This window comes from Artemia franciscana, unplaced genomic scaffold (genome assembly GCF_032884065.1).
Source record: "Artemia franciscana unplaced genomic scaffold, ASM3288406v1 Scaffold_1052, whole genome shotgun sequence".
NCBI lineage: Eukaryota > Metazoa > Arthropoda > Branchiopoda > Anostraca > Artemiidae > Artemia > Artemia franciscana.
The window spans coordinates 25,547-169,725 of NW_027062730.1; the positions used below are offsets into that span (position 1 = coordinate 25,547).

A 144,179-nucleotide genomic window follows, 5' to 3' on the forward strand; every position below is an offset into this window, starting at 1 on the left:
CTTCACTCTAAGCGTTTTCAAAAAATTTTTGGTTTTCCCCTCCAACTCCTCCCAATGTCTCCAATTTCTTATAAATTTCATTAAGATACGATCATCCACATGCAAGTTAAAAATAACATCGTCCTAGCTTATCTGGAAGCAGCCGAACTAGCGAAACCGGGACCGACAGACCGATAGACAGACATACTGACAGAAATTGCAATCTTTATATCACTTGGTAAATAGCAAGTGCCATAAAACTGACAGTAAAATTCCAGATTAATGTATCGTGAAGATTGCAAATTAGTAAAAAAGAAAAAAAATACAAACAAATATATTAATGTCATAACAAATATACCATACACAATCATATTCATTATCAATGTTATAACCAAAGCGTTAAACATCTAATATCCGACTAACACTATCATAATAAACACAACACAGAATAAAAAAGACAACACAGCACAAAAAAAACAACAACATCAGTGCTAACAGCAAAAAATTACTAAACCTGTATCATATTAGAAAAAGTAAATATGTTTTTCCAACCTACTTTTTCCCTTTATTTCTTAAAGTCTTACGAGTCTTAAAGTCTGTTCTTAAGAAAGCATAGGTGGTTTTAAGTTCATTGAGAATATTTTCTGCCTGTTTGTTTTTAATTCAGTTTTTATCGTAATTTCTAATTTGAACTGTATTCAACAAATGATTGTCTACAATTTTGATTGAAAGTTTTTTGGAAACTGAAAAGGCTTAGGAGGGCTGCTTGTCCTCCAATCACTTTTGACTTTTAAAAAAGTAACGAGAGCCTTTAACTTCCCATCGAATTACCTCCTTCAAAAGATTTAATGATCTTGCCAATTCTTATAGTGTGACACTGCTTAAAATATCTTTTATTTGACATCTTGAAAACCACCATGCCAATAGATTTTATTCTTCCTCTAAATTGGAAAAAATGTTTTTCCCCCACATCTCATGGTTTTCCATTGATTAACCAATAATTTGAAAAAAAAAAGTTTCTGAGCACCTTTGTGGCTTCTGAAGATCAGAAAATAATTTGCACTTTGCTGATAACAAAATATATTATAAATATCTTTACTTTTTGACTTTAATAAGCAATTAAGTTGATTATCAACTGTCATTTTTTTAATGAAACGCAAATTAGGTTTTGGTCTTGAAAAGACACGAGGGCTGTCAGCACTAGTCATATTATAATTTTGTACCTTTTACCAGAAGACGGATTACGGTTATGCACTAAAATTATATTCTCTAGGGTGATTCAATCGAACTAACGGCCATGGAAGATAAGGAGAGGTAAAGTTTAAGGAAGGAGAGTTTCTTAGAAGGATTTTCCAGGAAATATCAAACAGGGGGGGTGGCAGGGAAATTTATTTCTAGGAAGGATTTCAAAACTCGTCAAAAATAAATTTGATAATACTTTTTTTACTGGAAGTAAGGAATAACATTGAAACGTTCTACGAACAGAAATTATTCCGTATTTTAGGGATGCTGTCCCTTCTTGGAACCTAAAAATCTAATTTACGCTAAAGACTGAGTTTTTGCCACAAAATTTTTAAAAAATTTATTGAACTACAAACTGAAAATTGAATGAGAAGGGCTTAAAAGAGCTTCTCGACTATAGCATACAGATCAAGCTCTGACGTATTGGCAATCCCCCCCTCATTTACGGAATAATTTTGATTCACTTTAGTTTTTATTGTGGTTAGTTACTTACACTTAGTTTTTCATATAATATATTTTATAAAATATATTTCTTGACAGCTACTTAGCGGAGTTGATTACCTGTAAAAACAAGTTTTACATCAATATTTCAAGCTATCATCAATTTTTTAAGAAAAAAGAACACGCTAGAAACGATAAAATCTTTTGAAGTTATAAGAGTCCCTCTTGAAAGATTTTTTTTAGGTCTTATCATCTAAATTGATCTGGGAGGATATGACTAGAGGTTATTGAAAATATTTCTTTCCTGATGACATTTTATACTCATTTCATACTTATTTTTTGTAACCGAGTACATTAGTTTAGTCAAATATGATGAACTAAAAGAATGGTAGGAACCATTCTACGGTTCCTATGTCAAGAGACCCTAAGTTACCTAAATTTTAAACTTTAGTTTCGCAAATTTTCTATTTTATCTACTATTGTTACTATAGTGGGAATGAGTAGTTTTTGGATTATATGAAAAAATTATTTTTGTATAAAAAGTAAATTGTACTGGTAAAAGTAGGAATAGGATATTTAGGCTCTGAGAAAACGAGAGGTTGAAGAAGATCCCAAGTGTAAGGATTACAAAATATGAAGTTCTTTTATTATTCGCTAAGAAAATCGGTTAGGACGTGCTGAAATTATTTTTAGAAGCCAGGAATACTATTGTTTCCTTTACATTTCCCTCACGTCATACAACATTAATTGGTAAAGCAGTAGTATGTATAAATTTCCTATATTCATATCTGCAAGTTCTAGGATGATAAAAAACTAATACTTTGGTTATAAGGTTCCGTTGTTTTGTAAATATGTTAGAAAATACTCTGCAAATACACGGCGGTGAAGTCTATGAGGTTTTGGTAAGCAAGCATTCACTTTCCATTACTTTTTATTCAGATATATTTAATTTCATTTCAAGCAGAAAATTTTACGATTATTAAGAAAATTACTTGTGAATTAACATTAAAGAATTTATTCTATAGTAATGTATAGACTTTTTGTCTTTAGATATTCATCACCAACCAAAAAATTCCCACAGACGAGCATTGAAATTGAAAAAGTAAGTTTTTCCTAAGTCCGATTGAAATTAATAGGATAGTTTTTTTGTAAAAACGGGACATGAGAAAGGTGACTTTTGAAGAGCAGGTATTCTGGCCAGAGCTTTTTCCAAACTTGTCAATATATGTTAAAAATTTTTAGGCTTTTGGACAATAATACACAGGAGTCTCATTTCACAGTCATTGCAGACTTGAGAATATCCACAAAAGCCTTGATCGTTTCTCAATAATATTCGAACTTTTAGATATACAATTATAAATCAAAGAGAGAATAAAGTATAAAATTGTGTCAAATATAAAAAAGAACGTTTGACAAAAAAAATTAACAAGAAAAATAAATACCTTATAAAAGTAGGGTAGAGTCAGCTAGCACAACAAAAGGAAGCAAATACAAGCAGAAATTTTGGCAATCTGCTGAAAAAAGGAAAAAAAAATTAGATTAAATACGAAGAGAGTAAAACAAGATAAGCTATTTGCTTTAAAAATTTGTGTTGCCTCCACAAAAGAACAAAATAATTTGGATTTTCAAGAATTTAGCGGAAAAGTAGAATCAAAATCTCTATTTTTATTTTACTTTCAAATATCAGGGATGGCTGTGTTAAAATATTGAGTTTTAGCAGTCGTTCTCACAGCTGTTGAAGGGTTTTCTAAATTTGAAACTTCCCTTGTGAACAAGGGACCTTGTAAACAATACAACTCATCATAGGTTCAGTTGTGCTATTTTCAGAAATCAAAAAATACTCAGCCTTAAGCTCATTTTTGAAAAAATGAGAAATCATATTTCTTTAAAACTGTTGCAAGTTTTTGTCGAGTTTTGCATTGTAAGGTATAGTGGGAAAAGTCTTGTTTTCAAATGCCAGAGTAGTTAAATAATGGGAATTTTTTTATTATTTTAATGTTTTCCTATTTTAATCCTCTATCTATGATATTTTCAATAAGTTTAATTGGGTAAACAATACAGAAAAAAAATGTTTAGCACAATTTATTTTGGACGCTAAGTAAATTAGAGAACGCTGGCTAGTGTTTACTCCCCCCTTAGCCCCCCTCTCAGAAAATACCCTCCTTAAATATACCCCCAAAAAACTACTCCTCTCCGCCTGAAAAAAAGGAAATTACCTTCAACTTTGGTGGGTTGGTCTCCAATTCCTATTGAGTTAAAAAAAAAGACTAAAACTCTCTCAAGTTCTGATGTAATGATGACACTTCTATTACCTTGAGGTGGAGGTTTGGACGAGGAAAGGGCATTCTTTATCCTGTAACTAATAAATTATGCGCATTTTGGGGTTTAATGTTACTCTTAACTTTCATAATAACAGCGTAGACCAGAAATACTCCCAAAAATCATAAGGGAGTAGATTAAATCTTCACATTTTTTATGCTTTTTATAAGTTTTCCTTGTAGCCTTCCCCCTTCTCCAAAAACAGCCTTTCCTGGAAAATACATTTTTTCTGGGTTATTGCTGGAAACTTTTACAAGGATTAAGAGATTACTGGCATGATTTTAGTAACAACCAGATATTAATGTCTTTTTCAAATGGAAGTGTGCTAAGAAAAGTTTTTACCCGAGATAGTCCCTAAGAACTTTTCTGAGTAAAATTTTCAGCTATAATGAAATTATATGAGAGATTTTACCTGGAGGAGATTGTTTTTACGTAAAAGAAATTCTGCATGGAGGGGAGCCGGATTTCCTGGTATTATTTAAAAATGATAAGAATTAAGAAAAAATAAGCTTAAAGTAGGGAGCAATATCAAAACCTTAAATGGAAAGAAATTATTACCTATATGAAAGAGGCTGCCTTGCACTTTACGGTAAGGTTTTGACTTTTTGTCCTAGTTCTATAAGAATGATTCCTGAAACACAATGGCCGTATAATTGGAATGATAAGGTATTTTTTTATTTATATAGTAACTTTAGCATAAAGAGCGAGGCCTTGAAGAGGAGGTAACCCTTTTCATATGCGTAATGATTCCTATAAGTAATTAACGTAAATAATTGTTAGGGTCTTGTTGTCTAATTCTTCCTAGTTCACAAGTATATTTTGAGTTTATACCTTTATTATTGGTGCTGAGGTTGGGGTGGGGGGGGGGGGGGTGTAAAAGAGTGTCGGTGGGTGCAAAGTGGAGAGAGGAGAGGGTGTTAAGGTGTTGAAACCACTTTGAGGGATCCAAATTTTCCACCGTGATCCCAGTATCAATCAGATATTAAAATTTAAAAAGACAAGTTTCTTAAACGTAAAGTACAAAGTATAATTCAAAAAAAATATATCCATATATGATTGAGCTGTACCCTCTTAAATCCCTTGATCGTTAAACTAAAGCCTCTATTACTTTTACAAAGCTTTTTATTCCAGTTTAATGACTCCAATAATTTGAGCTCTTTCTTAAAGCGTTGGAAGAGAAGTAACATTTTAGAGTGAAGAGAGAGGACTAAAGAGGAAAGGATTCAGAGTGATGGGAGGTATATATATATATATATATATATATATATATATATATATATATATATATATATATATATATATATATATATATATATATATACATATATATATATATATATATTTATATATAAACTATAGAGCATCTGGATAAAAGGTTAGATAAAGATACAGATAGCCGAGAAACAAATAAAGGGACAGACAACTGAAGGTCGAAAAGAGAGGAAAGGGGATAAAGACTTTTAAATAAAGAAGAAATCTCAATATTGTTGGTTTTACACTACACAGTATAAATACTTTTTTTAAACTATTAATTAAAAGATTCCGACTGAGAATACGCAACATTGAGTGAAAAGAGCAAAATTAAGATCTAAATGAAAATAAATTTTTCCACTTTGATTTAGACATTCCCTTCATACAGTATTGATTGGTATCCAAATTATTTTCAGGGCTTCAAATCAGCTTATCATTACCATTGTATGAAGTTCATATTTCTACAAATTAAACTTCTCATTTAAGTTTTGATGATGCCTTTCACTTTTAGCAAAAATTTATAGCTTGCTAGAGCTGTTTTTTAATTATATTTTGTAAACATCAATTCTAAGATTGTATCTTGAAAAAAATTGTTAATATCCAATTCTGAATAAATATCCACCTTCCTTAAAAAATTCTCTTCCTCCCTTTAAAAATTCCTTCGGCATGAATAATTTTCCTCTCGAAAAGTTCATACTAGCTTAAATTCCTCTTGTACTTTTGAAACTTTCCCCGTAACGTTTCGTCCTTACTGAAAATTCCCTCCAAAAATCATCTTCACTTTCATATAAAATTAATATTATTTCTTGTCGTTCTACAAAAATCCTAGGGATCATCTCTCTCTTCTTGAAGAACTTTCAACAAGTAATAATCCCGACAATTTAATCTCTTCTCATTAAAATCAGTAATATATTTTCAAGTAATAAATACTATATTTAGAGAAGTAAAAAATAGCACTACTTTTCTGGCTCTCCCAACACGGAAAATTTCCTTTCCCCATGAAACAATTCGAATTTGTAAAAATCCTCAGGCCTTCCCTCCTTCCAAAATTATCCCCCCTAGAAAAATGTGTTTATAAAGTAATTATACTTAGTTTGACCCCGCAATGTATTTGATCGCTTAAAAAAAGAACTATAAAATTTAATTTACAAACAAATAAGCTCTTTTTCGATCCACGACTGGTTTGATAAGATAAACCTTATGAAAAAAACCATACAAACTAACAAATAAACAAACTTCCTAGATCTATGTTTTGACAACAACAACAAAAATTTAAGATTTTGTGCATGGGAGCAAGATACAAATACAGCAAGGTTTTGGATACTCCTAATCTAATAATATAATTTCTTATGGATGTCTTATGGATAATTTCTTATGTTATTTTAAATTTTTAATTGACATCATTCCCAATCCAAATTTTGATGTTTTATCAACTTTTATGCTCAACTGTTGATGGTATCATTAAACTTGATTATATTTTCACTTTGAACAAGAATTAATATTCGATTTAATAGAGTATTTATTGTTATTATGACTCTCAGTTTCTTAGAGTTTCAGTTACTATTAAGCTGCATCACTCCTTGCATACACATCGTTACCACGAACTATTTGATAAATAAAAATGTATAAAATATTATTTTACTTTTCCTTAGAAAGACAATGTTATTAAAAAACAAAGAGAAATATATTTAAATATACTTTTTTCACAATAAACCTTTGAAAGAAATTGAAAGAGCTGCAGTAAATAAAAAAGGAGCAGAAATAAAGACAAATAATCCTCCAATAGTAAGAGTAACACAAATCATCATATTAAATTAATGCAACCAAAATAAACGGATATTACTATAAATAATGAAGCTAAACTCAAAACGAGCAGAAATTAATACGATTAGATACTATAACGCTCATTCCTTCTAAACACTACTGATATTCTGCACTTTTTTCAAATTCCTTCCAGAGACCAGAGCATATTTTGCAATTTACTGTAAAAAACACAAGAAAAAACACGAATAAACTTTCGTGTTTTATTATTTTAATAAACATATGATAATACCTACTTCTTAAAAGCTCAATAATTTCTTATTAATTTTGTGGGTTGTTATATAGTTTTAGAAAGTAGGATGTTACATAATACTTTAAGACATATTTTAGCTCGAGATTTCCATTTCTTTCAATTGGGTTTTTTCAGGATTTCATTTTCATTCAAGGCGTTTTTTTTCACTCAAAGCGTTTTTCTCATGAAACCTTTATGAACCAAAGATTTTTGACCTCATTACGATTTGAAATGATTCCCATCAATGGAATAGAGCCCTAAACATGTCTACCATGAACGAAATTCTAATATTTTCATTTATGAAATAGATTCTATGAAACAATATATTGAGGGAGTTGGGGGTGTTAATTCGGACAAATTAGAAAATTGAGGTATTTTTAACTTATGAACGGGTGACTGAATCTTCATTAAATTTGATATTTAGAAGAAACTCATGTATCAAAGCTATTATATGATATCCCGACCAAATGTGATTACATTGGGGGGAGTTCGAGGGGGGAACTGAAAATCTTAAGAAACGCTTAGAGTGGAGGGATAGGGATACAAACTTAGTGGGAAGAACAAGCACACGTCTTAGATACGTGATTAACGTAAACGGACTAGATCTTCTCTCTGCGGCAGAGATAGGGAGGTCAAGTACTTTGGTGAGTTCGGTGCTTCTGGACGTGCTAGGACGATGAAAATTAGTAGGCGAGTCGAGGACCTGAACAAATTGATTTGAAAACAGTCTTTTTTCTCCGATTTGACCATCTGGGGGAGGGGCTGATGGGAGAGGTAAAATTAGAAAAATGAAGTAATTTAACTTAGGAATGGGTGATTGGATCTTAATTAATTTTAATATTTAGAACGACCTCGTTTTTCAGATCAGGTTCGAAATACCATAAAATTTTGCTCTTTAGGTTTCAAGCTCTTATGTATAATATGGGGAATTCTGCATTTTTGTCAAAGAAAGATCACGAAAGCTTGTTTATTTATTTGTTTTTGTATTCGTATGCTTTCCCAGGGGCTATTGTATCAAACCAGTCGTCCTAGAATATCCAAACACAGTTCATCTGACTATAAATCAAAAGTTCGAGTGCTCTTTTAAAGTGGTAAATATAATGCGCAACAGCTAGACCCCCCATCCCCTCTTACTTCTCCCACGTATCACTATCCCATAAGTCATCTGATAAAAATTTTGGAATAATTTTTTTTTTTCAACCAAGTCAAAAGATCTAGAATCTATTACTTTTAGTTAAAATCCCAACTGGCATTAAGCCTCTGATTTTCCTTTTAAGTCAATCTATTGATTCTTAGAATTTTGCTGGAAGTCATGCCATATGAGCTCTTGAAACTTGGCTCTTCCGACCTTGTCACAAGTGCCAATTGAGCTCTTAGCTCGTGTTTTTTAGATAATAACCAACTTCAAAAAAGATAAATTTAAGCTAGGGTAGAAATTTTCAAGAGGAGAAACGATATATTTAACTTAGGTGGATATCGCGCCATGATTTGAGATTAAAAATTTTCCATCAAATTACAATCTTAGAATTGATATTTACAAGATATAAAATAAAAACAACTCTAGCAACTTCATAAATACAAAAATAAATTTTCTAGTAAAAGTGAAAAGCAACATTAAGACTTAAAACGAACAGAAATTTATTCATATATGACGGGTACTGCAACTTTCTCAATCCTACATGTCTAAGTCAAAGTCTTTCATTTGGGTCCCATTCTATAAGAAAATCAATCTTAAGACACAAGAGCCACGCAATTTTAATAAGAAGCTTACTTGAAGCACTGACAAATATTTGCATACCGAACGACTGGGTGTTTTTTGGATCCGGATAGGTAAAGAGTATACTATTAGAGCTACTAAACCTCTTGAGACGTTACGACAAACACCTGGGTCCTACACAATACTTGTGTGCACTTGTTTGTTATGTAATTGTAAAGTTCACCTGTGTATTAATCTTGTATGGTGAGGTAGCTTTCAAGGTCCGCTAGTCAAGCGGGAAAGCCTACATAATAGGGAGTGTTTATCTATAGAGAGGATGATGTAACTTTGCAAGACTTGGTAGATTTATTGAAGACGAAGTTTTGTCACGTTTCTTGTTTCGTCAGGGCCCCTGGGGAATCCTTGGTTGCAACTGAGGACGGAACATACGTTGGATGTTACATATTACTTTAAGAAATGTTTCAATTCCTTCAAAAATGTTCTTTTATTTGTTTTTTCGAGATATTTTCGTCAAGATTTTTTCCTCCCAGAACCATTATAATCTATTTTTTCAAATTTAATTAAAATTATTTGATTATAATTGATTATTGATTTTATTATTATTTTTTTCATTTGAAGATTTTTGTCCACTTTAGGAGACAAATGTAAGACCTGAGATCTCTCCAATGACTAAACCAGAGCCTTATACAACTCAACCAGCAAACTTTTCATCATGTTTTGAATCGAGAAATAGATACTACGTGAGAAGCTGTTTCACTACATAGAGAATTCCATGCACAGTTTCTAGATCAATTAATTTATTGATTCTGTATTTTGAACCAGTTCCCATATAGAGCACGCAAGTACCCCAATGCTACTGATTTTTGATATATTTTTGATATAAGTGCATCCGTTTTCTAAGTAATTGTTTAGAAGCTACTACTATTACATATTTGAAACACATGTGAATATTATATCATAGTATTTTCAACACGTTTTGAGCAAAACTACAGTTTGAAAGATGATGAAATATTTTTTTTACGAATTTTAACATCATGGCTCTTAAGGCTTAACATCGATCCTTAGCTTCAGCAAAACATTTCATCTATTGCAATTTGTTTTGTCTTTAGTTTATATTTCCTTATTGTTAAAACTTATATAGAATTTGAAACATCTCTTGAAGGAGAGAGAGAGAGAGAGGGGGGAGGGAGAGAGAGAGAGAGAGAAAGAGAAGGAGAGAGAGAGAGATAGAGAGAGACAAACACACGCATAGAAAAAAAAATCACACACACAATCACACGAAGTCAGAAATACCCGCACACATACATACATACACACACACAGTCTGTGTTTCCCGGGGAGACCCTCCAACAAGGATGACTCTTGTTCGGCTTTGTGTAGTGACAAGCATTGAGACGAAGCATAGAGCTTTAGCATACGTGGGAGACAGTAACAACGGCAATAAAAGGGGTAAAATTAACCTTGACTTGATGCACAAACACAAAAAGATAGACAAACACACGCATAGAAAAAAACACACACAACCACACAAAGTCAGAAACCCCAGCACACATACATACTGGCACGGAGAGAGAAAGACAAAAACACAGAGAGAGATAACACACACAAACAAACGAGGTTAGAAACAAAGATAAAAATACAGTCAAACACATAGTCCTGGAGAGAGAGACAGAGAAAGAGACAATAACATACATGGGGATAAACCGGTCAAACACACTCGAAAGAAATACAGAAACACAGGCACGGAAAACAGTAAGGCACACATGCACAGAGAGAGACAAAGACATATAGAGGGAAAACAACCAAACTTAGCCACACAAAGTCAGATATAAATGCACGCAAACACACAGTCAGACATAGAGACATGGAAAGATTGACAATACACACAAAGGTGAAAATACAAACACACACACACACTCAGAGCCCCACAAAATCAGACAAAGAGGCAGAGACACAAAGTCAGACATACAGAAAATATCGACATACATAGCATAAAGCACGGGGAGAAAGAAAAACAAAACAGAGGGAACACACGCACAAACAACAAACTCAATCGCAAAAAGTCAGACACATAGTCGCACACACAGTCAAACATACGATCTAGAAAAGATAGACAGAAACACACCGAAGGGTACTCAAATGGATACACAAACACACAAGCAAACTCAAACACAGAAGCACACAAAGTCAAAACACAGGCACAAACACAAACACACAGTCTGACATACTGGTAGGGAGAAAGAGATAAAATCACAGGGGCAAAAAAACGCACACCCAAAAAAACAACCACTTGAAGTCAGACCCCCATACGCAAACACAGTTGGACATACAGGTGCGGAGAAAGAGTAAAGAAAGATACAAAGGGAAAAACACAGAAAAACAAACAAATACAACCATACAAAACACAAAGCGAAAAACATACTCACAAAGACACACATAAATGGACACACACAAACATACAACAAAACAAAGTCAGGCGCGCACGCACGGCGATAGAAAAAAAAATACAAAGAGGAAAATATACTCATACACACAAAACCACAGAAAGTCAGACAAAAATGTAAAGACAAGGTCACAAGAAAAGGCAAGGAGAGGGAAACAAAGACCCCCACAAGGAAAAAGACACAGACATCAATATTTTACAACCGGGGGATCGTAAATTCTGTCAGATCACTGGCTTACTATCATTGGCCTTTAAAAAATCTTTTAAAAGTCAGAAAAACAGGTCTGATTGAGTGTGTGCCTGTGTGTGTGACTTTTCTGTTTGTGTGGGTATGTGTGTTTTTCCTCTTTGTGGTTGTGTTTGATTGTGTGTACTAGTGTTTTTCCTTCCGTGTGTTTTCTCTCTCCTGTCTATATCTATCTCCACGCCTGTGTGTGCGCGCATATTTGTCTGACTTTCTGTAGTTGTGTGTGCGTTTGTTTATATGCGGGTTTGCGGGTGAAACCAAACACAAAGAGATAGAAACAAAACACAGAGAGTGAATCAGACACACACGCAAATCACAAGAATTCGGACACACAGGCACACACATAGTTAGTCAAACAGGCACAGAGAGAAAGTGAGACAACAACACACAGAGAGATAAACACAACACATAATCACATATACTCTATACCAAAGTATCTGACTTTTTGTGGTTTTGTGTGCGTGTGTGTGTGTGTGTGTGTTTTACTCTGTGTCTTTTTTTCTCTTTTCTGAATGCCTGTGTTCCTGAATTCGTGTGATTGTGTGTCTCTTTGTTTCTGAGTTTGTGTATGTGTGTTTTTCCCGCTGTGTGGTTTCGTCTCTATCTCCGTGTCTGTGTGTCTGAATGAGCATGTGCCATGTGTCTGACTTTGTATGGATGTGAATGTGTTCTTATGATTTTTTCCTCCGCGTGTTTTTGTCTCTCTTGTGTGTTTGTGTGTCTGACTCTGTGTGTGCGTGTGTCTTTGACTTTGTGTCGTTGTTTGTGTGTTTATATATCCCTCTGTGTGCTCTTATTCCTCCCCCTTGCCTATTTGTCTGACTGTGTATGTGTGCCACTGTTTGTCTTTGTGTTGCTCTGTGTGTGTTTTTGTATGTGTGAGTTTTCCCTCTGGGTATTTTTTCACTTCTTTTGTGCTTGTTTGTCTGACTGTGTTTGTGCCTTTGTGTTCTAATTTCAGCGGTTTTGTGTGTGTTTGTGTATGTGTTTGTGTGTTTTATTTTCCTTCTTTGTTTTTCTATCTCTCTCTTCATGCCTATATGTTTTACTGTGTTTGCGTGTATTCTACTGTTTCTGACTTTCTGTGGTTGATTGTCTGTGTGTTTATTAATGTGTGTTTCCATCTGTGAGACTTTTTTGACTGAGGGGGAGTTATATCCAACGCAGAGTCCAAGAAACGAGGTATTTTCATTAAACACCCTGAAAATATCTTATATAGCTTAAATATACTTTCAATCAGATTACGTAAAATTTGAAGAGAAAAAATTCCTCAAATAAGCGCTTGTCAATGGGAATGAATAGTCTTGGCTCAAAGAAATGACAGATTTTGTAAGTCCTCGCAAGTTCAAGTACAAGTTCAAATTCTTTATTATTCTTTAACTATACATATTCAAACTATTCACATAAAATCCCCGGAAGGGAGACTGGCTCGAAAGCTGGGCGAAAATACAAACAGTAAAAACAAACAAACCAAGAAGAAACGGATGTCATCACACTTTTCACTCTATCTCACACCAAAAAATAAATTCCAAAAAACATTTATTAAAATTATTCTCAATATTTATCCAATAGGTGAAGGGCCAACGGGAGCTACTCACAAATTCATATTTACTAATTAGCAGAGCTTCAATTTTAGTTTTAATGTTAATAGCGATAGACTCTGATCAAAAAAGATTCATATGTGTTCCAATAATTTGTAATAACATTTTTAGGCAAAAATCTTGACCATTTGGAAAAAATAAAAGGCACAGGCAGCTTACTTAAAGGACAACGAGTATTATGTGGCCAGACTTAGGGAGGGCCTGTAAAAAATCATTTAAAACAATTTGGTTGCAGATCCTTTAGATAACGGACGCGGAAAAGTATACATTGAAAAAATAAAATTTATCTAACCGGAATGGTATTAAAATAACTGTAAAGACTCTTAGTTTGGAGATTTACCAGGAAGAGAAACTGGGGAATAAACTAATATCTTAAGGATTCTCATTGCTCTATTTTGTAACTTCACAATAGGAGAAATATGTGACTGAAACGTACTCAAATAAATAATGGAACAATAATTAATTTACGAATGAACAAGAGAAAAATAGATTGATTTTAAAGCATTAAAAGGAAGGAAAAATTTAAGATGATGCATTACACCTATGTTCCTTCCTAACTTAAGCCTTAGGCTAGTGATATGAGCTTTCCAGCTTATATTCTGATCAACAATGACTCCAAGATACCGAGTTGTTTGCATTCGATTTATTTTTATTACTCGACCTCTAAATGTGACTTCAACCTCTTGTAACGTTGGTACTGCAGTAAAAGTTTTTGAAAAAACCACAAAAAGAGTCTTTGAAGTGTTGACAACCAATTTGTTACAATGGAACCAGTGAAGCATCTTTCTCAGTGATAATTCGTGATTTGATTTTAGAGATTGATGATCTATGTCGCAAGTAGACCTGGCTTTATCATCTACAAACAGTAAACTGAGATCCATATCAGTTCTATGGCAGATAAGGCTTAAAGGGAGATCGTTTACATAGATAAGAAATAACAGTGGTCCAAGTATGGACCCCTGACGAACCCCCACACCATTAGATAGGTTTTCCTCATCTGAAATTTAGCCATTTGTATCCCATACTTGTGTTCTGGCCTTGAGGTAAGATTCAATTAGGAGACTCGCTTGTCCAATAACACTGCAATTATGTAGCTTAGATAGTGGAATTTTATGAGAAATAGTGTCGAAAGATTTTTATGTCTACAAATATTGTTGCAGGCAGCAGACCTTTATCCTTGGCATCATTCAAAATTTGGGTTAGCTTTAATATTGCATGTTCTGTAGAGTATGAAGACCTAAATCCAAACTGAAATGGGCTGAAAAAATTTGTATTCTTCAAAAAACTGATCAACTTGTTATATATACACTTTTCAATAACGTTGCTAAAAGCGGACAAAGTGGAAATAGGTCAATAACTGACTGGGTCTTGCTTGGTTCCTCTTTTATGCAGGGGAATAGCTCGAGTAGTTTTCATCACTTCAGGGAAAGATCCATGTTTGAAGCATAGATTGACCAGATGAACCAGCACTTGAGCATAGCATCCAATGGTTTGTTTCAGTAGATAAGTAGATGAGCAATCGGTTCCTTCAGAATGTCCGTTCTTCATGATTTTTACCAGATTCTTGAGTTCCACTTCAGTCACGGGAGCGAGAAATATGGAAGAATCGACAGGATATGGTAGAAAGTCGAAAAATCCAGATTCCACATCCAAGCAGTCATTCAAATTACTGTTTACGGTGGCCTCTCCAATCCTAGCAAAGTACTGATTCAAGTCCTCGGCTAACTTTTGTTTACCATTCACTGTTGATCCATCCGATACACTCATTGATTCGGGAAACCCTTGACTTTTGCTTTTTTTAAGGCACTCGTTAATTATTGTCCAGGTCTTTTTTGGAGATCCTTCAACTTCAAAAAATAGTTTCTCAAAATGAATCTTCTTCGCCCATTTTATCAGTCTTGTAAGATGGTTCTTATAAGATTTGAATGTAGTTTCATTATTTGATGTGGGAGAATTTAAGTATTCAGCGTAAAGTCGATTTTTTTCCTCAATTCTCTTAAGTAAGTCTCTTGCTATCCATAGTTTTACAGGCACCTGGTACTTTTTACACCTTTTCTTCACAAGAGGGCAAGTTTCATTTAAAGCATTCTGAAATGTTTCAGTAAACGACCTGGATACAAATTCAATGTCATGTGACTCAAAGCATTGCAACCAATCAATACAAAGTAACTTGGCATTTAATAGCTTAACCGAACCTTGACCCATCCTTCTAGATTTTTTCATTTGACCCTTTATCCAGAATACCGGAGAAACCCGCTCATAAGAATAAAATGATCAGACACATCCGTAAGTATTGTGTCACATGACCCAACAGGAAAATTTACAAGTTGATTATAAATATTGGATGCATTCTGATTTGTAACCCGAGTTGGCATCCAGAACGAAGGAACAAAGCCAGCAGCCAATGATGTAGTAAGGAAGTCTTTAGCCAGAGTACTCGAAGGTGCAGAAGTACTTGAGTAATGACTTACTTAAGAAGTGTCAATGTTAGTCTCCCATGAGAATGATTATATCCAAATATTTCTTGGTGCTAAGACTAGGAGGGCGTTAGAAACGCCTAGGAGGGCGTTAGACTAGGAGGGCGTATAAAAGAACCTTCTCAGATGCTATGTTGACTTCGATAACCAGAAATTCGAACAGTATTTCCTCATATAGAGAATCAAATCTTTAATTTCTTCAAAATGCAAAGAAGTATAGCTGTAGAATGCAAGTCCTCCTTTCTAAATATTCTATCTGTTTTTCTGAAGTATTTGGTATACTTGAATATTTTCAGCATTCAGGGTATTTGCATTAAAAAAGCCTCACAAATCCCCATAACACCTATCCCATTACCAGGAGGGAACGTAGATTAGAAATCTAGGCTAGAAAGCACCCCACAACAATTCCGACTCGCAAGTCTAAAAAGGCCATTATTAACAGGAATAGTTTCTTCAGGTAAAAGATACCTGTTATGGGGTAAATTATCAACAAGAGAGTCTTAGGCTAGATCATCACCTATATTTATTGAAGTTACATTAATGTCTTATTTTACCGCATTATGTCTACAATCTTTGAATGCTCAAAGATAATAATATTTCTTAATCTCTTACTGTACTCAATATCACTAGTTGCGCAATCCAATTAGATTAAGGGTTAAATCCAGTTTATGTCCTCACCGTTCAAAGACCAAATCAATACTTAATGTGGTTTAAATTTACCTCTAACAACAAGTCCCTTTCACCCTCTGGAATTACTTTGTAGGATCCCTGAATTTCTTTAATTCAAGGTTCTTGTTCCTTATATTTCATCCTTTATAAGCTTTTCTTCATGTTTCCTTTTTTCCATTTTTTGAGTTTGAATTCGTTTTTCTGTTTGTTACGGGCCAGCCACATATTTTAATGATGGCGTGAATTGCCTGCGCTAATAATTTCTAGAGTTTAAAGTCAAGCTGGTAAATGTTAGAACAGTTTTTTTTGGCAGAAAGGCAGTAAAATCTAACGCTCAGTCAAAGAAACGAGGTTTTTTCCATTAAAAGTCCTGAAAAATATCTTAAAGTGGCTTAAATTTATTTCTAACGAAATTATATGAAATTTGAAGAAATTTTTTTTCAAATTTGCACTTGTCAAAGGGGAACGTTCAGTCTTGGCTAAAAAATGAGAGAGTTTCAATATAAGCCATCAAAAAAATCTTAAGGTGGTTTAAATTTACCTCTAATAACAAGTCCCCTCCCCTCTCTGGAATCTTTTGGTAGGATCCCCAATTTTTTTAATTTCTGGTTCTTTTTGCTTATATTTTATACTTTATAAGCTTTTTTCATGTTCTGTTTTTTCTATCTTTTTAGTTTGAATTGTTTCTTTGGTGTTTTATGGTCCAACTAAATATTGCATGGTTGCTTCAATTGCAAAGTCATCAGAAAAAACGCCAAGGGGGATTTATTTAAGTATAAATAATAAATTATAGTATAAACGAATCTTTTTGCATGAAATACCCAAAAAAAGTTCCATATCTGGTAAAAGGACTATTGGGTAGAAAATGCATTGAGAAATACCCCCAATATCATCTGAGAGTAATATCTAAGGCATTACTCAACAAGCAAGTATACTTCAAATGAAAGCAAATTTCAGTACTCAATTTTTTGCCCTGCATGTCAGGTATCGTAATCATTTGGGAACACAACATTTATTTGACTAGAGGACTCTAAGATTTTCTGCTTGTTTTAAGTTTAACTTGGTTATTTATTATAATATCTGCTTGTTTTGGGGTTTATTTATCTAATTTGGTGATCTGTGGTAACTTTTGGTTTGGAAAACTATTTGAGTTGTTTCTGCTCATTTTGATTTAATGGAACTCTTTGCATTTCTTTCAAAGACATATTGTGGAAAAAGTTTTTTATTATTAATTTTTCAGATTTCTCTCTGTGTGTTTTTGTCTCTATCTCCATGTCTCTGTGTCTGACTGTGTGTTTGCCTTGTGTCTGACTTCGTGTGGATGTGTATGTGTTTGTTTATATTTTTTTCTTTGTGTGTTTTGTCGCTATCCTCATGCTTGTGTGTCTGACTCTATGTGTGCCTGTGTATCTGACTTTGTCTGGTTCTGTATGTGTGTGTGTGTGTTATCCCTCTGTTTGATTTTATGTCCCCCACCCGTGCCTGTTTTTCTGATTTTGTATATGTGGTATTATGTCTGTCTTTGTGGGGTTGTGTGTTTGCTAGTGTTTGTATATGTTTTCTGCGTGTTATAGTGTGTGTTTGTTTGAGTACCCTTTGTGTGATTTGGTTTTTCCCTTTGTGCCTGTTTGTCAAATTTGTTTGATAGTGTGTGCAGCTTCTTCCGTCTCTAAATTTTTTCATTGTCTCACCGTGCCTGTGTCTGTATTTGTGTGCCTTTATGTCTGACTTTGTGTGCTTTTGTGTCTGATGTGAGTGTTTTTCCCTTTCAGTGGTTTTCTATCTCCCTCCGTACCTGTTTGTCAAACTGTGTGCGCGTCTGTTTGTCTGAGTTTGTGTTGTTGTTTGTGTGTATGAGTTCGTTCTTACCTTTCAGTGTTTTGTCTTTCTCTCCTTGCACGTTTGTCTAACTGCGTGTGCGTCTGTGTGTCTTACTTTGTGTGAGTGTGCGTGCGTGTGTGAGTTTGTTTTTCCGTCTCTCTGGTTTTTTGTCTGTCTCCGTGCCTGTTTGTATAACTGTGTGTGTGTCTTCGTGTCTGACTTTGTGTGGTTGTGTGTGGGTATTTGTGTGTTTTTACCTCTTTGTTTTTTGTCTTTCTCTCCTTGCCTGTTTTTCTAACTGTTTGTATGTCTGTGATTCTGACTTCGTATGTTATTGTGTCTGTGTTTGTGAGTATGTGTATGTGTGTTTTTTTCCTCTGTATGTTTTTGTCTCTATCTCCGTGTGTATGTGTCTGAGAGTGTACATGCCTTGTGTCTGACTTTGTGTGGATGTTTATTTATTTTGTGTGATTTTTTCTCTGTGTGTTTTTGTTTCTTCCCCTGCTTGTTTGTCTGACTCTGTGTTTGCCTGTGTGTTTTACTTTGCGTGACAGAGCTTATGTGTGTGGATGTGTTTGTATTCGGGTTTGTGTATATGTGCGTGTGCTTTCACTTCAGTATTTTTGCCTCTCCCTTATTGCCTATCTTTTTTAATAATAATATTAATAATAATTTATTTTTAACCCACATCATAACAAGTTTTGGCACTTGTGGAGTAACAAAAAGAAAAAACAAATGAAATACACTACAAGTAAAATACACTACAAATAGAAAAACATTATGCTACAATGAGATTAACCGAACAAACGGACCAAAGGATGATGAGGCGATAAACGATAAAAAGCTGATTCCGACAACCTTCCATACAAGAGGGCCAACTTTGCACTTATATCAGGGACATCAAACTTACGAATTATCTTCCTATTGCTATATCAAGGGGGGAGATAAAGTAAAAATTTACAATATCTGAAATAAAAAATCCGAATCTGATTAACATCTTTTTTCTTTAGAAGGGGATAAAGACCAGAAAGATAAAGGACAGAATGATCACAAAATGTAGCATATAGTCTACCGAGTGCACGTCTATTATATTTCCCTCGATTAGCAACTAAATTAGAATAGCCCGTTTGAATTTTCTTTTGAACATCACGAACAGTGCACTGCCGTAGGCAAGAAATTGAATTCCTAACAGTAAATCCCAACCACCGAAAGGTGGAAACAAAGGGTATTGAAAAACCGCGACAAGCTAAGGGATTATTAGAGGAAGTCGGACCATTAAAAACTAGAAATTCACATTTCTCAACATTAAGAGAAAGACCAATATTAGAAAATAGACGTGGAACTTTTGAGACCATAAACGAGAGACCTTGCTTATTTTTACACAAAAAAGGCTTCTTAAGGCTTAACATCGATCCTTAGCTTCAGCAAAACATTTCATCTATTGCAATTTGTTTTGTCTTTAGTTTATATTTCTTTATTGTTAAAACTTATATAGAATTTGAAACATCTCTTGAAGGAGAGAGAGAGAGAGAGGGGGGAGGGAGAGAGAGAGAGAGAGAAAGAGAAGGAGAGAGAGAGAGATAGAGAGAGACAAACACACGCATAGAAAAAAAAATCACACACACAACCACACGAAGTCAGAAATACCCGCACACATACATACATACACACACACAGTCTGTGTTTCCCGGGGAGACCCTCCAACAAGGATGACTCTTGTTCGGCATTGTGTAGTGACAAGCATTGAGACGAAGCATAGAGCTTTAGCATACGTGGGAGACAGTAACAACGGCAATAAAAGGGGTAAAATTAACCTTGACTTGATGCACAAACACAAAAAGATAGACAAACACACGCATAGAAAAAAACACACACAACCACACAAAGTCAGAAACCCCAGCACACATACATACTGGCACGGAGAGAGAAAGACAAAAACACAGAGAGAGATAACACACACAAACAAACGAGGTTAGAAACAAAGATAAAAATACAGTCAAACACATAGTCCTGGAGAGAGAGACAGAGAAAGAGACAATAACATACATGGGGATAAACCGGTCAAACACACTCGAAAGAAATACAGAAACACAGGCACGGAAAACAGTAAGGCACACATGCACAGAGAGAGACAAAGACATATAGAGGGAAAACAACCAAACTTAGCCACACAAAGTCAGATATAAATGCACGCAAACACACAGTCAGACATAGAGACATGGAAAGATTGACAATACACACAAAGGTGAAAATACAAACACACACACACACTCAGAGCCCCACAAAATCAGACAAAGAGGCAGAGACACAAAGTCAGACATACAGAAAATATCGACATACATAGCATAAAGCACGGGGAGAAAGAAAAACAAAACAGAGGGAACACACGCACAAACAACAAACTCAATCGCAAAAAGTCAGACACATAGTCGCACACACAGTCAAACATACGATCTAGAAAAGATAGACAGAAACACACCGAAGGGTACTCAAATGGATACACAAACACACAAGCAAACTCAAACACAGAAGCACACAAAGTCAAAACACAGGCACAAACACAAACACACAGTCTGACATACTGGTAGGGAGAAAGAGATAAAATCACAGGGGCAAAAAAACGCACACCCAAAAAAACAACCACTTGAAGTCAGACCCCCATACGCAAACACAGTTGGACATACAGGTGCGGAGAAAGAGTAAAGAAAGATACAAAGGGAAAAACACAGAAAAACAAACAAATACAACCATACAAAACACAAAGCGAAAAACATACTCACAAAGACACACATAAATGGACACACACAAACATACAACAAAACAAAGTCAGGCGCGCACGCACGGCGATAGAAAAAAAAATACAAAGAGGAAAATATACTCATACACACAAAACCACAGAAAGTCAGACAAAAATGTAAAGACAAGGTCACAAGAAAAGGCAAGGAGAGGGAAACAAAGACCCCCACAAGGAAAAAGACACAGACATCAATATTTTACAACCGGGGGATCGTAAATTCTGTCAGATCACTGGCTTACTATCATTGGCCTTTAAAAAATCTTTTAAAAGTCAGAAAAACAGGTCTGATTGAGTGTGTGCCTGTGTGTGTGACTTTTCTGTTTGTGTGGGTATGTGTGTTTTTCCTCTTTGTGGTTGTGTTTGATTGTGTGTACTAGTGTTTTTCCTTCTGTGTGTTTTCTCTCTCCTGTCTATATCTATCTCCACGCCTGTGTGTGCGCGCATATTTGTCTGACTTTCTGTAGTTGTGTGTGCGTTTGTTTATATGCGGGTTTGCGGGTGAAACCAAACACAAAGAGATAGAAACAAAACACAGAGAGTGAATCAGACACACACGCAAATCACAAGAATTCGGACACACAGGCACACACATAGTTAGTCAAACAGGCACAGAGAGAGAGAAAAAAATACACAGAGGGAAAAAAACAACACATAATCACATATACTCTATACCAAAGTATCTGACTTTTTGTGGTTTTGTGTGCGTGTGTGTGTGTGTGTGTGTGTTTTACTCTGTGTCTTTTTTTCTCTTTTCTGAATGCCTGTGTTCCTGAATTCGTGTGATTGTGTGTCTCTTTGTTTCTGAGTTTGTGTATGTGTGTTTTTCCCGCTGTGTGGTTTCGTCTCTATCTCCGTGTCTGTGTGTCTGAATGAGCATGTGCCATGTGTCTGACTTTGTATGGATGTGAATGTGTTCTTATGATTTTTTCCTCCGCGTGTTTTTGTCTCTCTTGTGTGTTTGTGTGTCTGACTCTGTGTGTGCGTGTGTCTTTGACTTTGTGTCGTTGTTTGTGTGTTTATATATCCCTCTGTGTGCTCTTATTCCTCCCCCTTGCCTATTTGTCTGACTGTGTATGTGTGCCACTGTTTGTCTTTGTGTTGCTCTGTGTGTGTTTTTGTATGTGTGAGTTTTCCCTCTGGGTATTTTTTCACTTCTTTTGTGCTTGTTTGTCTGACTGTGTTTGTGCCTTTGTGTTCTAATTTCAGCGGTTTTGTGTGTGTTTGTGTATGTGTTTGTGTGTTTTATTTTCCTTCTTTGTTTTTCTATCTCTCTCTTCATGCCTATATGTTTTACTGTGTTTGCGTGTATTCTACTGTTTCTGACTTTCTGTGGTTGATTGTCTGTGTGTTTATTAATGTGTGTTTCCATCTGTGAGACTTTTTTGACTGAGGGGGAGTTATATCCAACGCAGAGTCCAAGAAACGAGGTATTTTCATTAAACACCCTGAAAATATCTTATATAGCTTAAATATACTTTCAATCAGATTACGTAAAATTTGAAGAGAAAAAATTCCTCAAATAAGCGCTTGTCAATGGGAATGAATAGTCTTGGCTCAAAGAAATGACAGATTTTGTAAGTCCTCGCAAGTTCAAGTACAAGTTCAAATTCTTTATTATTCTTTAACTATACATATTCAAACTATTCACATAAAATCCCCGGAAGGGAGACTGGCTCGAAAGCTGGGCGAAAATACAAACAGTAAAAACAAACAAACCAAGAAGAAACGGATGTCATCACACTTTTCACTCTATCTCACACCAAAAAATAAATTCTAAAAAACATTTATTAAAATTATTCTCAATATTTATCCAATAGGTGAAGGGCCAACGGGAGCTACTCACAAATTCATATTTACTAATTAGCAGAGCTTCAATTTTAGTTTTAATGTTAATAGCGATAGACTCTGATCAAAAAAGATTCATATGTGTTCCAATAATTTGTAATAACATTTTTAGGCAAAAATCTTGACCATTTGGAAAAAATAAAAGGCACAGGCAGCTTACTTAAAGGACAACGAGTATTATGTGGCCAGACTTAGGGAGGGCCTGTAAAAAATCATTTAAAACAATTTGGTTGCAGATCCTTTAGATAACGGACGCGGAAAAGTATACATTGAAAAAATAAAATTTATCTAACCGGAATGGTATTAAAATAACTGTAAAGACTCTTAGTTTGGAGATTTACCAGGAAGAGAAACTGGGGAATAAACTAATATCTTAAGGATTCTCATTGCTCTATTTTGTAACTTCACAATAGGAGAAATATGTGACTGAAACGTACTCAAATAAATAATGGAACAATAATTAATTTACGAATGAACAAGAGAAAAATAGATTGATTTTAAAGCATTAAAAGGAAGGAAAAATTTAAGATGATGCATTACACCTATGTTCCTTCCTAACTTAAGCCTTAGGCTAGTGATATGAGCTTTCCAGCTTATATTCTGATCAACAATGACTCCAAGATACCGAGTTGTTTGCATTCGATTTATTTTTATTACTCGACCTCTAAATGTGACTTCAACCTCTTGTAACGTTGGTACTGCAGTAAAAGTTTTTGAAAAAACCACAAAAAGAGTCTTTGAAGTGTTGACAACCAATTTGTTACAATGGAACCAGTGAAGCATCTTTCTCAGTGATAATTCGTGATTTGATTTTACAGATTGATGATCTATGTCACAGGTAGAGTTAGCTTTATCATCTACAAACAGTAAACTGAGATCCATATCAGTTCTATGGCAGATAAGGCTTAAAGGGAGATCGTTTACATAGATAAGAAATAACAGTGGTCCAAGTATGGACCCCTGACGAACCCCCACACCATTAGATAGGTTTTCCTCATCTGAAAGTTAGCCATTTGTATCCCATACTTGTGTTCTGGCCTTGAGGTAAGATTCAATTAGGAGACTCGCTTGTCCAATAACACTGCAATTATGTAGCTTAGATAGTGGAATTTTATGAGAAATAGTGTCGAAAGATTTTTATGTCTACAAATATTGTTGCAGGCAGCAGACCTTTATCCTTGGCATCATTCAAAATTTGGGTTAGCTTTAATATTGCATGTTCTGTAGAGTATGAAGACCTAAATCCAAACTGAAATGGGCTGAAAAAATTTGTATTCTTCAAAAAACTGATCAACTTGTTATATATACACTTTTCAATAACGTTGCTAAAAGCGGACAAAGTGGAAATAGGTCAATAACTGACTGGGTCTTGCTTGGTTCCTCTTTTATGCAGGGGAATAGCTCGAGTAGTTTTCATCACTTCAGGGAAAGATCCATATTTGAAGCATAGATTGACCAGATGAACCAGCACTTGAGCATAGCATCCGATGGTTAGTTTCAGTAGATAAGTAGATGAGCAATCGGTTCCTTCAGAATGTCCGTTCTTCATGATTTTTACCAGATTCTTGAGTTCCACTTCAGTCACGGGAGCGAGAAATATGGAAGAATCGACAGGATATGGTAGAAAGTCGAAAAATCCAGATTCCACATCCAAGCAGTCATTCAAATTACTGTTTACGGTGGCCTCTCCAATCCTAGCAAAGTACTGATTCAAGTCCTCGGCTAACTTTTGTTTACCATTCACTGTTGATCCATCCGATACACTCATTGATTCGGGAAACCCTTGACTTTTGCTTTTTTTAAGGCACTCGTTAATTATTGTCCAGGTCTTTTTTGGAGATCCTTCAACTTCAAAAAATAGTTTCTCAAAATGAATCTTCTTCGCCCATTTTATCAGTCTTGTAAGATGGTTCTTATAAGATTTGAATGTAGTTTCATTATTTGATGTGGGAGAATTTAAGTATTCAGCGTAAAGTCGATTTTTTTCCTCAATTCTCTTAAGTAAGTCTCTTGCTATCCATAGTTTTACAGGCACCTGGTACTTTTTACACCTTTTCTTCACAAGAGGGCAAGTTTCATTTAAAGCATTCTGAAATGTTTCAGTAAACGACCTGGATACAAATTCAATGTCATGTGACTCAAAGCATTGCAACCAATCAATACAAAGTAACTTGGCATTTAATAGCTTAACCGAACCTTGACCCATCCTTCTAGATTTTTTCATTTGACCCTTTATCCAGAATACCGGAGAAACCCGCTCATAAGAATAAAATGATCAGACACATCCGTAAGTATTGTGTCACATGACCCAACAGGAAAATTTACAAGTTGATTATAAATATTGGATGCATTCTGATTTGTAACCCGAGTTGGCATCCAGAACGAAGGAACAAAGCCAGCAGCCAATGATGTAGTAAGGAAGTCTTTAGCCAGAGTACTCGAAGGTGCAGAAGTACTTGAGTAATGACTTACTTAAGAAGTGTCAATGTTAGTCTCCCATGAGAATGATTATATCCAAATATTTCTTGGTGCTAAGACTAGGAGGGCGTTAGAAACGCCTAGGAGGGCGTTAGACTAGGAGGGCGTATAAAAGAACCTTCTCAGATGCTATGTTGACTTCGATAACCAGAAATTCGAACAGTATTTCCTCATATAGAGAATCAAATCTTTAATTTCTTCAAAATGCAAAGAAGTATAGCTGTAGAATGCAAGTCCTCCTTTCTAAATATTCTATCTGTTTTTCTGAAGTATTTGGTATACTTGAATATTTTCAGCATTCAGGGTATTTGCATTAAAAAAGCCTCACAAATCCCCATAACACCTATCCCATTACCAGGAGGGAACGTAGATTAGAAATCTAGGCTAGAAAGCACCCCACAACAATTCCGACTCGCAAGTCTAAAAAGGCCATTATTAACAGGAATAGTTTCTTCAGGTAAAAGATACCTGTTATGGGGTAAATTATCAACAAGAGAGTCTTAGGCTAGATCATCACCTATATTTATTGAAGTTACATTAATGTCTTATTTTACCGCATTATGTCTACAATCTTTGAATGCTCAAAGATAATAATATTTCTTAATCTCTTACTGTACTCAATATCACTAGTTGCGCAATCCAATTAGATTAAGGGTTAAATCCAGTTTATGTCCTCACCGTTCAAAGACCAAATCAATACTTAATGTGGTTTAAATTTACCTCTAACAACAAGTCCCTTTCACCCTCTGGAATTACTTTGTAGGATCCCTGAATTTCTTTAATTCAAGGTTCTTGTTCCTTATATTTCATCCTTTATAAGCTTTTCTTCATGTTTCCTTTTTTCCATTTTTTGAATTTGAATTCGTTTTTCTGTTTGTTACGGGCCAGCCACATATTTTAATGATGGCGTGAATTGCCTGCGCTAATAATTTCTAGAGTTTAAAGTCAAGCTGGTAAATGTTAGAACAGTTTTTTTTGGCAGAAAGGCAGTAAAATCTAACGCTCAGTCAAAGAAACGAGGTTTTTTCCATTAAAAGTCCTGAAAAATATCTTAAAGTGGCTTAAATTTATTTCTAACGAAATTATATGAAATTTGAAGAAATTTTTTTTCAAATTTGCACTTGTCAAAGGGGAACGTTCAGTCTTGGCTAAAAAATGAGAGAGTTTCAATATAAGCCATCAAAAAAATCTTAAGGTGGTTTAAATTTACCTCTAATAACAAGTCCCCTCCCCTCTCTGGAATCTTTTGGTAGGATCCCCAATTTTTTTAATTTCTGGTTCTTTTTGCTTATATTTTATACTTTATAAGCTTTTTTCATGTTCTGTTTTTTCTATCTTTTTAGTTTGAATTGTTTCTTTGGTGTTTTATGGTCCAACTAAATATTGCATGGTTGCTTCAATTGCAAAGTCATCAGAAAAAACGCCAAGGGGGATTTATTTAAGTATAAATAATAAATTATAGTATAAACGAATCTTTTTGCATGAAATACCCAAAAAAAGTTCCATATCTGGTAAAAGGACTATTGGGTAGAAAATGCATTGAGAAATACCCCCAATATCATCTGAGAGTAATATCTAAGGCATTACTCAACAAGCAAGTATACTTCAAATGAAAGCAAATTTCAGTACTCAATTTTTTGCCCTGCATGTCAGGTATCGTAATCATTTGGGAACACAACATTTATTTGACTAGAGGACTCTAAGATTTTCTGCTTGTTTTAAGTTTAACTTGGTTATTTATTATAATATCTGCTTGTTTTGGGGTTTATTTATCTAATTTGGTGATCTGTGGTAACTTTTGGTTTGGAAAACTATTTGAGTTGTTTCTGCTCATTTTGATTTAATGGAACTCTTTGCATTTCATTGAGAAACATATTGTGGAAAAAGTTTTTTATTATTAATTTTTCAGATTTCTCTCTGTGTGTTTTTGTCTCTATCTCCATGTCTCTGTGTCTGACTGTGTGTTTGCCTTGTGTCTGACTTCGTGTGGATGTGTATGTGTTTGTTTATATTTTTTCCTTTGTGTGTTTTGTCTCTCTCCCCATGCCTGTGTGTCTGACTCTATGTGTGTCTGTGTATCTGAATTTGTCTGGTTCTGTATGTGTGTGTGTGCTATCCCTCTGTTTGATTTTATGTCCCCCAACCCGTGCCTGTTTGTCTGATTTTGTATATGTGGTATTATGTCTGTCTTTGTGTGGTTGTGTGTTTGCTAGTGTTTGTATATGTTTTCTGCGTGTTATAGTGTGTGTTTGTTTGAGTACCCTTTGTGTGATTTGGTTTTTCCCTTTGTGCCTGTTTGTCAAATTTGTTTGATAGTGTGTGCAGCTTCTTCCGTCTCTAAATTTTTTCATTGTCTCACCGTGCCTGTGTCTGTATTTGTGTGCCTTTATGTCTGACTTTGTGTGCTTTTGTGTCTGATGTGAGTGTTTTTCCCTTTCAGTGGTTTTCTATCTCCCTCCGTACCTGTTTGTCAAACTGTGTGCGCGTCTGTTTGTCTGAGTTTGTGTTGTTGTTTGTGTGTATGTGTTTGTTCTTACCTCTCAGTGTTTTGTCTTTTTCTCCTTGCACGTTTGTCTAACTGTGTGTGCGTCTGTGTGTCTTACATTGTGTGAGTGTGCGTACGTGTGTGAGTTTGTTTTTCCGTTTCTCTGGTCTTATGTCTGTCTCCGTGCCTGTTTGTATAACTGTGTGTGTGTCTTCGTGTCTTACTTTGTGTGGTTGTATATGGGTATTTGTGTGTTTTTACCTCTTTGTTTTTTGTCTTTCTCTCCTTGCCTGTTTTTCGAACTGTTTGTATGTCTGTGATTCTGACTTCGTATGTTATTGTTTCTGTGTTTTTGAGTATGTGTATGTGTGTTTTTTTCCTCTGTATGTTTTTTCTCTATCTCCGTGTGTATGTGTCTGAGAGTGTACATGGCTTGTGTCTGACTTTTTGTGGATGTTTATTTATTTTGTGTGATTATATCTCTGTGTGTTTTTGTTTCTTCCCCTGCTTGTTTGTCTGACTCTGTGTTTGTCAGTGTGTTTTACTTTGCGTGATAGAGCTTATGTGTGTGGATGTGTTTGTATTCGGGTTTGTGTATATGTGCGTGTGCTTTCACTTCAGTATTTTTGCCTCTCCCTTATTGCCTATCTTTTTTAATAATAATATTAATAATAATTTATTTTTAACCCACATCATAACAAGTTTTGGCACTTGTGGAGTAACAAAAAGAAAAAACAAATGAAATACACTACAAGTAAAATACACTACAAATAGAAAAACATTATGCTACAATGAGATTAACCGAACAAACGGACCAAAGGATGATGAGGCGATAAACGATAAAAAGCTGATTCCGACAACCTTCCATACAAGAGGGCCAACTTTGCACTTATATCAGGGACATCAAACTTACGAATTATCTTCCTATTGCTATATCAAGGGGGGAGATAAAGTAAAAATTTACAATATCTGAAATAAAAAATCCGAATCTGATTAACATCTTTTTTCTTTAGAAGGGGATAAAGACCAGAAAGATAAAGGGCAGAATGATCACAAAATGTAGCATATAGTCTACCGAGTGCACGTCTATTATATTTCCCTCGATTAGCAACTAAATTAGAATAGCCCGTTTGAATTTTCTTTTGAACATCACGAACAGTGCACTGCCGTAGGCAAGAAATTGAATTCCTAACAGTAAATCCCAACCACCGAAAGGTGGAAACAAAGGGTATTGAAAAACCGCGACAAGCTAAGGGAGCATTAGAGGAAGTCGGACCATTAAAAACTAGAAATTCACATTTCTCAACATTAAGAGAAAGACCAATATTAGAAAATAGACGTGGAACTTTTGAGACCATAAACGAGAGACCTTGCTTATTTTTACACAAAAAAGGCTTCTTAAGGCTTAACATCGATCCTTAGCTTCAGCAAAACATTTCATCTATTGCAATTTGTTTTGTCTTTAGCTGTCTTTAGCTAGTTTTGTTTTGTCAAATGCTACCACAGCCTTCGATGTCAGTTTCATATGCATCAACAATCTATATTAATGTTCTAAAAAAATTTTAGGAGTCTGACTTATTTTATCTATTCCATTTTGGCATCTTTCTATGCAAAAGTTTATGGTAAAGCATCATTAAAAGAATATTGTAATTGGTAACTTAAACACATTTATTTTCGAATACTTGGAAGGGGGTGGCTCTTATGAAATGGGAGGGGGCATATTTCCCCACTAATGTTTTGGTAATTTAAATGTTTGGTAACTTGAAAAGAGAACTAAATATTTTAATTACCGTTTAAATGAACCATCTTAAAATATTCTAGGATCACTAATTTAATAAGATTACTCTTTAAAAAAAAGCAATCATCCGTTATCTTACTTTTGGTAAAATCTGTAAACTCCCCATTTTTAGGACAAAGGAGTTTGAAACCTCTACAATTTAGTTCTTTTATATGCTATATCTGATGGTGTGGCTATCATTAAGATTGTTTTGCCTTTTGGACTTGTTTCACCCCCCACTCCAGTTTTGAAAATCAGAAGAAAAAGATTTCGGCTCAAAGCTTGTAATTAGAAACATTCAATTGAATACATTTTATTTATTTGGAATCAATTTAAATACCAATTCTTCATAATTTATTGTTTTCCAAGTTTATTTAAGAGTTTCGTTAACTATTGGGTCGAGTCTCTCCTTATATACAGTTCATTGCTCTGGTTTTCAATTGAAAAAGCAAATCATAAAAACTCAAAATTTTAATTTCTTAGACACATTTTGTTCATTCGTATATTAATTATTGTTTGATTATTTATTTGAGCACGTTTCAGTCACATATTTCTCCTATTATGAAGTTATAGAATAAATCAATGAGAATCCTTAAGATGTTATTTTATTCCCCAGTTTCTCTTCGTGGTAAATCTCCAACTAAGAATCTGTACAGTTATTTTAATATAATTCCGTTTAGACAAATTTTACCATTTCATTGTATACTCTTCCGTATCCATTATCTAAAGGATCTCCAACCAGATTGCTTTCAATCATTTTTTTTTTCAGGCTCTCCCTCAGTCCAAAGATACAATACTCGTTGTCTTTTAAGTAAGCTTCCTGTGCCTTTCATTGTCTCTGGAAGGTCAATATTTTTGCCTAAAAGTATTATTACGAAATATTGGAATACATTTGAATATTTTTCTCATCACAGTCTATCGCTATAAACATTAAAAACTAAAATAAAAGCTCTACTAAGTAGTAAATATTAATTTGTGAGTTGCTCCCAGCCGTTCAGCTATCGGATAGATAATTATAGTAATTTTAATAAATGGTTTTTGGCATTTATTTTTTAGTGTGAGATAGAGTGAGAAATGTGATGACATCCATTTCTTTTAGGTTGGTTTGTTTATACCGTTTGTACTCTCACCAGGCTTTCGAGCCAGTCTCCCTGCAGGGGATGTTATCTGAATAGTTTTATATATGTATAGTTAAAGAATAAAAGAACTTGAACATATTAAACAAAAATGTTTTTGAAAAAGGACAATGTCTTGCATTATGACTAAATCAAAATATGAGTACCATTACATTTGATGAATTTTGGAATAGGAGTCAAAATTTGATGCTTTTGATATATCTATTGTTATCAAAACTCCGTTTCCCAGAGTTTTGGTTACTATTCAGCGACTTCACTCCTTGCTTAAAGTAAGTTACCAAAAACTGTTGGACTAGACATAATTTGCACTTTCCCTCATACCTTTTTGAGACGGGAACACAGTATACTAATATTTTTTACCTTAAATTCTTACAAATCTTTTTTCTTTGAAATTTTTAACTCTCCTGAGATCTTACAACGTTACTTTACATAAGACAAAAGGTTACCAAAGAAATAGAGAAGACAACCAGAGGTTTTTAGCATTTATAAGAAGTTATATTCTGAAGAACCACATTTTAGAACCATAAGAGTAAAAACTGGTATACAAAATATAATCTATAGGTAAAAACAGGCTTCAAAACTATAGAATAAATATGTATGTCAAGATATTACTGCGATATCCACGTATGACAAAGTGTTATTTTTTAACAAACGACCAACAAAATAAAGAAATTCGCAAAGATAAAGTATGTCAGAAGTAACGAAAAAGACACATATAGAACAGAGGTAAGGAAAGAGGGAGAGAGAACTGAGGGGTTTAAAAGAGAGAAAAAGAGTTAAGCACTTTTAGATAAAGTGGAAATCTTAATATCGGCTATAGAGTAAAAACACTTCTATTAAAGAATTAAGTACAAAAAAGTTTTCAACTGAAGATACGCAACATTAAGCGAAAGAAGCAATGTTAAAGTTTAAAACAAACATAAATTGTTGTTTAAGTTCAAAAAAATACTTTGTGCAAGATTTAGGCGTCCTCTACATACACCTTCGGTCATACACTTCATACGGTCTTTATGCTTATATTTTTCAGTGCTTCAAAAAGCTTATTATTACAATTAAATTACCTTTGTAGTTTAGGATCGTATCAAACAGTTCCTGGTAACGAACTATAGTAAGGAGCGACCTGGCTCAATAGTAAACGAAACTCTAAAATCTGGAATTTTGATACCAATAGCTACATCAAAAGAATTGTATTTTAATGCTGGTTTTAAATATATATGTTTAATCAAGTTTCGTCTTACCCATCAAAAGTTACGAGCCTGAGAAAAATTTACCTTATTTTAGAAAATAGGGTAAAACACCCCGTAAAAGTCATAGAATCTTAACAAAGAACCCTATAGAAAAATTTTCAAGCTCCTATCTACAAAAATGTCGAATTTCGTATTTTTTACCAGAAGACAAATCACGGGTGCGTGTTTATTTGTTTGTTTTTTTTTTTTTTTTTCTTTTCCCCAGGGGTCATCGTATCGACCAAGTGGTCCTAGAATATCGCTTGAAGGCTCATTCTAATGGAAATAAAAAGTTCTAGTGCCCTTTTTAAGTGACCAAAAAATTGGAGGGCACCTAGGCCCCCTCCCACGCTCATTTTTTCTCCAAAGTCAACGGATCAAAATTTTGAGATAGCCATTTGGTTTTTTATAGTCAAAAACCATAATAACTATGTCTTTGGAAATGACTTACTCCCCAACAGTCCCTGGGGGAGGGGCTGCAAGCTACAAACTTCGACCAGTGTTTACATATAATAATGGTTATTGGGAAGTGTACAGACGTTTTCAGGGGATTTGTTTTTGGTTTTGGGGGCGGGGGCTATGTGGGAGGATCTTTCCTTGGAGAAATATGTCATGGGGGAACAGAAACTCAATGAAAAGGGCGCAGGATTTTCTAAAATTACTATAAAAAAACCATGAAAAAATAAACATGGAAAAGTTTTTTCAATTGAAAGTAAGGAGTAGCATTGAAACTTAAAACGAACAAAGATTATTACGCATATGGGGAGTTCTAAAAATGCTTTAGCATAAAGAGCGAGGTATTTAGGAGGAGATAAATACCTCGCTCTTTACGCTATAGCATTTTTAGTAATTTCAACTATTTATTCTACGGCCTTTCTGATTCAGGGGTCATTCTTAAAGAATTGGGACTATACTTACGATTTAGTGTGAAGAGCGAGGTATTAATGATGGTACAAATCCCCTCATATACATAATAAAAATTTAAGAATATAAAATTTTGTTACGTAAGTTAATTTTTAAGTTACGTATATTTTTTACTAATAAAAAAATTAGTTAAAAATAAAAATTTATAGTTGCATTTTTATGTAATCTAAAAATTGCATGGCAACTAGGCTTCCTTCCCCATCCCTTATTTCTCAAAATCGTCTGATCAAAACTAAGAGAAAGCCATTTAGCCAAAAAAGGAATTAATATGCAAATTTCATTTTAGTAATTTATGTGTGGAGAGCCAAAATCAAACATGCATTAATTCAAAAACGTTCAGAAATTACCTAAGAAAAACTAATTTTTAACTGAAAATAAGGAGTGACATTAAAACTTAAAACGAACAGAAATTACTCCGTATATGAAATGGGTTGTCCCCTCTGCAATCCCTCGCTCTTTACGCTAAAGTTTGACTCTTTGCCACAATTCTGCTTTTTAAAACAATTAAAAGCTTTATCGTAATTAGAGAGGGATTGCGGAGGGGACAACCCATTTCATATACGGAGTAATTTTTGTTCGTTTTAAGTTTTAATGTCGCTCCTTGGTTTCAGTTAAAAAAACTAGTTTTTTTTATGTAATTGCTTATAGAATTGGGCTAAAATATGATTCCACGTTTGAAGATTGACATGGACCAAACCTCAAAAAAGCTATCTGTATAAATCAGAAACACCAAACAGATTTAAAGGTGGAACTGCAAGTGTTGCATGAGTAGATCTGAATACCAAGTCAAGCATTTTGTTGGAATGCTATGAATGTCCAAGGAATTTGTTGTTAAATTTTTTAAAGCATTATTAATCCCACGAGGATGGATCAGGAATAAAATTGGCATGGAGAAGACTTCGAGGCATGGCATGGAAAATAGTTTGTTAAATGATGAATGAGGCTAATAATTTATTGTAGAATAAATAGCAGAATAATGAGAAACCCATCTGTCAGCGGGGTTTGTTCATGCATGGTCAGTAATATCAGATTTTGATATATGAACAACTTTATTCCACTCAAATTTAGACTTAGGAAAATCCATACTGCTATAGTGACACTGTTCAAGCCGTTTCATGAAGCAAATTTTTGTATTTTGTTTAATATCAAGAATATTTTTGGCTCTTGGTCTAACGAAAGCAACCAATATCCTAAGCCACATTTTTGCCTGGTTATTAACTTTAAAAGCTTTTTTTTTTACATCCGACTACCCTTTCTGTGAATATCTTCCCCCAGGACAATTCCTTCAATATGAAGAATTCTCCTACGGAATTGTAATCCAAATATACATTCCTCTCCCCCCCTCTTGAAATTCTCCCCAGAATTATTCGTGCTACCCCTCCCCCTACAATCTGTTCCCTTGAAAAACTTGTTTATATTTCTCAATAACAAATACAATATAAAAAATAAATGAAAAATATTACTCATTTTAACCCCCCCCCTCGTGTAAAATTTCAGTTTCATACTCTTCCCGGACACTTTTTCCCTTCACTGAAAATTATTATTTTCAGACCCACTCCCAAAAAGGAGGTATTTGCCAATAACACGTACAGTGTGTAAGCAATTGGCAAATAACATAAATTACTTCCTTTCCTTCAGGGGTCTTAGAGGGTTTTGTCCTCCCTATAGACATGGTTACTATACGTTTTAACTATATTTATTCAAACGACAATTTCGAAATTTTGATTAGGTGTCTTTGAGATAAGCTAAAGTGTTGGAGTACTTGCCTTATACTATTTTTAGCCACTTAAAATGAGCACCAGAACTTTTAATCATCGTTTAAATGGACTCTCTCCAAATCTTCTAGGATCACTGATTTGATAAGATTACTCTTAGAGAAAAAAAGAAAAGGACAAATCCGTGACCTCACTCCTTGCAAAGACTTAAAAGTTCTATATTTTTGTATAGAGGAGTTAGAAACCTCTTTAACACAGTTCTCTATGTGCTGAATGTTATGGTAGGATTTTCATTAATAGTTTTTGACCGTGTTCTCCATCCCCCTAATATTGAATTTTTATATACAAGGGCAAAAGCTATGATTACTCTCAAAAGTGATCACGTAATTAATTTAGCGGGGCGTTGAGGAGGGGACAACCCCTTTCATATACGGAAAAATTTCTGTTCGTTTTAAGTTTTAATGTCGTTCCTTACTTGCCGCTTAAAATTTTTAGCCACTTAAAATGAGCACCAGAACTTTTAATCTCCGTTTAAATGGACTCTCTCCAAATCTTCTAGGATCACTGATTTGATAAGATTACTCTTAGAGAAAAAAAGAAAAGGACAAATCCGTGACCTCACTCCTTGCAAAGACTTAAAAGTTCTATATTTTTGCATAGAGGAGTTAGAAACCTCTTTAACACAGTTCTCTATGTGCTGAATGTTATGGTAGGATTTTCATTAATAGTTTTTGGATAAGGCTCGCTATTTACCGAAACTCTGAGAAACATAATAACCAGGAACTATAAAGCTCGACAACATTAGATAAACCAAAGAAATTCTAATTCAAAGTAGATAAATTTCATCTATTATAAAGTTACTCAACAAAAGTCGGTTATAAAAATTAGTTACGATCAAAAGTTGGACAAATTTACCCATGAAAAATTTACCAAATAAAAAAAAATGGAGGAAAACACCCCTCAAAAATCAAGTGGTCCTAATAAAAATTTAACCATCAGATTCACCATATCAGAAAACCATTCTCTACAGGTATAAGGCTCCTATATACAAATTGTGGAATTTTGCATTTTTGTCAAAAGGAAGATTGCAGAAGCTTTTTTATTTTTTTTCTTAGTATGTTTTTTTTTCTTCTCATGGGCTTAAGTATAAAACCAGTCGTCCTAGAATATTGAAAGAGAGCTCATTTGATTGTAAATCCAAAGTTCTTGTTCCCTTTTTAAGTGATCAAACATATTGCATAAAAGCTATAATTTTATTTGAATTTATAATCTTAGCATTGATTTTTACAAGATGGAATAAAAGAATCTCTACAAACTTATTAAATAAAAAAAAAATTATATTTAATGTGAAAAGTAAAATTAAAACTTAAAACGAACAGAAAATGCTTTATGTAAGAGGGACGGCGCTTCCACATGTCTAACTGTTTACGCCAAAGTCTCATATTTTGGGGTAAGTCTCAAATTCACGCCAAAGTATCCCATTTGAGGAAGAGCCTGAGTAAAGTTTTCTTATTTCCAAAAAAAAATAAACCCTAAAAGCCACAGAATCTTAATGAAAATCACACCATCAGATTCAACGTATCATAATACTCTACTGTCGAGGTTTCAACCTCCTATATGCAAAAATGTGTTGATTTGTTTGCCAGAACAAACATCATGGATACATGTTTATTTGTTTTGTTTTGTTTTTTCGCCCAGGGGTGCTCGTATGGAACCAGTGGTCCTAAAATATTGAGAGAGGACTCATCCGAGCGGAAATTACAAGTTTTAGTGCCTTTTTAAAGTGACCATACTAATTGGAGGGCAACTAGGCCCTCTCCCAGAATCGTTTTTCCCAATTTCACCGAATCAAAATTTTAAGATAGCCATTTTGTTCAGTATAGTCAAAAATTCTGTTAACTATGTTTTTGAGGATGACTTTGTCCACCACTGTCTCCAGGGGAAGGACTGCAAGTTATGATTAATCGCCCACAGTTTATAAATAGTATTGGTTATTAGGAAGTATACAGACGTTTTCAGGGGTATTTTTCTGGTAGGGGATGGGTCAGTAGAGGGTGTTACATGGGAAGATCTTTAAATGCTTTATTTACCATAAAGTATTATTTTAAAAATAATTGGAAATTAAATAAAAAAGCAAGTTGTTTTTAACTAAAAGTAATGAGCAACATTAAAACTTAAAACAAACAGAAATTATTATGTATATAAGGGGTTTCGCCCCCCTCGTCGATATATCTCTCTTTATACTGCAGTTGTTAGTACTTTTAAAAAATATTTATAAGAAAGAAATAATTTATTCTAGTTAAATGGTCTTTGTGATTCAGGGGTTATTCTTAAAGAATTAGAACAAAATTAGAACTTTAGCGTAAAGACCAAGGTATTGAAGAGGGGGCAAACCTCTCATATGCTTTATAATTCCTGTTTGTTTTAGATTTCAAAGTTACTCCTTACTTTTAGTTGAAAAAACTTTTTTATTTTATTTAATTCATGTTAAATGTTAATGTGACTCATTTTTCTCTCTATTTTTTCTTAAGACCCCGGCCCTCTCTCCCTATTTATTTATATTTCTATTATCTGTAACTTTTTTTTACTTCTGACTAACATTGTCTCTACTATTTTCATTAATTTTCTGGTCGTTAGTTAAAAAAATAATATTTTATTGTACGTGGATATGAAAATAGTTTCTTGAGACTTCACCTACTTTTTCTATAGTTTAGAAGCCTGTTTTATTGCAATGTATAGTTTTGAATATGAAAGTAATATATTGAGTTCTTACATATTTATTCTACATTTTAGAAACCTATATAATATGTTTTCTATAACATTTTTTACTCTATACGTTTTAAAATGCTATTTTTATAATTTAACTTCAAAATAAAGTGTTAAACTTCCATTTTCTGATATATAATTTGGTTACCTTTTTACTTTTCTAAAATAACGTCATAAAATCTCGGAAGAGTTAAAAATGGCGTTAAAAATTAACTTCTATAGGATTAGGCATCCCCTACTCCAGCTACACGATGAACCTAAAGCCATAATACTTAACTTACAAATATTCATTCCTGTATCATTCCTATATAAAAAAAAAACAAGGGGATCTACTTATATTGTTAATATAACTTAAAAACCAATTTTTTGTTATCCGAGTTGTTTTGTTAACATTATTTTTGAGATCTAAATTCTTAAATCTTAGAAATCATTATTTCTAAAATCAGCATTAAAATTCGATTCTTTTGATTTAACTATTGGTATTAAAACTCCGTTTTTTAGAGTTTCGGTTAGTATTGAGCTAGTTCACTCCTTACTACAGTTCGTAGCCACAAACTGTTTGATTATATTATCAAAAATCAAGAGGATCTACTTATATTGTTAATATAACTTAAAAACCAAATTTTAATGTTATTCGAGTTTTTTGTGTTAACATTATTTCTTGTTAAAAATGTGACTCTGCAAGTACAAATGCAAATCTACACCCTCTTTGCAGAATAACATAATTTGTTATTTTCTGAAAAGAAAGTATATTTAAATGTTTTCACTTTTATGACTTTATTAAATAAAAAAAATGATAATACTTTAAGGAATAAGTATTAGCATATGTATGTTAATCTTAAAATCTACTTTTATTTGTGTTTTCTGCTACTTTCATTTTTGCTACTTTCATAAAGCTTCCCCTTCATGAATTTAATAAAAAAAAATTGATAAAACTTTAAGGAACATATATTACTATGTGCAAATTAAACTCAAAATCTACATTCATTCGTATTTTTGCTTCTTGTTTTTCAGTATAGTACAAGTTATGTTCTGGTCCTGAGAAGGTTATGGGGAAATAGGGAAAGCTTGTTATTCATTTGTTTTTTTGTGTGTATGTTTTTTGTTCATTCAATGGGTTTTGTATCAAACCAGTGATCCTTGAATATTGACATTGAACTTGTTTGATTGTAAATAATAAGTCCTAGTTCCCTTTTTTAAGTGATCAAATATATTTCAGAACAGCTAGTCCCCCCCCCTGCCCAACCACGTCTCTATTTTCCCACACTCAAAAATCATCTTATAAATATTTTGGAATAGCCATTTTGCTCAACAAAGTCGAAAGATCTATAAACCAGGTTTTTGAGGATTACTTGACCCCCAACAGTTTACTTGGAGAAGGCATCACCAGTTGGGACTTTAAAGGTCTAGTGCCATTAAACTTACTTAAATTACTTTATAGACACAATTTTCGGGGGGGGGGGGTTCTCAAGGGCTGTTAGGCAGGAAGATTTTTGAATGGAGGAATTTTCTCTCGGGGGAAAGGAATTTCTGTGGCTGGAAAGCCGGATAAACAGTACTATTTATTACTTTTCTTCGTATAGTGTTTGTTATTCTAAAATATATGATTGATTTTCAATGAGGGAGTTTCTATACAGGGAGTTGTGATTACTTGGTGAAGTTTCTTCAAGAAGGAAAAGCAGATTCCTAAAAGTATTTGAGAAATAATCAAAAATAAAATTAAGATTATATGAAAGCAAAGAGAATTTTCTAGAGGAAATTGTCAAGAAGAGATTTAAGGGAGTACAGCATGGTCTGGGGAAAACTTCTAGAGGAGAAGAGAACTTGAGCTTGGGTGAACTTTTCTTGGGAAAGTTATTCACGCAGAAGGAATTTTCAGCTGGGGGAAGATTTTCAAGGAGATTAAAGGGGGGTATACTGGCATGATTGGAGATTAAAAAATTTATATCAAGTTGCTATCCTAGCATTGATGTTTAAAGCTATAGAATAAACTAAATCTGACGTTTTGGGCCAAATATAAAAAAATATATATAAAAATCTTAAAACACATGAACCATGCAATTGTAATGAGAAGCTTATTTGAAGCACTTAAAAACAATAGCTTATAGAAGGAAGGTGTGGGAAAAAGAAGTCTAAATCAGAGACAAAATGTTTTGTTCATTTTAAATGTTGCTCATAACACTCAGAGCTGCGTGTTTTTGGTTGATTTTATTTATTTACTTTGTACTTTATACTTCATTTATTATACTTTATTTATGCTTTAATTATTTACTTTATTTTTTACTTTATACTTTACAAGAAGTAGTTTCACTCTCTAGCCTGAAAACGACAATATTAGGATTACCACTTTATTTAAAAGTGCTACTCTCTCTCTTTTAGACCCTACTCTCTACCTCTCTGCCTCTTTTCTCTTTATCTCTTCTTTGTCTCTTTGCCATTTCTATATTTTTCTATACTTTTGAATAACCTTGTCTTTGTGTCTTTCAATACCTATTTCGTTAAAAAAACAACAACAAAATATTTGGTCGTACGTGGATATACAGCTTAGAAGCCAGTTTTATATAACCTATATTTTTGAATATTAAAGTGAGATCTTGAGTTTTTACCTATTAGTTGTATTATTTAGAAACCAGTTTATATAAATAAAATGTTTTTTATATTAGTTTTCCCTCTAAAGGTTATAACACATGATTTAAAAGAATGTAACTTCCTATAAAAAGTATTAACCTTCCATCTTTTGATCTATTATTAGGGTATCTTTTTTACTTTTTTAATGTAATATCGTAAAATCCACCAGGATTAAAAAAAATGAGTAGAAATTACTCCTGCCAAAGCATGCTCAGAGTGAATTTTCGCTACAAAAATCATCTTCCATCCATCCCGATTATCCAGCTTTAGAAGTCCTGTATCACACCCTTAGCTGAATAAGAATATCCTCTATATGCTGAATCCCCTAAAACACTCTTAGTACAACTCCAGAAAATCAAAATAGGACAAACAGGGTGAGCTGTGCCTCTACGCATGACTCACTCTACCCTCTAAATGAAAGGTTTGTTGTAGTGACGAGGACTTTTTTCTAAGACTACAAGAATTCTCCTCCGTCAAACCTGCTCTTTCACATTTCACCCCGCCCCCCTTTATCCAACCATAATAGCAGACCCTAAGGTAAAGAGATCAATCTAATTATCTAAACGAGGAATGCCAAGAACCGAGTAGTCGAGGAAGAGCTGCATCCGGCGTTGCACTTCTATCTGGAACAATTTTCCTGGGGACGTTTTTCCAAAATATTCTTCTTGTGACTATTCAGAAGAATTTAGAACAGACATTTAAAACCTCAAGGTTTCAAAACCAGGGAATCGAATAGTGGCATATCAGATACCTATAAGTACCTGAAGCCGTGAATATAGGAATAAAATATGTACTTTCTTCATAAAAGTGAAAATTATGTTATTGTCTTCAAAAGGAGTTTAAATTTGCATTTCCACTTAAAGAGTCATTAAATTTATTAGAAATAGAACTAGTAAACATATCAATTGCATACTAATTGCAGTAATTAATTTAGTAATTTTTAAAGTAATTAATTAGAGTCCGTTGATTTTGTTTTAATAAAATACAAAACATAAATCTTTGAGCGTCAAGTATAATGGCTTGTGGTCCATTGTACAGGTGGGGTAGGGGATGATTGATCCTCAAGAAGTTCACATTTACTCAAAAACTTTAAATCTTCTAGTATTTTATGACATTATTTTGAAAAAGTAAAAAAGATACCCGAATAATAAATCACAAGCTAGAAAGTTAATGCTTTTATTGGAAGTTACATTCTTTTAAATCATTTCTTAGAACCTAAATAGTAAAAACTATTATAGAAAACTTAATGTATATAAAAACTGGTTTCTAAATATTACAACAAAGAGGCAAAAGCTGAAGATATCACTATCATATCCAATACACTTTTATATCCACGTACGACAAAATACTGTTTTTTAACAAAGGACAAAAAAATACTGAAAGTCGAAAAGACAAGTTTATTCATAAGTAACAAAAATACAGAGATAGCAGAGAAATAAAAAATGGCCAGAGAAAAAATAGGGTGGGGGTCGAAAAAAGAGAAAAAGTGATTAGCACTTTTAAATAAAGCGTAAATCTTAATTTTTTTTTTAGGCAGTAGAGTAAAATAAATTCTTGTACATTATTAAGAAAAAAAATTCAACTAAAATAATAGTTAATTCCAAGAAAGGTCGATGGAGAAATTAATCCTTAATAGACAAATCTCGTTGACCTTTCTTTCAGGTTTATATTTCATTTACAAAAAACAAAACTTAAATATAAAAAAAAACAGTTTTTTTAATCAAACAGTTCGTGGTAACGAACTGTAGTAAGGAACGACACGGCTCAATAGTAACCAAACTCTAAAAAATGGAATTTTGATACCAATAGCTACATCAAACGAATTGCATTTTAATGCTGATTTCAAATATATAAGTTTCATCAAGTTTAGTCTTACCCATCAAAAGTTATGAGCCTGAGAAAATTTGCCTCATTTATGAAAATAGGGGGAAACACCCCTAAAAGTCATAGTATCTTAACAAAAATCACACCATCAGGTTCAGCGTATCAAAGAACCCTCCTAGAGCTCCTATCTACAAAAATGTGGAATTTTGTATTTTTTACCAGAAGGCAGATCACGAATGCGTGTTTATTTGTTTGTTTTTTGTTTTTTTTTCCCAGGGGCGATTGTATCGACCCAGTGGTCGTAGAATCTTGCGATAGGGCTCATTCTAACGGAAGTGAAAAGTTCTAGTGCTTTTTTCAAGTGACCAAAAAAATTGGAGGGCACCTAGGCCCCATCCCACGCTCATTTTTTCCCAAAGTCAACGGATCAAAATTCTGAGATGGCCATTTTATTCAGAGTAGTCGGAAAACTTTATAACTATGTCTTTGTGGTCGACTTACTCTCCCACAGTCTCTGTGGGAGGGGCTACAAGTTACAAACTTTGACCAGTGCTTACATATAGTAATGCTTATTGGGAAGTGTACAGACGTTTTCAGGGGGATCGTTTGGTTGGGGGGAGGGTTTGACAAGAGGAGGAATTGTTGGGGGAACTTTCCATCGAGGAATTTGTCATGGGGGAAGAAAATTTCCATGAAGGGAGCGCAGGATTTTCTACAATTATTAAAAAAAAATGAATAAATAAATATGAAAAGTTTTTTCAACTGGAAGTAAGGAGCAACATTAAAATTTAAAACGAACTGAAATTATTACACATATGTGGGGCTCACCTCCGCCTAATACCTCACTCTTTACGCTAAAGTATTTTTAGTTATTTCAACTGTTTATTCTACGGCTTTTGTGATTTAGGGGTTATTCTTAATGAATTGGGACAAAATTTAATCTTTAGTGTAAAGAGTTAGATACTGACGAGGGGATGAAGAACTCATATATGTAATAAAAATATGAGATTACAAAAGTTCGTTACGTAAGCTAATTTATAAGTTACGTTTATCTTTTACTAATAAAAACATTCGTAAAATATTAAAAGTTCTAATTGCCTTTTTAAGTAACCAAAAAATCACAGGGCAACTAGGCTTCCTCCACCGTTTCTTTTTTTCTCAAAATCATTCGATCAAAACTAAGAAAAAGTCATTTAGCCAAAAAAAAAAAAAATTAACTTGCAAATTTCGTGTTAATTATTCCTCTGCGGAGAACCAAAATCAAAGCATGCATTGATTCAAAAACATTCAAAAATTAATTAAAATAAACAAGTTTTTTTAGCTGAAAGTAAGGAGCGACATTAAAACTTAAAACGAACAGAAATTACTTCGTATATGAAAGGGGCTGCTTCCTCATCAGCGCCCCGCTCTTTACGCTAAAGTTTTTTACTGTTTTAAAAAGCAGAGTTGAGAGAAAGAGTCAAACTTTAGCGTAAAGAGCGGGGCGTTGATGAGGAAGCAGCCCCTTTCATATACGAAGTAATTTCCGTTCGTTTTAAGTTTTAATGTCACTCCTTAGTTTCAGCTAAAAAAAACTTATTTTTTTTTATTTAATCAAACAGTTCGTAGTAACGAACTGTAGCAAGGAGCGACCCGGCTCAATAGTAAACGAAACTCTAAAAAACGAAATTTTAATGCTAAAAGATACATCAAAAGAAGCGATTTTTTATGCTGATTTTCAATATATAAGTTTCATCAAATTTAGTCTTTGTCATCAAAATTTATTAGCCTGAAAAATTTTTCCTTATTTTTGAAAATAGGGGAAAACACCCCCTAAAGGTCATAGAATCTTAACAAAATTCCCACCATCGCATTCAGCGTATCTGAGAACCCTATATCAAAAATTTCAAGCTCCTATCTACAAAAATGTCGAATTTCGTATTTTTTACCAGAAGACAAATCACGGGTGCGTGTTTTATTTTGTTTTTTCTTTTCCCCAGGGGTAATTGTATCGACCAAGTGGTCCTAGAGTGTCCCAAGAGGGCTCATTCTAACGGAAATGAAAAGTTCTAGTGCCCTTTTTAAGTGACAAAAAAACTGGAGGGCACCTTGGCCCCCTCCCACGCTCATTTTTTTCCAAAGTCAACGAATCAAAATTTTGAGATAGCCATTTTATTCCAAATAGTCAAAAACCATAATACCCATGTCTTTGGGAATGACTTACTCCCCCACAGTCCCTAGGGGAGGGGCTGCAAGTTACAAACTTTGAACAGTGTTTACATACAGTAATGGCTATTGGGAAGTGTACAGACATTTTCAAGGGGATTTTTTTGGGGTTTTGGGGCTGGGGTTGAGGGGAGGGGCTATGTCGGAGGATCTTTCTTTGGAGGAATATGTCTTGGGGGAAGAGAAATTCAATGAAAAAGGCGCGGGATTTTCTAGCATTACTATAAAAAATAACAATGAAAAAATAAACATGAAAAAGTTTTTTCAATTGGAAGTAAGGAGTAGCATTAAAACTTAAAACGAACTAAAACGAACAGAGATCATTACGTATATGAGGGGCTCTTCTCCTCCTAAATACCTCGTTCTTTATGCTAAAGTATTTTTAGTAATTTCAACTATTTATTCTACGGCCTTTCTGATTCAGGGGTCATTCTTAGAGAATTGGGACAAAACTTAAGATTTAGTGTAATGAGCGAGGTCTTAACGAGGGGACAAACCCCCTTATATACATAATAAAAATATAAAAATATAAAAGTTTGTTACGTAAGTTAATTCTTAAGTTACGTATATTTTTACTAATAAAAACGTTCGTTAAAAATTAAAATATCTAGTTGCCTTTTAAAGTAACAAAAAAATGGAAGTCAACTAGGCCTCCTTCCCCACCCCTTATTTCTCAAAATCGTCTGATCAAAACTAAGAGAAAGCCATTTAGCCAAAAAAAGAATTAATATGCAAATTTAATTTTAATAATTTATGTGCGAAGAGCCAAAATAAAACATGCATTAATTCAAAAACGTTCAGAAATTAAATAAAAAAAACTAGTTTTTTTAACTGAAAGTAAGGAGCAACATTAAAACTTAAAACGAACAGAAATCACTCCGTGTATGAAAGGGGCTGTTTCCTTCTCCACGCCCCGCTCTTTACGCAAAAGTTTGACTCTTTGCCACAATTTTACTTTTTAAAACAATTAAAACTTTAGTGTAAAGAGCGGGGCGTGGAGAAGGAAACAGCACCTTTCATACACGGAGTAATTTCTGTTCGTTTTAAGTTTTAATGTTGCTCCTTACTTTCAGTTAATAAAACTAGTTTTTTTTTATTTTTGCATGTAAGGAGCGACTCTAAATCTTAAAACGAACAGAAATTATTCCGCATATGAAAGGGATTGTCCCCACCTCAACACCTCGCTCTTTATGATAAAGTTTGACTCTTTCTCACAACTAATTCTTAGAACAATAAGAAACTTTAGCTTAAAGAGCGAGGTATTGTGGAGAAGACAAACACCCTTATATACGTAATAACTTCTGTTCTTTTTAGGTTTGAATGCAGTTCCTTACTTTCAGCTGATTTTTTTTTCTTTTTTTAAAATAATGATAGAAATTATCTTCCCTCATGATAAATTCCTCCATGGAAGGATCCTCCGAGGTAACCCCCTCCCCAAACCCACATCCCCTCTCGACACGAAAAAGTCCCCCAGAAAACGTCTGTATACTTCCCAATAACCCTTGCTATATGTGAACAATGGTCAAAGTTTGTAACTTTTAGCCCCTCTCCGGGGACTCTAGACGATTAAATCGTCTAGAAAGATCTAATTATTAGGTTTTTTGACTATATTGAACAAAATGGCTATCTCAGAATTTCGATCCGGTGTTTTTGGGACAACCATGAGCGTGGGAGGGGGCCTAGACTCTCTCCAATGTTTTTGGTCACTTAAAAAGGGCACTAGAACTTTTATTTTTCGTTAGAATGAGCCCTCTTACGACATTGTAGGACCACTGGGTCGATATCATCACCCCTTGGAAAAAAAACAAAACAAATAAATAAATAAACACGCATCCGTGATCTGTCTTCTGGCAAAAAAAATACAAATTTCCTCATTTTTGCAGATAGGAGCTTGAAAGTTCTACAGTAAGGTTTTCTAATTCACAGAATCTGAAGATGTGATTTTTGTTAAGATTCAATAACTTTTAAGGGGTGTTTCACCCTATTTGCTAAAATAAGGCAAATTTTCTAAGGCTCTTAACTTTTGATGGGTAAGAATAAACTTCGGTGATTTCGGTGATTACTGAGACAGGTCGCTGCTTACTACAGTTCGTTACCAAGAATTGTTTGATAGTTTGTACCTAGCTTTTCCCCCTCTCCTACGTATTTTTTTTCCTCAAAATTATTTTATCAAAATTTTGGAATAGCCATTTTGTACAACATAGTCCAAATTGGTAATAACCATGTCTGTTAGCAAGATTTGACCTCCAAAATCTACTTGGAGGAGGCATCATCAGTTAGGACTTTAAGGGCATATTGCTGTAACACTTACTTTAGTTACTTTAAAAATATATTTTTTTTGGGAGGGGAAGAGATTATTTTTTTGTAGGGAGCCTAGAATGGAGAATTTTTACATGGAGGAATTTTCTCTTGGAGGAAGAGAATTTTCCTTGTTGGACAGCCGGGTAAGTAGCACTATTTATCACTTTTCTAAATATACTTTTTTTTTCATTTGGAAATGTATGACTAATTTTTAAATGGGAATTTCTTACGGGGCGGATATTTACTGGAATAATTTTATTCAAGAAGGATGACGAGATTCCTGTGATTATATCAGAAACTATAAGAAATAAAATAAAACCTATATGAAATTAAAGAGAATTTCTTAGAGGGAAGTGTAAGGGGGAAATTTTCTGTGAAGATGAAATGGTTCAGAGAAAACTTTAAGAGGAGAAGAGGAATTTGAGCTAGGGTGAACTTTTTGTTTACCTTAAGAACATTCAAGTGGAAGTTATTATCAGGGGGAGGGGGGAGAATTTTCACAAAGAAGGAAGAGTCAAAAGATATAATAACCATGTCTTTGAGGATTACTTAACCCCCAACAGTCCACTGGGAGTAGGCATTGCCAGTTTGGATCTTAAAGATCTAGTGCCGTCAAACTTACTTTAATTACTTTATGAACACATTATTCGAAAGGGGTAGGTTTCTCGAGGGAAATTAGACTCGAAAATTTTAAATGGAGGAATTATCTAATGGGGAAGGGAATTTTGTGTGGTTGGAAAGCTGGATAAGTAGTTCTGATTCTCAATTTTCTCAATATATTAGTTTCTTTGGAAATACATGACAGATTTTCAAGGGGAGAGTTTTTATGGGGGATGATTGCTAGGAAAAATTTCTTGTACTATACGAATACCTAGCGAACTTCAATATTTTTATAATTTTATTACGTACATGAGGGGGTTCCTGCCCTCGTCAGGACCTTGCTCTGTACACAAAAGTTTGAATTTTGTCCCAATTCTGTAAGAATGACCCCTGAATTACAAAGGCCGTTGAATAAATAGTTGAAATTACTAAAAACACTTGGGCGTAAAGAGCTAGGTATTGCGGTGGAGACGAACCCCCTTATATACATAGAAAAAAAAATCTCGTTTTAAGTTTTAATGCTGCTCCATACTTCCAGTTGAAAAAACTTTTCTTTTTTTTTCTCATTTTTTTTTTTAATAATGCTAGAAAATCCTGCGCCTTCTTCGTGGAAACTCTCTTCCCTCATGATTAATTCCTCCATGGAAAAATCCTCATACGTAACCCCTTCACATTGAACCCCCCTCCCTTGCCACAAAAAAGTCCCCCTGAAAACGTCGCTGCACTTCCTAATAACCATTACTATATGTAAACAATGGTCAAAGTTTGTAACTTGCAGCCCCTCTCCTGGGGACTGTGGGGGATTAAGTCGTCCCCAAAGACATTTTCGTTCCCAAAGACAAAACCCAAAGACAAAACCCAAAGACAAAGGTTTTTTCACTATGCTGAACAAAATGTCTATCTCAAAATTTTGATATGGTGACTTTAGGAAAAAATGAGAGTGGGAGAGGGCCTAGATGCCCTCCAATGTGAAAGGGAACTAGAGCTTTTAGTTTCCCTTAGAATGAGCCGTCTCATGACATTTTAGGACCACTGGGTCGATACGATCACCCCTAGGGGAAAAAGCAAAAAAAAACAAATAACAAATAAACAAGCACCTGTGATCTGGCTTCTGGTACCAAATACAAAATTCATCATTTTTGTAGATAGGAGCTTGAAACTTCTACAATAGGGTTTTCTGACACACTGAATATGATTCTGTAATTTTCGTTAAGATTCTATGGCTTTTAGGAGGTATGTCCTCTTAGGAGTTATATATTTACTCTATAGCTTGAACACGCCAATATTAAGATTTCCAATTTATTTAAAAATGCTAATCTCTTTTCCTCTCTATTTTTCTTAGACACCTGCTTTTTCTCCCAATTTCTGTTTATCTCTACTCTGTTTACCATTTTGTCACTTCTGAGTATAATCGTCTTTGCAACTGTCAGTAATTTTCTGGTCCTCTGTTTAAAAAAAACAGTATTTTACTGTAAAGGAATAAAAAAAAAGTATCTTGAGTTTTTACCTACTTTTTCTGCAGTTAAGAACCCTGTTTTTATAAAATGCTTATTTTTGAGTATGAAGCTTATGATTTATCTCATTACCTATTTATTCTACAGTTTAAGAACGAGTTTTTATACATATTATATTTTCTATTGTATTTCTTGCTCTATAAGATGTATAATGTTATTTTAAAAATATATCTTGAAAAATAAAGCGTTAAGCTTCCATTTTCTGATCTATTATTTAGACTATCTTTTTTAATTTTCTAAAATTACTTAGCAAAATCTGGGAAGAGTTAAAAAATGGTGAGCAAAACTGAACTTCCTTAGGATCAGGCATTCCTCCTTCCAGCTACACGATGAACCTCAAGCAAAAATACATGGCACACAAAGATTCATCCATGCATATTATATTATCAAAAATAAAGGGAATCTACATATGCTGTTAAAATAACTTAAAAATTAATTTTGATTTTATTTGATCTCTTTTATTAACTGTAATTGTTGTAAACTGTATGATCTTTAAGTGCAAATACAAATTTGCACCCCCTTTAAGACAAAAAAATAATTTAAACTTTTCTGAAAAGAAAGTATATCTGAAATGTTTTCACTTTTGTAATAAATAAAGAAATTGTTAAAACTTTAAGGAACAAATATAGGCATATGTTTAGGACAATTCAGGGGTTATTAATGGGTTATTCTTAAGGAATCGGAACAAAATTCAAACTTTGGCGTAAAGAGCGAGGTATTGAAGAGGAGAAAAACGCCTCATATACATTATTATTCCTGTTCGTTTTAAGTTTTATTGTTGCTCCTTACTTTTGTTAAAAAAAAAACGGTTTGTTTTGAAAATTAACATTTTTTATTTAACTGTTAATGTATTTCCTTTCACTCAATATTGATACTTTAGATATAATATGATACTCATAATACTTTAGAAGCAGTGTTTTTAATCTATAGCATGACAAATTCAATATTAAGATTTCCACTTTATTTAAAAATGCAAATTTCTTTTTCTGAAAAGACCCGAGCTCTCTTTCCCTATTTATCTTTATTTCTATTATCTGTACCTTTTTTTGCTTCTGACTATCATTTTCTTTGCAAATTTCTATAATTTTCTGGTCTTTTGTTAAAAAAAAATAATATTTTGTTGCACGAGGATATGAAAATGATACCTTCTGTTTTTACCTTTTTGACAGTACAATGTATAATTTTGAAAATAAAAGTGATATCTTGAGATCGACCCAGTGGTCCGAAAATAATGCGAGAGGTCTTCATGGAACAGAAATTAAAGGTTTTAGTCCCCTTTTAATGTGATAAAATTCTACATTTTAGGAACCTATATAATATGTTTTCTATAATATTTTTTTACTCTTTACGTTCTAAAATGTTATTTTTAAGAATGTAACTTCCAAAACAAAATGTTAACCTTCCATTTTGGGATCTATTATTTGGGCACCTTTTTAATCTTCTAAAATAACGTCGTAAAATCTAGGAAAAGTTCAAAAATGGTGGGTAAAAATAAACTTCTTTAGTATTAGCCATCCCCTACCCCATCTAAACGATGAAAATCAAGACATAGTACTTGACAAAGGAAGATTCATTCCTGTATATTAAATTATCAAAAATCAAGGGGGTCTACTTAATTTTGATGATATTCGAGTTGTATTGTTAACTGTACTTCTTGTAAACTATGTGACTCTTTAAGTGCAAATCCAAATTTGCCCCCTCTTTGAAGAAAATAACATAATTTGTTCTTTTCTAAAAAGAAAGCATAGTTGAAATATTTTCACTTTTATGAGCTCATTCGATTTCAAATCATAAGCCCTAGTTATATTGTGGAACAGCTAGAACCCCCCCCCAACCACGTCTCTATTTCCCCACCACCAAAAATCATCTTATAAAAATATTGGAATAGCCATTTTATTCAACGTAGTTGAAAGATCAATACACCATGTTTTGAAGATTACTTTACCCCCAATAGTTCACTGGGAGAAAGCATCGCCAGTTGGGACCCTCATGGCTTCTGAACAATAGACATAATTTGCACTTACCCCAATTCCTTCTAAAGACAGGTATTTAATTTGCACTTTTACGCTTTTACTCCAGAACCTTCCCCAAAAAAAAAACAGTCCACCAATGAATGGGACAAATAACATGGGAGATAACTTTGCAAGCCCCCTCCCTCACTTTCCCACAGATTGCCCAACAAATTCGGCCATCTTTAAGCACGAAGACTCGAAACAAGTCTCTCATTCCCTAGAAATACATATTTATAAAATTGAATAGTGGCCTGATACAGGGATGATTAGCTTTAATGCTTCAAAACATGTGATCTTTTTTTAACCCAATGAAAGGTGCCAAGTGAATACAGAAGTTTAATTTTCAAAAACGAAATTTGAACCTGAAAGGAGAGTCAACGAGATTTGTCTATTGGGGCTTAATTCTTCCATCAATCTTTCTTGGAACTACCCTTCTTTTTAGTTGTATTTTTTCTTAATAATGCACAAGAAGTTGTTTTACTCTATTGCCTGAAAACAGTAATATTAAGATTTGAACATTTACTTTTTCTCTTTTTTAGAGCCCCCCCCCCCCCCTTGTCTGCCTTTCTACCTCTTTTTTTGTCTGACTATTTTTGTTTCAATGCCATCTCTATATATTTCTTTACTTTTGAATAAACATGTCTTTGCAGCTTTCAATACTTTTTTGTCGTTCGTTGAAAAGCAGTATTTTGTCGTACATGGATATAAAAGTGATATCTAGAGTATTTGACTAGTTGTTCTATAGTTTAGAAACCAGTTTTGTAATGTATATATTTTTGGATATGAAAGCTATATCTTGAGTTCTGCTTCTTTGTTGTATTATATAAAAACCAGTTTTAATGTATATTATGCTTTATATATTAGTTTTTACTCTATAGGTTCTAAAAAATGATTTATAAGAATGTAAATTCCTATAAAAGTATCAACTTTTTTTCTTGTGATCTATTGTTAATATACCTTTATACTTATTCAAAATGATGTTGCACTATCCAAGGAAATTAAAAAAATTTTGTGTAAAGATGATCTCCTTGAGGATCACTCGTCCCTTTCCGAACCTATAAAATGAACGACAAACCATAATACTTGACGCTCAAACATTTTTTCTTATATATTATATTAAAACAGAATCAAAAGAGTTTAATAACATACTAAGTAAATTACTAAATTAGTTACTGTAATTGTTTTTAATTTTGTTGATCTTTTTTACAAGCTATATTTTGAAATAAACTTTGTGACTCTTTAAATTCAAATGCAAATTCAAACTCCCTTTGAAGACCTGAACATAATTTTTACTTTTATGAAGAAAACAAATATTTTTTTCCTATATTCAAGGCTTCAGGCACTTAATGGAATCTGATATACCAGTATTCTATTCCCCGGTTTTGACAACTTGAGGTTTTAAATACCTGTTCTACATTCTTCTGAAGTAGTCACAAAAAGAAAATTCTGGAAAAAAACGTCCCCATGAACATCGTTCCAGATAGAAGTGCAACGCCGGATGCAGCTCTTCCTCAAGGTTCTTAGCATTCCTCGTTTATATAATTGAATCGATGTCTTTACCTTAGGGTCTGCCATGATGGCTGAATGAAGGAGAGAAAATGTGAGAGAGCACGTTTAAGGGAGGAAAATTCATTTAGTATTAGAAAAAAGTCATCGACACTACTAAAAACCTTTCACTTAGAGGGTAGAGTTAGTCTTGTGTAGAGGTGCTCTATCATTGGTGCTCAAAAAGGAATTTTTATTTCGATATTACAGTGAATAGCATATTGAAACATGTAAATTTCGGTTTTTACAGAATCTAACACGTAGTATTTTACGATATTATTTTAGCCAAGAAACAAAAGCATTTTAATAATTGATCAGAAAATTGAAGGTTAATACCTTTTTTTATAGGAATATTACATTATTGAAAACAAATTTGCAAGGAGTGACTATTGAGTAAAACCTGCTATAGAACATACATTATGTCTAAAAACAGGCTTATAAACTATAGAAAAAAAAAGGTAAGGACTTCTGATATCTTGTTAATATTCAAAAATATATATTGCATAAAAACAGGTTTCAAACAGTATAGAACAAGTAGTAAAAATCCAATATGCCTCTTTTATTTCTGTGTTCGACGAAATGTACGAAAACAAAAAACGAGGAAATGTTGAAAAAACAGTGAAGTAAAGTCATAAGTAATAGAAATGATAAAGACAGCAGGGCGAAAAAGAATTTTTAGCTTTTTAAAGAGTTCTCAAAAACAATTTTTGGTGGGAATGATTCTTCTTTTCATGAAAATGCAAATTTTACATTTTTTACATAGGAGTTTGATTCCACTACAGCAAGTTTGCTGTAGTTTGGAGCAAGTTTGGAGTTTGATATATATATATATATATATATATATATATATATATATATATATATATATATATATATTTATCAGTAAAGTACAAATTATTTTCTGGTCTTAAGATGGAATCGTGGTAAGTACAAATTACAAATTATGTCTACAGTTTAGATGGCTTGAAGGTTGCCGGGCCTAATCATATTAATTTCTGCTTGTTTTTAGTTTAACTCGGTTTTTTATTCTAATATCCTTTTGTTTTTGGTTTTATTTATTTATTGAGGGAATTTTTGGTAGTTTTACGCCTGGAAGATTATATGACTTTTTTCCTGCTCGTCTTTGATTCAGTAGAGCTCTTTTCAAGCAGCCAGAGTTTCTTTTTGTTAATTTGTTTTTTTTCTTATTAACATAATCTTTATTACTTATGACTTTACTTCATTGTTTTTTCAACATTTCCTCGTTTTTGTTTTTGCACATTTCGTCGAACACAGAAATAAAAGAGACATAATGCATTTTTACTACTTGTTCTATACTGTTTGAAACCTGATTTCATGCAATATATATTTTTGAATATGAATAAGATATCAGGAGTCCTTATCTTTTTGTTCTATAGTTTATAAACCTGTTTTTAGACATAATGTATATTCTATAGCAGGTTTTACTCAATAGTCACTCCCTGCAATGTTGTTTTCAATAATGTAATATTCCTATAAAAAAGAAGGTATTAACCTTCTATTTTCTGATCAATTATTCGGGTGCCTTTGTTACTTTGCTAAAATAATATCGTAAAATAATACGTGTTAGATTCTGTAAAATCCGAAACTTACATGATTCAAAATACTATTCACTGTAATATCACGAAATAAATATTCATTTTCTATAAAAGCCGAAAATTAGTTAGCTTATAATCATAATAGCCATTGTCTTCAGAGTGATCATGTAACAACGTGACACTCTAATTATTCCAACGATTGAAGCGTAGACAATTTTAAACCATGACTATTCTATTTTCTTAGAAATAAACTAAAAGTTTGTATGGTGTATTTCTATACCATACCCAGGTAGGTATATTCAACCGTTCACACTTATCATTTTGACAGTTGTACCATAGAAATCCTCTAAAAAGTCCTAAAATTTTTCAATATCAAAATTAAAATTCTCAATTTGAACTGCTTGTTATCTTTATAGCTTAAATGGATGGAACGATCCACAAGTTTGATTATAATTATCTAAAATAGTGCAGTTCTTACATCCCATCAAACTCTAGACATTTTTGGCCCATTTTTTCACTATTGGCTCTTGTACTGATTGTTTCAAAGTAACATATATCTATAGATACATTCTTTTACTCTAGGTAACTCTTAAGAAAATAGTCTATTGGCTCCCTTAGGAACGTTGGAGTAATTGAAGCTCAAGAATTTCATCAAACCGAGCCTTTTTGCTTTCTTACTAGGGTTTATCAGGGATGTATCGTGGCTACTGAACTATTTAATTATGTCTAATAAATTATATGTTTTACTACGTTATGATGAAGACCGCTATTCAACAGAACATTTGCTTTATGTTTTGTGACAGAATTTTAAGTGATGTTGAATTCGCTGAAGATTTAGCGCTCATGACAAACAACTTCGAAGAACTTCGAGCAGTGCTTGCAGTTATGAGAGAACAAGCTTGAAAGGTTGGATTCAATATCAACCTGAGCCAAACAAAAAGTAGTCATGAAGAATGTCAATTACATCCTTCCTGTAACTCGTCCTACGAAGATGGGCATATTTAAGGGATTGTTCGGCTCAGTCTTACTCTATGGCAGAGAACCTTGACGAGTTACAACCAACTTTTTGAGCATGCTGGATTTAGTTCAAATCAAAGGACCAAAAAACAGCAGTAATACCTAAAGCAATAACAAACTATTTCATACAGGAGAGGTACTGCCACTTTCTAAATGACGCTAAAGTTTTTTAGTACTTTCAAAAGAGCTATTTACTCTAATTAAACAGCCTTTGTGATTCAGGGGTCATTCTTAAAGGATTTAAACAAATTTCGAAATTTAGCGTAGAGATCTAGGTATTAATGAAGGGGCAAACCCACTCATTAACGTAATAATTTTGTTTACTTTAAGTTTTAATGTTGCTTATTACTTTCAGATGAAAAACTAATTTTTACGTATTTAATTCATATTAAATGTTAGAGTAACTCATTTCACTCAATATTGTGTATTTTCAGTTGATACTTATTTATTTCTATATAATATTTTACAAGATATATTTTCAAACAGTTCGTGGTAACGAACTGTAGTAAGGAGCGACCCGGCTCAATAGTAACCAAAACTCTAAAAAATGGAATTTTGATACCAATAGCTACATAAAAAGAATCGCCTTTTAATGCTGATTTTAAATATATAAGTTTCATCAAGTTTAGTCTTACCCATCAAAAGTTATGAGCCTGCGAAAATTTGCGTTATTTTAGAAAATAGGGGGAAACGCCCCCTAAAAGACATAGAATCTTAACGAAAATCACACCATCAGATTCAGCGTATCAGAGAACACTACTGTAGAAGTTTCGAGCTCCTATCTACAAAAATGTGGAATTTTGTATTTTTTGCCAGAAGGCAGATCACGGATGCGTGTTTATTTGTTTTTTTGTTTTTTTGTTGTTTTTTTTGTTTTTTTTTCCCAGGGTTGATCGTATCGACCCAGTTGTCCTAAAATGTTGCAAGAGGGCTCATTCTAACGGAAATGAAAAGTTCTAGTGCCCTTTTAAAGTGACCAAAAAAATTGGAGGGCACCTAGGCCCCCTCCCACGCTAATTATTTTCCCAAACTTGTCAGATCAAAATTCTGAGATAGCCATTTTATTCAGCGTAGTCGAAAAACCTTATAACTATGTCTTTGGGGAAGAGTTACTCCCCCACAGTCCCCGTGGGAGGGGCAACAAGTTACAAACTTTGACCTGTGCTTACATATAGTAATGGTTATTGGGAAGTATACAGGCGTTTTCAGGAGGATTTTTTTGGTTTGGGGGAGGGGTTGAGGAGAGGGGGATATGCTGGGGGAACTTTCATTCGAGAATTTGTAATGGGAGAAGAAAATTTCCATGAAGGGAGAGCAGGATTTACTAGTATTATTTAAAAAAAAAAAACAATTAAAAAATAAAAGTGAAAAAGCTTTTTCAGCTTGAAGTAAGGAACAGCAATAAAACTTAAAACAAAAAGAAATTATTACCCATATGAGGGGCTCACCTCCTTCTAATACCTCGCTCTTTACGCTAAAGTATTTTCGGTAATTTCAACTACTTATTCTACGGCTTTTGTGATTCAGGGGGTCATTCTCAATGAATTGGGATAAAATTTAAGCTTTAGTGTAAAGAGCGAGGTACTGACGATGGGGCGAATCCCCTCATATATGTAATAAAAACATAAGAATACAAAAGTTCTTTACGTAAGCTAATTTATAAGTTACGTAAATCTTTTACTAATAAAAAGATTCGTAAAAAATTAAAAGTTCTAGTTGCCTTTTTAATTAACCAAAAAATCGGGGGGCAACTAGGCTTCGTCCCCCGCTCTTTTTTTCTCAAAATCATTCGTAAAAAATTATGAGAAAGCCATTGAGCCAAAAAAAGAAAATATCCAAATTTCGTTTTGATTATTCCTCTGCGGAGAGCCAAAATCAAAACATGCATTGATTCAAAAACGTTCAGAAATTAAATAAAAAAAACAAGTTTTTTCAACTGAAAGTAAGGAGTAACATCAAAACTTAAAACGCACAGAAATTACTTCGTATATGAAAGAGGTTGCTTCCTCATCAACGCCCCGCTCTTTACGCTAAAGTTTTTTACTGTTTTAGAAAGAAGAACTGAGAGAAAGAGTCAAACTTTTGTGTAAAGAGCGGGGCGTTGATGAGGAAGCAGCCTCTTTCATATACGAAGTATTTTCTGTGCGTTTTAAGTTTTGATGTTACTCCTTACTTTCAGTTGAAAAAACTTGTTTTTTTTATTTAATTACTCTATAGCTTGACCACACCAATATTAAGACTTCCAATTTATTTAAAAATACTAATCTTCCTCTTCCTCTTTATTTTTTCTTAGACACCTACTCTTTCTCCCAATTTCTGTTTATCTCTACTCTCTTTACCATTATCGTCACTTCTGAGTATAATCGTCTTTGCAACTTTTATTAATTTTCTGGTCTTCTGTTTAAAACAAAAACAGTATTTTACTGTACGTGGATAAAAAAATAGTATCTTGAGTTTTTACCTACTCTTTCTGCAGTTAAGAAACCTGTATTTACAAAATGGTTATTTTTGAGCATGAAAGTTATGTTTTATGTTTTTACCTATTTATTCTACATTTAAAAATGGGTTTCTATACAGATTATATTTTCTATTGTATTTCTTGCTCTATAAGATGAATAATACTATTTAAAAAATATAACTTTGAAAAATAAAGTGTTAAGCTTCCATTTTCTGATCTATTATTTAGACTATCTTTTTCACTTTTCTAAAATTACGTAGTAAAATCTAGGAAGAGTTAAATAACGGTGAACAAAACTGAACTTTCCAGAACCTTCTTCCAGCTACACGATGAACCTCAAGCCAAAATACATGGCACACAAAGATTCATCCATGTATATTATATTATCAAAAATAAAGAGAATCTACTTATGTTGTTAAAATAACTTAAAAATCAATTTTGATTTTATTTGATCTCTTTTATTAACTGTAATTCTGGTAAACTGTGTGACTCTTTAAATGCAAATGCAAATTTACACCCCCTTTAAGACAAAAGCATAATTTGCACTTTTCTGAAAAAAAAATATATCTGACATGTTTTCAATTTTGTTACTGTAATAAATAAACAAATTGTTAAAACTTTAAGGACCAAATATTACAATTTGTATAGGACAATTCAGGGGTTATTCAAGGGTTATTCTTAAGGAATTGGAACAAAACTCGAACTTTGGCGTAAAGAGCGAGGTATTGAAGAGGAGACAAACGCCTCATATACATTATAATTCCAGTTCATTTTAAGTTTTATTGTTGCTCCTTACGTTTGTTGAAACAAAAACAGTTTGTTTTGAAAATTAACATTTTCTGTTTAATTGTTAATGTAACTCCTTTTACTCAATATTCATTTTTTAGATATAATATGATGCTCATAATACTTTAGAAGAAGTTTTTTTAATCTATAGCATAACAAAGTCTATATTAATATTTCCACTTTATTTAAAAATACAAATTTCTTTCTTTCTCTATTTTTTCTTAAGACCCGAGCCCTCTTTCCCTATTTATTTTTATTTCTATTATCTGTACCTTTTTGTTACTTCTGACTAACATTGTCTTTGCAACTTTCAATGATTTTTGGTCATTTGTTAAAAAAAAATATTTTGTTGCACGTGGATATGAAAATGAAACTTTCTGTTTTTACCTACCTTTTCTATAGTTTAGAAACCTTTTTTAATACAATGTATAATTTTGAATATGAAAGTGATATCTTGAGATCGACCCAGTGGTCCGAAAATAATGCCAGAGGTTTTCTTCGAACGGAAATTAAAAGTTTTAGTGTCCTTTTAATGTGATAAAATTCTACATTTTAGGAACCTATATAAAATGTTTTCTATAACATGTTTTACTCTTTACGTTCTAAAATATTATTTTTAAGAATATAGCTTCCAAAACAAAATATTAAACTTCCATTATTGGATCTATTATTTGGGTATTATTATTGGGTATGTTATTTTTCTAAAATAACGTTGTAAAATCTAAGAAGAGTTCAAAAATGGTGGGTAAAAATGAACTTCTTTACTATTAGGCATCCCCTACCCCAGCTAAACGATGAAAATAAAGACTATTATATATTATATATATTATAATATAATATAATATATATATATATATATATATATATATATATATATATATATATATATATATATATATATATATATATATATATATATATATATAGAATATATATATATATATATATATATATATATATATATATATATATATATATATATATATATATATATATATATATATAATATATATATATATATATATATATATATATATATATATATATATATATATATATAATATAACTATTATATATATTATAATATCAAAAATCAAGGGGGTCTATACTTATAGTGTCAATATAACTTAAAAACCAATTTTGATGTTATTCGAGTTGTATTCTTAACTGTATTTCTTGTAAAGTATCAGACTCTTTAAATGCAAATGCAAATTTGCATCCTCTTTGAAGAAAATAACATAATTTGTACTTTTCTAAAAAGAAAGTATATTAGAAATATTTTTATTTCTATGAGTTCATTTGATTGTAAATCATAAGTCCTAGTTTCCTTTTTAACTGATCAAATACACTGCAAAACAGCTAGATCCCCCCCCAACCACTTCTCTATTTTCCCACCACCAATAAACATCTTATAAAAATATTGGAATAGCCATTTTATTCAACATAGTTGAAAGGTCAATACACAATTTTTTTTAGGATTATTTGACCCCCAATAGTTCAATGGGAGAAGGTATCACCATTTGGGACTTTAAAGGTCTAGTGCAATCAAAATTACTTAAATTACTTTATAGACATATTTTTGTGGGGGGGGGGTGAGATTTTTCTTGGGGGAGGATAGGAAAAATGATTTTTACATTGAGGAATTTTCTTATAGGGGAAGGGAATTTTGTGTGGTTGGGAAGCCAGATAAAAAGTACTATTTTTCACTTTTCTATCTATAGTATTTATTATTTGTTAATATATGACTGATGTTCAGGGGGAGTTTCTATGGGCGGGTGGGGGAGATAATAACTCGGAAAAATTTCTTCAAGAAGGAAAAGGAGAATCCTGAGAGCATCTAAACAATGATCAGATATAAAATAAAAAGTATATGAAAGCAAAGAAAATTTTCTAGAGGTAATTGTCAAGAAGAGATTATTGCGTGGATAGAATGGCCTGGAGAAAACTTCTAGAGGAGAAGAAAAATTAAGCTTGTGTGAACTTCTCGTGGAGAAATTATTCACACAGAAGGAATTTTCAATGGGGGGGGGGGGGATTTTCATGGAGATTAAAAGTGGTTATCCTGGCAGGATTGGAGATTAACAATTTTATATCAAATTACAATCTTAGCATTGATGTTTGCAAGCTATAAAATAAAAAGAAAAATTAATTTCTACTAAAAGTGAAAAGCAGCATTGAAAATTAAAACGAACAGAAACTATTTTATACAGGGGGAAGGGGGGCTATATCGCTGCCTCCCCTTTTTTAGCTGTAAATACCAGTGTCTGCCATTTAGGTCCAAATCTATACAAAAAAACAATCCTAAAACACATGAGCCAAGCATTTGTAATGAGAAGCTTATTCGAAGCACTTAAAAACAATAGTTTACAGATAGAAAGTTAGGAAGGGGAAGTCTAAATCAGAGAGAAAATTCTCTTTTCATTTTAAATATTTTTCCTTACACTCAGTACTGCGTGTTTTTCGTTGATTTGAATTCTTTTTTATTACTTTGCCTCTTTTGTATTTGCCTCTGTATTGTCTCTTTGCTATCTCTTTCTTTTTTGTAGTTCTAAATAACTTCGTCTTTGTGTTTTTCAATACCTTTTTGTCCTTTGTTAAAAAAACATTATTTGGTCATGCGTGGATATAAAAGTGATATATACAGTTTTTAGCTAATTATTCTATAGGTTAGGATCCAGTTTTTTACAATCTATATTTTTGAATTTGAAAGTAATATCTTGCGTTTTTACCAATTAGTTGTTTTATTCAGAAAACAGTTTATATAAATAATATATATTCTATATTATGTTCTACTATAACGTTTCTAAGACATTATTTAAAAGATTGTAACTTCCTATAAAAAGGATTAACCTTCCATCTTTTGATCTTTTATTCGGGTGTTTTGTTTAGTTTTTTCAAAATAATTTCGTAAAATCCACAAAGATTCAAAAAAAAATAAATTAGTAGAAATTACTCCTGCCAAAGAAGGACTTTTTCTGAGTGACTTTTTGCTGCAAAAATCATCTTCCATCCATCCCAATTATTCCACTTTCAGAGTCCTGTATCAGAGAAGATAAAAATATCTTCTATATGCGTAATTCCCTAAGACACTCATAGTACAACTCTAAAAGATCAAGAATAGGGAAAACAAGGTGAGCTGCACCTCTACAAATGACTAGCTCTACCCTCTGAATGAAAGGTTTGCAGTAGTGTCGATGACTTTTTTCTAATGCTACATGAATTCTCCTCCCTCAAACGTGCTCACTCACATTTTCTTCCCTTTATTCAACCATCATGGCAGACACTAAGGTAAGGATATAAATCCAACTATCTAAGCGAGGAATGCCAAGAACCGAGTTATTGAGGAAGAGTTGTATCCAGCGTTGCACTTCTATCTGGAAAGATGTTTATGGGGACGTTTTTCCATAATATTCTTTTTGTGACTACATCAAAAGAATGTAGAAAAGGCATTTGAAACCTCAAATTGTCAAAACCGGGGAATAGAATACTGGTATATCAGATACCTTCAAGTGCCTGAAGCCTTCAATATAGGAATAAAATATTTACTTTCTTCATAAAATTTAAAATTATGTTTGGGTCTTCAAAGGGAGTTTAAATTTGCATTTGCACTTAAAGAGTCACAAAGTTTATTAAAAATATAGCTAGTAAAAAAGATCAATAAAATTGAAAACAATTACAGTATTTAAATTAGTAATTTACTTAGTATGTTATTAGATTCTATTGATTCTGTTTTAATATAATATATAAGAATAAATCTTTGAGCGTCAAGTATTATGGCGTATGGTTCATTTCATAGGTTTGGTAAGGGACGAGTGATCCTCGAGGAGATCATCTTTACTCAAAATTTTTTTAATCTTCTTGGATGGTACAACATTATATAAGTAAAAAAGGTACATGAACAATAGATCACAAGAAGGAAAGTGGATACTTTTATAGGAATTTTCATTCTTTTAAATCAATTTTTAACACCTATAGAGTAAAAACTAATATAGAAAACGTAATATGCATTAAAACTGGTTTCTAAATAATACAACAAAGAGGCAGAGCTCAAGATATCACATTCATATCCAAAAATATATATATATTACAAAACTGGTTTATAAACTATAGAACAACTATTCAAAAACTTTAGATATCACTTTTATATCCATGTACGACAAAATACTACTTTTCAACAAAGGAAAAAAAGTATTGAAAGTCGCAAAGACAAGTTTATGCAAAAGTAAAGAAATACATAGAGATGGAATTGAAACCAAAAAAAGTCAGATGAAAAAAAGAGGTAGAAAGATAGACAAGAGGGGGGGGGGCTAAAAAGAGAAAAAGTAAAAGTTCAAATCTTAATATTACTGCTTTCAGGCAATAGAGTAAAACAACTTCTTGTACATTATTAAGAAAAAAACTAAATTAATTGGTAATTCCAAGAAAGATCGATGAACAAATTAATCCCTAATAGACAAATCTCGTTGACTCTCTTTTCAGGTTCATATTTCATTTTTGAAAATTAAACTTGGGTGTTCACTTGGCACCTATCATCGGGTTAAAAAAATATTACTTGTTTTGAATCATTAAAGCTAATCATCCTTGTCTCAGACCACTATTCAATTTTATAAAGATGTATCTCTAGGGAATGAGAAACTTGTCTTTAGTCTTCGTGCTTAAAGATGGCTGAATTTGGTGTGCTATCTTCGGGAAAATGATGCGGGGGGATTGCAAAGTTATCTCCCATGTTGTTTTTCCATTTCATTGGCGGACTGTTTTTTTGGGAAGGTTCTGGAGTAAAAGCGTAGAATTGCAAATAATATACCTATCTTTAGAAGTAATTGGGGTAAGTGCAAATTATGTCTATTGTTAAGAAGGCATGAGGGTTGACAGCCCTAACCTTGTTAGTTTCTGCTAGGTTTGAGTTTAAGTCGATTATTTATTGTATTATCTGTTTGTATTAGGTATTATTTATTCATTTTGATGACTTGTGGTAGTTTTACGCCAGGAAGATTATTTGATTTTATTGGGACCGCCAATAGGACAGCCTTGGTAGTAGAGCCTGATAAATGGTACTATTTATCACTTTTTTAAATATAGTATATGTTATTTCGAAATTTATGACTGATTATCTAATGGGGAGTTCTAATGGGGGATTTTTACTCAGATAATTTTTTTCAAGAAGGATGAAGAGATTCTGGGATTATATCATAAACTATAAGAAATAAAATAGAATCTCTATGAAATTAAAGATAATTTTTTAGAGGGAATTGTCAAGGGAAATTTTTTTGTGAAGATGAAATGGTTCAGACAAAACTTTAAGAGGAGAAGAGGAATTTGAGTTAGGGTGAACTTTTTGTAGGGAATACATTCAAGCAAAAGGAATTCTCAGGGAAAAGGGGGAAGAATTTTTACAAAGAAGGAAGGTTGATATCCCAGAGTAATTTGAGAATAACGATTTTATATCCAGTTACAAACTGAGCTTTGATGTATACAGGCAATAGAACATAAACAGCTGTATCAACTTATTAAAAAGAAAAAAAAATTCTACTGAAAGCAAAAAGAAACATAAAAATTAAAACGAACAAAAACTATTTTTATATAGGAGGGGTAATGCCTCTTCCTCAATCATAGCTGTATGAAGGGGAGTACTATATAAGACATAAAATTATTTTAATTCCTTTTAAATCTTAATGATGCTCCTAAGACTCAAAATTGCGTATTTTTCAGTTCATTTTTTTACTAAATAGTTTAGTAGAAGTGTTTTTACTCTATTGACCAAAAACGAAAATATTGAGATAGTTTCGTTTTATCTCTTTTAGATTCCCCCAGTTTTATCTGCCTCTTTGTTTGTCTCTCTGCTATCTGCACCTTTTTCATTACTTCTGACTAACCTAGTCTTTGTTAAAGAATATACATTTTTGGGTATGAAAGTGATATGTTGAGTTTTTATATTTTTGTTCTATTGTTTAAAAACCTGTTTTTATGCATAATATGTTTTCTATAACAGTTTTTAACTATAGATTCAAAATTTTTTCTTAATGAGTTTTACTTACTATAAATAGTATTAACTTACAATATCCTGATTAATTATTTGGGTGCTTTTTTTTACTTTTCTAAAACAATGTCGTTAAATTCATGAAAAGTTGAAAAAGTGTCCAATGAACGATAAGCCACAAGACTTGACTAACAAAGATTTATTCCTATATATTATAAAACAAAAATCTAGGGTATATATTTTAAAAGCTATTAAGACTTTTATTATAGCTCTTTTATTAACATTATTTCTGACAAACTTTATCATTTTTTAAGAGCCAGTGCAAATTTGTTTCCTGTTTGGAGACCAGAACATTATTTATACTCTATGGAAAGTAAGCACATTTTTTTTTCTTTAGTCACGGCTGAAGGTACTTAAAGGTTTTTGATATCATGCTATTCAATTACCTCGTTTTTAAGCCTCAAGGTCTTAAATTTCTGCTCAACCGTCTCTAAAATGTGTAAACTGAGGGGCTTGCTGCATTAAAGTAAGCAGAAAGATTGTTCCAGATAGAAGGGCAACGCTGCATGAAGTTTTTGCTCAAGTACTCAGTTAAGAGTGTGTCCTCCTTTAGATAATTTGATCAAACTTTGATCCTTCCTCATGTTGATCCAAACACTGTACCTATGGCTATATAAAGGGGGATGAGTGCAATAGACCTTGTTTGAGGGTGATGAATTCATTCATTTTTTAAAAACAGTCATCGACGGTGCATCAAGCCTTCCATTTAAATGGTGGACCGACTCGTGTATAGATGAACAGCTATTCCCGTTTAACCTTCTATGGATTTTTTTGGTGGTGCTATCAGTGTTATAGAGGCAGCAGGATATATTGGGTATCCTGATTTAGCTGAGTATCTGATACACAACATTAAAACTAGGATAATTGAGCTGAATGGAAAAAAGATTCCTGCGGCAAAAGCTGTTCTGAGCTCACCCTGGTTCAAAGTGGTTATTCCAAGAAAAATTGGTGAAGAAATGAATACCTAGTAGATGAAACTCGTCCGCTCTCCTTGCAGTTTCATTGTTGAAAAAGAATTGGGGTGTGCAAATGGCACAGTTTTTCGGATTTTAAGCAACTTCTTTGTTTTTGATGCATTAAAGTTAATCTTTCATGTATCAGACTATTTTTCAATTTTGTAAGGATATTTGAAGCACGTTTTGTTTCATTCAGTTTCTGGATGGCTGAGTATGTCATGCTATGGTCGGAAAAGTGTTTCGAAGATTATGCAAGGTGGTCTCCCATGTAATTTATATGGATAAAGTGACGTGTAGGTCCCAAAACACTGCCCTTGGGAGCCCCTGCTTTCCCTTAATTTTCATGGAAAATTAACCAACTGAGGACATCCAACAGTGAACGATCGGAAAGAAAGCTCTTTATGAAATCAAGAAAGGAAATAATAAATAAAAAGAGAAAAATTAAATAGGTGAGAAATGAGGATTTTGTCATCCAGTAGCAAAATAAGAAGACGAGATTCAAGTAAATATTTCGACAAGGACCTCCACCAAGTCATGTACGTGTTAAAGAATGGAATCTTTTTTCTCTTCGCTCTTGATGAAAGCCAACACTTGCATGCCTTTTGCTTTTCTAGCCTTCTTAAACTGGGGAATCACATAGGTCATTAAATAGGTAAGAAATGAGTATTTTGTCAGCCAGTAGCAAAATAAGAAGACGAGATTCAAGCAAATATTTCGACAAGGACCTCCACCAAGTCGTCCACAGTGCACAAAAAGAGAAAGAGGAAAAATACAAAAAGCAAAACAAAATCTAGCCTTGTGAAGTGAACTCTGCAAGAGGAGAAAAGACAAAGCTCTTTATCACTCTTACTGGTACTGACACATAGTAACCGGTTTTAGAACAAGTATAACATCAATAGATTTGTGGAGAAATAAGTGGAATATTTTTGGAAAGATTCCGCAGCGAAAGTATATCCAGAAAACTAATGACAATTGTTCAGCTAAATCGGTGCTACATGATTTTAAGACAACATTTGGTGTGTTGTCAGGATCTATGGCTTTGGTCAAAGCAAGATGCCGTAATATAAGAAGGATATTGAGAGCAGAAAGTTTCACAAAATACAAGCCATTAACAGTTTAGTTGGAGAAATTTTGTACTTCCATACTGTCTTCATCCAGACTCTAGAATTTGGGAAATGCTTTAGAAAGAGCTTTTGTCTTTTCCCATGGATCTTGTTCCACAGTCCTGTTAATCAATAGAGGAGGAAACGAAGGCCCTGGATGACGGCAAAACCTCCTCTAAAAATCTCCACCAACTACTTCCCAAGTATATTGAGCCTTAGGCAAAGCCCGGGACATCTAATTCAAATTAACAGCATTCATGTACGTGTTAAAGAGTGGAATCTTTTTTCTCTTCGCTCTTGATAAATCCAACACTTGCATGCCTTTTGCTTTTCTAGCCTTCTTAAACTGGGGGAAGATTCATCGTTTGTCCTTTCTGAATAGCTGGATCAAGTTCAAGGGATATATTTTTCAAAATAGTCAAATATGGCCTTCTGGTACTTGTTAGCCACTTTCTCTGGGCCTTGAATGAGTAAGGCTCCCCACGGCTGAGAACAAAGAGTGTTACCCGAACCGCCCCAATTAACCTCTTTTTGTATAGGCACATTGTCTACTGATCCTTTTTTAGAGGTTGAATACAAATGTTTCCACATACGATTATGATAACATGATTGCCTTTGAAAACATTAGTAATTATGTTAAAGGAGTCAACACAATCTGTAATGAAGATGTCAAGAAAAGACGACCCCTTTTGGCTATAATACTTGTCAAGATTGACAAGTTTCTATACCGTATGAGAGTAGGAACATTCAATTATGACCCCTCCTTGTCAGTATTTTCGTGGCAAAGCCAAACGCTACAATGGAGGTTGAAGTTGCCATAGAGGATAATAGAAAACTTAGCGTACATGCCCCAAATGTCGTCAAGGCAGCCGGTAATATTGCTGGTATGAGGATTAAACACTGTACTCAAAATCACAGACTTATTTGGGAGGATCACACTAACCCAAACAGCTTCTTTACCTACTGAATCTGGTATATTTTGGTATGATTGTGGTATATGGCTCAAAAGATAAACAACCGTACCTCCTCCTCAGTAACCAAAGCTGTCAAGATTCACCCATGGAGCTTGAACCCACTGCTCTGTATGTCAAAGCTAAGATTGGTGCCAGTTATGCAAATAATAGACATTTTGCCTGAGTTTACTAACTATAGGAACTGATCAAACTTTGATTTGAAACCAGGTACAATGCAGAGAGCCGACGTAAACAGGTCTGGTTGGATGGTCGGTAGACGTGGTAAAGGTCTTATAGGTCTCTAGACATGGTCAGTAGACAAAGGTAACGGTGTTATAATATTCATAATTACCACATCTTCAACATGGAGGTGGTTACTCATAATTGGTTGAGATTCGACAAAAGTGAATCCCATCCGGAAAACATCTGAATAAAAATCATTATTAAGACTTTTGAAGAACAAATATTATAATATATATATATATATATATATATATATATATATATATATATATATATATATATATATATATATATATATATATATATATATATATATATATATATATATATATATATAACAAAAAGAGAAATCACCAATGCAACAGCACAAACACATTAAAAAAAAAAAAAAAAAAAAAAAAAAGAAAAGAAAGAGACAGAAGGAGACTCTTTTCCTAAATTAGTGATTAATATAGACTCGCACTTGAATGAGGCTTTAACCTACTCATCCATAAAATCACATAGGTAAAACAGCATAGCCATACACAATCAACCATAAAGAATAATCCATGGACAGGCAGTCATGTCATCAATAAGTATAAGTCGTCATTTACCTAACATATGTATATATATATATATATATATATATATATATATATATATATATATATATATATATATATATATATATATATATATATATATATATATATATATATATATATACTGTGCTGGGTAGAGAATTTAGAGTGGCGAAACCCTATATAGGCCAGTGTATTCTCCTGATGAGCCCTTATGTTGGGTGTTGCCTTTGAATTATTTGTCTATATTATTTTTTCTATTGTTTGGTCATCACTCTGTCTTCAGAGTGATGATGTCAAAACCTGATTCTCTAATTATTCCAATGATTGAAGCGTAAACAATTTTAAACTATGACTATTCTAGTTTCTTAGAAATAAACTAAAAGTTCTTATAGTGTATTTCTATACCATGCTCAGGTAGGTATATTCAACCGTTCACACTTATCATAGTAAATTTTAGGTGTTCTACCATAGAGTTGCTGAACCATTTCATCTTCATAGAAAATTTTCCCATGACGATTCCCTCTAAAAATTTTCTTTACTTTCAAATAGATTTTATTATATTTCTTATAGTTTCTGATATATTCCAAGGAGTCTCTTCATCCTTCTTGAAAATCAGTCATATATTTCAAAATAATAAACACTATATTTAAAAAAGTAATAAATAGTGCACCTTATCAGGTTGTACTACGAAGGCTGTCCTAACTGCAAACTCAATAAAGTCAAATAATCTTCCAGGTGTAAAACTTTCAAAAGTCATCATAATAAATAGATAATATCTAAATCAAACAGATAATACAATAAATAATCGAGTTAAACTCAAAACTAGCAGAAACTAACAAGGTTAGGGCCGTCAATCCTCATGGCTTCTGAACAATAGATATAATTTGCACTTACCCCAATTCCTTCTAAAGACAGGTATATAATTTGCACTTTTAAGCTTTTTCTCCAGAACCTTCCCAAAAAAAACGGTCCATCAATGAATGGGACAAATAACATGGTATATAACTTTGCAAGCCCCCTCCATCACTTTCCCACAGATTGCACAACAAATTCAGCCATATTTAAGCACGAAGACTCGAAACAAGTCTCTCATTCCCTAGAAATACATATTTATAAAATTAAATAGTGCCCTGATACAGGGATGATCAGCTTTAAAGCTTCAAAACTTGTGATGTTTTTTAACCCGATGAAAGGTGCCAAGTGAATACCCAAGTTTAATTTTCAAAGCGAAATTTGAACCTGAAAGAAGAGTCAACGAGATTTGTCTATTGGGCATTAATTCTTCCATCGATCTTTCTTGGAACTACCTTTCTACCTCTATCTTTCTACCTCTTTTTTTGTCTGACTATTTTTGTTTCAATGCCATCTCTATATATTTCTTTACTTTTGAATAAACATGTCTTTGCAACTTTCAATACTTTTTTGTCCTTCGTTGAAAAGCAGTATTTTGTCGTACATGGATATAAAAGTGATATCTAGAGTATTTGACTAGTTGTTCTATAGTTTAGAAACCAGTTTTGTAATGTATATATTTTTGGATATGAATGTGATATCTTGAGTTCTGCTTCTTTGTTGTATTATTTAAAAACCAGTTTTAATGTATATTATGCTTTCTATATTAGTTTTTACTCTATAGGTTCTAAAAAATGATTTATAAGAATGTAAATTCCTATAAAAGTATCAACTTTTTTTCTTGTGATCTATTGTTAATATACCTTTATACTTATTCAAAATGATGTTGCACTATCCAAGGAAATTAAAAAAATTTTGAGTAAAGATGATCTCCTTGAGGATCACTCGTCCCTTTCCGAACCTATAAAATGAACCACAAACCATAATACTTGACGCTCAAATATTTTTTCTTATATATTATATTAAAACAGAATGAAAAGAGTCTAATAACATACTAAGTGAATTACTAATTTAGTTACTGTAATTGTTGATCTTTTTTACTTGCTATATTTTTAATAAACTTTTGTGACTCTTTAAATTCAAATGCAAGTTTAAACTCCCTTTGAAGACCTGAACATAATTTTTACTTTTATGAAGAAAGTGAATATTTTTTTCCTATATTCAAGGCTTCAGGCACTTAATGGAATCTGATATACCAGTATTCTATTCCCCAGTTTTGACAACTTGAGGTTTTAAATGCCTGTTCTACATTCTTCTGAAGTAGTCACAAAAAGAAAATTCTGGAAAAAACGCCCCCATGAACATCGTTCCTGATAGAAGTGCAGCGCTGGATGCAGCTCTTCCTCAATAACTCGGTTCTTGGCATTCCTCGTTTAGATAATTGAATCGATGTCTTTACCTTAGGGTCTGCCATGATGGTTGAATGAAGGGGAGAAAATGTGAGAGAGCACGTTTAAGGGAGGAAAATTCATCTAGTATTAGAAAAAAGTCATCGACACTACTACAAACCTTTCATTTAGAGGGTGGAGTTAGTCTTGTGTAGAGGTGCTCTACCATTGGTGCTCTAAAATGAATATTTATTTCAATATTACAGTGAATAGCATATTGAAACAAATAAATTTTGGATTTTTACAGAATGTAGCACGTAGTATTTTAAGATATTATTTTAGCAAAGAAACAAAAGCATCTTAATAATTGATCAGAAAATTGAAGGTTAATACCTTTTTTTTATAGGAATATTACATTATTGAAAACAACATTGCAAGGAGTGACTATTGAATAACACCTGCTATAGAATATACATTATGTCTAAATACAGGTTTATAAACTATAGAACAAAAAGGTAAGGACTCCTGATGTCTTGTTAATATTCAAAAATATATATTGCATAAAAACAGGTTTCAAACAGTATAGAACAAGTAGTGAAAATCCAATATGCCTCTGTTATTTCTGTTTTCGACGATATGTACGAAAACAAAAAACGAGGAAATGTTGAAAAAAGAATGAAGTAAATTCATAAGTAATAAAGATGATAAAGACAGCAGGGTGAAAAAGAAGTTTTTGCTTTTTAAAGAGTTCTCAAAAACATTTTTTGGTGGGAATGATTCTTCTTTTCATGAAAATGCAAATTTTACATTTTTTACATAGGAGTTTGATTCCACTACAGCAAAGTTTTCTTATATCCTGAATAATATGGATTATTTTTTATTAGGATCAATTGATTTACTAGGGGTGCTATCTTCCTTTTTCAAAAATTGGGTAGATTTTCTATAGGTAACATTAACCCTTCCAACTTTTGATGGTAATTAATTTTCATACCCAACTTTTGAAAGAAAATATGAAAGTTTTTGAATTTCACCTACTTGAATAAGGATCAACATTCAATTCTGTTGATGTATCTAATGTTATCAAGACCCAGAGATTTCAGTTTATATCGTAATCAGATTTTAGGTTACTATTTAGCTGAATCACTGCTTGCATAGAGTTTTATGCAACTTATTGTTTGATAAATCAAAATGATTAGAATATTATTTACTTTTTTATTTTACTTTCGTCATCAAGATTATGTTAATAAGAAAAAAAAACAAATTAACAAAAAGAAACTCTGGCTGCTTGAAAGAAATACAAAGAGCTCTACTGAATCAAAGACGAGGAGGAAAAAGGTCACATAATCTTCCTGACGTAAAACTAACAAAAATCCCCTCAATAAATAAATAAAACCAAAAACAAAAAGATATTACAATAAAGAACCGAGTTAAACTAAAAACATACAGAAATTAATATGATTAGGCCCGGCAACCTTCAAGCCATCTCAACAGTAAACTTAATTTGTAATTTGTACTTACCCCGATTCCATCTTAAGACCAGAAAATAATTTGTACTTTACTGATAAAAATATAATAAAACAAATGAAGGTGAATTTTAAGTTTTCACATCTTCAACATGGAAGTGGTAGCTCATAATTGGTTGGGAGTCAGCAAAAGTGAATCCCATCCGGAAAACATATGAAAAAAAATCATTATTAAGACTTAAAAGAACAAATATTATCATATATATATATATACATATATATATATATATATATATATATATATATATATATATATATATATATATATATATATATATATATATATATAGAGCGACCAGAAAATAATTAATACTCTATGGAAAGTAAGTACATTTTTTTTTCTTCAGTCCCGGCTTAAGGTACTTAAATGTTTTTGATATTCTGCTATTCAATTACCTCGTTTTTAAACCTCAAGGTCTTAACTTTCTGCTCAACCATTTCTAAGAGGTGTAAAAAGAGGGGCTTGCTGGAATAAAGTAAGCAGAAAGATTGTTAAAGATAGAAGGGCAACACTGCATGAAGTTTTTGCTCAAGTACTCAGTTACGAGTGTGTCCTCCTTTAGATAATTTGATCGAACTTTGATCCTTCCTCATGTTGATTCAAACTCTGTACCTACGGCTAAATAAAGGGGGATAAATGCGATAGAGCTTGTTTGAGGGTGATGAATTCATTCATTTAAAAAAAAAAACAGTCATCGACGGTGCATCAAGCCTTCCATTTAAATGGTTGACCGACTCGTGTATAGAGGCACAGCTATTCCCGTTTTCTCTTCTATGGATTTTTTTTGGTGGTGCTGTCAGTGTTATAGGAGCACCAGGATATAGTGGGTATCCTGATTCAGCTGAGGATCTGATACACAACTTTTAAACTAGGATAATTGAGCTGAATGGAAAAAGAGTGTTGCAGCAAAAGTTGTTTTGAGCTCACCCTGGTTCAAAGTGGTTTTTCCAAGAAAGATTGGTGAAGAAATAAATCCCTAGTAGATTAAACTCGTCAGCTCTCCTTGCAGTTTCATTGTTGAAACTGAATTGTTGTGTGCAAATGGCACATTTTTTTTTATAATAAGCAGCTTCTTTGTTTTTGTTACATTAAAGTTCATCATTCATGTATCAGAATACTTTCCAATAATATAAGGATATTGGAAGCATATTTAGGCACTTTTTCTGTGCCTTTAATGAAAAAGGCTCCCCACGGCTGAGAACAAAGAGTATTACCCGAACCTTCCCAATTAACCTCTTTTTGCATAGACACATTGTCTGCTGATCCTTTCTTAGAGGTGGAATACAAATGTTTCCAAATGCGATTATGGCATTATGATCACCCATGAAAGCATGAGTTTCATTGATAAGTTTCTATGTCTCCTCAGTAACCGAAGCTGTCAGGATTCACCCGTGGAGCTTGATCCCACTGCTCTTTACTTCAGAGCTGAGGTTGGTGTCAGTTATGCAAATAATAGATGTTTTGCCTGAGTTTACTTACTATAGGAACTGGTCAAACTTTTATTTGAAACCAGGTACAATGTAGTGAGCCGACGGAAACAGGTCTGTTTGGATGGTCGGTAGACGTGGTAAAGGTCCTGTACAAAAGTCTATTTTGTCCAAGGCTTTCAATTATTGTTTATCATTACCACATAAAAGAAGCTTTGGTGGGTGGTTATCCCCAAAAGACAAATGTATCCTATGTCAAGCATCATTAGACAGGTAACGGTGTTATAATATTCCTAATTACCACATCTTCAACATGGAAGTGGTAGGTCATAATTGGTTGGATTCAGCGAAAGTGAATCCCATCCGGAAAACATCTGAATAAAAATCATTATTAAGACTTTAAAGAACAAATATCATCATATATATATATATATATATATATATATTATATATATATATATATATATATATATATATATATATATATATATATATATATATATATATATATATATATATATATATATATATATATATATATATATATATATATATATATATATATATATATATATATATATATATATATATATATATATATATTATATATAATTTAAAATTCACCTTCATTTGTTTATTATATTTTTATCAGTAAAGTACAAATTATTTTCTGGTTTTAAGATGGAATCGTGGTAAGTACAAATTACAAATTATGTCTACTGTTTAGATGGCTTGAAGGTTGACGGGTCTAATCATATTAATTTCTGCTTGTTTTTAGTTTGACTCGGTTTTTCATTCTAATATCTTTTTGTTTTTGGTTTTATTTATTTATTGAGGGGATTTTTGGTATTTTACACCTGGAAGATTATATGACTTTTTTCCTGCTCCTCTTTGATTCAGTAGAGCTCTTTGCAATTCTTTCAAGCAGCCAGAGTTTCTTTTTTTAATTGTTTTTTTTCTTATTATCATAATCTTTATGACGAAGGTAAAATAAAAAAGTAAATAATATTTTATTCATTTTGGTTTATCAAACATAAAGTTGCATCAAACTGTATGCAAGTAGTGATACAGCTAAATAATAACCTAAAGTCTGAGTAAGATATTAACTGGAATCTCTGGGTCTTGATAATATTAGATACATCAAAAGAATTGAATGTTGATCCTTATGTTGAATGCTGATTTTACCAATTAGTTGTTTTATTCAGAAAACAGTTTATATAAATAATATATTTTCTATATTATTTTTTACTATAACGGTTCTAAGACATGATTTAAAAGAATGTAACTTCCTATAAAAAGGATTAACCTTCCATCTTTTGATCTTTTATTCGGGTGTTTTGTTTACTTTTTTCAAAATAATTTCGTAAAATCCACAAAGATTAAAAAAAAATAAATTAGTAGAAATTACTCCTACCAAAGAAGGACTTTTTCAGAGTAACTTTTTGCTGCAAAAATAATCTTCCATCCATCCAAATTATTCCACTTTCAGAGTCCTGTATCAGAGAAGATAAGAATATCTTCTATATGCCGAATTCCTTAAGACACTCATAGTACAACTCTAAAAGATCCAGAATAGGGAAAACAAGGTGAGCTGCACCTCTACAAATGACTAGCTCTACCCTCTGAATGAAAGGTTTGCATTAGTGTCGATGACATTTTTCTAATGCTACATGAATTCTCCTCCCTCAAACGTGCTCTCTCACATTTTCTCCCCTTTATTCAACCATCATGGCAGACACTAAGGTAAGGATATCGATCCAATTATCTAAGGGAGGAATGCCAAGAACCGAGTTATTGAGGAAGAGCTGTATCTAGCGTTGCACTTCTATCTGGAACGATGTTCATGTGGATGTTTTTCCATAATATTCTTTTTGTGACTACTTCAGAAGAATGTAGAAAAGGCATTTGAAACCTCAAATTGTCAAAACCGGGGAATAGAATACTGGTATATCAGATACCTTCAAGTGCCTGAAGCCTTCAATATAGGAATAAATATTTACTTTCTTTATAAAAGTTAAAATTATGTTCGGGTCTTCAAAGGGAGTTTAAATTTGCATTTGCACTTACAATTACACTATTTAAATTAGTAATTTACTTAGTATGTTATTAGATTCTGTTGATTCTGTTTTAATATAATATATAAGAATAAATCTTTGAGCGTCAAGTATTATGGCGTATGGTTCATTTCATAGGTTCGGTAAGGGACGAGTGATCCTCAAGGAGATCATCTTTACTCAAAATTTTTCAAATCTTCTTGGATGGTACAACATTATTTTGAATAAGTAAAAAAGGTACATGAACAATAGATCACAAGAAGGAAAGTGGATACTTTTATAGGAATTTACATTTTTTTAAATCAATTTTTAACACCTATAGAGTAAAAACTAATATAGAAAACATAATATGCATTAAAACTGGTTTCTAAATAATACAACAAAGAGGCAGAACTCAAGATATCACATTCATATCCAAAAATATATATATTACAAAACTGGTTTCTAAACTATAGAACAACTAGTCAAAAACTTTAGATATCACTTTTATATCCATGTACGACAAAATACTACTTTTCAATAAAGGAAAAAAAGTATTGAAAGTCGCAAAGACAAGTTTATGCAAAAGTAAAGAAATACATAGACATGGCATTGAAACGAAAAAAAGTCAGATGAAAAAAAGAGGGTAGAAAGATAGACAAGAGGGGGGGGGGCTAAAAGAGAAAAAGTAAAAGTTCAAATCTTAATATTACTGTTTTCAGGCAATAGAGTAAAACAACTTCTTGTACATTATTAAGAAAAAAAACTAAATTAATTGGTAATTCCAAGAAAGATCGATGAACAAATTAATCCCTAATAGACAAATCTCGTTGACTCTCCTTTCAGGTTCATATTTCATTTTTGAAAATTAAACTTGGGTATTCACTTGGCACCTTTCATCGGGTTAAAAAAAGACTACTTGTTTTGAATCATTAAAGCTAATCATGCTTGTATCAGACCACTATTCAATTTTATAAAGATGTATCTCTAGGGAATGAGAGACTTGTCTTGAGTCTTCGTGCTTAAAGATGGCTGAATTTGGTGTGCTATCTTCGGGAAAATGATGCAGGGGGCTTGCAAAGTTATCTCCCATGTTGTTTTTCCATTTCATTGGCGGACTGTTTTTTTGGGAAGGTTCTGGAGTAAAAGCGTAAAATTACAAATTATATACCTATCTTTAGAAGTAATTGAGGTAAGTGCAAATTATGTCTATTGTTGAGAAGGCATGAGGGTTGACGGCCCTAACCTTGTTAGTATCTGCTATGTTTGAGTTTAAGTCGATTATTTATTGAATTATCTGTTTGTATTAGGTATTATTTATTCATTTTGATGACTTGTGGTAGTTTTACGCCAGGAGGATTATTTGATTTTATTGGGACCGCCAATAGGACAGCCTTGGTAGTAGAGCCTGATAAAGTGTACTATTTATCACTTTTTTAAATATAGTATATGTTATTTCGAAATTTATGACTGATTTTCAAATGGGGAGTTCTAATGGGGGATTTTTACTCAGATAATTTTTTTCAAGAAGGATGAAGAGATTATGGGATTATATCATAAACTATAAGAAATAAAATAGAATCTCTATGAAATTAAAGATAATATTTTAGAGGGAATTGTCAGGAGAAAATTTTTTGTGAGGATGAAATGGTTCAGACAAAACTTTAAGAGGAGAAGAGGAATTTGAGTTAGGGCGAAATTTTTGTGGGGAATACATTCAAGCAAAAGGAATTCTCAGGGAAAGAGGGAAGAATTTTTACAAAGAAGGAAGGTTGATATCCCAGAGTAATTTGAGAATAACAATTTTATATCTAGTTACAAACTGAGCTTTAATGTTTACAAGCTATAGAATATAAACAGCTGTATCAACTTATTAAAAAGAAAAAAAAATTCTACTGAAAGCAAAAAGAAACATAAAAATTAAAACGAACGAAAACTATTTTTATATAGGAGGGGTAATGCCTTTTCCTCAATCATAGCTGTATGAAGGGGAATCCTATATCAGACATAAAATTATTTTAATTCCTTTTGAATCTTAATGATGCTCCTAAGACTCAATATTGCGTATTTTTCAGTTCATTTTTTTACTAAATAGTTTAGTAGAAGTCAATAGAAGACTCTATTGACCAAAAACGAAAATATTGAGATTTCAGCTTTATTTAAAAGTGCTGGTTTCGTTTTATCTCTTTTAGATTCCCCCAGTTCTATCTGCCTCTTTCTTTGTCTCTCTGCTATCTGCACATTTTTCATTACTTCTGACTAACCTAGTCTTTGTTAAAGAATATACATTTTTGGGTATGAAAGTGATATATTGAGTTTTTATATTTTTGTTCTATTGTTTAAAAACCTGTTTTTATGCATAATATGTTTTCTATAACAGTTTTTAACTATAGATTCAAAATTTTGTCCTAATGAATTTAACTTACTATAAATAGTATTAACTTACTATATCCTGATTAATTATTTGGGTGCATTTTTTCCTTTTCTAAAACAATGTCGTTAAATCCATGAAAAGTTGAAAAAGTGTCCGATGAACGATAAGCCACAAGACTATATTATTCCTATATATTATAAAACAAAAATCAAGGGCATATATTTTAAAAGCTATTAAGACTATTATTATAGCTCCTTTATGAACATTATTTCTGATAAACTTTATCATTCTTTAAGAGCCAGTGCAAATTTGTTCCCTCTTTGGAGACCAAAACATAATTTATACTCTATAAAAAGTAAGCATATTTTTAGTTTATTTCTTTAGTCAAGGCTGAAGGTACTTAAAGGTTTTTGATATCCTGCTATTCAATTACCTCGTTTTTAAACCTCAAGGTCTTAAATTTCTGCTCAACCGTCTCTAAAAGGTGTAAACTGAGGGGCTTGCTGCATTAAAGTAAGCAAAAATATTGTTCCAGATAGAAGGGCAACGCTGCATGAAGTTTTTGCTCAAGTACTCAGTTACGGGTGTGTCCTCCTTTAGATAATTTGATCGAACTTTGATCCTTCCTCATGTTGATTCAAACACTGTACCTATGGCTAGATTAAGGGGGATGAGTGCGATAGACCTTGTTTGAGGGTGATGAATTCATTCATTTTTAAGAAACAGTCATCCACGGTGCATCAAGCCTTCCATATATATATATATATATATATATATATATATATATATATATATATATATATATATATATATATATATATATATATATATATATATATATATATATATATATATATATATGTATATATATATATATATATATATATATATATATATATATATATATATATATATATATATATATATATATATATATATATATATATATATATATATATATATATATATATATATATATATATATATATATATATGTATATATATATATATATATATATATATATATATATATATATATATATATATATATATATATATATATATATATATATATATGTATATATATATATATATATATATATATATATATATATACACATATATACATATATATATATATATATATATATATATATATATATATATATATATATATATATATATATATATATATATATATATATATATATATATGTATATATATATGAATATATATATAATATATATATATATATATATATATATATATATGAAATATATATATGAATATATATATATATATATATATATATATATATATACATATATATATATATATATATAATATATATAATATATAATAATATATATAATATATATATATATATATATATATATATATATATATATATATATATATATATATATATATATATATATATATATATATATATATATATATATATATATATATATATATATATATATATATATATATAAACCTCAAAATTCACCTTCATTTGTTTTGTTCTATTTTTATCAGTAAAGTACAAATTACAAATTGTGTCTACTGTTGAGATGGCTTGATGGTTGCCGGGCCTAATCCTATTAATTTCTGCTTGTTTTTAGTTTAACTCGGTTCTTTATTGTAATATGTTTTGTTTTTGGTTTTATCTATTTATTGATGGGATTTTTGGTGGTTTTCCGCCTGGAAGATTGTATGACTCTTTTCCTACTCGTCTTTGATTCAGTAGAGCTCTTTGCATTTCTTTCAAGCAGTCAGAGTTTCTTTTTATTAATTCCTATTTTTCCTTAATTAACATAATCTTTATGACGAAAGTAAATTAAAAAAGTAAATAATATGTGATTCATTTTGATTTATCAAACAATAAGTTGAATCAAACCTTATGCAAGTATTGATGCACCTAAATAGTCACCAGAAGTCCGAGTAAGATATTAACTGAAATCTCTGGGTCTTAATATTGGGTCATAAGACCCAGGTCATATGGGTCTTATGGGTCATAATATTAGATACATCAAAAGAATTGAATGTTGATCCTTACTCAAAGTAGGTGAAATTCAAAAACTTTCACATTTTCTTTCAAAAGTTAGGTATAAAAATTAGTTACCATCAAAAGTTGGGTGGGTTAATGTTACCTATAAAAAATCTACCCAATTTTTGAAAAAGGAAGATAACAACCTTAATAAATCAATTGACCCTAATAAAAAATTATCCATCTTATTCAGGATAAAAGAAAACTTTGCTCTAGTGGAATCAAACTCCTATGTAAAAAATGTAAAATTTGCATTTGCATATGCAATATACATTTTGAATATGAACAAGAAATCAGGAGTTCTTACCTTTTTGTTCTATAGTTTATAAACTTGTTTTAAGAAATAATGTATATTCTATAGCAGGTTTTACTCAATAGTCACTCCCTGCAATGTTGTTTTCAATAATGTAATATTCCTATAAAAAAAAAAGGTATTAACCTTCTATTTTCTGATCAATTATTCGGGTGCCTTTGTTACTTTACTAAAATGATATCATAAAATATTACGTGTTAGATTCTGTAAAATCCGAAACTTACATGTTCAAATATGCTATTCACTGTAATATCACGAAATAAATATTTATTTTCTATAAAATCTATTATTTTATATATATATAATATTTATTTTCTATAAATTTTTTCTATAAAAATTAGTTAGCTTATAATCATAATAGCCATTGTCTTCAGTGTGATGATGTAAGTACCTGATTCTCTAATTATTCCAACGATTGAAGCGTAAACAATTTTAAACCATGACTATTCTAGTTTCTTAGAAATAAACTAAAAGTTCTTATAGCGTATTTCTATACCATACCCAGGTAGGTATATTCAACCGTTCACACTTATCATAGTGAATTTTAGGTCCTCTACCATAGAGTTGCTGAACCATTTCATCTTCATAGAAAATTTTCCCTTGACCATTCCCTCTAAAAATTTTCTTTAGTTTCAAATAGATATTATTATATTTCTTATAGTTTCTGATATATTCCAAGGAGTATCTTCATCCTTCTTGAAATTTCAGTCATATATTTCAAAATAATAAATACTATATTTAAAAAAGTAATAAATAGTGCACCTTATAAGGTTGTACTACGAAGGCTGTCCTAACTGCAGTCCCAATAAAGTCAAATAATCTTCCAGGTGTAAAACTTTCAAAAGTTATCATAATAAATAGATAATATCTAAATCAAACAGATAATACAATAAATAATCGAGTTAAACTCAAAACTAGCAGAAACTAACAAGGTTAGGGCCGTCAATCCTCATGGCTTCTGAACACTAGACATAATTTGCACTTACCCCAATTCCTTCTAAAGACAGGTATATAATTTGCACTTTTACGCTTTTTCTCCAGAACCTTCCAAAAAAAAACGGTCCATCAATGAATGGGACAAATAACATGGTATATAACTTTGCAAGCCCCTCCATCACTTTCCCACAGATTGCACAACAAATTCAGCCATATTTAAGCACGAAGACTCGAAACAAGTCTCTCATTCCCTAGAAATACATATTTATAAAATTGAATAGTGCCCTGATACAGGGATGATCAGCTTTAATGCTTCAAAACTTGTGATCTTTTTTTAACCCGATCAAAGGTGCCAAGTGAATACCCAAGTTTAATTTTCAAAAACGAAATTTGAACCTGAAACAAGAGTCAACGAGATTTGTCTATTGGGGATTAATTCTTCCATCGATCTTTCTTGGAACTACCCTTCCTTTTAGTTGTATTTTTTCTTAATAATGCACAAGAAGTTGTTTTACTCTATTGCCTGAAAACAATAATATTAAGATTTGAACTTTTGCTTTTTCTCTTTTTTAGACCCCGTGTCTATCTTTCTACCTCTTTTTTTGTCTGACTATTTTTGTTTCAATGCCATCTCTATATATTTCTTTACTTTTGAATAAACATGTCTTTGCAACTTTCAATACTTTTTTGTCCTTCGTTGAAAAGCAGTATTTTGTCGTACTTGGATATAAAAGTGATATCTAGAGTGTTTGACTAGTTGTTCTATAGTTTAGACACCAGTTTTGTAATGTATATATTTTTGGATATGAATGTAATATCTTGAGTTCTGCTTCTTTGTTGTATTATTTTAAAACCAGTTTTAATGTATATTATGCTTTCTATATTAGTTTTTACTCTATAGGTTCTAAAAAATGGTTTATAAGAATGTAAATTCCTATAAAAGTATCAACTTTTTTTCTTGTGATCTATTGTTAATATACCTTTATACTTATTCAAAATGATGTTGCACTATCCAAGGAAATCAAAAAAATTTTGAGTAAAGATGATCTCCTTGAGGATCACTCGTCCCTTTCCGAACCTATAAAATGAACCACAAACCATAATACTTGACGCTTAAATATTTTTTCTTATATATTATATTAAAACAGAATCAAAAGAGTCTAATAACATACTAAGTGAATTACTAAATTAGTTACTGTAATTGTTTTTAATTTTGTTGATCTTTTTTACTTGCTATATTTTTAATAAACTTTTGTGACTCTTTAAATTCAAATGCAAATTTAAACTCCCTTTGAAGACCTGAACATAATTTTTACTTTTATGAAGAAAGTGAATAATTTTTTTCTATATTCAAGGCTTCAGGCACTTAATGGAATCTAATATACCAGTATTTTATTCCCCAGTTTTGACAACTTGAGGTTTTAAATGCCTGTTCTACATTCTTCTGAAGTAGTCACAAAAAGAAAATTCTGGAAAAAACGTCCCCATGAACATCGTTCCTGATAGAAGTGCAGCGCCGGATGCAGCTCTTCCTCAATAACTCGGTTCTTGGCATTCCTCGTTTAGATAATTGAATCGATGTCTTTACCTTAGGGTCTGCCGTGATGGTTGAATGAAGGGGAGAAAATGTGAGAGAGCACGTTTAAGGGAGGAAAATTCATCTAGTATTAAAAAAAAGTCATCGACACTACTACAAACCTTTCATTTAGACGGTGGAGTTAGTCTTGTGTAGAGGTGCTCTACCATTGGTGCTCTAAAATGAATATTTATTTCAATATTACAGTGAATAGCATATTGAAACATATAAATTTTGGATTTTACAGAATGTAACAAGTAGTATTTTACGATATTATTTTAGCAAAGAAACAAAAGCATCTTAATAATTGATCAGAAAATTGAAGGTTAATACCTTTTTTTTTATAGGAATATTACATTATTGAAAACAATATTGCAAGGAGTGACTATTGAGTAACACCTGCTATAGAATATACATTATGGCTAAATACAGGTTTATAAACTATAGAACAAAAAGGTAAGGACTCCTTATTTCTTGTTAATATTCAAAAATATATATTGCACAAAAACAGGTTTCAAACACTATAGAACAAGTAGTGAAAATCCAATATGCCTCTGTTATTTCTGTGTTCAACGAAATGTACGAAAACAAAAAACGAGGAAATGTTGAAAAAAGAATGAAGTAAATTCATAAGTAATAAAGATGATAAAGACAGCAGGGCGAAAAAGAAGTTTTTGCTTTTTAAAGAGTTCTCAAAAACATTTTTTGGTGGGAATGATTCTTCTTTTCATGAAAATGCAAATTTTACATTTTGTACATAAGAGTTTGATTCCACTACAGCAAAATTTTCTTATATCCTGAATAAGATGGATTATTTTTTATTAGGATCAATTGATTTACTAGGGGTGCTACCATCCTTTTTCAATAATTGGGTAGATTTTCTATAGGTAACATTAACCCTTCCAACTTTTGATGGTAATTAATTTTCATACCCAACTTTTGAAAGAAAATATGAAAGTTTTTGAATTTCACCTACTTTGAATAAGGATCAACATTCAATTCTGTTGATGTATCTAATGTTATCAAGACCCAGAGATTTCAGTTTATATCGTACTCAGATTTTAGGTTACTATTTAGCTGAATCACTACTTGCATAGAGTTTTATGCAACTTATTGTTTGATAAATCAAAATGAATAGAATATTATTTACTTTTTTATTTTACTTTCGTCATCAAGATTATGTTAATAAGAAAAAAAAAACAAATTAACAAAAAGAAACTCTGGCTGCTTGAAAGAAATACAAAGAGCTCTACTGAATCAAAGACGAGCAGGAAAAAGGTCACATAATCTTCCAGAAGTAAAACTACCAAAAATCCCCTCAATAAATAAATAAAACCAAAAACAAAAAGATATTACAATAAAGAACCGAGTTAAACTAAAAACAAGCAGAAATTAATATGATTAGGCCCGGCAACCTTCAAGCCATCTCAACAGTAAACTTAATTTGTAATTTGTACTTACCCCGATTCCATCTTAAGACCAGAAAATAATTTGTACTTTACTGATAAAAATATAATAAAACAAATGAAGGTGAATTTTAAGTTTTTATATATAAATATATATATATATATATATATATATATATATATATATATATATGTATATATATATATATATATATATATATATATGATAATATTTCATATATCTATATGATATTATTCAAGCATCATTAGACCGGTAACGGTGTTATGATATTTCTAATTACCACATCTTCAACATGGAAGTGGTAGCTCATAATTGGTTGGGATTCAGCAAAAGTGAATCCCATCCGGAAAACATATGAAAAAAAATCATTATTAAGACTTTAAAGAACAAATATTATCATATATATATATATATATATATATATATATATATATATATATATATATATATATATATATATAGAGTGACCAGAAAATAATTTATACTCTATGGAAAGTAAGTACATTTTTTTTTCTTCAGTCCCGGCTTAAGGTACTTAAATATTTTTGATATTCTGCTATTCAATTACCTCGTTTTTAAACCTCAAGGTCTTAACTTTCTGCAAAACCATTTCTAAGAGGTGTAAATAGAGGGGCTTGCTGGAATAAAGTAAGCAGAAAGATTGTTCCAGATAGAAGGGCAACACTGCATGAAGTATTTGCTCAAGTACTCAGTTACGGGTGTGTCCTCCTTTAGATAATTTGATCGAACTTTGATCCTTCCTCATGTTGATTCAAATACTGTACCTACGGCTAAATAAAGGGGGATAAATGCGATACAGCTTGTTTGAGGGTGATGAATTCATTCATTTAAAAAAAAACAGTCATCGACGGTGCATCAAGCCTTCCATTTAAATGGTTGACCGACTCGTGTATAGAGGCACAGCTATTCCCGTTTTCTCTTCTATGGATTTTTTTTTGGTGGTGCCGTCAGTGTTATAGGAGCACCAGGATATAGTGGGTATCCTGATTCAGCTGAGGATCCGATACACAACTTTTAAACTAGGATAATTGAGCTGAATGGAAAAAGAGTGTTGCAGCAAAAGTTGTTCTGAGCTCACCCTGGTTCAAAGTGGTTTTTTCAAGAAAGATTGGTGAAGAAAAAATCCTTAGTAGATTAAACTCGTCAGCTCTCCTTGCAGTTTCATTGTTGAAACTGAATTGTGGTGTGCAAATGGCACATTTTTTTTTATAATAAGCAGCTTCTTTGTTTTTGATACATTAAAGTTCATCATTCATGTATCAGAATACTTTCCAATTTTGTAAGGATATTGGAAGCATATTTAGGCACTTTCTCTGTGCCTTTAATGAGAAAGGCTCCCCACGGCTGAGAACAAAGAGTGTTACTCGAACCGTCCCAATTAACCTCTTTTTGCATAGACACATTGTCTGCTGATCCTTTCTTAGAGGTGGAATACAAATGTTTCCAAATGCGATTATGGCATTATGATCACCCATGAAAGCATGAGTTTCTATGTTAAGTTTCTATGTCTCCTCAGTAACCAAAGCTGTCAGGATTCACCCGTGGAGCTTGATCCCACTGCTCTTTACTTCAGAGCTGAGATTGGTGTCAGTTATGCAAATAATAGTTGTTTTGCCTGAGTTTACTTACTATAGGAACTGGTCAAACTTTTATTTGAAACCAGGTACAATGTAGTGAGCCGACGGAAACAGGTCTGTTTGGATGGTCGGTAGACGTGGTAAAGGTCCTGTACAAAAGTCTGTTTTGTCCAAGGCTTTCAATTATTGTTTATCATTACCACATAAAAGAAGCTTTGGTGGGTGGTTATCCCCAAAAGACAAATGTATCCTATGTCAAGCATCATTAGACAGGTAACGGTGTTATAATATTCCTAATTACCAAATCTTCAACATGGAAGTGGTAGGTCATAATTGGTTGGATTCAGCGAAAGTGAATCCCATCAGGAAAACATCTGAATAAAAATCATTATTAAGACTTTAAAGAACAAATATCATCATATATATATATATATATATATATATATATATATATATATATATATATATATATATATATATATATATATATATATATATATATATATATATATATATATATATATATATTATATATAATTTAAAATTCACCTTCATTTGTTTATTATATTTTTATCAATAAAGTACAAATTATTTTCTGGTTTTAAGATGGAATCGTGGTAAGTACAAATTACAAATTATTTCTACTGTTTAGATGGCTTGAAGGTTGCCGGGTCTAATCATATTAATTTCTGCTTGTTTTTAGTTTAACTTGGTTATTTATTCTAATATCTTTTGTTTTTGGTTTTATTTATTTATTGAGGGGATTTCTGAAGTTTTACGCCTGGAAGATTATATCACTTTTTTCCTGCTCGTCTTTGATTCAGTAGAGCTCTTTGCAATTCTTTCAAGCAGCCAGAGTTTCTTTTTGTTAATTGTTTTTTTTTTCTTATTAACATAATCTTTATGACGAAGGTAAAATAAAAAAGTAAATAATATTCTATTCATTTTGGTTTATCAAACAATAAGTTGCATAAAACTCTATGCAAGTAGTGATTCAGCTAAATAGTAACCTAAAATCTGAGTACGATATAAACTGAAATCTCTGGGTCTTGATAACATTAGATACATCAACAGAATTGAATGTTGATCCTTATTCAAAGTAGGTGAAATTCAAAAACTTTCATATTTTCTTTCAAAAGTTGTGTATGAAAATTAATTACCATCAAAAGTTGGAAGGGTTAATGTTACCTATAAAAAATTTACCCAGTTTTTGAAAAAGGAAGATAACACCCTTAATAAATCAATTGATCCTAATAAAAAATTATCCATCTTATTCAGGATATAAGGAAACTTTGCTGTAGTGGAATCAAACTCCTATGTAAAAAATGTAAAATTTGCATTTGCATCAAAAGAAGAATCATTCCCACCAAAAATTGTTTTTGTGAACTGTTTAAAAAGCGAAAAATTCTTTTTCTCCCTGCTGTCTTTATCATCTTTATTACTTATGACTTTACTTTATTGTTTTTTCAACATTTCCTCGTTTTTGTTTTTGCACATTTCGTCAAACACAGAAATAAAAGAGACATATTGGATTTTTACTACTTGTTCTATACTGTTTGAAACCTGTTTTTATGCAATATATATTTTTGAATATGAATAAGATATCAGGAGTTCTTACCTTTTTGTTCTATAGTTTATAAACCTGTTTTTATACATAATGTATATTCTATAGCAGGTTTTACTCAATAGTCACTCCCTGCAATGTTGTTTTCAATAATGTAATATTCCTACAAAAAAGAAGGTATTAACCTTCTATTTTCTGATCAATTATTCGGGTGCCTTTGTTACTTTGCTAAAATAATATCGTAATATACTACGTGTTAGATTATGTAAAATCTGAAACTTACATGTTTCAATATGCTATTCACTGTAATATCACGAAATAAATATTCATTTACTATAAAAGCCAAAAATTAGTTAGCTTATAATCAAAATAGCCATTGTCTTCAGAGTGATCACGTAACAACGTGACACTGTAATTATTCCAACGATTGAAGCGTAGACAATTTTAAACCATGACTATTCTAATTTCTTAGAAATAAACTAAAAGTTCGTATGGCGTATTTCTATACCATACCCAGGTAGGTATATTCAACCGTTCACACTTATCATAGTGACAGTTGTACCATAGAAATCCTCTAATTTGCTAGTCCTAACATTTTTCAATATCAAAATTAAAATTCTCAATTTGAACTGCTTGTTCTCTTTATAGCTTAAATGGATGGAACGATCCACAAGTTTGATTATGATTATCTAAAATAGTGCAGTTCTTACATCCCATCAAAGTCTAGACATTTTTGGCCCATTTCTTCACTATTGGCTCCTGTACTGATTGTTACAAAGTAACATATATCTATAGATACATTCTTTTACTCTAGGCAACTCTTAAGAAAATAGTCTATTGGCTCCCTTAGGAACGTTTGAGTAATTGAAGCTCAAGAATTTCATCAAACCAATTTTTTCTGCTTTCCTACTAGGGTTTATCAGGAATGTATCGAGGCTACTGAACTATTTAATTATGTCTAATAAATTATATGTTTCACTACGTTATGATGAAGACCGCTATTCAACAGAATATTTGCTTTATGTTTTGTGACAGAATTTTAAGCGATGTTGAATTTGTCTGAAGATTTAGCACTCATGACAAACACCCTCGAAGAACGAGCATCGCTGGCAGTTATGAGAGAACAAGCTTGAAAGGTTGGATTCAATATCAACATGAGCCAAACAAAAAGTAGTCATGAAGAATGTCAATTAAATCCTTCCTGTAACTCGTCCTACAAAGATGTGCATATTTAAGGGATCGTTCTGCTCAGTCTCACTCTATGGCAGAGAACCTTTGCGAGTTACAACCAACTTTTTGAGCATGCTGGATTTAGTTCAAATCAAAGGAACAAAATACAGCACTAATACCAAAAGCAATAAGAAACTATTTCATACAGGAGAGGTACTGCCGCTTTCTAAATGACGCTAGGGTTTTTTAGTACTTTCAGAAGAGCTATTTACTCTAATTAAACAGCCTTTGTAATTCAGGGGTCATTCTCAAGAGATTTAAACAAATTTCGAAATTTAGCGTAGAGATCTAGGTATTAATGAAGGGGCAAACCCACTCATTAAGGTAATAATTTTGTTTACTTTAAGTTTTAATGTTGCTTATTACTTTCAGTTGAAAAACTAATTTTTACGTATTTAATTCATATTAAATGTTAGAGTGACTCATTTCACTCAATATTGTGTGTTTTCAGTTGATAATTATTTATTTCTACATAATATCTTACAAGATATATTTTTACTCTATAGCTTGACCACGCCAATATTAAGACTTCCAATTTATTTAAAAATACTAATCTTCCTCTTTCTCTTTTTTTTTGTTCTTAGACACCTAGTCTTTCTCCCAATTTCTGTTTATCTCTACTCTCTTTACCATTATTGTCACTTCTGAGTATAATCGTCTTCGCAACTTTTATTAATTTTCTGGTCCTTTGTTTAAAACAAAAACAGTATTTTACTGTACGTGGATAAAAAAAAATAGTATCTTGAGTTTTTACCTACTTTTTCTGCAGTTAAGAAACCTGTTTTTACAAAATGGTTATTTATGAGCATGAAAGTTATGTTTTATGTTTTTACCTATTTATTCTAGAGTTTAAAAATGGGTTTCTATACAGATTATATTTTCTATTGTATTTCTTGCTCTATAAGATGAATAATATTATTTCAAAAATATAACTTTGAAAAATAAAGTGTTAAGCTTCCATTTTCTGATCTATTATTTAGACTATCTTTTTTACTTTTCTATTTTTACGTAGTAAAATCTAGGAAGAGTTAAATAACGGTGAACAAAACTGAACTTCTTTAGGATCAGGCATTCCTTCTTTCCAGCTACACGATGAACCTCAAGCCAAAATACATGGCACACAAATATTCATCCATGTATATTATATTATCAAAAATAAAGAGAATCTACTTATGTTGTTATAATAACTTAAAAATCAATTTTGATTTTATTTTATCTTTTTTATTAACTGTAATTCTTGTAAACTGTTTGACTCTTTAAGTGCAAATGCAAATTTACACCCCCTTTAAGACAAAAGCATAATTTGCACTTTTCTGAAATGAAAATATATCTGAAATGTTTTCAATTTTGTTACTGTAATAAATAAACAAATTGTTAAAACTTTAAGGAACAAATATTAGCATGTGTATAGGACAATTCAGGGTTTCTTCAGGGGTTATTCTTAAAGAATTGGAACAAAGTTCAAACTTTGGCGTAAAGAGCGAGGTATTGAAGAGGAGACAAACGTTTTATATACATTATAATTCCAGTTCATTTTAAGTTTTATTGTTGTTCCTTACGTTTGTTGAAACAAAAATAGTTTGTTTTGAAAATTAACATTTTCTGTTTAATTGTTAATGTAACTCCTTTCACTCAATATTAATTCTTTAGATAAAATATGATGCTCATAATACTTTAGAAGAAGTTTTTTTAATCTATAACATAACAAACTCTATATTAATATTTCCACTTTATTTAAAAATGCAAATTCCTTTCTTTTTCTATTTTTTCTTAAGACCCGAGCCCTCTTTCCCTATTTATATTTATTTTTATTATCTGTACCTTTTTTGTTACTTCTGACTAACATTGTCTTTGCGACTTTCAATGATTTTTGGTCATTTGTTAAAAAAAAATATTTTGTTGCACGTGGATATGAAAATGAAACCTTCTGTTTTTACCTACTTTTTCTATAGTTTAGAAACCTTTTTTAATACAATGTATAATTTTGAATATGAAAGTGATATCTTGAGATCGACCCAGTGGTCCGAAAATAATGCCAGAGGTTTTCTTCGAAGGGAAATTAAAAGTTTTAGCGTCCTTTTAATGTGATAAAATTCTACATGTTAGGAACCTATATAAAATGTTTTCGATAACATGTTTTACTCTTTACGTTCTAAAATGTAATTTTTAAGCATGTAACTTCCAAAACAAAATGTTAACCTTCCATTTTGGGATTTATTATTTGGGCACCTTTTTAATTTTCTAAAATAACGTCGTAAAATCTAGGAAAAGTTCAAAAATGGTGGGTAAAGATAACTTTCTTTAGTATTAGCCATCCCCTACCCCATCTAAACGATGAAAATCAAGACACAGTACTTGACACAGGAAGATTCATTCCTGTATATTAAATTATCAAAAATCAAGGGGGTCTACTTAATTTTGATGTTATTCGAGTTGTATTGTTAACTGTACTTCTTGTAAACTATGTGACTCTTTAAGTGCAAATCCAAATTTGCACCCTCTTTGAAGAAAATAACATAATTTGTTATGCTATTTATAATAAGCCCTATATAAATCATAAGCCCTAGTTATATTGTGGAACAGCTAGAACCCCCCCCCCCAACCAAGTCTCTATTTCCCCACCACCAAAAATCATCTTATAAAAATATTGGAATAGCCATTTTATTCAACATAGTTGAAAGATCAATACTACATGTTTTTGAAGATTACTTGACCCCCAATAGTTCACTGGGAGAAAGCACCACCAGTTGGGACCCTCATGGCTTCTGAACAATAGACATAATTTGCACTTCCCCCAATTCCTTCTAAAGACAGGTATTTAATTTGCACTTTTACGTTTTTACTCCAGAACCTTCCCAAAAAAAAAACAGTCCATCAATGAATGGGACAAATAACATGGGATATAACTTTGCAAGCCCCCTCCATCACTTTCCCACAGATCGCACAACAAATTCAGCCATCTTTAAGCACGAAGACTCGAAACAATTCTCTCATTCCCTAGAAATACATATTTATAAAATTGAATAGTGGCCTGATACAGGGATGATCAGCTTTAATGCTTCAAAACATGAAAGGTGCCAAGTGAATACCCAAATTTAATTTTCAAAAACGAAATTTGAACCTGAAAAAAGAGTCAACGAGATTTGTCTATTGGGAATTAATTCTTCCATCGATCTTTCTTGGAACTACCCTTCTTTTTAGTTGTATTTTTTCTTAATAATGCACAAGAAGTTGTTTTACTCTATTGCCTGAAAACAGTAATATTAAGATTTGAACATTTACTTTTTCTCTTTTTTAGACCCCCCCCCCCCTTGTCTGCCTTTCTACCTCTTTTTTGTCTGACTAGATTTGTTTCGATGCCATCTCTATATATTTCTTTACTTTTCAATAAAAATGTCTTTGCAGCTTTCAATACTTTTTTGTCGTTCGTTGAAAAGCAGTATTTTGTCGTACATGGATATAAAAGTGATATCTAGAGTATTTGACTAGTTGTTCTATAGTTTAGAAACCAGTTTTGTAATGTATATATTTTTGGATATGAATGTGATATCTTGAGTTCTGCTTCTTTGTTGTATTATATAAAAACCAGTTTTAATGTATATTATGCTTTATATATTAGTTTTTACTCTATAGGTTCTAAAAAATGATTTATAAGAATGTAAATTCCTACAAAAGTATCAACTTTTTTTCTTGTGATCTATTGTTAATATACCTTTATACTTATTCAAAATGATGTTGCACTATCCAAGGAAATTAGAAAAATTTTGAGTAAAGATGATCTCCTTGAGGATCACTCGTCCCTTTCCGAACCTATAAAATGAACCACAAACCATAATACTTGACGCTCAAACATTTTTTCTTATATATTATATTAAAACAGAATCAAAAGAGTCTAATAACATACTAAGTAAATTACTAAATTAGCTACCGTAATTGTTTTTAATTTTGTTGATCTTTTTTACTAGCTATATTTTGAAATAAACTTTGTGACTCTTTAAATTCAAATGAAAATTCAAACTCCCTTTGAAGACCTAAACATAATTTTTACTTTTATGAAGAAAACAAATATTTTCTTGCTATATTCAAGGCTTCAGGCACTTAATGGAATCTGATATACCATTATTCTATTCCCCGGTTTTGACAACTTGAGGTTTTAAATACCTGTTCTACATTCTTCTGAAGTAGTCACAAAAAGAAAATTCTGGAAAAAAACGTCCCCAATAACATCGTTCCAGATAGAAGTGAAACGCAGGATGCAGCTCTTCTTCAAGGTTCTTGGCATTCCTCGTTTAGATAATTGAATCGATGTCTTTACCTTAGGGTCTGCCATGATGGTTGAATGAAGGGGAGAAAATGTGAGAGAGCACGTTTAAGGGAGGAAAATTCATTTATTATTAGAAAAAAGTCATCGACACTACTACAAACCTTTCATTTAGAGGGTAGAGTTAGTCTTGTGTAGAGGTGCTCTATCATTGGTGCTCTGAAATGAATTTTTATTTCGATAATACAGTGAATAGCATATTGAAACATGTAAATTTCGGATTTTACAGAATCTAACACGTAGTATTTTACGATATTATTTTAGCAAAGAAACAAAAGCATCTTAATAATTGATCAGAAAATTGAAGGTTAATACCTTTTTTTATAGGAATATTACATTATTGAAAACAAATTTGCAAGGAGTGACTATTGAGTAAAACCTGCTATAGAATATACATTATGTCTAAAAACAGGTTTATAAACTATAGAACAAAAAGGTAAGGACTCCTGATATCTTGTTTATATTAAAAAATATATATTGCATAAAAACAGGTTTCAAACAGTATAGAACAAGTAGTAAAAATCCAATATGCCTCTTTTATTTCTGTGTTCGACGAAATGTACGAAAACAAAAAACGAGGAAATGTTGAAAAAACAGTGAAGTAAAGTCATAAGTAATAGAGATGATAAAGACAGCAGGGCGAAAAAGAATTTTTAGCTTTTTAAAGAGTTCTAAAAACAATTTTTGGTGGGAATAATTCTTCTTTTCATGAAAATGCAAATTTTACATTTTTTGCATAGGAGTTTGATTCCACTACAGCAAGTTTGCTGTAGTTTGGAGCAAGTTTGGAGTTTGATATATATATATATATATATATATATATATATATATATATACATATATATATATATATATATATATATATATATATATATATATATATATATATATATAACTTAAAATTCACCTTCATTTGTTTATTATATTTTTATCAGTAAAGTACAAATTTTTTTCTGGTCTTAAGATGGAATCGGGGTAACTACAAATTACAAATTATGTCTACAGTTTTGATGGCTTGAAGGTTACAGGGCCTAATCATATTAATTTCTTTTTGTTTTTAGCTTAACTCGGTTTTTTATTCTAATATCTTTTTGTTTTTGTTTTTATTTATTTATTTAGGGGATTTTTGGTAGTTTTACGCCTGGAAGATTATATGACTTTTTTCCTGCTCGTCTTTGATTCAGTAGAGGTCTTTGCATTCCTTTCAAGCAGCCAGAGTTTTTTTTTGTTAATTTGTTTTTTTTCTTATTAACATAATCTTTATGACGAAAGTAAAATAAAAAAGTAAATAATATTCTATTCATTTTGGTTTATCAAACAGTTCGTGGGAACGAACTGTAGTAAGGAGCGACCCGGCTCAATAGTAACCAAAACTCTAAAAAATGGAATTTTGATATCAATAGCTACATCAAAAGAATCGCATTTTAATGCTGATCTTAAATATATAAGTTTCATCAAGTTTAGTTTTACCTATCAAAAGTTACGAGCCTGAGAAAAGTCATAGAATCTTAACGAAAATCACACCATCAGATTCAGCGTATCAGAGAAACCTACTGTAGAAGTTTCGAGCTTCTATCTACAAAAATGTGGAATTTTGCATTTTTTGCCAGAAGGCAGATCACGGATGCGTGTTTATTTGTTTTTTTTTTTGTTTTTTTTTTTTTCCCAGGGGTGATCGTATCGACCTAGTTGTCCTAGAATCTTTCAAGAGGGCTCATTCTAACGGAAATGAAAAGTTCTAGTGCCCTTTTTAAGTGACCAAAAAAATTGGAGGGCACCTAGGCCCCCTCCCACGCTAATTATTTTCCCAAAGTCAACGGATCAAAATTCTGAGATAGCCATTCTATTCAACGTAGTCGAAAAACCTTTTAACTATGTCTTTGGGGACGACTTACACCCCCCACAGTCCCCGTGGGAGGGGCAACAAGTTACAAACTTTGACCTTTGCTTACATATAGTAATGGTTATTGGGAAGTATACAGGCGTTTTCAGGAGGATTTTTTTTGGTTTGGGGGAGGGGTTGAGAAGAGGGGGATATGCTGGGGGAACTTTCCTTCGAGAATTTGTAATGGGAGAAGAAAATTTCCATGAAGGGAGAGCAGGATTTACTAGCATTATTTAAAAAAAAAAAACAATTAAAAAATGAATGTGAAAAAGCTTTTTCAGCTGGAAGTAAGGAACAGCAATAAAACTAAAAACAAACAGAAATTATTACCCATATGAGGGGCTCACCTACTTCTAATACCTCGCTCTTTACGCTAAAGTATTTTTAGTAATTTCAACTACTTATTCTACGGCTTTTGGGATTCAGGGGGTCATTCTTAATGAATTGGGATAAAATTTAAGCTTTAGTGTCAAGAGCGAGGTACTGACGATGGGGCGAATCCCCTCATATATGTAATAAAAACATGAGAATACAAAAGTTCTTTACGTAAGATAATTTATAAGTTACGTAAATCTTTTACCAATAAAAAGATTCGTAAAAAATTAAAAGTTCTAGTTGCCTTTTTAATTAACCAAAAAATCGGAGGGCAACTAAGCTTCGTCCCCCGCTCTTTTTTTCTCAAAATCATTCGATCAAAATTATGAGAAAGCCATTGAGCCAAAAAAAAAATATGCAAATTTCGTTTTGATTATTCCTCTGCAGAGAGCCAAAATCAAAACATGCATTGATTCAAAAACATTCAGAAATTAAATAAAAAAACAAGTTTTTTTTAACTGAAAGAAAGGAGCGACATTAAAACTTAAAACGCACAGAAATTACTTCGTATATGAAAGAGGCTGCTTCCTCATCAACGCCCCGCTCTTTACGCTAAAGTTTTTTACTGTTTTAAAAAGAAGAATTGAGAGAAAGAGTCAAACTTTAGCGTAAAGAGCGGGGCGTTGATGAGGAAGCAGCCTCTTTCATATACGAAGTAATTTCTGTGCTTTTTAAGTTTTAATGTCGCTCCTTACTTTCAGTTAAAAAAACTTGTTTTTTTTATTTAATCAAACAATAAGTGGCATCAAACTGTATGCAAGTAGTGATACAGCTAAATAGTAACCTAAAGTCTGAGTAAGATATTAACTGAAATCTCTGGGTTTTTCCCTGCTGTCATGTCATGTCAGTCGAGGATTAAAAGCTGCCAGAACCTGAGCCTCTAATTTCGATTCAGTTATATCAGTCTTGAGCCTTTTAAGCACTTTCAGCTTGCTCAGGATTCCTCTCAAATCAAGCTCATTTAACTGTGGAAATTTATAAATCCAAAGCTGTTCAAGTAACGGAAAATTTTCAAAAACACTTGGCTCTAGACGCTGTAGCACCGGCAATTTGTCCAGGTTAATTTTATCCCTTGGATGGCCGTTGTTACTGTCTCCCATTTATGCTCCATGCAAACGTGTCTTTTTACAATGACGAACTAGAGTCGTACCGGTTGGAGGTTCTCGCTGGGGAACAATCGCAGGTTGACTACAAGTTGACTTGGATGAAAATTTTCCTCTCATGCATATCACTCCACAATGCTGAACTAGAGTCAACCTGTTGAGGGTCTAACGTGTTAATTCACGGCGAGTGAGACAATATATTGTAAAATTTGACAATGAATATAAATGGAAATAAGAGTCCAATTCAAAGCCTACAAGGGCCTCCTACAATTTGCCTCGACTCTTATACAAGTGAACTTGCATTTATACACCAAGAGATTTGGGCCAGAAACAAAAAATTCAACTGTCTGTAATTGACTACAAAAAGTGCAGTGAACATGGGCTAGATGGGAAGCCCATATGAGAATGAGTATATTGTTGGTATGTGTGAAGCGGATGGTTACTACCACTTGAGCAATGGTCTAACCATTGATGGCCTTAACAATGAAGTAAAGTCATAAGTAATAAAGATGATAAAGACAGCAGAGAGAAAAAGAATTTTTTTCTTTTTAAAGAGTTCCCGAAAACAATTTTTGGTGGGAATGATTCTTCTTTTGATGAAAATGCAAATTTTACATTTTTTACATAGGAGTTTGATTCCACTACAGCAAAGTTTTCTTATATCCTGAATAAGATGGATAATTTTTTATTAGGATCAATTGATTTATTATGGGTGTTATCTTCCTTTTTCAAAAATTGGGTAGATTTTGTATAGGTAACATTAACCAATCTAACTTTTGAATGTAATTAATTTTCATACCCAAATTTTGAAAGAAAATATGAAAGTTTTTGAATTTCACCTACTTTGAATAATGATCAACATTCAATTCTTTTGATGTATCTAATATTATCAAGACCAAGAGATTTCAGTCAATATCTTACTCAGACTTTATTCTACTATATAGCTGTATCACTACTTGCATACAGTTTGATGCAACTTATTGTTTGATAAACCAAACTGAATAGAATATTATTTACTTTTTTATTTTACTTTCGTCATAAAGATCATGTTAATAAGAAAAAAAACAAATTAACAAAAAGAAACTCTGGCTGCTTGAAAGAATTGCAAAGAGCTCTACTGAATCAAAGACGAGTAGGAAAAGAGTCATATAATCTTCCTGGCGTAAAACTACCAAAAATCCCCTAAATAAATAAATAAAACCAAAAACAAAAAGATATTAGAATAAAAAACCGAGTTAAACTAAAAACAAGCAGAAATTAATCTGATTAGGCCCGGCAACCTTCAAACCATCTAAACTGTAGACATAATTTGTAATTTGTACTTACCAAGATTCCATCTTAAGACCAGAAAATAATTTGTACTTTACTGATAAAAAATATAATAAAAAATGAAGGTGAATTTTAAGTTATATATATATATATATATATATATATATATATATATATATATATATATATATATATATATATATATATATATATATATATAAACCTCAAAATTCACCTTCATTTGTTTTATTCTATTTTTATCAGTAAAGTACAAATTACAAATTGTGTCTACTGTTGAGATGGCTTGATGGTTGCCGGGCCTGATCCTATTAATTTCTACTTGTTTTTAGTTTAACTCGGTTCTTTATTGTAATATCTTTTGTTTTTGGTTTTATTTATTTATTGAGGGGTTTTTCGGTAGTTTTACGCCTGGTAGATTATATGACTCTTTTCTTACTCGTCTTTGATTCAGTAGAGCTCTTTGCATTTCTTTCAAGCAGCCAGAGTTTCTTTTTATTAATTCCTGTTTTTTCTTATTAACATAATCTTTATGACGAAAGTAAAAAAAAGGAAATAATATGCTATTCATTTTGGTTTATCAAACAATAAGTTAAATCAAACTTTATGCAAGTATTGATGCAGCTAAATAGTAACCAGAAGTCTGAGTAACATATTAACTGGAATCTCTGGGTCTTGATAACATTAGATACATCAAAAGAATTGAATGTTGATCCTTATTCAAAGTAGATGAAATTCAAAAACTTTCACATTTTCTTTCAAAAGTTAGGTATAAAAATTAGTTACCATCAAAAGTTGGGTGGGTTCATGTTTCCTATAGAAAATCTCCCCAATTTTTGAAAAGGGAAGATAACACCCCTAATAAATTAATTGATCCTAATAAAAAATAATCCATCTTATTCAGGATATAAGAAAACATTGCTGTAGTGGAATAAACTCCTATGTAAAAAATGTAAAATTTGCATTTTCATGAAAAGAAGAATCATTCCCACCAAAAATTGTTTTTATGAACTCTTTAAAAAGCGAAAAATTATTTTTTTTCCCTGCTGTCTTTATCATCTTTATTACTTATGACTTTACTTCATTATTTTTTCAACATTAAATAAAAAAAACTAGTTTTTTTAACTGAAAGTAAGGAGCGACATTAAAACTTAAAACGAACAGAAATTACTCCGTATATGAAATGGGTTGTCCCCTCCGCAGTCCCTCGCTCTTCACGCTAAAGTTTTTAATTGTTTTAAAAAGTAAAACTGTGGCAAAGAGTCAAACTTTAGCGTAAAGAGCGAGGGACTGCGGAGGGGACAACCCATTTAATATACGGAGTAATTTCTGTTCGTTTTGAGTTTTAATGTCGCTCCTTACTTTCAGTTAAAAAAACTAGTTTTTTTTATTTAATTTCTGAACGTTTTTGAATTAATGCATGTTTGATTTTGGCTCTCCGCACATAAATTATTGAAATGAAATTAGTATATTAATTTTTTTTTGGCTAAAACGTCTGTACACTTCCCAATAACCATTACTATATGTAAACACTGGTCAAAGTTTGTAACTTGCAGCCCCTCCCCCAGGAATTGTGGGGGAGTAAGTCATTCCCAAAGACATAGTTATTATGATTTTCGACTATGCGGAACAAAATGGCTATCTTAAAATTTTAATCTGTTGACTTTTGGAAAAAAATTAGCGTGGGAGGGGGCCTATTTGCCCTCCAATTTTTTTATCACTTAAAAGGGCACTAGAAATTTTCATTTCCGTAAGAATGAGCCCTCTTGCGACACTCTAAGACCACCTGGTCGATACGATGACCCCTGGGGAAAAGAAAAAAACAACAACAAACAAACAAATAAACACGCACCCGTGATTTTTCTTCTGGCAAAAAATATGAAATTTCACATTTTTTTAGATAGGAGCTTGAAATTTTTGCTATAGAGTTCTCTGATATGCCGAATGCGATAGTGTGATTTTCGTCAAGATTCTATGACTTTTAGGGGATGTTTCCCCCTTTTTTCCAAAATAGGGCAAATTTTCTCAGGCTCGTAACTTTTGATGACAAAGACTAAATTAATTGGAACTTATATATTTAGAATCAGCGTGAAAATTCGATTCTTTTGATGTATCTTTTAGCATCAAAATTCCGTTTTTTAGAGTTCCGTTTACTATTGAGCTGGGTCACCCCTTACTACAGTTCTTTACCACGAACTGTTTGAAAAGAAAATAATTCGGTATTTCGGGGCTTCTGACATTATTACTCTTTTGCGGAAGTTAGGCTCAAAATTGAAAAATGATTATATTTTTTCTCTGGGCCCCTTCCACCTCTTAGTTCGTTTATTTTCCCGTTAGTTTTCACCTGTTTTCGCTTTATAGTAGTGTTATCTCTTAGCAGTTCTTTCGTTAGTTGAGTTATGGTTGTGGTATATATGTTTTATCACTCATATAGTTGTGTTATTTTCAAATTATACTCCATAATAGAGAGGCTCTGAACACCCAGCATTGTATATTAAGCTCTGAATTTGACGTTTTTTCTAACGTGACCAGATTCGTCCTGCGCCCTTTTCATAGAATTTTTTCCCCCATGGCATATTTCTCCAAGGAAAGATCCTCCCAAATAGCCCCCTCCCTCAACCCTACCCCCAAAACCAAAAAAATCCCCCTGAAAACGTCTGTACACTTCCCAATAACCATTATTATATGTAAAAACTGGTTGAAGTTTGTAACTTGCAGCCCCTCCCCCAGGAACTGTGGGGGAGTAAGTCACCCCCAAAAACATAGTTATTATGATTTTCGACTATGTTGAACAAAATGGATATCTTAAAATTTTCATCCATTGATTTTGGGGGAAAAATGAGCGTGGGAGGGGGCCTAGATGCCCTCCAATTTTTTTGGTCACTTAAAAAGGGCACTAGAACTTTTCATTTCCGTTAGAATGAGCCCTCTTGCGACATTCTAGGACCACTTGGTCGATACGATGACTCCTGGGAAAAAAAAACAAAAAAAAAAAAAAAAAAAACAAACAAATAAACACGCACCCGTGATTTGTCTTCTGGCAAAAAATGCAAAATTCCACATTTTTGTAGATAGGAGTATGAAACTTCTACAGTAGGGTTCTCTGATACGCTGAATCTGATGGCGTCATTTTCGTTAAGATCCTACGACTTTTAGGGGGTGTTTCGCCCTATTTTCCTAAATAAGGCAAATTTTCCCAGGCTCGTAACTTTTGAAGGGTAAGCCTAAACTTGATGAAACTTATATATTTAAAATCAGCATTAAAATGCAATTCTTTTGATGTAGCTATTGATATCAAAATTCAATTTTTTAGAGTTTTGGTTACTATTGAGCCGGATCGCTCCTTACTACAGTTCGTTACCACGAACTGTTTGATTCCCTCGTTTTTTTATTTTTGCAAATTTCGTTGAACCCAGAAATAAGAGACATATTGGATTTTTACTACTTGTTCTATACTGTTTGAAACCTGCTTTTATGCAATATATATTTTTGAATATGAACAAGATATCAGGAGTCCTTACCTTTTTGTTCTATAGTTTATAAACCTGTTTTTAGACATAATGTATATTCTATAGCAGGTTTTACTCAATAGTCACTCCCTGCAATGTTGTTTTTAATAATAAAATATTCGTATAAAAAAAGGTACTAACCTTCTATTTTCTGATCAATTATTCGGGTGCCTGTGTTACTTTGCTAAAATGATAGCATAAAATATTACGTGTTAGATTCTGTAAAATCCGAAACTTACATGTTTCAATATGCTATTCACTGTAATATCACGAAATAAATATTCATTTTCTATAAAAGCCAAAAATTAGTTAGCTTATAATCATAATAGCCATTGTCTTCAGAGTGATGATCTAAGAACCTGATTCTCTAATTATTCCAACGATTGAAGCGTAAACAATTTTAAACCATGACTATTCTAGTTTCTTAGAAATAAACTAAAAGTTCTTATAGTGTATTTCTATACCATACCCAGGTAGGTATATTCAACCGTTCACACTTATCATAGTGAATTTTAGGTGCTCTACCTGGGAGTTGCTGAACCATTTCATCTTAATAGAAAATTTTCCCTTGGCAATTCCCTCTTAAATTTTCTTTACTTTCAAATAGATTTTATTATATTTCCTATAGTTTCTGATATATTTCAAGGAGTCTCGTTCATCCTTCTCAAAAATCAGTCATATATTTCAAAATAATAAATACTATATTTAAAAAAGTAAAAAATAGTACACCTTATCAGGTTGTACTACGAAGGCTGTCCTAACGGCAGTCCCAATAAAGTCAAATAATCTTCCAGGCGTAAAACTTTCAAAAGTCATCACAATAAATAGATAATATCTAAATCAAGCAGATAATACAATAAACAATCGAGTTAAACTCAAAACTAGCAGAAACTAACAAGGTTAGGGCCGTCAACCCTCATGCCTTCTGAACAATAGACATAATTTGCACTTACCCCAATTCCTTCTAAAGACAGGTATTTAATTTGCACTTTTACGCTTTTACTCCAGAACCTTCCCAAAAAAAAACAGTCCACCAATGAATGGGACAAATAACATGGGAGATAACTTTGCAAGCCCCCTCCATCACTTTCCCACAGACTGCACAACAAATTCAGCCATCTTTATACACGAAGACTCGAAACAAGTCTCTCATTCCCTAGAAATACATATTTATAAAATTGAATAGTGGCCTGATACAGGGATGATCAGCTTTAATGCTTCAAAACATGTGATCTTTTTTTAACCCAATGAAATATGCCAAGTGAATACCCAAATTTAATTTTCAAAAACGAAATTTGAACCTGAAAGGAGAGTCAACAAAATTTGTCTATTGGGGATTAATTCTTCCATCAATCTTTCTTGGAACTACCCTTCTTTTTAGTTGTATTTTTTCTTAATAATGCACAAGAAGTTGTTTTACTCTATTGCCTGAAAACAGTAATATTAAGATTTGAACTTTTACTTTTTCTCTTTTTTAGACCCCCCCCCCCCCCCGACCATCAAGCCATCTCAGCAGTAGACACAATTTGTAATTTGTACTTTACTGATAAAAATAGAATAAAACAAATGAAGGTGAATTTTGAGGTTTATATATATATATATATATATATATATATATATATATATATATATATATATATATATATATATATATATATATATATAAGAAATTTTTAATTTCTTCACCAATCGTTCTTGGAATAACCACTTTGAACCAGGGTGAGCTCAGAACAAATTTTGCTGCAACACTCTTTTTCCATTCAGCTCAATTATCCTAGTTTAAAAGTTGTGTATCAGATCCTCAGCTGAATCAGGATACCCACTATATCCTGGTGCTCCTATAACACTGACAGCACCACCAAAAAAATCCATAGAAGAGAAAACGGGAATAGCTGTGCCTCTATACACGAGTCGGTCTACCATTTAAATAGAAAGCTTGATGCACTGTCGATGACTGTTTTTTTTTTAAATGAATGAATTCATCACCCTCAAACAAGCTCTATCGCATTTATCCCCCCTTATGTAGCCGTAGGTAAAGTGTTTGAATCAACATGAGGAAGGATCAACATTCGATAAAATTATTTAAAGGAGGACACAACCGTAACCCAGTACTTGAGCAAAAACTTCATGCAGTGTTGCCCTTCTATCTGGAACAATCTTTCTGCTTACTTTATTCCAGCAAGCCCCTCTGTTTACACCTCTTAGAAATGGTTGAGCAGAAATTTAAGACCTTGAGGTTTAAAAACGAGGTAATTGAATAGCAGAATATCAAAAACATTTAAGTACCTTAAGCCGTGACTGAAGAAAAAAAATGTACTTACTTTCCATAGAGCATAAATTATTTTCTGGTCGCTATATATATATATATATATATATATATATATATATATATATATATATATATATATATATATATATATATATATATATATATATATTTATATATATATATATATAGTGTATATATATATATATATATATATATATATATATATATATATATATATATATATATATTTATATATATATATACATATATATATATATTTATATATATGATAATATTTGTTCTTTAAAGTCTTAATAATGATTTTTCTTCATATGTTTTCCGGATGGGATTCACTTTTGCTGAATCCGAACCAATTATGAGCTACCACTTTCATGTTGAAGATGTGGTAATTAGAAATATCATAACACCGTTACCTGTCTAATGATGCTTGAAAATTATCATATAGATATATGAAATATTATCATATATATATATATATATATATATATATATATATATATATATATATATATATATATATATATATAATATATATATATATATATATAAAACTTAAAATTCACCTTCATTTGTTTTATTATATTTTTATCAGTAAAGTACAAATTATTTTCTGGTCTTAAGATGGAAACGTGGTAAGTACAAATTACAAATTAAGTCTACTGTTGAGATGGCTTGAAGGTTGCCGGGCCTAATCATATTAATTTCTGCTTGTTTTAGTTTAACTCGGCTCTTTATTGTAATATCTTTTTGTTTTTGGTTTTATTTATTTATTGAGGGAATTTTTGGTAGTTTTACGCCTGGAAGATTATATGACCTTTTTCCTGATCGTCTTTGATTCAGTAGAGCTCTTTGCATTTCTTTCAAGCAGCCAGAGTTTCTTTTTGTTAATTTGTTTTTTTTTCTTATTAACATAATCTTGATGACGAAAGTAAAATAAAAAAGTAAATAATATTCTATTCATTTTGATTTATCAAACAATAAGTTGCATCAAACTCTATGCAAGTAGTGATTCAGCTAAATAGTAACCTAAAATTTGAGTAAGATATAAACTATTTTTTAGAACCTATAGAGTAAAAACTAATATAGAAAGCATAATATACATTAAAGCTGGTTTTTAAATAATACAACAAAGAAGCAGAACTCAAGATATCACATTCATATCCAAAAATATATACATTACAAAACTGGTTTCTAAACTATAGAACAACTAGTCAAATACTCTAGATATCACTTTTATATCCATGTACGACAAAATACTGCTTTTCAACGAACGACAAAAAAGTATTGAAAGTTGCAAAAACATGTTTATTGAAAAGTAAAGAAATATATAGAGATGGCATTGAAACAAAAATAGTCAGACAAAAAAAGAGGAAGAAAGGCGGACAAGGGGGGGGGGGTCTAAAGAAGAGAAAAAGTAAAAGTTCAAATCTTAATATTACTGTTTTCAGGCAATAGAGTAAAACAACTTCTTGTGCATTATTAAGAAAAAATACAACTAAAAAGAAGGGTAGTTCCAAGAAAGATTGATGGAAGAGTTAATCCCCAATAGACAAATCTCGTTGACTCTCCTTTCAGGTTCAAATTTCGTTTTTGAAAATTAAATTTGGGTATTCATTTGGCACATTTCATTGGGTTGAAAAAAGATCACATGTTTTGAAGCATTAAAGCTTTTTAAGTAAAGAAAAGTATTTCTTTACTTTTCAATAAATATGTCTTTGCAACTTTCAATACTTTTTTGTCGTTCGTTGAAAACCTCTGATCAGCTGATAAATGGGGAAGGGTGCGATAGACCTTGTTTGAGGGTGATGAATTCATTCATTTTTTAAAAATAGTCATCGACGGTGCATCAAGCCTTCCATTTAAATGGTGGACCGACTCGTGAATAGAGGAACAGCTTTTCCCGTTTAACCTTCTATGTATTTTTAGGTGGTGTTATCAGTTTAATAGGAGCAGCAGGATATAGTGGATATCCTGATTTAGCTGAGGATCTGATACACAGCTTTAAAACTAGGATAATTGAGCTGAATGGAAAAAAGATTCCTGCGGAATAAGCTGTTCTGAGCTCACCCTGGTTCAAAGTGGTTATTCCAAGAAAGATTGGTGAAGAAATGAATACCTAGTAGATGAAACTCGTCCACTCTCCTTGCAGTTTCATTGTTGAAAAAGAATTGGGGTGTGCAAATGGCACAGTTTTTCGGATTTTCAGCAACTTCTTTGTTTTTGATGCATTAAAGTTAATCATTCATGTATCAGACTATTTTTCAATTTTGTAAGGATATTTGAGGCACGTTTTGTTTCATTCGGTTTCTGGATGGCTGAGTATGTCATGCTATGGTCGGAAAAGTGTTTTGAAGAGTATGCAAGGTGGCCTCCCATGTAATTTATATGGATAAAGTGAAGTGTAGGTCCCAAAACACTGCTCTTGGGAGCCCCTGCTTTCCCTTAATTTTCATGGAAAATTAACCAACTGAGGACATCCAACAGTGAACGATCGGAAAGTAAGCTCTTTATGAAATCAAGAAAGGAAATAATAAATAAAAAGAGAAAAATTAAATAGGTGAGAAATGAGGATTTTGTCAGCCAGTAGCAAAATAAGAAGACGAGATTCAAGCAAATATTTCGACAAGGACCTCCACCAAGTCATGTACGTGTTAAAGAATGGAATCTTTTATCTCTTCGCTCTTGATAAAAGCCAAAACTTGCATGCCTTTTGCTTTTCTAGCCTTCTTAAACTGGGGGATCACATAGGTCATTAAATAGGTGAGAAATGAGGATTTTGTCAGCCAGTAGCAAAATAAGAAGACGAGATTCAAGCAAATATTTCGACAAGGACTTCCACCAAGTCGTCCACAGTGCACAAAAAGAAAAAGAGGAAAAATACAAAAAGCAAAACAAAATCTAACCTTGTGAAGTGAACTCTGCAAGAGGAGAAAAGACAAAGCTCTTTATCGCTCTTACCGGTACTGACACATAGTAACCGGTTTTAGAACAAGTATAACATCAATAGATTTGTGGAGAAATAAGTGGAATATTTTTGGGAAGATTCCGCAGCGAAAGTATATCCAGAAAACTAATGACAATTGTCCAGCTAAATCGGTGCTACATGATTTTAAGACAACATTTGGTGTGTTGTCAGGATCTATGGCTTTGGTCAAAGCAAGATGCCGTAATATACAAAGGATATTGAGAGCAGAAAGTTTCACAAAATACAAGCCATTAACAGTTTGGTTGGAGAAATTTGGTACTTCCATATTGTCTTCATCCAAACTCTAGAATTTGGGAAATGCTTTAGAAAGAGCTTTTGTCTTTTCCCATGGATCTTGTTCCACAGTCCTGTTAATCAATAGAGGAGGAAACGAAGGCCCTGGATGACGGCGAAACCTCCTCTAAAAATCACCACCAACTATTTGCCAAGTATATTGAGCCTTGGGGGCAAATTTCTCCTCTTTCCAAGCCCGGGACATCAAATTCAAATTAACAGCATTCATGTACGTGTTAAAGAATGGAATCTTTTTTCTCTTCGCTCTTGATAAAAGCCGACACTTGCATGCCTTTTGCTTTTCTAGCCTTCTTAAACTGGGGGATGATTCATGGTTTGTCCTTTCTGAATGGCTGGATCAAGTTCAAGGGATATATTTTTCAACATAGTCAAATATGGCCTTCTGGTACTTGTTAGCCAATTTCTCTGGGCCTTTAATGAGAAAGGCTCCCCACGGCTGAGAACAAAGAGTGTTACCCGAACCGCCCCAATTAACCTCTTTTTGTATAGGCACATTGTCTACTCGAACCGCCCCAATTTACCTCTTTTTATATGGGCACATTGTGTACTGATCCTTTTTTAGAGGTGAATACAAATGTTTCCACATGCGATTATGGTAACATGATTGCCTGTGAAAACATGAGTAATTATGTTAAAGGAGTCAGCACAATCTGTAATGAAGATGTCAAAAAAAGACGACCCCTTTTGGCTATAATACTTGTCAAGATTGAGAAGTTTCTATACCGTATGAGAGAGATGGAACATTCAATTATGACCCCTCCTTGTCAGTATTTTCATGGCAAAGCCAAACGTTACAATGGATGTTGATGTTGCCATAGAGGATAATAGAAGACTTAGCGTACATGCCCCAAATGTCGTCAAGGCAGCCAGTAATATTGCTGGTATGAGAATTAAACACTGTACTTAAAATCACAGACTTATTTGGGAGGATCACACTAACCCAAACAGCTTCTTTACCTACTGAATCTGGTATATTTTGGTATGATTGTGGTATATGGCTCAAAAGATAAACAGCAGTACCTCCTCCTCAGTAACCAAAGCTGTCAGGATTCACCCGTGGAGCTTGATCCCACTGCTCTGTATGTCAAAGCTAAGATTGGTGCCAGTTATGCAAATAATAGACGTTTTGCCTGAGTTTACTAACTATAGGAACTGGTCAAACTTTGACTTGAAACCAGGTACAATGCAGTGAGCCGACGTAAACAGGTCTGGTTGGATGGTTGGTAGACGTGGTAAAGGTCTTGTAGGTCCTGTAGACATGGTCGGTAGACAAAGGTAACGGTGTTATAATATTCCTAATTACCACATCTTCAACGTGGAGGTGGTAGCTCATAATTGGTTGAGATTCGACAAAAGTGAATCCCATCCGGAAAACATCTGAATAAAAATCATTATTAAGACTTTGAAGAACAAATATTATAATATATATATATATATATATATATTTATCCAATATGTCTCTTTTATTTCTGTGTTCGACGAAATGTGCAAAAACAAAAACGAGGAAATGTTGAAAAAACAATGAAGTAAAGTCATAAGTAATAAAGATGATAAAGACAGCAGGGAGAAAAAGATTTTTTTTCTTTTTAAAGAGTTCCTGAAAACAATTTTTGGTGGGAATGATTCTTCTTTTGATGAAAATGCAAATTTTACATTTTTTACATAGGAGTTTGATTCCACTACAGCAAAGTTTTCTTATATCCTGAATAAGATGGATAATTTTTTATTAGGATCAATTGATTTATTAAGGGTGTTATCTTCCTTTTTCAAAAATTGGGTAGATTTTTTATAGGTAACATTAACCCATCCAACTTTTGATGGTAATTAATTTTCATACCCAAATTTTGAAAGAAAATATGAAAGTTTTTGAATTTCACCTACTTTGAATAATGATCAACATTCAATTCTTTTGATGTATTTAATATTATCAAGACCCAGAGATTGCAGTTAATATCTTACTCAGACTTTAGGTTACTATTTAGCTGTATCACTACTTGCATACAGTTTGATGCAACTTATTGTTTGATAAACCAAAATGAATAGAATATTATTTACTTTTTTATTTTACTTTCGTCATAAAGATTATGTTAATAAGAAAAAAAACAAATTAACAAAAAGAAACTCTGGCTGCTTGAAAGAAATGCAAAGAGCTCTACTGAATCAAAGACGAGTAGGAAAAGAGTCATATAATCTTCCAGGCGTAAAACTACCAAAAATCCCCTCAATAAATAAATAAAACCAAAAACAAAAAGATATTAGAATAAAAAACCGAGTTAAACTAAAACAAGCAGAAATTAATATGATTAGGCCCGGCAACCTTCAAACCATCTAAACTGTAGACATAATTTTTAATTTGTACTTACCAAGATTCCATCTTAAGACCAGAAAATAATTTGTACTTTAGTGATAAAAATATAATAAAAAATGAAGGTGAATTTTAAGTTATATATATATATATATATATATATATATATATATATATATATATATATATATATATATATATATATATATATATATATATAAACCTCAAAATTCACCTTCATTTGTTTTATTCTATTTTTATCAGTAAAGTACAAATTACAAATTGTGTCTACTGTTGAGATGGCTTGATGGTTGCCGGGCCTAATCCTATTAATTTCTACTTGTTTTAGTTTAACTCGGTTCTTTATTGTAATATCTTTTGTTTTTGGTTTTATTTATTTATTGAGGAAATTTTCGGTAGTTTTACGCCTGGAAGATTATATGACTCTTTTTCTATTCGTCTTTCAATCAGTAGAACTCTTTGCATTTCTTTCAAGCTGCCAGAGTTTCTTTTTATTAATTCCTGTTTTTTCTTATTAACATAATCTTTATGACGAAAGTAAAAAAAGGAAATAATATGCTATTCCTTTTGGTTTATCAAACAATAAGTTGAATCAAACTTTATGCAAGTATTGATGCGGCTAAATAGTAATCAGAAGTCTGAGTAACATATTAACTGGAATCTCTGGGTCTTGATAATATTAGATACATCAAAAGAATTGAATGTTGATCCTTATTCAAAGTAGATGAAATTCAAAAACTTTCACATTTTCTTTCAAAAGTTAGGTATAAAAATTAGTTACCATCAAAAGTTTTGTGGGTTAATGTTACCTATAGAAAATCTACCCAATTTTTGAAAAGGGACGATAACACCCCTAATAAATTAATTGATCCTAATAAAAAATAATCCATCTTATTCAGGATATAAGAAAACTTTGCTGTAGTGGAATAATCTCCTAAGTAAAAAATGTAAAATTTGCATTTTCATGAAAAGAAGAATCATTCCCACCAAAAATTGTTTTTGTGAACTCTTTAAAAAGCGAAAAATTCTTTTTCTCCCTGCTGTCCTTATCATCTTTATTACTTGTGACTTTACTTCATTGTTTTTTCAACATTTCCTCGTTTTTTATTTTTGCAAATTTCGTCAAACCCAGAAATAAGAGAGACATATTGGATTTTTACTACTTGTTCTATACTGTTTGAAACCTGCTTTTATGCAATATATATTTTTGAATATGAACAAGATATCAGGAGTTCTTACCTTTTTGTTCTATTATTTTTACTCCCTGCAATGTTGTTTTCAATAATGTAATATTCCTATAAAAAAAAGGTATTAACCTTCTATTTTCTGATCAATTATTCGGGTGTCTTTGTTACTTTACTAAAATGATATCATAAAATATTACGTGTTAGATTCTGTAAAATCCGAAACTTACATGTTCCAATATGCTATTCACTGTAATATCACGAAATAAATATTTATTTTCTATAAAAGCCGAAAATCAGTTAGCTTATAATCATAATAGCCATTGTCTTCAGAGTGATGATGTAAGTACCTGATTCTCTAATTATTCCAACGATTGAAGCGTAAACAATTTTAAACCATGACTATTCTAGTTTCTTAGAAATAAACTAAAAGTTCTTATACTGTATTTCTATACCATACCCAGGTAGGTATATTCAACCGTTCACACTTATCATAGTAAATTTTAGGTGTTCTACCATAGAGTTGCTGAACCATTTCATCTTCATAGAAAATTTTGCCACGACGATTCCCTCTAAAAATTTTCTTTACTTTCAAATAGATTTTATTATATTTCTTATAGTTTCTGATATATTCCAAGGAGTCTCTTCATCCTTCTTGAAAATCAGTCATATATTTCAAAATAATAAATACTATATTTAAAAAAGTAAAAAATAGTACACCTTATCAGGTTGTACTACGAAGGCTGTCCTAACGGCAGTCCCAATAAATTCAAATAATCTTCCAAGCGTAAAACTTTCAAAAGTCATCATAATAAATAGATAATATCTAAATCAAACAAATAATACAATAAATAATCGAGTTAAACTCAAAACTAGCAGAAACTAACAAGCTTAGGGCCGTCAACCCTCATGCCTTCTGAACAATAGACATAATTTGCACTTACCCCAATTCCTTCTAAAGACAGGTATTTAATTTGCACTTTTACGCTTTTACTCCAGAACCTTCCCCCCCAAAAAAACAGTCAACCAATGAATGGGACAAATAACATGGGAGATAACTTTGCAAGCCCCCTCCATTAGTTTCCCACAGATTGCACAACAAATTCAGCCATCTTTAAGCACGAAGACTTGAAACAAGTCTCTCATTCCCTAGAAATACATATTTATAAAATTGAATAGTGGCCTGATACAGGGATGATCAGCTTTAATGCTTCAAAACATGTGATCTTTTTTTAACCCAATGAAATGTGCCAAGTGAATACCCAAAATTAATTTTCAAAAACGAAATTTGAACCTGAAAGGAGTCAACGAGATTTGTCTATTTGGGATTAATTCATCCATCGCTCTTTCTTTGAACTACCCTTCTTTTTAGTTGTATTTTTTCTTAATAATGCAAAAGAAGTTGTTTTACTCTATTGCCTGAAAACATTAATATTAAGATTTGATCTTTTACTTTTTCTCTTTTTTAGCCCCCCCTCCCTTGTCTACCTTTCTACCTCTTTTTTTGTCTGACTATTTTTTTTAAAAAAAAATATTTCTTTACTTTTGAATAAACATGTCTTTGCAACTTTCAATAATTTTTTGTCGTTCGTTGAAAAGCAGTATTTTGTCGTATGTGGATATAAAAGTGATATCTAGAGTATTTGACTAGTTGTTCTATAGTTTAGAAACCAGTTTTGTAATGTATATATTTTTGGATATGAATGTGATATTTTGAGTTCTGCTTTTGTTGTATTATATAAAACCAGTTTTAATGTATATTATGCTTTCTATATTAGTTTTTACTCTATAGGTTTAAAAAAATGATTTATAAGAATATAAATTCCTATAAAATTATCACTTTTTTTTGTGATCTATTGTCAATATACCTTTATACTTATTCAAAATGAAGTTTCACTATCCAAGGAAATTTTAAAAATTTTAAGTAAAGATGATCTCCTTGAGGATCACTCGTCCCTTTCTGAACCTATAAAATGAACCACAAACCATAATACTTGACGCTCAAACATTCTTTCTTATATTTTATTTTAAAACAGAATCCAAAGAGTCTAATAACATACTAAATAAATTACTAAATTAGTTACTGTAATTGTTTTTAATTTTGTTGATTTTTATTACTAGCTATATTGTTAATAAACTTTGTGACTCTTTAAATTCAAATGCAAATTCAAACTCCCTTTGAAGACCTGAACATAATTTTTACTTTTATGAAGAAAATAAATATTTTTTTCCTATATTCAAGGCTTCAGGCACTTAATGGAATCTGATATACCAGTATTCTATTCCCCGGTTTTGACAACTTAAGATTTTAAATACCTGTTCTACATTCTTCTGAAGTAGTCACAAAAAGAAAATTCTGGAAAAAAACGTCCCCATGAACATCGTTCCAGATAGAAGTGCAGCGCCGGATGCAGCTCTTCCTCAATAACTTGGTTCTTGGCATTCCTCGTTTAGATAATTGAATCGATGTCTTTACCTTAGGATCTGCCATGATGGTTGAATGAAGGGGAAAAAATGTGAGAGAGCACGTTTAAGGGAGGAAAGTTCATTTAGTATTAGAAAAAAGTTATCGACACTACTACAAACCTTTCATTTAGAGGGTAGAGTTAGTCTTGTGTAGAGGTGCTCTACCATTGGTGCTCTAAAATGAATATTTATTTCGATATTACAGTGAATAGCATATTGAAATATGTAAATTTTGGATTTTACAGAATCTAACACGTAGTATTTTATGATATTATTTTAGCAAAGAAACAAAAGCATCTTAATAATTGATCAGAAAATTGAAGGTTAATACTTTTTTTTTATAGGAATATTACATTATTGAAAACAAATTTGCAAGGAGTGACTATTGAGTAAAACCTGCTATAGAATATACAGTATGTCTAAAAACAGGTTTATAAACTATAGAACAAAAAGGTAAGGACTTCTGATATCTTGTTAATAATCAAAAATATGTATTGCATAAAAACAGGTTTCAAACAGTATAGAACAAGTAGTAAAAATCCAATATACCTCTTTTGTTTCTGCGCTCGACGAAATGTACGAAAACAAAAAACGAGGAAATGTTGAAAAAACAATGAAGTAAAGTCATAAGTAATAGAGATGATAAGGACAGCAGGTCGAAACAGAATTTTTTGCTTTATAAAGAGTTCTCAAAAACAATTTTTGGTGGGAATGATTCTTCTTTTCATGAAAATGCAAATTTTACATTTTTTACATAGGAGTTTAATTCCACTACAGCAAATTTTTCTTATATCCTGAATAATATGGATTATTTTTTATTAGGATCAATTGATTTATTAGGGGTGCTATCTTCCTTTTTAATAAATTGGGTAGATTTTCTGTGCAAATTATGTTCTGGGCTTGAGATGGAATGGGGTTTATCATCCCTACTAATATTAATTTTTCCTCGTTGCTTCATATGGGAAAACTTGAGCTATGATGTAAACTTAGCAGACTATGCCCAATACTTTTCCAAAATATGCATATATTAAATTTGGAAAAATACATTTAATAAAAATCAGTCAGAGGATAAGTGGCAATATCTCTAAAAAAAATACATGTTGACCTCTAAATCTCGGGTGATTTGGAAAAGAACTTATTTAAATATAATGAAAATATATTTAAATTTTTAAGTTCAACTTTTGTATATTCAAATATGAGTTATCAATTATGTTTATTCAAATTTAATATACATTTATAAATATTAAAAAAATGTAATTTTCTTAAATGATATTTCTTGAGACAACTATTTGAGAATTCTTGAGTGTATTTCAATTCTTGAGACACGCTCTTTTGACAATAGCTCTTGAGGATGGTGTCCAACATGAATCCATTGTTTTCTGCTCTTTGAACTACTGTGAACCCAACGGCAATCTCAGGATTTTGATCAGATTCTTTGGAGATGAGGGTTTCAGGGAAGGGGGAGGGTTATTTGCTCTCCATTAATTTTGACTCTTAACATACTCCTAGAACTATGCATCCCCTATCAAATGATCTTCCTCTAAAGTTCAGACAACTACCCCCTTTCATAAAAGCTTATTTGTTCCAGGGGCATAATTTCAAACCCTTGCCTCCAGAATCTGGAGGATTGTGTCAACCCCAAAAACCTTATTATGTGATTTTTGGACTTTTTTGAAAATAATGCCTATTTCAAATGTCCATGAGATACATTTCAGGAAAATAGACCAAGAGGAGAAGGGGGGCTAGTTGCCCTCCCATTATTTTGACTCTTGAAAAGTATACTCTAATTTCATATTTCTTTTTTCTAATATTTCTACATTATTTCTAATATTCTTTTTTCTAATATATATAATCCTCTCCAAAGTGTGTACCACGACCCTTTCCATTTAAAGCTTATCTGCCCCCAGGGCATAACTTACAACCCTTGTTCTGAGTGCTACGGGGGTTGTCATCCCCAAATACAAAATGACTGGACCTGCCAAATATTTTGAATAAAAGAGCAATCTCTAAACTTAAATTGTATGTGTGAGAAAATGAAGGGCAAGGGAGATTGTTGCCCTCAAATCATTTTTGAATATTAAAAGACGTAAGACCTTTAATTTTCCAATCGAATAAGCCTCTAATGAAGTATCTACAACAACTTTCTTATCATTAACTTGGATGAGGCCAGATCGAATACTCCCTCTGAATTTACTAGCTTGCCGGTACAATATTTTACTCTTCGGCCGTCTAGTTGCATCTTCCAGTTCTTAAGCAATTTAATCAATGGCCTGTACTTGACACTTCTTCCATTACTATTTTAATACTCTTTCCTTTTTCTTCAAGTTCCTCTTATTTTTATCTTATCTATCACTAAGACAATTCTTGTTAAAATTCCTTCTCCTCTCAGTTAAAAGTAAAGCTGTTTCACTAATATTCTTTGTTTTTTCCCAACTCTCTTCCCTAAGACACTATGAGCAACTTCACAAATTATTTTATTAGAATTTTTCTATCTCTCTTCCCACTTTATCAATTTTATAATCCTTCAGTTTAGTGTACAGCTGTTCCTGTAAAGTTCCTCTTGAATTCTCATCTTGGAATCTACCAACGTCTTTTCTTTCCGGAAAATAGTTACCCTTCCAAAAATTCAATTCTAAATCAACCTTAGATGCAACTTGATTGTAATCCTTATTTTCAAATAATAAAAAAGGTTTCAAAGAAGGAAGTTTTTAAATGAAAAGCAAAGGCCAAATTAAAATTAAGATCAGAAGGTTTAAAAACCAATAATAATTCTATCTTAAAATGACCAGAAATTATTATTAAGGAATAAATGAAAAAGAAATTAAAAAAAAAATTCTAAAAAACATACCTCACTTACTAATGTAAATGAATATAAAAATCATGAATCTAGTAACACTTAAATTGAAGAAGCAGATCAAGTTTAAAATTAAAAAAACTTAAAACTATATTGGTGTTAAACAGTATATGAAATGACTAATAAAATTCAACTGAATATCTGGTATGTAATGATATTAATTGCTGAAAGCTCATCAGATCAAGATTTTGTTTCTCACAGTAATTATTTAATTTGTTTTCAAGTTTTTGATAAGTGAAAATAAAATATTCCTAACATAATTTGTTTTTAGTAAATCACCAATAAGGCAGTAGGCAATGGATTTTTACAGCTAAGGAAGGGGACAGTAGCCAAACTCTTGTTCATAATGATTTTTGTTCACTTTCAGCTTAATTTGCATATTTCAATTGTAGTTTTATTTGTTGTCAGATTTATTTGTTCGTTTATAGTTGTACCTATGGCATGTCTATTTGCTGCCATTGTTTATTTTATTTCTGTTGTTTTAAGCTTCATTTATTCGTGATTTTATGATTTCTGATCGTTTTGAGTTATAAATATTATAGGTTTTTATTTCTGCTCATCTCGAGGTTAGTATTAGCTTTGTAAATCTTTATAAAACCTTTTTTCTGGTATTTTTTTTATTAATTACTGATTGTTTTGATTACCAAAGTTACGAATTTTTTATCATTACCCATTTCAAAATCAATTTTTGCTAATATCAAATTTACATCAAAATGTGAAAACTAATCTCATAGTAACAATATAAATGTGACAGAGCCTCAAAGTATTAAAGTATCAAAGCAAATAAAGTACCTAGGTCTAAAAGTAAACAGAGTATGAAAGTAACAATAAGCAACTGGTATAACTTATATCCCTTGCTGCCTATACCCAACTTTCAGTCAATAAATGAAACTATTGAAGTAAATGAAGTTTCAAAGTAACACAAACAAACTTACATAACTTACATAGCTTTGATGTTTTCATTGAAGTAACTCTAATAGCATCTTTTCCCTACATGGTTCAGTAGCGAAAATTTTATTTATTACTATTGGTGGTGGTTTTACTTGTTTTTAGTTTAGTATTTTTTCTTTTTTTCTTGTGCCGAGGACGCCTATTTTAGATACAGATGAAATATCTACTTTTTTAGTCTTTCATCTCTTTTCTCTCTACTGGCGGCAGTCTCATTTGATGTTTTTTTGTTAAGTTTTATCACTCTTTGTTGTTTGTTGTCATGGCTGGCCAGTTCGGCGTAAGAACTTTCATTAGTAGAGCTAATGCATGCAATAAACCTTCAACCAATGAAATAAAATAAAGAAGAACATTTATACATATAACATATTGGAAAAAACGGCGGTGTTAAATAGATGGCCGAGAAAGCTGGGTGAGAGCAATTTGGCCTTTCCTTAATTACAAAGCACAAACTGCTTTTAAGCCATTACCGATATACCACTCAAGAGATTTTGAAAGAGAAAAACTAGCCATTTTTGAAATGTTTCACTTCTCCCCGAAAAATTTCAAAGAAGGCTTAGAAGAGGAAGGATGCAAGACAACGAAAATTAAAATAAATACGGGTGGAAATTGAAAAATATGCTTTTAAAATGGCTGGAGCTATAAAACTATAGACTGTTAAGAGACCCAGGGGTATAAAAGACAAGATGACAGAAGTGAAAAAAAACTGAAAAGGAACAATTTTTAGAAATAACTATCCAAATATGAGAATATACTTCAAAAAGGGCAACCCAAAAACAAGCAAAAAAATAGCAGAATTCGCACAGAGGTGGAGCGAAATAAGACAGGAATTCGCAAAAACGAAGATATTTCAATATGAAGAGCATAATAAAAATAGGCACTATAACAGAGAGCAAAAAAAATGCATGACGGCAAAAACGATGAGAAATAACTTGGTCCAAATGTAGTACTACAGGACAGTGTGCAAAAACTGCCCCAGTAAAGATGATCAAAAACCGCATAAAACAACAGCCTGGGCCATGGCCATAATAAAAAAAAAAGTAAGCGTTTGCCAAGTCACATAAAATATACGGAAAATTAAACGGGGAACCTTTTTTGAATGAAATTGGTTATTGCAGTGATCAAACTTATGAGGAAATTTAGCTAATTAATAAAACAAAAATAGACCATAAAATGAACATTAAAATATTATGTTATTATGGAGATAAGCACCAATGCCCGTCTTCTTGGTTTAGAATAAAAATTGCAGAGAAGGGTGGTACAGTCCAGAGAAAAACAATAAAAGTAGGCTTAGTTCTTGCGGTAGATGGCTCGGTAGGAAGAGACTTTGGGGATATGAAAAATCTTCTAGACTTAAAAGTGACTTCTTTAACGGTGGGAGATGCAGAAGATGGCTATACCATATAACATTGAAAAGAAAACGCGTTAAATCCATTTTTCGGGAATATTTTCAGAGAACAGATACCTTCAGAACATTTTTACAGAAGAACATGCTACTTCGTTGACTATCGGGGGAGGTGGACCAGCCCATAAGACAAATTGGGAGGCTATGCCTTCCAGTCCAAAAAAACAAATGTTTGATACTCCAGTTTAAAATGTTGATAATCCAGAAAAATGGGATGTGGAAGTGGCTAGGCCAAATAATATAATAAAACACACAAAATTGATTTCTCGGGGCAATTTTCAGAAAATACGAAACTTCGAAACACATTTAGCGACTACTAGACAGTGAAAAATGCATACCAAAGTGAAAAACTAATTGTGCCTGAAAACAACGAGAAGAAATTTATTGTACGTGCTTTTCCTCGTAAAATTTGAGAAATTCTGTGCAATCGGAAAAACAAAATATGGTAAATCAATTCTCATTTAAGGAAGACCAGTTTGATACTACGGTAAAAGAAAAGAAAACAAAAAGCGAGAAAAAGAATATTAATCACAAATACAATAAACAGATGCTGTCAAAAGACAGTGAAAACTGGAGTTCAATTCAGAATTAATGGTGATTTACTTTGCGTGACTGAGAACTTTGAAAAAAGTAGAAATTGAAAGATAAACGCACAAAAGTGCAAAACTTGGCATATTCAGTCTACTGTAGCGGAAAACAAAATTTTGGAAGAATTATAAGAAGGTGGAAGTAGAAACTAGCTCATAGGTGGGGGGGAGACAAAAAGGTTTAAACCCTTTTAGAATAAACAATACTATAACAGTACAATGAAATCCGTGAAATAGGGTACTGTGGTCTAATCAAAACTTGAAGAAAATCTATTCCGCGGAACAAAGAAATATGAGGAAAGTAAGGAAGAAATAAGAGACACAAAAAGAAATGTCATTTAAAAATCCTGCATGCGTTTTCTGAGAATAAAATTTTCAGAGAATTACAAAACAAACTTAGGAGAAACAAAGTGGTCAAGAACCCATTGGGAATAAAACAAGTTTATCATCAGATGGAGGGGATTGACTTACGATGGATAATGGAAACGTTGGGAGATAATGATTGTCGGGCTGGATTGGGAAAGCTTGGGAAGATATTTGAGAATAGCCCTATCAACTCCAAGGGAGATCGGTCTCTTTGTGGGGGGGGGGGGAGAAGCCCCGTTGGGGAGCCCTTAATGATGGACGGCTCACTCAAGGGACAGAAGGTTGGCCAGTGGTGAACCTGTTACAAAAATTTTGCTTTTTACATTTTTTTTTCGGTTTTTTCAAGATTTTTTTTTGTTCCAAATTTCATATTTAGTGAGTATCAAAAACTATTCTTCGTTTGGTTTTCACAGGAGAAGAGATTAAATTCTGCCAAGGGGCTATTCGCGTTTTAATTGCGATGTGCCATTGTTTCCACCAATAGAGAGATGGGACTAGTTCAGCTGATTTTTCATGATGCCTGGCATCATCGAATGAGCAAGAGCCCCATTCTACGCTCTCTTAAATGTAAATTCGTGAGGGCGAGAAATTATGTGTTAGCACTATTATTTTTTTGCTAATTTGTTGGACTTCAATTTTCAAAACCTCATGGGGATTTCAATAAGAATCTAGACCATGTTGCTTTTGCAATAGAAGTGTATGGATGGCGACAGATCTAGAGCCAAGCTTTGGAATCAGTAGCACTGACGCCAGGGAAAAAAGAAGACAAATGGATTTTATAAAATTGAATTTCAGTGTTTATATTTGCAAGGGTGGACTAGCGTGGCATGTCAGGGGTCATTCATCTTACGGCAGGAGGTATTAGAGTTTCATTACCGTTCCTTTGCTTTTACAGATAAATAACATGTTTTTGTTTTCGTAATTACAATTGCTTAGATTTGCCTAGAATTTAATTTTCAATGATTGATTAAAGTCTCGATGCTTAGCTATTTTTTTTTTCAATAAGTAGGCCTACAAGATAAATTCTATTTTGGTCTTCCTATTCTGCGCCAGTGAAAAATAACATTATTCAAAGAAGCCAGGTATATGAACTTACATTTAGCGGTTTGGCCAGGGCCAATCGAAGCTCCATCCCTAGAGAAACTGCTTTTTTACAGAAGTGCTGTTTTGATTTTAGTCGACATTGAGACCCCATTCATGGAATCTGTTATTTCAGAGTTGATAAATAAGTGTGTTTTGTCAAGTGAACTTTGGAAGAATACAAGTGAGCTATTTTTTACAGCCCTGTCAGATTATTTTTTGAGGAACACAGGCATGGTCGGAAAAGAGTTTGCAAGAAATACCGTCACTAGTATATCGAGATGGGGGCCCATTAGTCCTCAAAAGAGAAAGATAGAGATATTAGCGGTGACACAGGTTGGGTGTGCCCTTTGCCTTTCAACTTGTTTTTCAAGTTACCAAACCACGGAGCAGTATATACCGTAAAAGGGTACTATCATACTATATATTTACGGTATAGTTGTAGGAATCACGAGGCATCACATTAAAATATTTGGCACCAGTGAGGCTTTCCCCTCCAATAAGTGTTGTAGCACCATTTACGCACCAGTTTCCGGTAGCAGCCGTGGTTGCTATTCCTATAATACATCACCAACAGGCATCACCATCAGGTTCTGGTAATCGGCACTTTGCAGGCTTGTGTATATGGATTCTCATTGTCACTTGTCTTCTAAACGCAGACAATTTGAGCCTTTTCTTGATGGCATGACGTCCAAATAGACCTTAAATTAGAAGTAGTGCCTTTGTAAGAATTACGTTTTTTCCTGCACCTTTAATTTTTGTCTCAGCTTGTCTTTTGTCTTTGTGAAAGACATATTGCCGAATTTTTGATTCTTTTAATTGTTCAGGTGGTGGAACAAAAGCTTTTGTTTTTGCCTTGGCTTGTCTTTTGCCCTTATGAAAGATATATCGCCAAACCTTTGTTTCTTAAGAATTGTTTAGGTGGTTTGACATGAACTTCTTTTTCTTCAGAAGATTTATATAGTCCAAGTTTTTAATTTTAAAAGACTTGATTGGCACTGATAACCACCTTTATTTTTTTTAATTATTCAGGTGGTTGAACAGAGATTTCTTCTGTTGCCTTGGATTGTTTTTTCTTAACATGAAAAACGTATCGCTGAGCCTTTGTTCCTTCTAGTTGTTCAGGGTATGGGACAAAAACCTCATTTTCTTCCAATGATTTATCTAGTCTAGATTTCGATTTTCAAATTTACAGTAAGCAATGATGATCTTATTCATGTCTAATACCAAAACCCAGTTATCATCGCTATCATTTTAAATTTGTTTGGTTCGATTTGCCACCACTTGTCTTTTATCGTTACGAAATATATAACTCCAAACCTTTTTTGTTTTAATCAAGATATGGTAGGCAATGAGAACTATATCAATTTCCAATTCCCAAACCCAATCATCATCACTAATATTATCAATTTTGACACGTTTTGATTCTCGCTGTCCAAGTTGATTATGATTGACTCGCTTACAAGCTCAGTGTCCCATTTTTCTTAACCGCGTGTGTCCTTGCTCTTCATTTTCATTTCAGATTTGCTCATATACTCGGTTTCACATGTCTTCTTACCGTGTGTGTTTCTGCTCTTTATTTTCATTTTTGAGACGCCCTGCTGTTCATCTTATCACGTGTGTCCTTCCAATTCATTTTCATTTTTTATTAGCTCACATACTCGGTGTCAAATGTCTTCTAACCACATGTGCCTTTGCTCTTGCAATGCATTTGCATTTTTGAAACGCTCTAATGGTCGCTTATGCATATTTTCTAACCACCCATATCTTTCCTGATCAATTTCAAATTGGACATGTTTTTGGATTTTGCTGGCTTCAGATAATTTAGTAATGGCCTTTGCTTTAGCTTAGGTGTTTTCATGATTAATGGTGAAAATTTTCGTTTTTCTTGCCTTTCTGCAATTATTATATTGTATAAATAAAGATGCGTTGGAAACTCAGCCACCTTAAATATGCTATGCATTACATCATATAACAAAATACTTACATGATAAAGAGATGCTTATATGATGTACTAACATTGTATATGACGTCGTTTAGAAAAACCAAAATAAGACTTTTAAACAATTTCCCAAACTTCTTACCTAACTAGATATTTTTTTTTTTATACGGGAATATCCCAAGATACCAACTTCCACTGGCAATTATCATTGATTAACAAATTCTGTAGGGAGTTCAATTCTTCCTTGATGTTAATGCATTAAACAATCTTCAACTTTATAGAATTTTTTCTCTAGGGCTCTCATCTCTAACTGTTGCCTTTTCTCTAACAGTATATTTCCTTTAGGATTTTATGTGATTATCCCTGTCGCTTATCTTTTATTCACGTACTTCTTTGAGAATTGCAATATTTGGGATTCTTTGTGATGGCTGTTGTTGAAGGTCTCCTAACTGGATGTGTTGTTGCACTTCATTTTTATCCCTCAATATCCTAGACATTCCCCATTGACTTTTACTTTAACTGCTCAAATTCATTGAAAATCATGTTTAATTTCAATTAAAATGATAGATACCAAAAAAATTGTTCCAGCTGTTTCCAAATTAGTTGTATATCTGCTTAATCTTGCTGTAGTATGATTCAGTAGCATTTAGAAATTGTATAATGCCTATGCCATCCACTATATCTTATTTACGTGTTGACATAGATGTTGTTTTACTGATTACTCAAACTTGACTTACTTGACTTAAGTCCCTTCCGGCCTTTGTGGCTGTATTAGGGCTTCTTCTTCTCTTAACAAATGATGCATGTGGAGACGGTAGTTCGATCTATCTGGCGCTAGACGAAGTAGCTGGGGGAGTTTATTGGCCTGGAAGTTGTCGTTCCATCTCTTACGATGTCGGCTTCTGAGGCGCGTGCCGTGAAGCCGTCCTTCGAATGTGATTTTTGGGAGCTGGTTGGCCGATATTTGCTGGATATGGCCAGGCCAGCGGAGTTACTGGTTTCTGACCCGGTCCATGATGGTGCAGGGACAACGGAGTAGTTTTCAGAGGTCTTCATTTGAGACTCGGTCAATGTAGGTGATCCCTGCAATGCGTCTAAGGCATTTAGTTTCAAATGAGGAGATTCTTTGCTCATCGTCAGCCTTTATTGCCAAAGTTTCGCTTGAGTATAAAGCAATTGGAATTATGAGGGAGTTGAAGAGTCGCACCATCAGAGAAGTTGACAGAGTTTTATTTTTCCAGATTGGCAAGAGGTTCTAGAAGCTGGCACCTGCCAGGCCAAGTCTTCGTTTGATCGATCTCGAGCAGTCGTTATCAGAAGTTAGAAGGCACCTTAGGTAGACGAAGGAGTCAACATTTTCTCCTGGCTCTCCTTTTATTGTTAGCTGCACGTTTCTTAGAGTAGGGTCTCCAGACACTCGCATAACCTTGGTTTTGGCTGTGTTAACGACCATCCCAAAGGCCTCAGTTGCCGACACTAGTTCTTTGGTGTCAGCATAGAGTAGATGCTCTTGACTGTTGAAATTTTCGATGTCATCTGCGTATGCCAATTTATCGATAAGCTTCCCTCCAATTTCTGCACCGTCAACAGTCTCGGCAAATGATAGTGCTGCGTTGAGGAAAAGGTTAAAGAGGTGGGGTGACAAGAGACAACCTTAAAGTACGCCTGCCGATGTCAGAAACCCTTCTGTCAATCCCTTGGGCGTTTGGACTTGGCTGACGAAATGTGAATACATGTCTCTTATCAGGATTACCATGTTTTCAGGGACTCCATAGTGTAGCAGTATGTGCCATAATCCATCTCACCATATCAAGTCAAAAGTCTGCTTGAAATCAATCAAGAGTAGTAGTAGCTCTTTCGCAAACTCGATATTCTTCTCTATCATTTGCCGAGTGGGGAAAATCTTGTCTATGGTGGAGTGGTCTTTTCGAAAGCCTGCTTGGTATTCCCCTAAGATATGGTTTGTCAGAGATTTCATACGGTCAAGGAGTATTTTTGTAAGAATCTTCGCCAGTTGACTAGTTAAACTTATTGGTTTGTAGCTGTTACAGTCACCCTTTTCCCCCTTTTTAAAAAGGGGGACGATGGTGGCTTTCGCCGAAGATCTGGGGAGGTGGCCCGTTTCCCAGACACTTGCTATGACTTTGTGATAGGTATCGACCAGTTCTTCTGGGCCTGATTTTAATAGTTCTGACTGAATACCATCCGGGCCTGGGGCTTTATTAATGTTTAGAGATTTATTGCTGAGAGTACTTCATCTCTTAGTGGGGGAGGGCTTGGGTCTACTGGGTACTGCGGTAGTGGGAAAGATAGTAAGATGTTCGGGTTGGGCGTTATTGTGCGGCTCAGTTTTTTTCTGAAGTGATCCTTCCGACGTTCTCGTCTTGCCTCGGAGTCCGTGATTTGGAGCCCGTGATTAACAAACAGTGTAGGAGCGGCCGATGACTTCTTTTTTGACAGTTCACAGACTTTCTTGTACATGAAGTGGCTATTACTTTTTTGAAAGGCTTCTTCACATTCACGACATTTATCATTGACGTAGTGTCATAGAGCTTGCCGGATTTTATTTTCTACTAGGCGCTTCAGCCTCTTGTACTCGTCTTTGCTTTGTCGATCTACCTTGTTAGCATGGATGCGCTTCTGCACACATATATCAATAATTTCGGGGGTGATCGACGGTTTTTTTGAATGGGTCTGAATTCCCAAGATTTCTTTAGCAGTTTCTCTGATGATGGATGCGCTTTCGTCGACCAATCGGTCAATTTCTTCTGCTGTTGGAGCTTCCATGGGTTGGATTCTTGACAACTTGCTTGAGAGTGTTGTTCTATGCCTGTTCCTTGTTTCTATGTTTTTCAGCAGGTCGACACGATATCTTGGTAAGCTTTTCTTAAGCTATTGGGGCTTCCGAATGCGCAAACGGATCTCAGACATGACTAGAACGTAGTCCAAGTGGAATTCGCCACCGGCTATGGAGACTATATTCAGTACTGATGATTTCCATCGTTTGCCGCATCGAAGTATGTAGTCAATCATGTTTGCAGTGCGGTCGTCAGGGGATCTCCAAGTAACTTTCCTTCGTTCTCTATGACGGAACATGGTGTTCGTTAAGAAAATTTCATTATCCCGAAAAAAGTCGATGAGCATTTCACCCCCATGGTTTTGCCACCCATTCTCGAACTTGTCCATGACGTCTTCAAGTCCATCATTTGAGTGTCCAATAATGGCATTGAAGTCCCCAATCACGAACAGAACATCTTTCTTGGGAGCCGTGTCAATGGTGTGTTGGAGTTGGCTGTAGAAATCTTCGGCTTCTTGGTCATTCAGGACGAGTCTTGGGCGTAAACTTGGATTATGGTCATATTGGCAATGGTTCTTTTCAGACGAATGATGATAATACGTTCAGAGACAGGATGGTCGGTGAGAAGAGACTGTTTGGCCTGTTTGGAGAGTAGGAAACCGACACATTGGTGGTGAACTCCATCACTTCTTCCAGACGTGATGAGCGTGATGTCGTTTATTCTTTCTATTCCTGTGGAGGGAAGTTGAGTCTCAGAAAGTCCAACAATGTCCCAGCGGTAAAGGTTCATCTCGTTTAGGACTAGTTCCTTTTTTCCTGGTTTGGCTAATGTGCGTACGTTTAGCGTTCCTAGTGAGAGGAATGTTTTTGTGGTTAGGGTAAACGAAGTCTTCTCCGACTGGAAAGTCGTCAGATCGGATAAATGATCGTCGGTTGCCCCGGACGCAGTAACAAAATCATTTTCATTATTAACATTATCATCATTATCAACGATTACTCAAACAGTTCTTGGTAATAAACTGTGGTAAGGAGCGACTTAGCTCAACAGTAAACGAAACTCTAATAAATGGAATTTTGATACCAATAGTTATATCAGTCTTACTCATCAAAAGTTACGAGCCTGAGAAAATTTGCGTTGTTTTGGAAAATAGGGAAAAACAACCCTAAGAGCTATAGAATCTTAACGAAAATCACACCATCGCATTAAACGTATCAGAGAATTCTACTGTAGAAATTTCAAGCTCATATCTGCAAAAATTTGGAACTTATTTTTTGCCAGAAGACCGATCTTGGGTGCGTGTTTAATGGCTGTTTTTTTTATCCCAGGGGTGATCGTATCGACTAAGTGGTCCTACAATTTTGTGGAAGAGCTCATTCTAACCGAAACTGAAGTTCTAGTGCCCTTATTAAGTGACCAAAAATTGCAGGGCACCTGGGCCCCCTCCAACGCTCATTTTTTCAGAAACAACGGATGAAACTTTTGAGATAGCTATTTTGTTCAGCATAGTCGAAAAACATAATAACTATGTCTTTGGGGCTGACTTACTTCCCCCAAATTTCCGGGGGGCTGGAAGTTACAAACTTTGGCCAGAGTTTACCCACAGTTATTGTTATTTGGAAGTTTACAGATCTTTTCAGGGAGATTTGTAGCTGAGAAAGGGGGGTTGAGGGGAGGGGCTACATGGGAGGAATTCCCTTGGAGGAATTTGTTCTGGAAGAAGAAAAATTCCATGAAGGAATTTTTCTAGCACTATTAAAAAAAAACGAAAAAATGAATATGAAAATTTTTTCCGCTAAAAGTAAGGACCAGCCTTAAAACTTAAAATGAACAGAGATTGTTACGCATATGGGAGGTTCATATCTTCCTAAATACCTCGCTCCTTATGCTAAGCTATTTTAAGTAAAATCAACTATTTATTCTACAGCCTTTGTGATTCAGAGGTCAATCTTAAAGAATTGGGACAAAACAAAAGCTCAAGTGTAAAGAGCAAGGTATTAACGAGGGGACAAACCCCGTCCTGGCCGAGTGGATTGGTGCTCTGGATTCAGGATACTTTGTCTGAGAGGACCAGGGTTCGAATCCCAGTGTACTCAATGGTTCAGTTTGGGACGGGGGTCAGTAGCGTGACTCCGTAAGCTTAGCCAGAGTCGACCCAGCTCTAAATGGGTACCTGGAAAATTCTGGGGAAGGTAAACAGGAAGGGTTTGCAAAAGCACAGGATGGTTGGCAGAAGGGCCAAGAAACGGAGATCAGTACCACCGGTAGGGATGTAAGGTCTACTGCTGTATGCTTTACCTTCACCTTTAACCCTTTCATGTACATAATAAAAATATACGAATATAAAAGTTCGTTAAGTAAGTTAATTTGTAAGTTACGTATATATTTTACTAATAAAAATGTTCGTCAAAAAGTAAAAATTCTAGTTGCCTTTTTAAGTAAGCGAAAAATTGGAGGGCAACTAGGCCTCCTCCCCTACTCTTTTTCTCAAAATCGTCTGATCAAAACTAAAAGAAAGCCATTTAGTAAAAAAAAAATACACAAATTTATTTTTAATTATTCGTTTGCGGAGAGCCAAAATGAAACATGTATTAATGAAAAAGTGTTCAGAAATTAAATAAAAAAAAGTTAAACTTAAACTTAACTTAGCGAAATTAAAACTTAAGACGAATAGAAAGTGCTCCGTGTATGATAGGGGCTGTTCCCTGCTCAGCGTCCCACTCTTTACGCTAAAGTTATTTACTGTTTTAGAAAAAAGAATTGATTAAAGAGTCAAACTTTAGCGTAAAGAGCGGAACGTTGAAGAGGGAACAGCCCCTTTCATACACGGAGTAATTTCTGTTCGTTTTAAGTTTTAATGTCAACCCTTACTTTCAATTAAAAAACATGTTTTTTATTCAATTTTAAGTCATGAGATGACAAATCTGACATCTCAGTTGAATTCAGAAACTCTGGTGTGAATTCAATTTCTTCTTTCTAAATTCTGTCTTTTCTACCACAAAAAGCCAGCAAGTACTGTTAGTGGATATAAGGAATGATTCAATTTAAGTTATTGATAAATGGTGCAAGAACGAGAAATCTACTATGGAAAAATTTTCCAAATTGAAGAAATTTGATTTTGGCAATAGATAGAAATAACGTATATAAGATTAAGTCGAATAATTCCAAGAAAATTTCAATATTGTATAATGCTAATATGAAACAAGCAATTACTAATATACAGAATGAATTAGTAATTGTACCAGTTGATAAGGGTAGCAATAATTTTGCTATATTTTGTCAAAAATTCTACTGTGATATTTTATCAAAAGAATTACGTACAAAAAACAAGATTTCATAAGAGTCCACCTAAACTACGTTTCATTACTGGGAAATGAGGTTTCCAACCAGAATTGCGGCCACTGACCTATCTTCAATTTTAGGGGTAATTAGAAATAAATTTACAGCACATAGCTCTGGAATTAAAAATTTTTCTTACTTAATCCGTATTGGAGTTTTCACAAGTCGTTACAAGTGATAGACTCCTTGGCTAGGGTTTCAGCTAAATGTCAAACGCTAAGCCAAAAAATGATCTTAAAAGAGTTATTGCTAATAAAATTAGTTGGTAATTTAAAAAATTTGGTTTGAACGAAATTTTTAGGTATATATATACACAAAGTTATCAAGAAGTACTGAAGGATTTTTTAATGTAAGTTCTCATTCATTTTTCTTTTTGGATAACCAAAATTGATCTTAAGAGGTTTTTTTGTCAATAAAACTTATAGATGATTATACAAGAAAATATAAATAAAAACTGAAGAATATTTTAATGTAATGCCTCTTTCACTTTCGTTTTGGATTTCCGTAATTATAAAGGTTTCCGGACCAGCTTGAAAGACTTAAAATCCATAGTTGGTTCCAGAAACCAACAATGTATTGCGTTTTATAACCCACCAATGGACAAGAGAGTATATAATTTTTTCACATGTGCATATAAGTTTCACTGACATATAAAATTGAAATATTGATACAACCAAAATTATTTTGTGTGTATTTCTGAATAATTTGATTAGTATGCATGTATTTAACAAGTTAAATACATGCATACATAGGGGTTCCATATTATATTTAAGGTGTTTTTTCCTTATAAATTTTAAACAGCTTACATCTATTAATAACGATATTGCACGGGTTTGGAAAGTTTGATTTGGTTAACAGTTCAGTTATACTGCTTAGTCCTGGGTAACTGAATAAACAAGTAAGGTTAAGTCCTTGTTCAAGAGCTCATATATCTCAATTGCTTGATTTGGATGAGAGTTCTTTTCTTCTTCTCTTTTCCCTTTTTTTAACCAAGTAATTATCTCTAAGACATTGCATGAGTCCAGGTTGGATCTAATGCTGGTGGAGGAACCTTCAAAAACAATTTCCCCAAAAGACCTTAACTCTGGCCCAGATTTTTACCTGATATTGATGATTATTTGGTGAATTTATAAATTTATAGAATAATTTTATAATTTGCGGACTCTTGGCTTGGCTTTTGTAGATGTTTTGGACTTCGTTTCGTTTTCGTTTTGGTTTTATTATATTTTCATTTTATAAGCAACTAGAATGGTGCTACAACTATTCAAAGTTGTCTACTGAATATTTATGTGCTGGTCGTTGTTTTCTTGGCCGAGATTACTTTATACCTAGAAGTTTTATTAAAAGCACTTCAAATATTAAATAATTTCAATTCGTATGGTTATGTAAAATATATGACAAACAATATTAATTATTTACTTGAATGTAAAAATTATTATTTAAAATATTTTAGGAAACTATTAACAATGTGTACAAGATATTTTTGGGATATTAAACTATGATTACCGGTAAAATACTAATAAGTACCGAATTCAAAATTATAATAATGGTGCTTGGCCGTTATCTAATCTAACTGCTACAATTTTAGAAAAGTTTACTGCTGATGATGAACACTGTATATGTGTTCGAAATATCCAGTTAAATAATTTTATATCTATTCACTGTCAATAAAAAGGTATCATCCCTATTTTGAACTGTTTTACTTTTATGTATATATATTTAGAAAATCTAGACCTAAAAAGCTTTACTAAAGAAAAGAAAAACAAATTATTACGCAGACGAGAAGATTATTGGATCCATTTTCTTGGTAGAGCTTATCCTTTTGGACTAAACGATCGAGTAGCTGATCTAGAGATATTTACATTGTAGTTGCTAATTGTATCAATTGTTTAACTGAGCATCCTTCTTTTAATTGTCTCATTAAACGTAAAAATCAATTGAGAGGACTGAGAAAAATAATAGACAGAATTAGTTGGATGTTTGAGTATTTTTAAAAAACTTGTGTAAGACGTTTGAGACTAATGGAATGGATAGTATATTCAATATTTAAATAAAATTATTAATAAAATTAATATTTAATAAAATTATTATGGATTTAATAATTTAAAAAATAAAATTATTATGGATCGCAAAAAAAAATACAACATGTAATTCTAAGGCTGAATGAATTATTTATGCAGTTTGCTTTTTAGCCAATATAAATGGGCTTCAAATTATAATAAATTTGATAAGATTGTTAATATGGATAAAAGATTACATTTATGTGTACATTTTAGCACTAAAAAAATAGAAGATATTAATTCACCCGCAATGTTGAGCCCACGGAGAGGGAAAAATTCCCTTCCAAGTAATATGATGTATAAGGATATTCCGATTTTAACGTATAAATACTCAAAAAGATAGGTCAAATGATTTTTAAATATAACTTGATACTCAAAAAAACTTGAAAAGGAGATCAATTAGAAACGGTTTTTAATTGCGAGCAAGTTTTACCATATGTGAACTAAAGTTAAGAACATGTTATAACATGGGATTTGTCCATTATAAACCATCTTGATCTTCAAAATATTATGAAGATGGGTTCTAATTTCCGTCTTTCCTACCACGCGAGGCCAGCAAGTATTCATAGTGGATTAAAGAATGATTTAAATTTATCTATTGATAAATAATGCAAGAAGTAGAAAATTGACAAAGAAAGTTTTAAAAATCCGATGAATTTGATTTTGACTAGTGCAAAAAATAACATTTAAGGAATTAATTCAAACAATTCTAAGAAAAATTTAATGTTTTACAGTGCTAATATGAAACAAGTAATAGCTAATATAAACTATGAATTCGTAATTGTACCAGTTGGTAACACTAGTAATATTTTCCCAAATTTTGCGAAAAACTGTTGTGATATTTTATCAAAATAGTTAGGTACTACAAATACATATGTAAAGGTCCATCTAGAATTTAATAGAATAATTTAAAATGTAGAAGAAAGAATTGTAAAAGATTCAATAGCAATATTAATCATAGTTATAAAAAGTTTTGCTTTTTGGTGTTGGACTGAAAAGTTACATAAATATTCAGGTAAACCACGTTTTATTGCTTGGAAAGCGAGGTGTCCATCCAGAATTGCGGCCACTGACCTATCTTTAATTTCCGAAAAAAATAGAGTTCAACTTAAGGCATACTGCTCTGGAATAAATTTTTCTAACTTTTCTCTGTATCGGAGTGTTAGTAATTTATTAAAAGTGATAGACTTTAGCTAGACTTTAAGCTAAAATTGTCAATTCATATGACTTTACTACACTGTATACAAATGTGTTATTTAATTTTGCAATCAAAAACTGAAAACGGTCATTAAGAAATCTTGTCTTTTGTCTAGTATTGGATTTTTGAAAATTGATACTTTTAATAAAAATCGCGATGGCCGAATTTCTTAAAAGTACTACTATTTAAAGCCATTATAGCTTGGACAGGGTATATGATATACTAGATTGTGTTTTGTTCAATACTCTTATAAGGTTTAATGGTAGTTTATATAAGAAAACTATTGGCATTCCTATGGGTGGGAAGGCTAGTCCATTTATAGCGGACTCATTTTAAGTGTATTAGAAGATGAATATATCATAAATAAAAATAGTCCAAGTAATGAAAAATATAACCTAACAAGTAGTAAAAGATACCTTAATGATCTCTTAGTAGTAAATTGCAAAGAGTTTATGGAGATTAAAAAAAAAAATGTATCCACTAGAGTTATTTCTAGGGCCTAGCTCTGGCCATTTCTTAAATTTAAATATTAATATTTCAGATAATAATAAATTAGTTTTTAAAATATATATAATAAAACTTAGGATTTTGACTTTGAAGCAATTAACACAGTTATAACACAGTAATTAACACAGTAACTTCAGAGTAATATATATTCAAATATAACTTATTCGGCTTTTTATTCCTAACTATTTTGGTATGCAAGAAATTTCAGTAATAAGACATATTTCAAAATAAATTTCAAACGATTAGCCAAAATTTATCTTAAGAGATTTTTTTTGTCAATGAAACTTCTATGTAAATATGCAAAAAAATTATAAAGAAACACTAAAGGGTATTTTAATATAATGTCTCTTTCATTTTCTTTTTAGATTTCCGTATTTATACAAGATTTCCAAACCAGCTTGAAGGACTTTAAATATATAATGGGTTCCAGAAATCAATAAAGCATTATGTATTATAACCTACTTCCAGCTCCTAGAATCTTTAATTGGTCGAGATATGCATTTAAGTTTCACTGGCCAATGAGGATAGAAATAATCCTGTTTTGTATGTATTTTTTGAATAATTTTACCAGTATGCATGTATTTCACAACTTTTGCCTAACATAGGGATACCATTAAAGAGCCTTATGGTTGACGCTTCACCTTGCCGGGTAAGTAAAGTAAGTCATTGAAACCAATATAGGGAGTTGCTATTCCTCCGGTGAGCCCTAATGGAGGGTAACTACTTGGAAATATTTTGTAAGATTTTTGGTGCTTTGGCATGTAGGTTTACAACGGCTTATATTTATTAATGGCAACTTATTTTTAAGGAATGATTTGGACATTTCTATTTAGCTGACGGCTGGTTTATCCTGTTTGTAATGGGTAATTGGATGGATAAGCAAGGTTAAGACGGCGTTCAAATGTTCCCTTATCTAAATTTCTGGATTAGGCTGAATGACAAAAAATCACACGAAAAGTTGCCTTTCCCTTCACTGCACTGGTCTACCATTACAGTTTCTTAAAAAAGGGTGCAAAACTTTCAAATTTATAGAGTATTACAAAATTCTTTTGCCTTTTACAATTTTTTCTCATCTAACATTTACAGTGTTTGAAAATATTTTCTTAGAAAATACAAATAAGTCTCGGCCTTACTATAAACTCTTATTAACGTCAGTGATTGTCTTAAAAAAATCAAATACTCGTATACCATCCATGAAACATATTTTTAGCATTATAATTTAAAACTGAAACGGATTTTTAAGCACTGTTAGCTTGGAAAATACTTCATGTATTTTTAAATATATAACTATGTTTTAAAATAATATTGATTTTCATATTCAATGGGCCTTCCCCAGGCCACTCACTGCGTCCTCAGGTTGTAATAGAGGAATCTCTTATAGATACTTAGGGTACCTTCAGAAAAGCCAACGACCAAGGGGGCCCTTGTACTCGAGAATCCATAAAAGTAACTGAGGCACCCTCTACCGGGGTCATATATACATGCAGACGAGGTAGAAGGCCCCTCAAATATATGCTCATCCTGGCCATCTAGTTTGTGCACAGGTCCCATCAGTTAAAATATTCTCCCAGCAATGAGTTGCATTGCTTGGGGACCATGCACAATCGCAGGAGGATCCTCTGTGGGATTATAAATTTGACATGATGCACGATCAAGATTTATGGAAAAAGGCCTTGGCAAAGGGGTGCATTGAACCTTTAGGGGTGTATGCAAGACTCAAGACCTTGCAGTAAATTCTAATACTATTCAAAGAATGGAACCATTCAATAAAATTATAGCCTAGTAAACAACATTGCGTTTGTATGAGATTCTTATAAATAATTATTCTTCTTGGCTCAGTGTGTTTTGGCGTGCGTTTTCGGGCTGAAAATTATTTCATAGCTAATTTTTCTACTATGGGTAGCCTCGTAGTATTTTAATAGTTGTGGGCATAGATATATTACGAGTAGGAGATAGTAAGCTTGATTTTGTCTTTGCAGGATTTCGATTGCAAAAATATCTGTTTATATTTCACCAAGGGATTACAACAATTCAAAAACCATAAAAAAGGAAACCAAAAATTTGCAGCTTAGTTGAAATCGTTGTTAGAAATTGGACTTGCTTTAATAATCAAATATCTTTGAAAAGGGGAACATACATTTGAGATGTATACGAAGATACATACAATCAGTATGAAAATACATTTGATTTATTATAGAGCAAAAACAGGTTGCTGCAAAAAAATAGTATATATTTTAGTAAGAGTTCTTAAGAATTCCAAAACCTTAAAAAAAGAAAACCAAAAGTTTGAAGCTTAGTAGAGAGCAATGTTAGAAATCAGATTTGCTTAAATAATCAAATATCTTTCAAAAGAATACTGTATGAAAAGGAAACAAATTGTCTGTGGGTAAACTACAGGCGATAGTGAGATCCTATATAAAGAAACCTGCTGCGTGACTAGTGGAGGGACCCAGTGGCTCGTTAAAAATGTTTATATGTATTTAAACAAGGGATCACAACAATTCAAAAACAATTTCACTCCACAAAACGAAAAAAAAAAGTAAGAAGCTTAGTAAATATCGCTGTTAAAAATCGGACTCGCTTTAATAATCAAATATCTTTGGAAATATCATTGAACATGAATACACAGCAATTGTCTCAAACTGTCTGCGGTACGAATATAAGTGACAGAGAGCATCCGTATGTAGAAATGTACCACTTGCTTACTGCCGGGGCGAACCCGCCGTGTGCACTGTACTATATATATATATATATATATATATACATATATATATATATATATATATATATATATATATATATATATATATATATATATATATATATACTAGCTGTTGGGGTGGCGCTTCGTGTCAACCCAACACCTAGTTGGTGGGGCGCTTCGCCCCCCCCCCTAAGCCCCCCCGCGCGCGTAAGTCGTTACGTGCCATATTAGTTACGCGCCATTGTAGTTGTGTCCCTGTGTCCCACCTGTGAATATAGATAGATTTATATATGTGTTTCAAACTACGTAAAAATTGCGAATATATAACATTTTTGGCTTTCCCACTACTGGGAGCTTTCCGTTTCCAATTGCCAGCAATTGATCTGAAAATGTTTGACCAGAGTCATCGTTTTGCAATCGGACGAGCATATTTGTAGTTAATTTTAATATTTGTACGTGTGCCCATAAATTAGAATTTTTCAGGCAAGCATTCATTTCGTCTGCAGGAGTTAAACTACGTAAAAATTGCAAATATACAACATTGTTGGCTTTCCCATTGTCTGTGCATATACAAAGCCGTATGTACTAATAATGACGTCATATGCAAACGCTCTTTTTACAAACAAACAAACATGCATACACACAACTCGTTTTTATATATATAGATAGATAGATAGATACAATACAAATTAACTGCGTAAAACTTGCGAATATACAACATTCTTCGCTGTCCAATTGTCGCTGCATATAAATAGATTATCAGGTTTACCGACCCTCGAACATGCAACGTACAATTGTCCATGGGAAAAAAAAAATCAATATTAAGATCTATACCACATTTTTCTAATGATTGACCTTGAGCTTTGTTAATGGTGATTGCAAATGCTAATCGAATTGGGAATTGCATTCTTTTAAATTGAAAAGGCAGATCCGTTGGAATCATGGGAATGCGAGGAATAAGAACAGCCTCACCCTCAAAAGGCCCTGTCAAGATTGTGGCCTCTATTAGGTTTTCCATTGTTTTTTTTTACGGCAAGTCGCGTGCCATTGCAAAGCTTTGGTGGGTTGATATTTCTTAAAAGTATTATTGGTACGCCTATTTTTAGTTGTAGCACGTGTGGTGGAAACCCTGAAAGATCTATGGAATTTAAAAATTCACATGGATAATTAACCGCTTCATTTGGTTCCAAAACTGTGTCGACTGACTTGTAAAGGACTGCCTGGTCTCGAATCTTGGTCAAAACAATATTGTTGATTTCGTGGACGTCTATATTTTTGGGTGCAAGAATCGCTCTTTCACTTAGCCATTTATTATTTTTATAATTTTTTAGAATATTCGGAAATACTTTTTCAATCAATTCATTTTTGGACGTCACTAAATTACAGAAATCAGCAGGTAGTTGTATACGTCCTGAAATTGAGTCTATCGTATCATAAATGTCTTTTTGTTCCGACATTAACTTGGAAATGTTATTTTGTACATACGACAATAGATCACTCGTACTGTAACTTTGTTCACGATCCAATTCTACACATGTCGAAACAGCAGCGATACGGTTAGGTGAAGGCATTCCCAAATCCTGAAGAGGTTTGTTTGCCATACGTACGCACAAATCTTCTATAATAACTAAAGTGTAGTTATAAATTTCTGATGTAAAATCAAAAGTCATATCTGACGTCTCTAACTGTTTTCGATGGAGTATATCTTCGGACATTTTTGACTTATATTTTTCCCATAACTCTGTAGGAGCTGATGGAGAGCAAGTTGTTAAAATGATGCAACACAATGCACGAATTTGGCTTGGGGTTGACGTTTCGCACGCGTCATTGATGCAGTTATCCCAGTGTTGGTCATTCTCCAATAAATTCAGAGCTTGGCATGCTCTACGGTAAGTGTCATGTATAGTACCGTTTACAGTTCTCAAATACTCAAAGGATGTCGGACCGGGTACATTCACCAAAAGCAGGCGTAGAAAGAAGCATTCATGTTGATTGGGGTGAACGGTGTAGAGTCTTCCTATCGTGGTATCTTTGAAGATGGTAGGTTGGCCGTCGATTGACTTACCCTGTTTTCGACGTTCAAATACTTTATTTTTAGTATTCCACGTGTAATACGAAGGCCCTTCAGTATACAGCAGTTTTTTTGCAAAAGAATCATTTTTGTAAAGCGAAAAAAGCTGTTAATTTTTTATCCGGTGGATTCAGGGCTCTTTGTTGCACGTTGGTTTCCGAGAAATAAACACGATGACCATTCTGTAAATGTACCGCTAAGTGAACAACAGCTGGACTACGTTCATGTATCGGAAATGAAAGAATTCGCCAAACAGCTTCATTACTGCTTATGTATCTTTCAGCCTGATATTGTACGATTTCGTCGAAATCTTTGATTTCGGGCTGCAAGCCAAAAACTGCCACGTCACTGCCTTTGTTGACGTATTTACATATGTATTTGATTGCCTTTACGGAGTTACAGTATTCAACGTTTATGTGTGCATTAAATGTTTTTGATAATAATGGGGAATATGGAACAACCCACTGGTTATCTACTTCAATGGTGGTACCGTTGCCATTGTAGGTTCTTCAGTCATTTTTACAATTAGAAATTTCTCTTTCAACGGTCTTCATACAATTAAAAATTTGTCTTTGAACAATATTCTTAAATACCTGTGTCCTGGTCGTCATTTATATTCCCTGTGTCCCGGTCATCATTTGTGTCCCGGTATCCCAGTCTGTAATTTCTCTTTGAGTGTCCCGGTTGTTATTTATATTCCCTCTGTCCCAGTCGTCATTTGTGTCCCGGTCTGTAATTTCTCTTTGAGTGTTTTTTCTTTTTAGTATTTTTTAGTTTTTTACATTTTTTCTTTTTTCAGTTTTCTTTTTCTTCTTTATATTTCAGCTTCACTATGAAATACACATCGCCGAACGTTTGTTTTTTTTTTTAACTAAAATCTGGTAGGCATTGATGACCTTATCCAAGTCAAAATCCCAAACCCAATCATCATCACTATCATTTTCAGTTTTGATATGTTTTTACTCTCGCTGTCCAGGTGGATCTTCATCTAACTGCGCGGTTTTGCGTTTTTTAGCCTCAAGCCTGTTTGCTTGCTGTTCTTTTGATTCCTCGGCACGCTTTCTTTTCTGACTTTCTCTATCAGCAGCAAGTTTTTTGGCATAGACTCTTTGAGCATCTTCATCGGCTTTTGCCATTGTAAGTTCATCAGTCATTTTAAACTTAAACATTAATAGATTTCTACGTGAATATATATGTCTTAAATATCTTTAATGACGTCACCGTCATAGCAAAAATGACGACAACTAACTTCATGACGTCAGTCGACACAGAAACATGACGTCACCTGACAGACAGACAAACAGACAGACAATTTATTTATATATATATATGTATATATATATATATATATATATATATATATATATATATATATATCATGAAAAGAGAAATCACCAATGCAACAGCACAAACACACAAAAAAAAACAGAAGGAGAAAAGGAAGACTGTTTTCCTAAATTAGTGATTAATATAGACCAGCACTTGAATGAGGCCTTAACCCTACTCATCCATACAATCACAGAGGTCAAACAGCATAGCCATACACAATCAACCATAAAGAATAATCCACGGACAGGCAGTCATGTCGTCAATAAGTATAAGTCGTCATTTACCAAACAATACAAGAAATAATAAAGACAAATAATTCAGAGGCAACAACCCAACACAAGGGCTCATCAGGAGAATACACTGGCCTATATAGGGTTTCGCCACTTTAATTTCTCTACCCAGCCAAGTGTTGTGGCTACCACAGAATATCCATGGCATCCCCGTGTCAGATATCACCCCCAAAATACATGCCTCTGAAAGAAAAAAAAACAGCAAATGTAAAACAACCAAGTAACACCAAAACAAGCTTATCCTGTTAATATATCCCTCTTTTTAGCAACAATAGGTAAACTAAATATAATAAATTTTACCAAATCACAAATATTAACATATTGCAAAAAACCTGAATGAACTAAACAATTATAGAATTCATCTTTACCATGTGGCTAATTTTTAATTGTGGCTAATTAATAATATATATATATATATATATATATATATATATATATATATATATATATATATATATATATATATATATATATATATATATATATATATATATATATATATATATATATATATATATATATATATATATATATATATATATATATATATATATATATATATATATATATATATATATATATATATATATATATATATATATATATATATATATATATATATATATATATATATAGATATACTAGAATGTCTTATTTGCTTCATTTTAAAAGATAAAAGCAATAAGTGGACAATAAGTAGTTTCAATAACCCAAGTTCTTTGCCCCGTAGGACGTTTAGGTAATACTCTAAGCAGGATCTGTAACTAAAAGTGTTTCCAACAAAACTTTGTTGGAAACAAAGTTTTATAAGGTTGCCTGGAGGAACAAAAACGGAAAAAGGGGTACTTCTTACACTCCAGTTTCTTGTGGCTCATGAAAAGGGTACTCAAGATCAAATTAGATATGCTTTTGATTTATAACAGATAACTTCGAAGACCACACTGCCTTTCCATGACGAAAGTAAAACAGTTCAGAATAGGGATGATACCTTTTCATTGACAGTTAAATATAAAATTATTTAACTGGATATTTCGAACACACACACAGTGTTCATCATCAGCAGTAAAGCTAAAAGACATGAATAAAAATAAACAAAATTTATACCTAATAAACTAATTACATATAGAACTGTTTTACTTTTGATTTATAGCTTGTATTGCTAAATCTTTTAAGGTATACATACACTCTTTATTATTTTCATTCCCTTTATCGGTATGAAGGAAAGACATAACATTGCTCTTCGTTGAGATACTTGCACACAACTGAAGTTGCGTCGATTTTCGATTTGTCTTTGCCATTTTATTGAAGTAGAATGGGTCAGCTTCAACCAATATTCCAGACCAGTCAAGAAAACGTTCGGAAAAATAGCTTTGAGACATGAATTCACCGTCTGAAGCACCACACTCAAAATATCTTTTCGTTCGTTTATCCTAAAATAAGATGAAAATGGAGATAACTGTAACTCTAAAAGTAGTTCTGCTAAAAAAAACTTGTGCACATAAAAAGAACCTATCTTTTATAACAAAAATGATATACTTAAGACATATTAAGTTTGCAGGTACCCCAAAAATTTCAATCATAGAAAAATATTGAACTTATGAGCGCGAAAAGGGCAAAAACGGTAAGTGAGCTTGATGAATCTTACAAAATTAGAATTAACATATAAGCAAACCATTTTACCTATAAATCGATCCACTATGTACAAAAATGAAAATTTTGGCAGTTTTTTGTAAAAGCTTGGTTCAGGATGGCTATTCTTACTCATTTCTCTTTTTTATACGTGAGATCGTTTCAAGTGGTTCAGTCCAACGAAAATTAAAAGTTGTATAGTTTTCTTAGTAATAAATGATTGCACCAGAGCAAAGTTCCAGTTTTCTTCATTGTGTGCCACAATAAAGTGATTTTGCTACGCAGAAGGCCAAAAAGGTATCGATGTTCAGACTTAGCTGATTAATTCTAAGTTTTTCGTTCGAAGTAATTTTTTATGTAGCCAGATTAGTATATGTGCGTGTGGCAAACCTCGTTTTTGCCATTCCACTGAGTACATCCAGCATCGCACTGACCCAAACACTTCAAGTTTTACTATGTAGTTTATCAGTGACGTCATGTCTTACCGGAAGACACGGGCCGTAATGTCATGCCTATGAACCGCCGATTGTCCTTGAAGTAAAAGCTGCAGTATCTTGTCCCAAGATTGATTACATGTAAATGTAATAAATAAATCTGGACGACCATAGAGACGAAAACACGCAATAGCATCTTGAGCATATTCATGCATATGACGGGGACTGCCAGCATATGACGAAGGTAAAATTGTTAATCTTCCAACGTTTGTGGTATTACCGTCATTTATAACTGCATCTCGCAAATGAATGTATTGTTCAGAGCGGAGCTTGGTCTGATTCAGGCGGATATATAGCAAACGTTCTGATTCAACTTTAGCATACATATCAACGACAAATTGGTGAAACAATTCACGGTATTTTAAAATATAATTTTCTTCATCCTGCCGAATCATTAGTCTATAGGAATAATAATGCATTGCACTGCATTTCTTATTCATTTCTTTGTTAGTGGCTGGATTCATCAATTTAATATTAAAGTGATAGCCGTTGGCTCCATCCCAAAAAATGATAGGATATTGTAGGGCATCGTAGCATCGATGAGTTTCAGCAATTCTTAACAACTGAGCGTTTCGCTTATGAAGAATAATATCTCAAGGTAAAAACTGATCACCGACCATAACGATTGCCACTTCGTCGATAGTTGGAGCATTGTATCTACGCACATGCTGGCCAGGAGGCGTTTTGTCAGCGGAAATAACAATTTTATGCGTATCAGTAGGCATCAAATCGATGGCTGTTTTGAACAGACGCACTAAATTATTATTTTCGTGGAAAAGATGTTGCAATTGGGAAACGATTGTCCTTTCAAAGTTGGGAGAAATTTCGCAACGTGCATTCAATTCAGAGCTTATATCACTGATGAAGTACAATTGTAAAAATTTATGATTCTCGCCTGAGAATGGTAGAAGGGACCCTGCTCTACGATAAATTTGCCCTTTTACTTTGAAAGTAGACATAAATTGATCTGGATTTTCGATTTGGGCTCCAAACGACGTCATTTGGAAACATGAGTTGTATTTTCTGATTTTTGACAAAAACCGCTTAGATTCTGACGTAGTTCCAGTAAGGAAAGTCTTCAATGGCTCTGGTGGTGCAGCCAATAGAGGAAGTTTAACTTTTCCTGAGGCGCAACACATTCCCATTGTTTCACCATTGAATTTCAAGGCCTTGCAATAGGGACAAATTTTAGACATTGTCCGGATTTGAACACATCTACTCAAGCTATAATCATCGACTGGGCTGTACCTGAATGCCAGGCGATTACTTTCAGGTTGCTCTGATTCCTCAGCACGCTTTCTTTTCTTACTTTCTCTATCAGCAGCAAGCCTGATTTCTTGCTGTTCTTGTGAATCCTCGGCACGCTTTCTTTTCTTACTTTCTCTATCAGCAGCAAGCCTGATTTCTTGCTGTTCCTGTGATTCCTCGGCACGCCTTCATTTTTTACTTTCTCTTTTAGCAGCAAGTCTGCTTTCGCGTTGCTCTGGTAGTTTGTCGGCACGCTTTCTGTTCTTTCTTTCTCTATCAGCCTCAAGCCTGTTTCCTTGCTGTTCTTTTGATTCCTCGGCACACTTTCTGTTCTTTCTTTCTCTATCAGCCTCAAGCCTGTTTCCTTGCTGTTCTTTTGATTCCTCGGCACGCTTTCTTTTCTGACTTTCTCTATCAGCAGCAAGTTTTTTGGCATAGACTCTTTGAGCATCTTCATCGGCTTTTGCCATTTTAAGTTCATCAGTCATTTTAAACTTAAACATTAATAGATTTCTGCTTGAACATATATGTCTTAAATATCTTTAATGACGTCACCGTCGTAGCAAAAATGACGACAAGTAACTTCATGATTCAATATCTTTAATGACGTCACCGTCATAGCAAAAATGACGACAACTAACTTCATGACGTCAGTCGACACAGAAACATGACGTCACCTGACAGACAGACACACAGACAGACAACATATTTTTATATATACAGGTAGATATATATATATATATATATATATATATATATATATATATATATATATATATATATATATATATAAATATATATATATATATATATATATATATATATATATATATATATATATATATATATATATATATATATATATATATATATATAGCTGTATGAATGTCCGTCTGTTATATTATTTTTACCGTTACACAGTTACAGGTTATTACCGTTATAAAATAAAAAAATAAAAAAAGGTTCCATTGTATAATTAGTGGTACTTTCTCTTTGAGCCGCAAACATTTGTATTGAGTAAGACGTCATATTGAATATGACGTCATATGTGGATTTTTTTATTTACTTAAACTTTACTTTTTTCTTTTTAGATTTTTTAGGTTTTTTGTCTATATATATATATATATATATATATATATATATATATATATATATATAGCTGTATGTATGTCTGTCTGTTACACTATCTTTACCGTTACAACGTTACAGGCTATTACCGTTTTAAAATAAAAAAAGAAAAAAACTTAAAAAAAGGTAAAAACTTAAAAAACTAAAAAGAAAAAAACAAAAAAAAAATTAAAAAAGCTAAAAAAGAAAAAAGTATAAAGAAGGAAAAACTAAAAAAAATAACTAAAAGAAAAAAAAGAAAAAACTAAAAAATAAAAAAAGAAAAAAAAAACTAAAAAAATAAGAAACTAAAAAAAGAAAAAAGAAAAAGAAAAAAAGAAAAGAATGAAAAATAAAAAACTAAAAAATGAAAAACCAAGAAAGGAGAAAAAAATAAAGAAAAAGAAGAAAACTAAAAAAGAGGAAAAAAACTAAATATTTATAAAAAATATTTTTTTATAGATTTTTTCCTTTTTTATTTATTTTTCTTAGATTTTTATCATTTTTCTTAATTTTTTTTTTCTTTTTTAGTTTTTTAGAAAAGATTGTTAATAATGTAACAGACAAACAAATAGTATATTTTATAGAAATGGACTGCGGTAACTGTTGATACAGATTGTATTGTTGAATACTTGATTAATATAGAGTTGTAGAGAAAATGGGAGTGACTCAAATTCACATCCTTCGAATTCGAACGAGAAAATTAAGGCCAATGTACTGCGGTGACTGTTAATACAGATTGTAATATTGAATACTTGATTAATATAAAGTGGTACAACTGTTTTTTGTACACTGAAATCTGTTTTTTTAGTTTTTTTTAAATGATTGCCATTGAGCTGTGTTTTTTCATTTTTTTCTTTTTCTTTCCTTTTTTTTTCAGTTTTTTCTTTTTCTAGTGTTTTTTTTTCTTTCTTGGTTTTTTCTTAGTTCCTTTATTTTAATTTTTTTTTGTTTTTCAGTTTATCTTTTTTCTAGATTTTTTTTCTTTCCTCTTTTTTTAATTATTTTTTTATTTTTTTTTGTTTTTTAGTTTTTACTTTTTTTAGTTTTTGCTTTTTAGATTTTTGTTTTTAGTTTTTCTTTTTGGGTTTTTCTGTTTTTTATTTTTTAAATTGTTTTTCTTCTTTTGTTTTTTTAGTTTTTACCTTTTTTTATTTTTTTCTTCTTTTTTATTTTTTTTTTTAGTTTTTGTGCTTTTTTTTCCTTTTTTAGTGTTTCTTTTTTTCTTTTTTACCTCTCCTTTTTTTAGTTTTTTCTTTTTTTCCTTTTAGTTTTTGTCTTTGCTAGTTTTTTCTTGTTTTTAGTTTTTCTATTTTTTAAGTATTTTTTTTATTTTACTTTTTTTTATTTTTTTTAGGTTTTTTACCTTTTTTAGTTTTTCTACTTTTTTAAGTTTTCTTTTTCTTCTTTATTTTTAGTTGTTTTTTTTTATTATTTTAAGTTTTTTCTTTTTGAGATTTTTAATTTTTACTTTTTAATTTTTTCTTTATTAGTTTTTTTGTTTTTCTTTTTTTTCTTTTTTCTTTTTTAGTTTTTTCCTTTTTTTTGTTTAGTTAAATCCTTCGAATTCGACAGAGAACATTAAGGCCAAAATACTGCGGTAAGTGTTAATACAGATTGTAATATTGAATACTTAATTAGTATAGTGGTACAAAAATGGAAAAGAACTGAAACCTGTTTTTTTAAATTATTGCAATTGAGCTGTTAGTTTTCTTTTTCTTATTCATTTTTTAGTTTTTTTCCTTTTTTTAGTTTTTTTTTTTAGTTTTTCTCCTTTATTCAATTTTTTGTTTTTTTTCAGTTTTTTTCCTTTTTTGTTAAAGAAGACTAGCAGTTGGGGTGGCATTTCGTGCCATTATATATATATATATATACATATATATATATATATATATATATATATATATATATATATATATATATATATATATATATATATATATATATATATATATATATATATATATATATATATATATATATATATATATATATATATATATATATATATATATATATATATATATATATATATATATATATATATATATATATATATATATATATATATATATATATATATATATATATATATATATATATATATATATATATATATATATATATATATATATATATATATATATATATATATATATATATATATATATATGTATATATATATATATAATG

The 144,179-nt window shown here is 32.3% G+C and overlaps 1 long non-coding RNA gene across 1 annotated transcript; it reads right to left on the minus strand.

The window, feature by feature from the left end:
- Positions 1-30,119: 30,119 nt before the first annotated feature.
- LOC136042301 (uncharacterized) lies at positions 30,120-87,507 on the minus strand. The gene is made up of 5 exons (XR_010621243.1): positions 86,832-87,507; positions 80,662-80,862; positions 68,605-68,806; positions 51,900-52,073; positions 30,120-30,501 (listed from the first exon to the last, which is right to left on the minus strand). It is a non-coding gene; the product is annotated as an uncharacterized LOC136042301 (long non-coding RNA).
- Positions 87,508-144,179: the final 56,672 nt, after the last annotated feature.